Here is a 144,179-nt window from a genome sequence, read left to right as displayed (position 1 = left end):
CTTCTTCCTTTTTTTTTTTTACACCCCCTCCTATTAATACACTTTCTTTCCATCACCGGATTATCCCCTTCCTTTAAAGGAAGCGACATTTCTAGTCTTTTCATAAGCTACCTTGTTTTGGTAATAGTATATTTTTTGGAAGATAATGCAAAAAAAAAAAAAAAATGCATATTTTTTTTCCCGAGCTCCCTTAATTTTTGAGCGTTTGACCTGAACTTACACACATGTGATCACTATGGTAAATGTGGGAGTGCAGACCCACTTTTTGTAGTTGTAGAATGGTATGAGGTGTCGTGGTGACAGGTTTTGTTTTTATTAGGTGATCCGAGAATCCTCTCGGATCACCTTCTGTATCTGTACTGATTAGGTGATCCGAGTATCCTCTCGGATCACCTTCTGTATCTGTACGGATTCTTTGTTGGGTGTTCTTCTTCTTCTTCTTCTTCTTTCTTTATTTCTGGACAAAATTTGTGTATCGATTAGCTCAGAAAGTGTTCTTCCTATCAATTTCAAACTTATACCATATATGTATCATGTCCCAAAGACGACGGGTCTAATAAAATCATAGTGATCAGTCGACCGTGACGTCACTATGACGTCATTATATGAAAACACATTCTCAAACATATCTCATCAATGGAATGGAATTTTTCAATGAAATTTACGTCACATATATTTCAAGTTATGCGCATTCTACTCATATTCTCAAAATTCATATTTTCTCTTAAAACGCGCGCGTACGCGCGCGTTAAAATATTTGTATGCTCCAATCGAGCTCAAATTTTTTTTGCACACGTTTCAGACCATTTGGAGCATTTTTCGAAAAATTGAAAAAATCGGACGGACGCGTACGCGCGCGCACATATACGCACGCACAGCTCATATGCAACTGAAATTTCCCGTTTTTTGACGTTTATCGGATGCCTGAAATGTCAAGTAATACTTCTACCAAGTTTCAAGTCAATCCGACTCAATATGACGTCATACGGGCCCGTCAAAGTTGAAATTCCGCGCGCGCGTCAATGGCGATATACAGTGCAACAATGCCAAAAAACCACCAATTTTAATTCCGATATTACTCGTCAGGATGGACGGTGACCCTCCATTTTCTTTTTATATTCTGAAAGCTGATGAGTTGTTCATGTCATTTCATGGGTTGGCGATGCTGAAAAAATGATTAAAAGATATCAAATTTCTTAATAAATTAAAAAAAGTAAATTTTCAAAATGACGTCATCAAGTTTCAAGTTCACTCGAGCGTATCGCACTAATCCTTTGCCAATTTTCACCCAGATTTCAGTATGATGTAGCTTATTAAATACTCTTTCATTAATGCAATAACAACATTTTGATTGCATGACGGCATCACCTCGTAAAAATGGATTAAATGTAATCTTGTCAAATTTGACCAGTTTAAGTGTTATCTCTATGGGAGTGCAGTTTTTCTGGAAATGAAAATTGACATGACTATCTTTATCGAGCACTAGCTCCCTTATGCTTCGGTGAATTTCTCCCAGATTTTAATATGTTGTAGCTGAGACTTTGGGCTATCGGTAATGTGCCCTCTATTTTTCATTTGATGTCGGGATCACGTCCAAAAACTTGGTTGAAATTAAAGCTTATCTTCGATGTATTGAGATATTCCTTTCTTTTTCCAAGTTTCTTTGCAATAACTCAAGAAAAACACGCTCTATCAGCATAATATTTTGCGCATGTTTAGTTCATGTCACGTACATTATTTCATAAGATAACAACTACTTGATCAGACACCATATTGGGTATGTAAATTGGGGTCAAAGGTCATAAATGTTTCATCTTGTATCTTGGTGAATACATGTCCTATCTTTCCCATATTTTGCACACGTGAAGACCATGTTACAGGGATCATTTCATAAAATAACCACATTTTGCTCAGATGCCATCTTGTCTGTGCAAAGTGGGGTCAAAGGTCAAATATGTACTTCTTTTTCTATCTTCGTTATGACGTGTTATCTCTATGGGAGGGAATTTTTTAGATGTGAAAATTGACATGACTCTCTTTATCGAGCACTATCTTACTTATGCTTCGGTGAATTTCTCTCAGATTTTAACATGTTGTAGCTGAGACTTTACACTATCAGGACTCGAATCATTGATTAAAAAAAAAATCGGATCACCTAATTTGTCAGTGTTGACAAATTCCGGTTCTAGTTAGGTGATCCGAGAATCCTCTCGGATCACCTTCTGTATCTGTACTGATTCTTTGTTCTTCTTCTTCTTCTTCTTCTTTATTTCTCCGCAAAAGTTGTGTAGAGACTAGCTCAGAAAGTGCATTGCCTATGAATGTCAAACTTATACCATATGTGTATCATGTCCCAAAGACGACATGTCAAGTAAAATCGTAGTGATCAGTCGACCGTGACGTCACTATGACGTCATTATATGAAAACACATTTTCAATCATATCTCATTAATGGAGTGGAATTTCTCAATGAAATTTACGTCACATAAATTTCAATTCAAGGGAATTCTACCCATATTTTCAGAATTCCTCGCATCGTAAAGACGTGCGCGTACGCGCGCGTTGAAATATTTGTATGCTCCAATCAAGCTCAAATTTTTTTTGCATACGTTTCAGACCATTTGGAGCATTTTTTGAAAAATTGAAAAAATTGGACGGACGCGTACGCGCGCGCACATATACGCACGTACAGCTCATATGCAACAGAAATTTCCCGATTTTTTACATTTATCGGATGTCTGAAAAGTCAAGGAATATTTCTAGCAAGTTTCAAGTCAATCCGACTCAATATGACGTCATACGGGACTGTCAAAGTTGAAATTCCGCGCGCGCGTCAATGGCGATATACAGTACAACAATGCCCAAAAACCGCCAATTTTAAATCCGATTTTACTCGTCAGGATGGACGGTGACCCCCAATTTTCTTTACATATTCTGAAAGCTGATGAGTTGTACATGTCAGTTTATGGGTTGGCGATACTGAAAAAGTGATTCAAAGATATCAAATTTCTTAATAAAGTAAAAAAAGTAAATTTTCAAAATGACGTCATCAATTTTCAAGTTTACTTGGGCGTATCTCACTTATCCTTTGCCAATTTTCACCCAGATTTCAGTATGTTGTAGCTTATTAAATGTTCTTTCATTAATGTAATTACAACATTTTGATTGGATGGCGGCATCACCTCGTAAAAATGGATTAAATGTAATCTTGTCAAATTTGACCAGTTTACGTGTTATCTCTATGGGAGAGCAGTTTTTCTGGCAGTGAAAATTGACATGACTATCTTTTTCGAGCATTAGCTCACTTATGCTTCGGTGAATTTTTCCCAGATTTTAGTATGTTGTAGCTGAGACTTTGGGCTATCGTTAATGTGCCCTCCATTTTTTCATACGAGGCCGGCATCACGTCGAAAAACTTGGTTGAAAATGGCACGTGGCTTCGATGCAGCGTCATTTTGCTTAATACACAGGGCCTATGGAGCATGAAATAGGTCATTGCATAGCGCATCCGACTCGTAATCCTAAGGTCCCTGGTTCGAGCCTCACCCTTGCCAATATTTTTTTTTTCAAACTCTTTTTTTCTTCTTTTTCTTTATTTAGTCTTAATCTCCCTTCCTATTTTTATCTTTTTCTGATTTTTTAATGCTTCTCCTTCAAATTTCTATAAAATAACATAATTTTTTCTTTATTTTTCTTTCTTTCTACTACATTCTGTGCAATAGATGAAGAACAACAATGGTTATCAATCCCATATTTTGCACATGTTTAGTTCATGTCACCTACATTATTTCATAAAATAACAACTTCTTGATCAGACACCATCTTGGGTATGTAAATTAGGGTCAAAGGTCATAAATGTTTCATCCTGTATCTTGGTGAATACATGTCCTATCTTTCCAATATTTTGCACACACAAAGATCACGTTACCAGGATCATTTCACAAAATAACCATTTCTTTCTCAGATGCCATCTTGGCTGTGCAAAGTGGGGTCAATGGTCAAATATACTTTATTCTGTATCTTCGTTATAGTGTATACGGAATATGGTACCAAAGATGGCAAACCCGACTCCCTTTTTTTTAAATGAGAATCCAAACATCACACGGCCAATGTCCATAACCACAGATGAACCTTTACGGTCATGCCTATTGGGATCAGGACTCAAATCATTGACTTTCGAAGAGATCGGATCACCTAATTTGTCAGTGTTGACAAATTCCGAGTCTAGTTAGGTGATCCGAGTATCCTCTCGGATCACCTATTGTATCTGTACGGATTCTTTCTTCTTCTTCTTCTTCTTCTTCTTTATTTCTTTCTCCTCAAATCTTGTGCAGCGGTTAACTCAAAAAGTCCCCCACCTATCACTTTCAAACTTATACCATGTATGTATCATGTCCTAAGGACGACAGATCTAGTGTATCAATGTGATCAGTTGACCGTGACGTCATTATGACGTCATTATCTGAAATCACGTTTACATCAATATCTCATTAATGGAACGGAATTTTTGAATGAAATTAAGATATCAAATAGTTCAAGTCAAGGTCTATTGATATATTTCATAAAATTTGGTCACGTTCATAGTAAACGAGCGCGTACGCGCGCGTTGAAATTTAAACATGCTCTAATCAACCTCAAAATTGTTTTGCACACGTTTCAGGTCATTTACAGCATTTCAAAAAAAATCGACGGACGCGTACGCGCGCGCGCATATACGCACGCACAGCTCATATGCAATAGAAATTTCCCGTTTTATCGCACGGATCGAATGTCTGAAATGTCAAGGAATATTTCTACCAAGTTTCAAGTCGATCCGACTCAATATGACGTCATACGGGCCAATCAAAGTTTAAATTCCGCGCGCGCGTCAATGGCGATATACAGTGCAACTATGCCAAAAAAACCGCCAATTTTAAATCCGATTTTACTCGTCAGGATGGACGGTGACCCCCCATTTTCTTTACATATTTTGAAAGCTGATGAGTTGTACATGTCATTTCATGGGGTGGTAATGCTGACAAAATGATCAAAAGATATCAAATTTCTTAATAAAGTAAAAAAAGTGAATTTTCAAAATGACGTCATCAAATTTCAAGTTTATTCGAGCATATCTCACTAGTCCTTTGTTAATTTTCACCCAGATTTCAGTATATTGTAGCTTATTTAATGTTCTTACAAACAGAAAATTACAAAGTTTTGATTGGATAACGGTATCACCTCGTAAAAATGGATTGAAAGTAATCTTGTCAAATTTGACCAGTTTACGTGTTATCTCTACGGGAGTGCAGTTTTTCTGGAAATGAAAATTGACATGACTATCTTTATTGAGCACTAGCTCACTTACCCTTCGGTAAATTTCTCCCAGATTTTAATATGTTGTAGCTGAGACTTTACGCTACCGTAAGTGTGCCCTTCATTTTTTCATACGCTGTCGGGATCACGTCAAAGATTTTGGTTGAAATTCAAGCTTATCTTCGATGTATTGAGATATTTCTTTCTTTCTGCAACTTTCTTTGCAATAACTCAAGAAAAACGGCCTCTATCACTTCCATATTTTGCACATGTTAAGTTCATGTCACGTAAATTATTTCATAAAACAACAACTACTTGATCAGACACCATCTAGGGTATGTAAATTAGGGTCAAAGGTCATAAGTGTTTCATCCTGTATCTTAATGAATACCTGTACTATATTTCCCATATTTTGCACACGCAAAGACCACGTTACAAGGATCATTTCACAAAATAACTACTTTTTACTCAGATGCCATCTTGTCTGTGCAAATTGAGGTCAAAGGTCATATGTAGTTCTTTTTGTATCTTCGTTATGACGTGTTATCTCTATGGGAGGGAATTTTTTTAAATGTGAAAATTGACATGATTGTCTTTATCGAGCACTAGCTAACTTACCCTTCCCTGAATTTCTCCCAGATTTTAATATGTTGTAGCTGAGACTTTACGCTACCATAACTGTGCCCTTCGTTTTTTCATACGTTGTCGGCATCACGATAAAAAAAACTTGGTCGAAATTAAAGCTTATCTTCTATGTATTGAGATATTTCTTTCTTTCTGCAACTTCCTTTGCAATAACTCAAGAAAAACACGCCCTATCACCCCACATGTTTAGTTCATGTCACGTACATTATTTAATGAGATAACAACTACTAGATCGGACATCTTGGATATGTAAATTAGGGTCAAAGGTCATAAATGTTTCATCTTGTATCTTGGTGAATACCTGTCCTTATATCTTTCCCATATTTTTCACACGTATAGACGATGTCGCGAGAATCATTTCACAAAATAACCACTATTTCATCAGATGCAATCTTGGGAGTGCAAAGGTGGGTCAAAAGTCATATGTACTTGTTGCTGTTTCTTCGTTATAGTGTATGCAGAATTTGGTACCAAACATGGCAGATATGACTCCCTTTGCTAAATGAGAATGCAAATATCACACGGCCAATGTCTCTAAACACAGATGGAACTTGTATGGTCATGCCTATTGCAATCAGGACTCGAATCATTGATAAAAAAAAAATCGGATCACCTTAATTTGTCAGTGATGACAAATTACAATCTCTAGTTAGGTGATCCGAGTATCCTTCGGATCACCTTCTGTATCTGTACGGATTCTTTCTTCTTCTTTCTTTCTTTATTTCTCCGCAAAAGTTGTGCAGAGGTTAGCTCAGAAAGTCCGCTGCCTATCAATTTCAAAATTATACCATGTATGCATCATGTCCCAAAGACGACAAATCTAATGTATCATTGTGATCAGTGGACCGTGACGTCACTATGACGTCATTATATGAAAACACATTCTCAATCATATCTCATTAATGGAATGAAATTTTTCAATGAAATTTACGTCACATATATTTCAAATTATGCGCATTCTACTCATGTTCTCAAAATTCATATTTTCTCTTAAAACGTGCGCGTACGCGCGCGTTGAAATATTTGTATGCTCCAATCGAGCTCAAAATTTTTTTGCACACGTTTCAGACCATTTGGAGCATTTTTTGAAAAATTGAAAAAATCGGACGGACGCGTACGCGCGCGCGCATATACGCACGCACAGCTCATGTGCAATTGAAATTTCCAGTTTTTTCACTTTGATCGGATGTCTGAAATGTTAAGGAATATTTATACCAAGTTTCAAATCAATCCGACTCAATATGACGTCATACGGGCCCGTCAAAGTTGAAATTCCGCGCGCGCGTCAATGGCGATATACAGTGCAACTATGCCAAAAAACTGCCAATTTTAAATCCGATTTTACTCGTCAGGATGGACGGTGACCCCCCATTTTCTGTACATATTTTGAAAGCTGATGAGTTGTACATGTCATTTCATGGGGTGGCAATGCTGACAAAATGATTAAAAGATATCAAATTTCTTAATAAAGTAAAAAAAGTAAATTTTCAAAATGACGTCATCAAATTTCAAGTTCATTCGAGCATATCTCACTAGTCCTTAGTCAATTTTCACCCAGATTTCAGTATGATGTAGCTTATTTAATGTTCTTTCAAACATAGAATTACAATATTTTGATTGGATAACGGTATCACCTCGTAAAAATGGATTAAAAGTAATCTTGTCAAATTTGACCAGTTTACGTGTTATCTCTATGGGAGTGCAGTTTTTCTGGAAATGAAAATTGACATGACTATCTTTATCGAGCACTAGCTCACTTAAGCTTCGGTAAATTTCTCCCAGATTTTAATATGTTGTAGCTGAGACTTTACGCTACCGTAAGTGTGCCCTTCGTTTTTTCATACGATGTCAAAATCACGTCAAAAAATTGGGTTGAAATTCAGGCTTATCTTCGATGTATTGAGATATTTCTTTCTTTCTGCAACTTTCTTTGCAATAACTCAAGAAAAACGGCCTCTATCACTTCTATATTTTGCACATGTTTAGTTCATGTCACGTGAATTATTTCATAAAATAACAGCTACTTGATCGGACACCATCTTGGGTATGTAAATTAGGGTCAAAGGTCATAGGTGTTTCACCCTGTATCTTAGTGAATACATGTCTTATCTTTCCCATATTTTGCACACGCAAAGACCATGTTACAAGGATCATTTCACAAAATAATCACTTTTTACTCAGATGCCATCTTGTCTGTGCAAATTGAGGTCAAAGGTCATATGTACTTCTTTTTGTATCTTCGTTATGACGTGTTATCTCTATGGGAGGGAATTTTCTTTAATGTGAAAATTGACATGATTGTCTTTATCGAGCACTAGCTCACTTACCCTTCGGTGAATTTCTCCCAGATTTTAATATATTGTAGCTGAGACTTTGCGCTATCGTTTCATTTCCTTCGTTTTTTCATACGATGTCGGAATTACGATAAAAAATTGGTTGAAATTAAAGCTTATCTTCTATGTATTGAGATATTTCTTTCTTTCTGCAACTTTCTTTGCAATAACTCAAGAAAAACATGCCCTATCACCCCCATATTTTGCACATGTTTAGTTCATGTCTCGTACATTATTTCATAAAATAACAACTACTAGATCGGACAACATCTTGGGTATGTAAATTAGGGTCAAAGGTCATAAATGTTTCATCTTGTATCTTAGTGAATACCTGTCCTATCTTTCCCATATTTTCCACACGTATAGACGATGTCGCGAGAATCATTTCACAAAATAACCACTATTTCATCAGATGCAATCTTGGGAGTGCAAAGGTGGGTCAAAGGTCATATGTATTCATTGCTGTATCTTCGTTATTCAGTGTATACAGAATTTGGTACCAAAGATGGCAGATATGACTCCCTTTTCTAAATGAGAATGCAAACATCACACGGCCAATGTCTCTAAACACAGATGAAACTTGTATGGTCATGCCTATTGCGATCAGGACTCGAATCATTGATAAAAAAAAATCGGATCACCTTAATTTGTCAGTGATGACAAATTACAATCTCTAGTGTTAAACTTCCCGTTGTCACAAAAAAGTTCTTTCTCCTCAAATGTTGTGTAGAGGCTAGCTCAGAAAATCCTCATCCTATCAATGTCAAAATTATACCATATATGTATCATGTCCCAAAGACGACAGATCTAATAAAATCATGGTGATCAGTTGACCGTGACGTCACTATGACGTCATTATATGAAAATACATTTTCAGTCATATCTCATTAATGGAATGGAGTTTTTCAATAAAATTTACGTCACATATATTTCAGGTCAAGCGCATTCTACTCATATTCTAAAAATTCATCCATATCCTAAAACGTGCGCGTACGCGCGCGTTGAAATATTTGTATGCTCAAATCGAGCTCAAATTGTTTTTGAACACGTTTCAGACCATTTGGAGCATTTTTTGAAAAAATGAAAAAATTGGACGGACGCGTACGCGCGCGCGCATATACGCACGCACAGCTCATATGCAGTAGAAATTTCCCGTTTTTTCACATGTATCGGCTGCCTGAAATGTCAAGGAATATTTCTACCAAGTTTCAAGTCAATCCGACTCAATATGACGTCATACGGGCCCGTCAAAGTTGAAATTCCGCGCGCGCGTCAATGGCGATATACAGTACAACTATGCCAAAAAACTGCCAATTTTAAATCCGATTTTACTCGTCAGAATGGACGGTGACCCCCCATTTTCTATACATATTTTGAAAGCTGATGAGTTGTACATGTCATTTCATGGGTTGGCAATGCTGACAAAATGATTAAAAGATATCAAATTTCTTAATAAAGTAAAAAAAGTAAATTTTCAAAATGACGTCATCAAATTTCAAGTTCATTCGAGCGTATCTCACTAGTGCTTTGTCAATTTTCACCCAGATTTCAGTATGATGTAGCTTATGTAATGTTCTTTCAAACATAAAATTACAATGTTCTGATTGGATAACGGTATCACCTCGTAAAAATGGATTAAAAGTAATCTTGTCAAATTTGACCAGTTTACGTGTTATCTCTAAGGGAGTGCAGTTTTTCTGGAAATGAAAATTGACATGACTATCTTTATCGAGCACTAGCTCACTTAAGCTTCGGTAAATTTCTCCCAGATTTTAATATGTTGTAGCTGAGACTTTACGCTACGGTAAATGTGCCCTTTGTTTTTTCATACGATGTCAAAATCACGTCAAAAAATTGGGTTGAAATTCAGGCTTATCTTCGATATATTGAGATATTTCTTTCTTTCTGCAACTTTCTTTGCAATAACTCAAGAAGAACGGCCTCTATCACTTCTATATTTTGCACATGTTTAGTTCATGTCACGTGAATTATTTCATAAAATAACAACTACTTGATCGGACACCATCTTGGGTATGTAAATTAGGGTCAAAGGTCATAGGTGTTTCACCCTGTATCTTAGTGAATACATGTCTTATCTTTCCCATATTTTGCACACGCAAAGACCATGTTACAAGGATCATTTCACAAAATAATCACTTTTTACTCAGATGCCATCTTGTCTGTGCAAATTGAGGTCAAAGGTCATATGTACTTCTTTTTGTATCTTCGTTATGACGTGTTATCTCTATGGGAGGGAATTTTCTTTAATGTGAAAATTGACATGATTGTCTTTATCGAGCACTAGCTCACTTACCCTTCGGTGAATTTCTCCCAGATTTTAATATATTGTAGCTGAGACTTTGCGCTATCGTTTCATTTCCTTCGTTTTTTCATACGATGTCGGGATTACGATAAAAACTTGGTTGAAATTAAAGCTTATCTTCTATGTATTGAGATATTTCTTTCTTTCTGCAACTTTCTTTGCAATAACTCAAGAAAAACACGCCCTATCACCCCCATATTTTGCACATGTTTAGTTCATGTCTCGTACATTATTTCATAAAATAACAACTACTAGATCGGACAACATCTTGGGTATGTAAATTAGGGTCAAAGGTCATAAATGTTTCATCTTGTATCTTAGTGAATACCTGTCCTATCTTTCCCATATTTTCCACACGTATAGACGATGTCGCGAGAATCATTTCACAAAATAACCACTATTTCATCAGATGCAATCTTGGGAGTGCAAAGGTGGGTCAAAGGTCATATGTATTCATTGCTGTATCTTCGTTATTCAGTGTATACAGAATTTGGTACCAAAGATGGCAGATATGACTCCCTTTTCTAAATGAGAATGCAAACATCACACGGCCAATGTCTCTAAACACAGATGAAACTTGTATGGTCATGCCTATTGCGATCAGGACTCGAATCATTGATAAAAAAAAATCGGATCACCTTAATTTGTCAGTGATGACAAATTACAATCTCTAGTTTTTCTTTATTTCTCCCCAAAATTTGTGCAGAGGTTAGCTCAGAAAGTGCATTGCCTATCAATGTCAAACTTATACCATATATGTATGGTGACCCAAAGACGAAAAATCTTGTAAAATCATTGTGATCAGTCGACCGTGACGTCACTATGACGTCATTATATGAAAACACATTTTCATTCATATCTCATTAATGGAATGGAATTTTTCAATCAAATTTACGTCACATATAGTTCAAATCAAGCGCATTCTATTCACATTCTCAAAATTCATCTATATCTTAAAACGTGCGCGTACGCGCGCGTTGAAATATTTGTATACTCAAATCGAGCTCATATTTTTTTTGCACACGTTTCAGACCATTTGGAGCATTTTTTGAAAAATTGAAAAAATTGGACGGACGCGTACGCGCGCGCTCATATACGCACGCACAGCTCATATGCAATAGAAATTTCCCGTTTTTTCACACTTATCGGCTGCCTGAAATGTCAAGGAATATTTCTACCAAGTTTCAAGTCAATCCGACTCAATATGAGGTCATACGGGCCCGTCAAAGTTGAAATTCCGCGCGCGCGTCAATGGCGATATACAGTACAACTATGCCAAAAAACTGTCAATTTTAAATCCGATTTTACTCGTCAGGATGGACGGTGACCCTCCATTTTCTGTACATATTTTGAAAGCTGATGAGTTGTACATGTCATTTCATGGGGTGGCATGCTGACAAAATGATTAAAAGATATCAAATTTCTTAATAAAGTAAAAAAAGTAAATTTTCAAAATGACGTCATCAAATTTCAAGTTCATTCGAGCGTATCTCACTAGTCCTTTGTCAATTTTCACCCAGATTTCAGTATGATGTAGCTTATTTAATGTTCTTTCAAACATAAACTTACAATATTTTGATTGGATAACGGTATCACCTCGTAAAAATGGATTAAAAGTAATCTTGTCAAATTTGACCAGTTTACGTGTTATCTCTATGGGAGTGCAGTTTTTCTGGAAATGAAAATTGACATGACTATCTTTATCGAGCACTAGCTCACTTAAGCTTCGGTAAATTTCTCCCAGATTTTAATATGTTGTAGCTGAGACTTTACCCTACCGTAAGTGTGCCCTTTGTTTTTTCATACGATGTCGGAATCACGTCAAAAAATTGGGTTGAAATTCAGGCTTATCTTCGATGTATTGAGATATTTCTTTCTTTCTGCAACTTTCTTTGCAATAACTCAAGAAAAACGGCCTCTATCACTTCTATATTTTGCACATGTTTAGTTCATGTCACGTACATTATTTCATAAAATAACAATTACTTGATCGGACACCATCTTGGGTATGTAAAGTAGGGTCAAAGGTCATAAGTGTTTCACCCTGTATCTTAGTGAATACATGTCCTATCTTTCCCATATTTTGCACACGCAAAGACCATGTTACAAGAATCATTTCACAACATAACCACTTTTTACTCAGATGCCATCTTGTCGTTGCAAATTGAGGTCAAAGGTCATATGTACTTCTTTTTGTATCTTCGTTATGACGTGTTATCTCTATGGGAGGGAATTTTCTTTAATGTGAAAATTGACATGATTGTCTTTATCGAGCACTAGCTCACTTACCCTTCGGTGAATTTCTCCCAGATTTTAATATATTGTAGCTGAGACTTTGCGCTATCGTTTCATTTCCTTCGTTTTTTCATACGATGTCGGAATTACGATAAAAAATTGGTTGAAATTAAAGCTTATCTTCTATGTATTGAGATATTTCTTTCTTTCTGCAACTTTCTTTGCAATAACTCAAGAAAAACACGCCCTATCACCCCCATATTTTGCACATGTTTAGTTCATGTCTCGTACATTATTTCATAAAATAACAACTACTAGATCGGACAACATCTTGGGTATGTAAATTAGGGTCAAAGGTCATAAATGTTTCATCTTGTATCTTAGTGAATACCTGTCCTATCTTTCCCATATTTTTCACACGTATAGACGATGTCGCGAGAATCATTTCACAAAATAACCACTATTTCATCAGATGCAATCTTGGGAGTGCAAAGGTGGGTCAAAGGTCATATGTATTCATTGCTGTATCTTCGTTATTCAGTGTATACAGAATTTGGTACCAAAGATGGCAGATATGACTCCCTTTTCTAAACTAGAGATTGTAATTTGTCATCACTGACAAATTAAGGTGATCCGATTTTTTTTTATCAATGATTCGAGTCCTGATCGCAATAGGCATGACCATACAAGTTTCATCTGTGTTTAGAGACATTGGCCGTGTGATGTTTGCATTCTCATTTAGAAAAGGGAGTCATATCTGCCATCTTTGGTACCAAATTCTGTATACACTGAATAACGAAGATACAGCAATGAATACATATGACCTTTGACCCACCTTTGCACTCCCAAGATTGCATCTGATGAAATAGTGGTTATTTTGTGAAATGATTCTCGCGACATCGTCTATACGTGTGGAAAATATGGGAAAGATAGGACAGGTATTCACTAAGATACAAGATGAAACATTTATGACCTTTGACCCTAATTTACATACCCAAGATGTTGTCCGATCTAGTAGTTGTTATTTTATGAAATAATGTACGAGACATGAACTAAACATGTGCAAAATATGGGGGTGATAGGGCATGTTTTTCTTGAGTTATTGCAAAGAAAGTTGCAGAAAGAAAGAAATATCTCAATACATAGAAGATAAGCTTTAATTTCAACCAATTTTTTATCGTAATTCCGACATCGTATGAAAAAACGAAGGAAATGAAACGATAGCGCAAAGTCTCAGCTACAATATATTAAAATCTGGGAGAAATTCACCGAAGGGTAAGTGAGCTAGTGCTCGATAAAGACAATCATGTCAATTTTCACATTAAAGAAAATTCCCTCCCATAGAGATAACACGTCATAACGAAGATACAAAAAGAAGTACATATGACCTTTGACCTCAATTTGCACAGACAAGATGGCATCTGAGTAAAAAGTGATTATTTTGTGAAATGATCCTTGTAACATGGTCTTTGCGTGTGCAAAATATGGGAAAGATAAGACATGTATTCACTAAGATACAGGGTGAAACACCTATGACCTTTGACCCTAATTTACATACCCAAGATGGTGTCCGATCAAGTAGCTGTTATTTTATGAAATAATTCACGTGACATGAACTAAACATGTGCAAAATATAGAAGTGATAGAGGCCGTTTTTCTTGAGTTATTGCAAAGAAAGTTGCAGAAAGAAAGAAATATCTCAATACATCGAAGATAAGCCTGAATTTCAACCCAATTTTTTGACGTGATTTTGACATCGTATGAAAAAACGAAGGGCACACTTACGGTAGCGTAAAGTCTCAGCTACAACATATTAAAATCTGGGAGAAATTTACCGAAGCTTAAGTGAGCTAGTGCTCGATAAAGATAGTCATGTCAATTTTCATTTCCAGAAAAACTGCACTCCCATAGAGATAACACGTAAACTGGTCAAATTTGACAAGATTACTTTTCATCCATTTTTACGAGGTGATACCGTTATCCAATCAAAATATTGTAATTCTATGTTTGAAAGAACATTAAATAAGCTACATCATACTGAAATCTGGGTGAAAATTGACTAAGGACTAGTGAGATATGCTCGAATGAACTTGAAATTTGATGACGTCATTTTGAAAATTTACTTTTTTTACTTTATTAAGAAATTTGATATCTTTTAATCATTTTGTCAGCATTGCCACCCCATGAAATGACATGTACAACTCATCAGCTTTCAAAATATGTACAGAAAATGGGGGGTCACCGTCCATCCTGACGAGTAAAATCGGATTTAAAATTGGCAGTTTTTTGGCATAGTTGCACTGTATATCGCCATTGACGCGCGCGCGGAATTTCAACTTTGACGGGCCCGTATGACGTCATATTGAGTCGGATTGATTTGAAACTTGGTATAAATATTCCTTAACATTTCAGACATCCGATCAAAGTGAAAAAACTGGAAATTTCAATTGCACATGAGCTGTGCGTGCGTATATGCGCGCGCGCGTACGCGTCCGTCCGATTTTTTCAATTTTTCAAAAAATGCTCCAAATGGTCTGAAACGTGTGCAAAAAAATTTTGAGCTCGATTGGAGCATACAAATATTTCAACGCGCGCGTACGCGCACGTTTTAAGAGAAAATATGAATTTTGAGAACATGAGTAGAATGCGCATAATTTGAAATATATGTGACGTAAATTTCATTGAAAAATTTCATTCCATTAATGAGATATGATTGAGAATGTGTTTTCATATAATGACGTCATAGTGACGTCACGGTCCACTGATCACAATGATACATTAGATTTGTCGTCTTTGGGACATGATGCATACATGGTATAATTTTGAAATTGATAGGCAGCGGACTTTCTGAGCTAACCTCTGCACAACTTTTGCGGAGAAATAAAGAAAGAAAGAAGAAGAAAGAATCCGTACAGATACAGAAGGTGATCCGAAGGATACTCGGATCACCTAATGAGAATGCAAACATCACACGGCCAATGTCTCTAAACACAGATGAAACTTGTATGGTCATTCCTATTGCGATCAGGACTCGAATCATTGATAAAAAAAAATCGGATCACCTTAATTTGTCAGTGATGACAAATTACAATCTCTAGTTAGGTGATCCGAGTATCCTCTCGGATCACCTTCTGTATCTGTACGGATTCTTTGTTTTTTAGGTGATCCGAGTATCCTTCGGATCACCTTCTGTATCTGTACGGATTCTTTCTTCTTCTTTGTTTCTTTATTTCTCCGCAAAAGTTGTGCAGAGGTTAGCTCAGAAAGTCCGCTGCCTATCAATTTCAAAATTATACCATGTATGCATCATGTCCCAAAGACGACAAATCTAATGTATCATTGTGATCAGTGGACCGTGACGTCACTATGACGTCATTATATGAAAACACATTCTCAATCATATCTCATTAATGGAATGAAATTTTTCAATGAAATTTACGTCACATATATTTCAAATTATGCGCATTCTACTCATGTTCTCAAAATTCATATATTCTCTTAAAACGTGCGCGTACGCGCGCGTTGAAATATTTGTATGCTCCAATCGAGCTCAAAATTTTTTTGCACACGTTTCAGATCATTTGGAGCATTTTTTGAAAAATTGAAAAAATCGGACGGACGCGTACGCGCGCGCGCATATACGCACGCACAGCTCATGTGCAATTGAAATTTCCAGTTTTTTCACTTTGATCGGATGTCTGAAATGTTAAGGAATATTTATACCAAGTTTCAAATCAATCCGACTCAATATGACGTCATACGGGCCCGTCAAAGTTGAAATTCCGCGCGCGCGTCAATGGCGATATACAGTGCAACTATGCCAAAAAACTGCCAATTTTAAATCCGATTTTACTCGTCAGGATGGACGGTGACCCCCCATTTTCTGTACATATTTTGAAAGCTGATGAGTTGTACATGTCATTTCATGGGGTGGCAATGCTGACAAAATGATTAAAAGATATCAAATTTCTTAATAAAGTAAAAAAAGTAAATTTTCAAAATGACGTCATCAAATTTCAAGTTCATTCGAGCATATCTCACTAGTCCTTTGTCAATTTTCACCCAGATTTCAGTATGATGTAGCTTATTTAATGTTCTTTCAAACATAAAATTACAATATTTTGATTGGATAACGGTATCACCTCGTAAAAATGGATTAAAAGTAATCTTGTCAAATTTGACCAGTTTACGTGTTATCTCTATGGGAGTGCAGTTTTTCTGGAAATGAAAATTGACATGACTATCTTTATCGAGCACTAGCTCACTTAAGCTTCGGTAAATTTCTCCCAGATTTTAATATGTTGTAGCTGAGACTTTACGCTACCGTAAGTGTGCCCTTTGTTTTTTCATACGATGTCAGAATCACGTCAAAAAATTGGGTTGAAATTCAGGCTTATCTTCGATGTATTGAGATATTTCTTTCTTTCTGCAACTTTCTTTGCAATAACTCAAGAAAAACGGCCTCTATCACTTCTATATTTTGCACATGTTTAGTTCATGTCACGTGAATTATTTCATAAAATAACAACTACTTGATCGGACACCATCTTGGGTATGTAAATTAGGGTCAAAGGTCATAAGTGTTTCACCCTGTATCTTAGTGAATACATGTCCTATCTTTCCCATATTTTGCATACGCAAAGACCATGTTACAAGGATCATTTCACAAAATAACCACTTTTTACTCAGATGCCATCTTGTCTGTACAATTTGAGGTCAAAGGTCATATGTACTTCTTTTTGTATCTTCGTTATGACGTGTTATCTCTATGGGAGGGAATTTTCTTTAATGTGAAAATTGACATGATTGTCTTTATCGAGCACTAGCTCACTTACCCTTCGGTGAATTTCTCCCAGATTTTAATATGTTGTAGCTGAGACTTTGCGCTATCGTTTTATTTCCTTTGTTTTTTCATACGATGTCGGGATGACGATAAAAAATTGGTTGAAATTAAAGCTTATCTTCTATGTATTGAGATATTTCTTTCTTTCTGCAACTTTCTTTGCAATAACTCAAGAAAAACACGCCCTATCACCCCCATATTTTGCACATGTTTAGTTCATGTCTCGTACATTATTTCATAAAATAACAACTACTAGATCGGACAACATCTTGGGTATGTAAATTAGGGTCAAAGGTCATAAATGTTTCATCTTGTATCTTAGTGAATACCTGTCCTATCTTTCCCATATTTTTCACACGTATCGACGATGTCGCGAGAATCATTTCACAAAATAACCACTATTTCATCAGATGCAATCTTGGGAGTGCAAAGGTGGGTCAAAGGTCATATGTATTCATTGCTGTATCTTCGTTATTCAGTGTATACAGAATTTGGTACCAAAGATGGCAGATATGACTCCCTTTTCTAAATGAGAATGCAAACATCACACGGACAATGTCTCTAAACAGAGATGAAACTTGTATGGTCATGCCTATTGCGATCAGAACTCGAATCATTGATAAAAAAAATCGGATCACCTTAATTTGTCAGTGATGACAAATTACAATCTCTAGTGTTAAACTTCCCGTTGTCACAAAAAATTCTTTCTGCTCAAATGTTGTGTAGAGGTTAGCTCAGAACGTCCTGATCCTATTAATGTCAAAATTATACCATATATGTATCATGTCCAAAAAACGACAGATCTAATAAAATTATAGTGATCAGTCGACCGTGACGTCACTATGACGTCATTATATGAAAACACATTCTCATTCATATCTCATTAATGGAATGGAATTTTTCTATGAAATATACCTCACATATAGTTCGAATCAAGGTGATTCTACTCATGTTCTCAAAATTCATCTGTACTCTTAAAACGTGCGCGTACGCGCGCGTTGAAATATTTGTATGCTCCAATCTAGCTCAAAAGTTTTTTGCACACGTTTCAGACCATTTGGAGCATTTTTTGAAAAATTGAAAAAATCGGACGGACGCGTACGCGCGCGCGCATATACGCACGCACAGCTTATATACAATAGAAATTTCCCGTTTTTTCACTCCGATCGGATATCTGAAATGTCAAGGAATATTTCGACCAAGTTTCAAGTCAATCCAACTCAATATGACGTCATGCGGGCCCGTCAAAGTTGAAATTCCGCGCGCGCGTCAATGGCGATATACAGTGCAACTATGCCAAAAAACCGCCAATTTTAAACCCGATTTCACTCGTCAGGATGGACGGTGACCCCCCATTTTCTTTACATATTTTGAAAGCTGATGAAATGTACATGTCATTTCATGGGGTGGCAATGCTGAAAAAATGATTAAAAGATATAAAATTTCTTAATGAAATAAAAAGAGTAAATTTTCAAAATGACGTCATCAAATTTCAAGGTCACTCGAGCGTATCTCACTTATCCTTTGCCTATTTTGGCCCAGATTTCGGTATGTTGTAGCTTATTAAATAGTCTTTCATAAATAAAATAACACAGTTTTGCTTGGATGACGTTATCACCTCGTAAAAATGGATTGAACGTAACCTTGTCAAATTTGGCCAGTTTACGTGTTATCTCTATGGGAGTGCAGTTTTTCTGGAAATGAAAATTGACATGACTGTCTTTATCAAGCACTAGCTCACTTATGCTTCGGTGAATCTCTCCTAGATTTTAGTATGTTGTAGCTGAGACTTTGGGCTATCGTTAATGTACCTTCGTTTTTTTCTTACGATGTCGGGATCACGTCAGAAAACTTGGTTGAAATTAAAGCTAATCTTCGATGTATTAAAATATTTCTTTGTTTCTGCAACTTTCTTTGCAAGAACTCAAGAAAAACATATCCTATCACCACCATATTTTGCACATATTTAGTTCATGTCACGTACATTATTTCATGAAATAACAACTACTTGATCGGACGCCATCTTGGGTATGTAAATTAGGGTCAAAGGTCATAAATGTTTCATCCTGTATCTTGGTGAATACATGTCCTTTTTTTCCCATATTTTGTACACGTAAAGACCATGTTACAAGAATCATTTCACAAGATAACCACTTTTTGCTCAGATTCCATCTTGTCTGTGCAAAGTGAGGTCAAAGGTCATATGTATTTTTTTCTCTATCTTCGTTATGACGTGTTAACTCTATGGGAGGGAATTTGTCTAGATGTGAAAATTGACATGATTGTCTTTATCGAGCACTATCTCACTTACCTTTCGGTGAATTTCTCCCAGATTTTAATATGTTGTAGCTGAGACTTTGCGCTATCGTTACTTTGCCCATTCTTTTTCATACGACATCGAAATCACGTCGAAAAACTTCGCTAAAATTCAAGCTTAGCTTCGATGTATTTTCATATTTCTTTCTTTCTGCAACTTTCTTTGCAATAACTCAAGAAAGACATTCCCTATTACCCCCGTATTTTGCACATGTTTAGTTCATGTCACGTACATTATATTGTAATGAACACCATCTTGGGTATGTAAAGTAGGGTCAAAGTTCATAAATGTTTTATTCTGTATCTTCGTTATAGTGTATACCGAATTTGGTACCTAAGATGGCAGACCTGACTCTCTTTTCTAAATGAGAATCCAAACATCACACGGCCAATGTCATTAAACACAGATGAAACCTGTATGGTCATACCTATTGCGATCAGGACTCGAATCATCGATTAAAAAAAAATCGGATCACCTAATTTGTCAGTGTTGACAAATTCCGAGTCTAGTTCTTTGTTCTTCTTCTTCTTCTTCTTCTTCTTCTTTATTTCTCCGCAAAAGTTGTGTAGAGACTAGCTCAGAAAGTGCATTGCCTATGAATGTCAAACTTATACCATATGTGTATCATGTCCCAAAGACGACATGTCAAGTAAAATCGTAGTGATCAGTCGACCGTGACGTCACTATGACGTCATTATATGAAAACACATTTTCAATCATATCTCATTAATGGAGTGGAATTTCTCAATGAAATTTACGTCACATAAATTTCAATTCAAGGGAATTCTACCCATATTTTCAGAATTCCTCGCATCGTAAAGACGTGCGCGTACGCGCGCGTTGAAATATTTGTATGCTCCAATCAAGCTCAAATTTTTTTTGCATACGTTTCAGACCATTTGGAGCATTTTTTGAAAAATTGAAAAAATTGGACGGACGCGTACGCGCGCGCACATATACGCACGTACAGCTCATATGCAACAGAAATTTCCCGATTTTTTACATTTATCGGATGTCTGAAAAGTCAAGGAATATTTCTAGCAAGTTTCAAGTCAATCCGACTCAATATGACGTCATACGGGACTGTCAAAGTTGAAATTCCGCGCGCGCGTCAATGGCGATATACAGTACAACAATGCCCCAAAACCGCCAATTTTAAATCCGATTTTACTCGTCAGGATGGACGGTGACCCCCAATTTTCTTTACATATTCTGAAAGCTGATGAGTTGTACATGTCAGTTTATGGGTTGGCGATACTGAAAAAGTGATTCAAAGATATCAAATTTCTTAATAAAGTAAAAAAAGTAAATTTTCAAAATGACGTCATCAATTTTCAAGTTTACTTGGGCGTATCTCACTTATCCTTTGCCAATTTTCACCCAGATTTCAGTATGTTGTAGCTTATTAAATGTTCTTTCATTAATGTAATTACAACATTTTGATTGGATGGCGGCATCACCTCGTAAAAATGGATTAAATGTAATCTTGTCAAATTTGACCAGTTTACGTGTTATCTCTATGGGAGAGCAGTTTTTCTGGCAGTGAAAATTGACATGACTATCTTTTTCGAGCATTAGCTCACTTATGCTTCGGTGAATTTTTCCCAGATTTTAGTATGTTGTAGCTGAGACTTTGGGCTATCGTTAATGTGCCCTCCATTTTTTCATACGAGGCCGGCATCACGTCGAAAAACTTGGTTGAAAATGGCACGTGGCTTCGATGCAGCGTCATTTTGCTTAATACACAGGGCCTATGGAGCATGAAATAGGTCATTGCATAGCGCATCCGACTCGTAATCCTAAGGTCCCTGGTTCGAGCCTCACCCTTGCCAATATTTTTTTTTTCAAACTCTTTTTTTCTTCTTTTTCTTTATTTAGTCTTAATCTCCCTTCCTATTTTTATCTTTTTCTGATTTTTTAATGCTTCTCCTTCAAATTTCTATAAAATAACATAATTTTTTCTTTATTTTTCTTTCTTTCTACTACATTCTGTGCAATAGATGAAGAACAACAATGGTTATCAATCCCATATTTTGCACATGTTTAGTTCATGTCACCTACATTATTTCATAAAATAACAACTTCTTGATCAGACACCATCTTGGGTATGTAAATTAGGGTCAAAGGTCATAAATGTTTCATCCTGTATCTTGGTGAATACATGTCCTATCTTTCCAATATTTTGCACACACAAAGATCACGTTACCAGGATCATTTCACAAAATAACCATTTCTTTCTCAGATGCCATCTTGGCTGTGCAAAGTGGGGTCAATGGTCAAATATACTTTATTCTGTATCTTCGTTATAGTGTATACGGAATATGGTACCAAAGATGGCAAACCCGACTCCCTTTTTTTTAAATGAGAATCCAAACATCACACGGCCAATGTCCATAACCACAGATGAACCTTTACGGTCATGCCTATTGGGATCAGGACTCAAATCATTGACTTTCGAAGAGATCGGATCACCTAATTTGTCATTTTATTTTATTTTATTTTATTTTATTTTATTTTGTTTTATTTTCCTTTCTTTTTCTTTTCTCTTTTTCACGTAGTACCTATTGAGTTATGTAAATGAAATTGTGATTGTTACCTTTCATGTTTGTGATTTTTTTTTTTTTTTTTTACAAGGCCCCCTGGAAAACAGTAGGCCCTACTTGATTACTGATGGGGCCACCCTGTATAAATAAAACGAAATAATAATGATAATAATAGTTATGATAATAATAATGATAACAATAATAATGATAATAATAATGATAATAATAATGATAATGATAATAATAATAATAATCATTATAATAATAATAACAATAATAATCATTATAATAATAATAACAATAATAATAATAAGTGCCACTCGACAGTATTCAATTCAATTCAATTCAATCTTATTCAAAAACCAAACATAAATTACAAAATTAATAATAAATTAATAAAAAAATTCACATGGTTTTTAGGACCCCGAAAGCAGCAAGGCTTGTGAGTGGGGCCCTATGCAAGGTACAAATAAGTTGGGACTCAGCAGCACAAAGGCCAACCGCCAATGATGTAAAGTGACATTCCCCGTCATAATAATCAGTTGAGCATTCAGATCAGTCACTGAAACCACCGACAGCAGACCAAGGTACCACGTAAGTTCACACACTAACACCTTACGACGTGGCGAGTACTATATCAGAACAATCATAACGTATATACAATGGCAACAGATAAACCTACATAAAAAAGGAGACCATAAACACACACACACACACACACACACACACACCCACACACCCTCACACCCCATACACAACCACACCACACAGAGCACTCAAAACTAAAGTAGGCTGGCCAGTCTATACATAACATCAAATAAATGTTTAACATGTAGTTTAACAAATTCATTTCAAATATTTTTTACGCTGAACTTTGAACCTAGAAAATGTTGTACTGTTCCTAATGTCAACAGGTAGTTGGTTCCACTCTTTAATACAAGTGGTTTGGAAAGAATTCAATGAAACAGTAGTCCTTACATGAGGACGATGGAAGAGGTTTCTTTGACGTGTGTTGTAATTATGAATCCGTGAGTTCAGGGCAAATAATTCTTTTAACTGGCAAAATTGTGGACAAGACTGAAGTTTAAACACAAAAACCAAACAAAGAAACGATACTAATTCATCAATTGTTAGTAACTTTAACTGAAGGAATAATGGCTTACTCGGCTGTCGGAAGTTGGAATTGGTGACAAGCCTTTTGCACGTGAGGCTTTCGAATTCGTAAAAAGGGCATTCAAATTCGCTGGTACCCTACGTTCATTCATATTCGCCACCACTCGCCGAAAAGGGTATACGAGTCATTCAATTTCGCGAATGGGCAGTCAAATTCCTAACATTTTCATTCGAATTAATGTCATGATATTTCACTTTAGAAAAGTTGAGAACATTTAAACCTGATTTTTTAATGTGATTCTTTTTTTCTTCATTTACACTGATGTTAAGCAGTAAAAGTATCATATCTTTAACCCTATATAACTCGAGTTTGTTGTTCTGTCATTATAGGCCTAAATGAAGGTTCCTACTACTGATTAACTTCACCTTCTTACAGTCATGACAGCACAAGTTAGATACAGACGTATATCTTAAGAAGAAAGAGAAGGAATTATATGAACATTTAATAATCATAACCTTGACTTCCTAGAACTGACCGACACACTCAGTGCTCAGAATAAAGCAGAATAAAGCGCTCAACGGCCAGATAAGTTGTGGCCACATGCACTATCTTCGGACTGGGAGACTCAACAAGCCCATTGAAAGAAAGATAAAACTGTTGCCAAAATTTCTAAAATGAATGCGAAAATATGAAATGTAATGATGCTTACAAAACAATGACTATGTTACAAAACATAAAGAGAGAATCAAAGCATAAACATGTGTGTCAAATTGACTGCAAAAGTCGTTAGATTGGATGCCCCAAAATGAATTCGAATGAACGAGCGCAGCATATGCGTGATCACGTCATTCTAAATTGAATGAACGAATAACGAAATGGTGCTTGTTTTACGAATTTCAGTGGAAAAGTGTTAATTAAATGAGGTTAAAGGTAATTTGAATACTCCGAAATGAATTTGAATGAAGAGATGATAAAAATGAAATACCGAACATGTAACCTAAGCTAAATTTTGCTAAATTGCATTCAGCAATTAGGAATTGGACTGACAAGTGCGATATTGGCCGGGAAACCTACAATACTTTGTTGTTCAACTACAACGACATTTTGATAAGGCCTAAGTAAATGAAAGAAAAATGACTGTCCAAATGACTTCGTTATAACGGAAGTCGCCTGCAAAAACATGTTAGCAAAGATTGGTGTGGAGGTTGATAAAAGATTTGCGAGGCAATGACATCATCAAGACTGATTACTCCTATTGTTTTATGAAAGTTCAGGTGAGTGACATTTCATGACTTTCTTGTTCAAAGTCAGATTTTGATGAACTTCACAGGCTGTTTATGTCACTTTACTCTTTTTTCTTAAAATCAAAAGTCAATTAACAATCAGGCCGGGCTTTTTTGGCTATGCTAAGACCGGAGGGGGGCGGATTCTGCCCCCACCCCCTCCCCCCCCCCCCCCCGAGATCTCGGCCATCAGAGGTGCAATCATGACGAAATTTGTCACGCGTGACACCCACATCATAATCTACAAGATTGTGTCATAATATTTTTTTTGAAACAATCAATTTTTAATTTTAATCAATTAATTATGCGAATTAAGCTCAAGATCATATTTTAGCCTAATCAATGGCATTGAGAGCCTACTTTTTGGTCTGTAAATCTGTTTTGGCATATTTACAATTGTACATCACAAAAACTTCCAAAAGTCATTTCAATTCTTATGTATTTTACAGTTGTCAAAATTTCTTATGTATTTCTTTGTGTTTCAAATTTTGTTTTTTCTTTGTTTTTTATTGGAAATTGTCACTCACCACTTTTCTACCATAATTAGCATAAAATTAATCAATGAAAGTGATCAATTGTAAAAATAATCAGGTTTTTATGACTTTCATGACAGAGCACTGTTTTCCATAGGAAATGTACACAAAATCACAAAATTGTGCCCGTTTTGGGGCGACATGCCGTTACAAAAATGGGCGTGGCTTCGTAAAAATATGCGCGGACGTTGCAAATTTGGTCTCAAAAGTTGCGCGAGACTTGAACAAAGAAAGTCAAAAAGCCTCGCGACGAGGTCTTCCCGCTTTATAGAATTACTCAGTATAGCGCGAAACGTCGGGGTGGGGGGGGGGGGCGGATTCTGCCCCCCGCCCCGCCCCTTTCGCTATAATGGCACTGCAACAAGCACAGTGATTACATTGTGTGGATGGGAACTCTCATGTAATAATGCAAGATTAACCACTATGTAGCGGGGGGGGGGGGGGGGGGGTGGGGAGGGGTGGGCTAGAAAAGCCACCCTCAACATTTTCACCATCATTTTAAAATACTTGTTTTCTTTTGCTAAAATATGACTTTTTCTTTTACATCTTACGCACATTTTGAGACCCTACTTGCAACAATCAGGGGTACGTTTGTGGAGATATAGCACATTTTCATGACCAATGTCACCGAAAGTGGGATAGTTCCAATGACTTTTGTGTGTAGGCCTATATGTATAGGTTTTGCAAGAACTGAATGTTTTTCACTCTTCTTTCTCAGATAACATCCCTTTTGGTTATCATCGATTATTCTAGATAAACAGAAATGATAAAAAACAAAACAAAAACAAAATCAAAGAAGTACATAACAAATTAGAAACAAAGAAATGCATGTGAGATTTGTAAAAACCAATAAACTACATTAAAAATTTGTTTTGATACGGTAACCTTTTTCTTGGTGTTCACGTAAATTCGTTAGTATAATTATACACCTTGTACAAGAGTTGGCTTTTCCCAAAGATCCCCTCCCGGCCTAAAAAAAAATAAGAATAAAAAATGGAAAAAATAAAGAATAATGATAATAATAGTAATAATAATAATAATAATAATAATAACAATAATAATAATGATAATAATAATAATAATAATAATAATAATAACATGAAGAAGAAGAATAAGAAACATGGGAAATTCACTGCAGTGTTTTGGGTACATGTATATCATGACTATTATTATTTTCACTGCAATTTGTATGTTCATTCGAGCAGCGACATCACCATCGCATCATGGACTTAGGAAAGTTCTACCACTCCTCTGTATCTCACTAGCCTGTATCAACGAACAACATACAACGTACTCTAAATCAATGTGTACACTGAAGGTCAAATGCATCAGTCAATCCAAAACTTTATTAATACACCTGTACAACAAAACCCACAGGATGTAGCAACAGAAAAGAAAAATAAATGAGAACATTTTTCTGGCACAGAGTGTAAACAACGAAAATTAAACATCCTTTTTTTTTTTAATTTGAGAAAGAAATTGTCCACTGTTTCACACTGAGATTAACTTAGGAATAGCTTGTAAGGAGTGATTGGACACTTTGGCCTTCAACATTGATACTTAAGCATGTTCAGATTTTTCTATGCAAAATAATTCATGAGTTCTTCAGCAAAAATCTGACAACAATTTCAATCATTTTCTGGAAAAACTACCATCTGAAACACTTTCCATGAAGAAAAAGAGAAAAAAATGGCACAAAGTTCAAATTCAAGAATCATGCTTCACTCGGAAAACCTTTTTCACATATAGTCAGTAAATTACATGGGATTATGCTGAAAGAATTACAGAGGGATCCTGTAACGATGAAAATATTAGGGTCTGGCTTACTTACATTTACCTATTTATATTTGAACCCTCATTATATTCACACACAAATGAAGACACCTACAAATGAACACTGTATGAAAAGTTCTGCTATGACAGGAGTAGCTTCCAGAGTTAGCTGCCAAAGAGATGACTTCAAGTATTACATACAGAGCAATACTAAAGAACAGGAAAGCAGAAAATGTGATGGGAAAGTGCTATGGATATTCTTTCAACAACAACAAAATTTATTCTTGATATATATTTCCAAATGTTTTAGATTTTGATAATCAGGTCTCAAGTATGGCCATCCTTTCACTATATTCTTATTCACTAGGCCAACTGGAGTCCATATAATACGTAACACACAAGAATGCAGGCTGGTCACTGGGGTCAGTCACAAACTGGAAACATACAGTGATAATGCTGACAAATAAAAAGAGTGATTATTCTCCAGTACTGTGCTGGTTTTGACACAGCACAAGATTTTCCCCTCTATTTCGTTCAGGGTCAATGGTTAGTTGTGACCTGATGATTTACCATATCAATAGCAGATTCTCCTGGTATTTGACCTCGCTATTACAAAACTCCCCTGTATATGTTTTAGGAAACACATGAGCCACAAAGCCAGCACTGCTCTCATATGACTTAAATTCAGCATGAATCACAACAGTAGGCAGAAAAGAGCAAAGAGGAGGTCATCATCAAAAATTGTTTGCAGACGATTTCTCAGAACTCAGCGATTTCGTACTTCAGAACCAAAAACAATTTCAAAATGAAAAGAGAGTATTTTGAACTTCAGCTGCAGGTTTTGGTGAGACAACTCGATTGTGTAGAGAAAAAAAAATTATCATCAACCCTCTACAATATAATATAATACAAACAAACACAAAATGTTAATAAGAGTCATTACATGAACTCAGTAATGAAATATCATTCACATTCAGTGCTAATAGTTTCCTATATTTCTTTCATGTAAAAACATGAAAACATATGAATATATAACGGAATGTAGCACAAGCAATACCTCTGGTGGTCTGTGGAATAGAGGCATAAAAGTGTGTTTATATATATATGCATCATGGTACAAACAATATAGACCAATCACATATTTACATATATCGTGATTTTTTTTATTTATTTTTTCATCAAATGTCTTCGAATACAATCAAATACCTTACACTGTATTTCATCAGCTTTATGACGATCTAGGAGGGCATCCTTCATACATTATCAAGAAAATCAACATGAATATACAATCAACCTCGCATACCTTGATGTCAGATTATCAGAATATCACCTATCTTGCAGGCAATATGTACGTCCCAGTTTTTCCTTTTGTATTTCCTTTTCTGAAAAATGTGAAAGTTGAAGTAATTTATACTTGAAGTTTGTTTATCTTGATGGGAAATCCCCAGTCCCATCTTTATTCAACTTACTGTCTTTTCCCCCACACGTTATTCAAGAAAAAATTCTTACTTTAATTAGCTATTACAGTGGACTCCCGTTATAACGAAGTCCTCGGGACCGGCAGTTTTCTTTCGTTACATCAAAATTTTGTTGTAACTGAACAAATAAACAACTAGATATATCGCTACGGCTACTGATATGCCTCCGCCATAATGCATGGTTCTCCTAACAGGTCTATAGTACAATGTCTTGACAATGTGTGATGACAGTTTCACACAATTGGCAAAATATTAAAAATGTCAGGTTTGACACAAATGTGCTGAATGTTCACTTTCCTAGAACTAGGTTCAACTGGATGAATGATTAAAATGTCAGAGTGCAGGTATTTGGGGAATATAAGTATAAGTATTTATGCATTGAGTAATTTTCAAGGTATTGAGAAAAAGTATAATTTCAGTATCAAATGGGAAAATAGCATTATCTAAACCTGGCCTTTGACCTTTGACCTCACAGTTCCAAAGAGAATTACTGTTAGGTTGAACATGCATAAATATGTAAGTTTCATGATGATACCTTGAGTTACTTTCAAGATATGGAGGAAAAAGTGCAATTAAGCACTTTCACTTGACCTTTTACCTTTTGACCTTTGACCTTTTGGCAAGAAACTTCCCCAAAAATATATATTGGGTAATACATGCCATACATCAAGTTTAAAAAAAAAAAACCTTCAGGCATATTGCATTCTAAGGAATGTAGTGATATTTTGAGGAGTTGACCTTGACCTTTGACCCCTGACCTTTGACCCATGACCCCCAACTTCCCTAGATAATCACTGCCCATCGGTACAAGCATATATACTAAGTTCCATGAAGATACCTTGAACCATTTGCGAGATATGGAGAAAAACATGAAATTTCAATTTTTTTTTTCACAAAATAACCTGTGACCTTTGACCTTTGACCCTGTGACCCTAAAATCCACACAAAGTATTATCCCCCAAGGATATACCCTCATACCAAGTTTGATGTAAAACCACCACACGGTTCTTGAGATATCGACAAAAACAAAACGGGACGGACGGACGTACGACCCGAAAACATAATGCCTCCGGCCACTTCGTTGCGGAGGCATAATAAAAAACAAAGAGTCAGTAATGTTGCGGCCAAAATGTTTATTTCGTTGTAACCGGGATTTTGTTATAACCGTGTTCGTTATAACGGGAGTGCACTGTAGTCCCAGATGAACAATTACCAAGGATAAGCACGTACATGTATCAAAGATATTGTTGCAAAACTTCTTTCCTTTTTTTTAAATGTTTGATCACAAAAACTTCAGGGTCATCATGGTCTTGCATCCAATGTAACACACTTATACACTGCATGTAAGAAAGAAGACATAGAGTTATCACAGAACAATTCTGTAATGACTCCTTGTAAAAATACTGTACCCCTTTACCTACATGCACATAAACACTATTCACACAGCACTCTGTGACCATGACGTGTTAATGGCAGCACAATGTACTACTAAGCATTGGAAGAGGGCGTGTTCTCTTTCTTCTCCACATGACATGAACATGTGAGCAAAATCTAGTGTAGACCTTCACAATGCATCATACTTACAAACCCCCACAAGCACATGCAGACACAATTCAGTACGAATATCCTTAACTCTACACAGCCCTGCCACTGTACAGAAGTCACCACAGGCTGTGCTTCACACAGCGTCTAGTTTGACTAGAATATCCTGCAACTCTTCTATTGGTTTTCTTCTGATTTTCTGTTTGTTTATGAAGGAATTCAAGTCTTTTAAAAAACAAAGAGCACTGAAAGAAAGATGGCCTATTTCCATTCTTTTTATTAACATTCTAATGGTAATCAGTTTTGCAAATATGACAAGCATGGAAACAGTTGGCACTACACACATCATTTTGAACATCAATAAACAATGTCTGATGTCGGATAAGTCGAGGCAAATTTGAAGCAAGCGGACCACAAGCTTTGCTCAAATCAAACTGTTTTTGTTCAGTCCTAACTGCTTTGAGGTAAGTGAGGTTGACTGTTGTATAATCTACTGCAAAACTTTTCTTCCCGTGTGCGAGGAGTATACCAGTCTATTTGTGCGATACAGCATGTCATTTTCGACACAGTTGGAGGTGGTGTGCAAGTTTGCATGTCACGTAAGTCATAATGTGATTCATTTAGCCAATGAGTCATCAAATCAGGTTCCAGTGAGCATCCAGTGAGGTAAGAGGGGTTTACAAGCCTCATGGTATTTACTTCCTGTATCATAAATAAACCTGTGGACAGCAGTAAAAAAAAAAATTGTTTCAGAAATACCACTTCACAAAAACAAAAATTGATTGATATATACTGAGAGAATACTCTATTTACCCCTTGCATGTACAAGGTTTTAGGATTACTGTTCCATTATCAATCAGCAAATTTACATGGGTATGTTTTCCAGACTGTTACAGTAATTTATAATTTTGCCTATGTCAAATTTTCACCCAGATTACAATAGACTATTTCACCAGCTCATCTTCCACAGGAATGTTTTCTGATGCTGTCTCCTCTACATCTTCCACCACCAGCATCATGTGCTCCCCATCACCCTCCTGAATGGAACTGTCTGCCATCACCATGGAGACAGTTTGAGTTGTGCCAGTCCCCTCCTCACCAGCGGAGGTTGCTATGGCGATCTGGTCTCCCTGAGCCTCAGTGAGATCCTCAGCAGTGGTGATGATCATGTTACCATCGCTGTCTAGAGTGCCGCCTTCAGCTCGCTGCAGGGCAATCTGCTGCGCCTCCCCTGACGTGATGGCAGTGACTGATCCGTCGGGCTGGGTAGCGAGGTTTACCACTACGATGCTGGTCTCTCCATTTTCATCCTGCAATGTTGCTTGCATGGTGGACATGCCATCCTCACCAGATGGATGTAGTATCACCTGCACAGCACAAAGAGACACTTTTAGATTCAGACACTGCATTGTATCTATGGGTATCGGGTCTGAAAATTCACACCCATGTTGTCCTCAAAACATGACTGGGAAACAAATAACAAGGCACCCTACCTAACAAACATAGCAATGCAGCAATATTTTTGATATCACATTAATTATTCTTAAAAGCAGGAAATGTTTACCACTTGATGGAGCAATAAAATTCAAATTACTGATTTTCCTCTGCAGCATACTGGTGGAATTAGGGAAAATGCCAAGAAGATCAAATGTTCTTGTATTATATGCAACCCGAATGAGGACAAAGTAAAGAATGTGCCTAATAGCCAATCAAACAGACTTAATATGAGTCCACAGTGTCCATACCTGAGCATTCTCTGCAGCCAGCTGCTGTAGCACCAAGGCTGCCTGTTCACTGGTGGCTCCCTCCATGGTGATCTGTGTCCCTCCCATACTCTCCTGGATCAGTGCCTCAGCCTGCTCACTGGCTGCCTGTAGGAGGATCTGGGTGGCTTCAGGTAGCGGCTCTGACACCGTCCCACCGTCTGAGGCAGCCTGGACCTGGGCCACTGCCTCCTGCATGGCTGCTGAGGCTGAGTTGGTGGCAAAGGTCGTCCCATCTGGGAATTGAAGTAGCTGGGTGCCTTGGATCTCATTGGACATGGCCTACTCAGAGACAGATGGGATAGGAGAATGAGAGTGAGAGAGAGAGGGAGAAGAAGCAGAAGACATGAGAATAAGGGAACAAAAAAGAGGGGTTAAATTGACATTTAATCCTTTGAGGATGGACTGATTTTACTTTAACAAGCATTTCCCATAGACATCTGCCCGCGTATTCTTGGGACTTGTCTTCACTAGGTTAAAGGATTGTTACTGAGTACTAGTGTTGACTGCTTTCTGAGAGTGAAAATTTGTGCATGGGACTATTAGGATAAGGAACCACTTTACAGGTGTAATAGCATGTTGATATATATTCCCAACTCTTGACAGGGACAGCACCACTTTCAAAAAAATGCGTGCTGGAGAATATTTTTTCATTCAATTGAATATCATTCTACAGTTCACTCAGCAACGTTTGACTGCTATGTTAATCTATTTAGCCACCTCAATGTTGATCAATTTCTTAATCAAATCAGAATTTGCTGGTATCACCCAGACAATGAAGGCTAACAGAATGTATGGTCAAGTTTGAGGCCTGTGCCTTGCCTACGTGAATCTAAAGAACAAGATAGTTTACATTTTACACACATGTGACCCTGTTGAGGATACAAAGTCTTTACATCAGTTATAAAATGATGATTGTAGATCCTGATTAAAAAAAACAACCGACTGAGAGCAATCACATGACCAGTCTTTCTTTTTGCCTAACATGCCCAGCGGGCACAAGTTTTTACCATTGACGGCATACTTATGACCAGTACTCACATCCCCTCATTGCTCAAATGCATGACTATACTAGCTTGCCATAATCATGCTCATAGATGTCACAATTGCATACTTTAACAGAGCGTACTCAATCAGTTACAAGCATACGCTGAATCACTTTATTTACTCTAAACAATTTCTACGTTTGTGTTTAGTGTGTTTGGAACATTTTGTCAGACATGTTGACTTTTTAGCAAGTTCTACATGTAGCTGACTAGTATTTACCCATGAAAGTAAGTTGAAAATTAAAACAAGTTCATAAAACCATTTTATAAAACCAACATTGCACAGGTTAAGTTTGTGACACTAGTGGAGATGCAGCTCACTCTCGGATAATAACAATATTGTGCAACACGCACTCGGCTTTGCCTCATGCATGTTACATAACACCATTGTAAATATCCTCAAGCGGGCTGCATCTACACTGATCGCACATTCACCTGGGTGCATTATTTGTGCAGTTTTTAGTTGTGACAAGACTTTACTTTTTTTTTCTCTCTCTCTGAAGAATTTAAAAAATGACAAAATTCACAGACTTTAACATCACTCCCTGTTCTAAAGCACATATCGTTCTGATTTTTGTGATACTGATTCAGCATCTTGCAAAACATACAGACGGAAATGGACCTTCAGTGATTTCTATAATTTCTCTTTGCAGAAATATGTCTGTCAGTGAGAGAAAGGAGAGATCCCATTGGCCACTCACCTGCTGAGCAGCTTGCTGTACAATGTCTCCAGCCACTGTGGTATGAATAACATGCGATTCATCAACTGCCATCTCAACTGGAACCTGGTGAAAGAAAAAAAAAGACCAATATCAATGATGAATGTAGGCCTACATTAGTCTTCTTAAAAGTCTCTAGATGAAAGATATCCACTGCTTATAAATATCACTCTGACCTCTGACCCCTGACCATTGACCCCTGACTGCCACATTCACTTGTGGCATGCCTTGTAAGTCTAGGTCAGGATCTGAATTATATTACATGTACTTTAGCCCACAGTTGACCTAAATACATCTTCCATGGCTGGTATCCATTATCATTTCTTTATTGACCTGATTCACTGAGAGAGCACATAACTAAAGTATGCCATCAGTGGTCACAACAGGCTATTTAAGCCAGCCAATGACTAGCAAGAAAACTACTTCAATCTCCACATTTTTTTTTTCTCACACTTACCTGATAAATGTATGTGAATACAGAATAACCAACATAATACACAAAGACATTTTGTGGCATCTTTTCTTCTAATGTTCAGCTTATTTATGCATGTAAAGACTGTTGTCCCAGAGCATCCACAAAGATGAAGAAATACCAAAATTTTCCTGCACCGCGATACCAAGCTACTACAGTGGTAAGAGAAGTTCATTGTATTTCCTTATATTTTGGGTCACTTGCAGTTAGCTGAGAAGATATTCTGTGCATGAAGCAAACAAAACAAATAAGCATTCATCTACAAACAGCCTTTCTCTATATCCACACAAGCATACAAAAACAAAAACAAGCCAAGCCAATGCACTTGTCACAAATCAAAAGTGTAATGCAGTGATACATGGACTCATAAATGTCAATATCACTACTTTCTCTAAGTGCTAGCATGTACTGAAAGAAATGCCATCTTTAGTGATACTGCACAACCCTCAAAACATTGTGCGTGCATCGACTCACTAGCTTATACATGATGTATTGAGCACACACACGTGACATAGACAAGAGTTTACAGAGACCCTAGATGTGTACAAGAGAGCAAAGAAGACTCACATTTTGCAGGTTGTCGAGAGCAATGAGTGCTTCGGCTGTCATGTCGCCCTCTGCTAGCGTTGGATCTGGCTCAATGGAGACCACAACATTCTGCCCTTGAATTTTAACAGGTTTTTCCATTGGCCAAGGAACCTGGAATAACAACCACAATATCTAATTCACAGGATATACACTTTTAATAGAGAGTTTGGCTTATGGGAGACAAGGAGACTGGCTGACAGAATAATCATTACCAGTTATATAAGTACAATCATACAATGTAGATGTAACATGGACAATCTCTGTCTGATGAACAGATTTTTGGTATTTTTGGTAAAATCAGGATTTCCCTGTCAAGACGTGACCATACAGATAACAAAAGGCCATATGAAGAAAAATATTCAATTTTCATGGGGGGGGGGGGGGGGGAGATTATCAACATCTCATAAACTGTACCTCTATTTGAACTTCACTGCATACTTAATGTATTACCTTGATTGTGACCGTTTCCTCAATTGGGGGCGCTGTGTCGATTTGCTCTCCTCTCAAAATGTGGCGCTTCTCATGTCCCTTCAAATAATCACTGCGTGTGAAGCAGTTACTACAGTATCGACATCTATACAACTTGGCTCCTGTAACAAGAGTCGGAAAAGGGAGGGGATGATTTTTTAGCATTTGTATATGTTTACTCACATATGCTTTCAGTTAGAGTTCAAGTGGTTAAGTTGTGAGGATAGACAGGAAATGCAGCAAACTTGACTACCATTTCTGAAAAGTGCATGGAAAACGTGTATAAAGAAAATCCCTGCAGTCCTGTGTGGAATACAGTAAGTACTATTCTTTGTGCAGAGTTTTTGTAAACATTTTTTTTTTCTCATTATGGTGGATATTTGCCAGAAAACATCTTTTCCACTTTATGATAATTCCACTTCTGTTACCAGATATTTAACAGTATAGGTCAATATCTTTTTACAGCACCAAAAAATGATGTTGTATCACAAACTATAGGAAACAGATCTGTACTATGTACAACTTTGTAATGCCATTCAATAGACCACTATACACTGAAGGATGTTATATTGTTGTAAATTAATGTTTCTTGTACATTGATTGTGTTTTTGTTTACAGCTTGGGGTAAGATGAGCATTACAGCATAAACCTGGCCAATACATGTATTCTCATGGCAGTGGCAAATCATTCATACATAAAATCCATTGTCCCAAGAGACTGATAGGTTGTTAAGTTGTTGGCAATAGAATAAATCACCTCCAAGTGTCACTTCCAAGTTTGAAAGATGATGTCATGACAAAATTGACAAAGCATTGGGCATTAATTTCTCCTACCCTGTAAATAAACTCTATTATGCTGACAATACTTCAAGACATTACTTGGTCATAAAATTGGAGTGGGACCAGGCAAACAGAACTATTTCAATGCTGCTGTTATCCACTTAATATCCTAAGTGTGGCCAGACTTGGAGTTTGTAAAAGCAATCCCAAAATAATGCGGATTATTCTCACGGTGCCGTCTAAAGGTCATCTCTTACCCGTATACATTTTCAATTTTTTTTTCAGTTTGAAGTTTATTTCATTTTTCGATGAAACATATATGTTTCACTTCCTTTGATAACAGAGAATAAGGTAAACTGAACATTGTGTAATGAAAAGACTGTACAATAATTGAGGACCTTATAGTAATTATACATAATGTAGTAAAAAAGAAACAGAAGTGGTGGAAATGTAGTACATTAAAGTGCGAAAAATGGAGAGACCCACTAAAAAGACAGAGCTTGTAGAATGTGGGCCCCTCAGGAAAAGAATATCAATGGGACATTATCACGGTGGTGCGTGCAGTTGCCGTCAAGATTATTTGTCTTCAGGCTAAAGATACACAAAAGGTGGATTACTTTCAGGGTTTGTGAACACCATTTTTATTGAATTGCCTGCAATATTCTTATGTGGATAGTTGGGGAATGTATTTTTGTAAAAGGGCTATTAAAAGTCTTACCTGTGTGGTAGATTAAATGCCTTTTGTAGTCAATGACAGCAACAAAACGTTTATTGCATCCTGGTTTGGGACACACATATGGCGCATCGTTGCGATGTTTGCGTTCATGGTAAGATCTTGAGCTGCGTCTGCTGAAGGTTGCTGTACAGAATCGACACTGCAGTTTCTCTTTACCCGCTGGAAGGAAGACAGTTGGAAGGTTACAGTGATAAGAATTATTACAGGGTTTTATTTTTTCCAGACTCTATATCCTATCATGATGCACGAGTTATTTCTACTGGGGACATTAAAAACATAAAAAACATATACCTTGCTTTGAAATGTAAACTTAACTATGCTAATCATTTCATGAATATGACTTCCTTTGCAATAATTTCATGAAATTTACATGTGAAGGACTATGCACAAAGACAAGAAAATAAATTGGCTAGCTATTCTAAGCATTTTGATACTTGTTATGGGAATCTCTTAGAAAAAAACTGAGTCACAGGAACTCAATACACAGACTATCGGTTTAGTAATCATTACTTAAATCCCTTCTGTACGGGAACCTGGTGACATGTGTATAAAGTCTATGGGCATTTCAGAATTCAGTATGGAACGGGTTAAAATATCTATACCATCTTCTCTATTTTTTTTTTTTTTTGGGGGGGGGGGGGGGAGGGGGCACAAACATGAACTGTACCACTTCATCATACTACAACATTCCGAGGTTTAAGTCAACATGCAACTTAAATAACTGTGATAACACACTGCAAATAAAGGGCCGAATGCATAAAACAAGCAATTGCTTGTAAGCAATTGCTTCAAGCAAAAGCTCAAGCTCGTCTAGCAAAAGGTCTAGCTCAAACAATTGCTTAAAACCATACGCATAACCTTTTGCTTGTCCCGCACAAGCAATTGCTTACGTTTTCAACAAAAGGGACGTCACGCCTGTGCGAACACAAGAACAAAGGCGAGTGTGGCAGCATGTATTTGAAAGGGCATGTGTGTGTGGAAACATTTCCTGACATAGCAGAGGAGCTATGAAATGACACTCATAAATGCACACACAGACACACACACATCTTTACACACATTCCCATCACTGCTTACAGTAGCCCGGATCTGCCAGATCGCACGTGGAGAGAGGTCTCCTTGCTCTCCACCGAAGTCAGACATCCTACCTGTTTCTCATCACATTTTGCGTGCTAACCACTGGACATTCCCGTTGTTGAAATTAAAAAGTTTCTTACACTACTTAGGAGTAATTTCTTGTAGATTTACACCACTCCTGCACAAGTGTGGTCTTTCTTTCAAGAATATGAAAATGATACTTAAAAGGGAACGTCCCAGTTAAGCAAAAGCTCAAGCTCATTTTACAGAGCTTAGAAAATCGTAAGCAATTGCTAGCAAGAACTAGCAAAAGGTTTGTTTTATGCATACATTTTAAAGTAAATGCTTGGTCTCTAAGCAATTGCTTGCGGGCAGCAAGCAATTGCTTGTGTTTGCTAGCAAAAGCTTCTGCTCGCAAGCAATTGCTTGTTTTTATGCATACGGATTCGAGTAAAAGGCTAGCACAAACAATTGCTAGCGTTTATGCATCTGGGCCAAAGAACTGCAACTAGCTCATCTTACCACAGACAATATAAATAAAATAAACTGGTTTGGATTTCTACCTATTTATATGCTATTAAGTCATGAAAGATTGTTAGCATCTTTAAAGGACAAGTCCACCTTCATAGACATGTGGTTTGAGTGAATGCAGCAATATTAGTAGAACACATAAGTGAGAGTTTGAGGAAAATCGGACAATCTGTTAAAAAGTTATGAATTTTTGAAGTTTCTGCTCAGTCACAGCTGGATGAAAAGACTACTATAGCTTGTGATGTCACATGAGTAAACGATATAAAGAAAGAATAAAGAAAATTCAACATATTTCCATTTTTCTCCCATAACAAAAGAACACTTGACTTCTCTCTTTCAGAAGGCAGGGGGAATAATATTACCCATAACATACGTCAGTAGCAAGTCGAAGAACTGTGCACTTTATTCAAAAAGTAAAGTTTTGTGAAATTCTCTTTTTGTTTTCCTTATATAATTGTACGCATGTGACATCATACACTGTCGAAGTATTCTCTTCCAGCAGTGATTGCGCAGATACTTAAAATATTCGTAACTTTTGAACGGATTGTCCAATTTTCCTCAAACTTTCACTGATGTGTTCTACTAATATTGCTGCATTCTCTCAATCCTTATGTATATGAAGGTGGACTTGTCCTTTAAAGGGATCGCATAGTTTTGGTTGAGACCAAATTTCAGGTTTCTAACATTTTTTGGTGAGATAATGAGAAACCTCTTATGAAACATGAAAGAACATGTAACTCTATGAGGAATTCAACGTTTATTTGATGAAAATTGGTTTTGAAATGGCTGAGATATCCAAGAAGAGCAATTCTAATAAAGTGTGGGACTCACACTTTATTACAATCGCTTTGTTTTACTTTGTTTTTTGATGTTTCAGTCATTCCAAACCCGATTTTCATCAAATAAACTTTGAATTCCTCTTAAAATGGTATGCTCTGTACTATATCATAAGTGTTTTCTTGGTATCTTGCAAAAAGTTAGAAGCCTGATTCTCACCTCCACCAATACTGTACTATCCCTTTAAACACAATCAGCCATTAGAGGCAAAGACAGATCAACTTACTATCAGAGTGTGCTTCCAGTTTGTGATCCTTTAGCTCAGGTCTGGTTTTAAAGGCTCGCCCACACTCATCACAAAGCTCATTTTTCTCTGTGCTGTGAGTCTTCATGTGTTCACGCAGTCTGCCAATTTTGACCCAAGTTTTGCCACACACTTCACAAGCAAATGGTCTGTAGAAGATGTTAATACAAAGAAAACTTGGTGACCACACTTACATAACAGCTATCAAATTAAGGACAAAAAGCTGATGGATGTAATGATAGCAGCATTTTGTTCTGAAAACCTCTTATCGCCTGGCTAAGGTGCATGCAACACACTTTTAGTTGAGAATAATTCAACCGTAATATGCAGTCAAACAGAATGTATTCTACCTAATATGTTCTCATGCATTCACTATGGTCCGAATTCACAAACAGACTTTAGCCCGTGGATTATGCAAATTTTGCTAGCATGACTGTCAGTGACAGCTCATGTACACCAACACACATCCTACAATGAACATGCACTAATATGCACAAGACAAAGGTACAACCCTATGCCTACTTTCCCCTTGTGTTAGTCCACAGACTTAATTTAAACCATGGATTTGTTTTTAACTACCTTTGTGAATTTGGACCTGCAAGTTGTATATCTATCATAAAGTATGTGGCCTACAGTTACCATTTCCATAAAGTTTATTGATCCTGACCACTAAATAAGGAGAGACCTCTCACTCTGCATAGAGGAAGTACAATGCAATTCTTAATAACTTAAGTCTTTTAGACCACATTACATTATTATTGGACATGCAAAGGAAAGAGACTTAGATAACAGACTCTGCAGTGCGAGGAAAATATGTACATTGTACACTCGTCAAGCATCGTCACTGACCTACATTATCTGAATAGCAGATTTGAGACTTCATAAAACTGCTCTTATTCAATAAAATCAAATATACTCACTTCTCCAGAGTGTGTCTCAAAGCATAGTGATAGTTGAGGGATGCCACTGATGTGTAGGCCTTGCTACAGCCAGTCACTGGACATTTGTAGATGTGGCATGGGTCAAGACCATGGAACTCCTCAAGGTGCCTTGCTCTCTCCTCTGTGGATCAAAGCACAGGAGACTGACCATTACTCTCATATCACATTATATAACACCTGATGCCTTCCAAGTGGTAAATGTCCAGCAAGACTTATTGAAACAAACAATGCATGACACGTGGAGCAAATCCTCCTGTCATACACAATGTATTATAATATTCATTTCATAAACTCTAGTGTGAGCTGATTTGTACAAAATCACAAACAAATACACTATATTTCCTTTGATAAGCATGAGGAAATCACATTCCCTGGTCTGAACAATTATACTCATAAGATACAGTCATTTCAGGCTGTATTTCATTTAATCAATTTTTCTAGTAAGAAACAATGATTTACAGAGAAATAAATCATACAAAAATAAAACAAAGATGATATCAACATTGAGTTTCATTTTCTTTTGTAGCCCCATAAAGCTTTGGTCAAGACTTTTGATTTCCACATGAATGGCTAACTCTTTGTTTACATTACAAGGAAGAAAACATACATCTTCATTCACCCTTGACTGTCTGGAGTATGAAAATGAACATAGAGAACTGTATCTAAAGACGACATGAGATTCACCATCACCATGTGGGCGGATATCTGCTGTAATCAACCCTGGTTTAATTTGCAGCAGCCACGACTGTGCTCAGATTTAATAATTCTTGCATGGGATCAGGTTACATATGGAGGGCTCGACACTAACGGTGGCCCGGTGGCCCGGTGGCCCGGGGCCACCAAAAATGAAAGTCGGGCCACCAAATTTCAAAAAAGGGCAAATTTGGTGGCCCGCCTCGGGCCACCAAAATATTTTGAAAATTATGTCAATAAATTCGTAACTTTTTGCGCCGGAAATTAGCAGTTAAATTTGTTCAAAGGATGGATGAAAAGGACTGAATGAATGCCTGAGAGTGAGTGTTGCAAGTTTGTTGAACTTTATTTATGAGTAGATATGTCCAACTTCTGATTCTTACTATCATAAATCTTGAATATTTCACTCATGAAAAAAAGGACTTTTAATGTTTTTTTTTTTTCGGGACACCAAATTTTTCTCTCGGGCCACCAAAAATTTGAAATTTAGGATTTTGGTGGCCCCATCGGGCCACCAAACAAAAAAGTTAGTGTCGAGCCATGACATATGGAAGAAAAAATCAAACTGTAAAACACAGTTTAGATTTACATTTTGCGCATGAGCAGAGGTTATTTTGTATCATGTGATATCAGATGGAAAAAATGTTGAAAAAAAAAAACTTGACCGCATGCTCACTTCAATAAAGGAGTCTTTTTTTTTCGAACACAGATTTGAATTGAATTGTCACAATTTCTGTTTGTAAACAAAAATAACATAAACTGAATTGATCTTTCCAAAAATCTTTACTAACATCATGTCGGTAAGTCTTATTCATCAATCAAAAATGAATCCACTCTGATCTAATAATCATTATATTACAGATATTCCCTCCATAAACAATGTCGTGCACATTGGCTTTCAGCTTTGACCCTTTGACCTACAAAGTATGATAATATACCTTTGGCATCAAATGTCTCCATACAGTCGTCTGCTGTGCACTGGTATCGTTTGTGCTGTGGGTGACTCCTAATGGTGTGATTCTCCAGACCTTGTTCCATGGTGAAAGTCTTCTCACAAAACTTACACTTCACTTGTACTGGGCCCTTGGGAGGTGGCTCTGAGAAAATTAATCAGAATTTTAGCATTTTAAGCAATCAATCTGACCCGAGACAAGCCACCAGTAGGTAAAGAATACTTTTTGGAAAACAAAATATTTCTTTGAGTAAGTGGGGAGAAAAGTTAATCATACCTGGTAAACTACACGTAGCGCCTGCTAGCGACGGATAGTGACACCCAGTGATGGGGATTTTTTGCGAAAACAATGAAGTGCGTTCAAAAAGCATTTTACATGCTGGTCATGTAATTTAAACACATCAGTAGCCTTTCATGTGAAACCACAAGTTTCTTATTTCACCATGTTCTTAGAAAAGGGCACAATTGTTCGGGCATCAGCGATGTGTTAAAATTAAATAGCAGTATAGAGAAGTTGTCTGGTGTGTGTACTAGAAGCAAAACGGGGCAATTCTAAGTTTTCTGCTTTGTGAATATTCAGAGGAATTGTTGGGTCATTCCTGAGCTGCATGGTCATGCTTCAAGGGTCTCTCATATTTCTCACTATGAAGCTGTAACACAAAGTGTTTAGTCATCTATTTGAACATTAGACATCTAGCTCACTCATTACAGTTTGTCAACATCTGAAATCGAGGCATCACTATGCTAAACTTTGTAGATACTCAAATTTGTTAATTTAATAAAAGTCACATGAAGAGGGGGAAAAAATTTACATGTTGTAGTGTCAAGTAGCATAAACTGAGAAGTAAAGTGTAATACTTGCATGTACATGAATAAATAGGATTAGCACACAGTGTTAAAACAGTAATATGAATATTAGCATTTCTGATTGAGTACACTTTTCAACCTTGCATCAAGGTGTGATGCTGTCAGTGTTCTACAAAGGTGTGCAGTGTTTCAATATACAAAGAATACAGCAAGGCAAAAAGAAAAAGAAGGTGTGATGGTGATCTCACCTGTATTGTTGGCCTTTCTAACATGCCTCTCAAGGTGGATAGGTGACCTGAAGGCTCGCTTACAGACATCACATCGGAACTTTTCTGACATAGTCTGCTCACGTTTGGTCATACCGGGATGAGCATCATTGAGGTGGGTTGTGTAGGTCATGAGGAAACGGAAGGCCTCATCACACAGGTTACAGATCAAGTACTGCAGCTTTGGGTTTTCATGCTGTTCTCTGTGCAAGTCAAACCACGTCTGTGTTGGGAAGTTATTTGAGCAGATCTCACAGTGGAAGGGAAACTTTTCTGGATGTGGCGGAGTCGGGGTGCATTCTGGTGCCGGGGGTACTGCCTGCCGTGCCAACCGCGATGGGAAGTCCTCGTCATCATCATAGCGTCGCTTCTTGCGCCTGCGACCACGTTTCTTCCTTGGGATAGGCGGCCTTCCATCCTTGCGAGGACGCCCTCTGGGTCTTTTCACTCCAGAAGGCCATGGGTATGGAGGAGGAAGGGCTGGGGCAGGAAGAGGCTCGGGCACCATCTCATCTCCTTCTTTTCCATCATCAAGAATGCTGGAGCTTGTTTTAGTGCCCTCTACCCTCCCTACATCTAGCATGCTCTCATCAAGTCCCTGCACCTCTGTTGACTGCTGAAAGCCCTCAGCATCCATAGACTCCTCTGTGGTAATTCCACCTTCTTTTTCCTCTTCCTCCTCCTCCTCCTCCTCCTCCTCGTCTTCATCATCATCAAGTTTCTCTCCAGCTACTTCCTTTACAACACCACATTGTCTTCTGTGCTTCATGAATAGAACTGATGACACAAATTTTTGCCCACAGACAACACACTTTCTGCTCCTACCAGCGCTAAGGCCACTCTCGGCAAGTTCATTTGCCATTTTTTCCTGTCAAGAAAGAAACATAGATTTAAAGGATAGATAGGTCACTAAATACCCTAATTGTATATGTTTTTTGTTTGTTTTTTAGTAATCAAGAGATCAGACTCTATGCTGCTACTGCATATATGAATGTGAAGCACAATGTAAATGCCATCATACAGGTCAAATCATGCAAATCAAAATAAGATCAAGATTTACAGTAAACCCAGTATAAAAGCCAATATCTGATGTTCTCACAAACTGTTATATGTATTTTTAAAAGTTTCTAATCTGTGAAGTATCCATTCCTATCAGGGAGGTGGGCTGTACCTATCTACAATATCTCAATCATGAAGGTGAATATCCACCTGTTTTGCTTTGTCTTCTTCAAGTTTCTTTTTCTTCTCAGCTTCCAGCTCAGCCTGCTGTTCAGGGGTGAGTTTGATCTTCCTTGGCCGACCTCGCCTTCTTTTGTTTGGATCAGGAGGCGGAGGGGGTGGGGCTTCTTCCTGTTTGATCCCAAGTAGTCCATGCTCTTGTCCTTTCTTGACATCTTCAGTGACCTAAAATAAAAGGGGACACTTTTATTTTATCTTTGGAAATCCCACATCCTCTGTGCAAAAAAGCAAAAAACTTAACAAGATGAAAAAAAAAATAGTCTTGGAAGTTGTATACTGTGCTGAGAACTTGACGTTTTTTTTTTCTTTCTCTTTCTTTCACATTTCCAGTGGTTCAGATTTGTCACATTTCAAAGATTCTATGAATATAGTTCAAATACTTCAGTGGCACTACACTTTAATTTTGTGTCTATTAAAAACAAGAGACCCACAGGTCTAGCGCTCACCTGAGTATCGCAAGTTCACCTTTCACACAGTCACTAATCTAAATTATTTACAGCTCTACTAAAATTTGACCAGGCATTCTTATAGAAGATGAAAATGTACAATAAGGGCCCAAATTTCTAAAGATTCCTTAATTTTGAGGGGATTGGGGGCCCCCTGGGGCCCTCTGGGTGGGGCATGGTACTCAAGTTGATAAAATGAGATCCTAACCCCCTAGGGATACTACCTGCCAAGCTTGATAAAAATCCATCATGAGGTTTTCAGGAAGAAGATGACAATGTACAATTTACAAAAAGTGTAGGCCCCCATTTGCATCTCACCATCACTCCCCCCTGCCTCCAAGAGGGGCACCCCTGGATCTGCTATGAACAAACTTGATACTAGTCATAAATAGTATTAACTTAGCTCTATCACTCCTGATTCTAGGGAGGATTTTTATAGATTCCTTCATTTTGGGAGGTTTGGGCCCCTTGGGGCCCTCCAGGTGGGATACGGTGCCCATTTGTACAGATTGATATCCTACATGTATGCCCGTAAGGATACTACCTGCCAAGTTTGGTGAAAATCGGTCATAGGGTTCTCAAGAAGAAGATGAAAATGTACAATTTAGGCCCCATTAGGACCCCTCCCCACCCCCCCTCCCCTGAGTCCCAAGGGGGGCACCCCTGATTCCGCCATGAACAAACTTCAAACTACAGTCATCAATGTACTAACTCATAGTATCAACTTAGCTTTATCACTTCTGGTTCTAAAGAAGAAGATTTTTAAAGATTCCTTCATTTTGGGGGGTTTGGGCCCCCTGGGGGCCCCCTGGGTGGGGCATGGTGCCCATTTTAACAAATTGAGTTCCTAACCCCCTAGGGATGCTACCTGCCAAGTTTGGTGAAAATCGGTCTTGGGGTTTTTGAGAAGAAGATGAAAATGTAAAGAGTTTACGCACGACGCACGCCGGACAACGCATGACGGACGATCAACCACGGACGACAGACGCCGGACGAAGGGCGATCGCAATAGCTCACTTGAGCCTTTGGCTCAGGTGAGCTAAAAAGGAAGGTTTGTATGGGTGGTTGAATTTGATAGATAGTTTACAAGTGCATTACAAATCTATACATTGTAGTAGTGACAGCCGGCTGGTGGCTTATCTTCCATTCTGGCATTTTGGCCCCCCCCTCGACATTTTGCGTGATTATTCCGCAACACATGATGCTCTCGCCACATCATTTTATGACATTTTTCTTAAGTATCGCGCAACTTTTGAGACCAAATTTGTCGCTCCCGGGCATACCATTTTGAAACCACGCTCATTTGAAAAAATATTTGTCGACTAAAAAATTGCTCAAAAACGTGATTTTGTGTACAAATCCAATGTAAATTATCTTTTTGCAATTTATTCATATAAAAATAAACATTTTTACTTTCAATAGCTGATAATGATTTATTTTAGCCTGATTATGCTTTAAAAATTTTCTGTGACATATTTTGACAAAAAAACAAAAACAATTTTAGAGTAAAAAACAAGGAAATACATAAGAAATTCAATAAACAATAAATACATAAGAAATGATTATGAAGCCGAATTTTTGCTTCATTATTATTGTTGAGAATATTAAAAAGAATATGTTCACCAAAAATTAGAAGTCTTGGAACTTTATTTTTTTTATTTATAGGCAACAAAATTATTTTTGCATACAGTTGTAAATCAGAATTACTGTAAAAGTGGTTTCTTTCGCATACAGATACTTTGTTTCCGTCGGTGCCAACTTTTTCGCGTGTGTTTAAATTCGCTGTCGGCAAAATCTGTGAATTCACAGTCAGCAAAAACTGTTATATTTTGCACATGAAAACCCAAACTATAATCCAATTACGGTATTCTTTTATTTATTAAAAAGAAATAAAAATAAAAATAAATGCAGGCTTACCTGAAATTCCATCTCTCGAGTACTTTATAACATGCTTGTACCTACATTACGCTGTATCGCTGTGCGTATGTTGAATGCGCGGAATCTTTGTGTGTGCAAGTGCGCAATAGCGTTGTAACAAGCGGCGAGTTCAAAACATTTTCGCGTGATGTTAAATTCGCGGTTCAACCTCAAAGCGAGAAAATAAAAGCGCGAAAGAAACCACTTTTACAGTAATCAATATAAAATACATAAACTAAACTGTGAAAATCTAACTACCGGTATACAATCTTGTAGATTACATTGGCCTCTACCTTGGTGCAAATTTTTGCGAGGACCGCGCGATCCACGACCGAGATCTGGTGGGGGGCAAAAAGCCCCACCCCCCCCCCCCCCAATAGGGTTAAATCATTAATTTCATCTTCAATACTGCACCTCAAAATAGAAGACTTTGCCCTGTTGAACAAGGGTTAGCGTCTGCTCCTCTACGTTAGTTGTGATCTTGACAAATCGAAGCCATCCTGGTATGGAGAAGTCATTACTCTCCAGTTGGTGCCACTTGTCATCTTCTTGAGAGTATATCTACATGGCAGACAGACAGACAGACAGACAGACACACACACAAAGAAAAACCCATAACAGAACATTAATCATTGTAAGTGTGAACACTATGACCAAACATTAAGTGAAGATTTGGAAAATCCGATTACTCTTCTTGATTGATAAGACCGAGCGCTTCTCCTTTATTACACACAAGGACAAGGTGGACTTCAGTAATGCATATTGAATCTCTCTGATGAAGGGTAGACTTCCTAATACCGGTACACCTTGAAGGACTACCGCTACCGGTAACTAATTAATCTAAAGTGTCCAAAAATGGCAAGAAAAAACTCACGCAATGACAGTTTGTCCTACGTACGTACATGATCTATTTTCTTTTCTATTTTTGTATCATTTTTTTTTTCAAATACCGTACAATGTACAACTGTAGGTTCTTCTGTTTCAAAACCCAGTCAAGAGGAGTAAAAATTACCCTGACCTGGGTATGGTGAGTCTACACAAGACACTCTTAAATTACACTCAAATGAACCAGGAATGAACCAAGAATTAAAAAACACATAAAAATTAAAGAGATGTTATAGCTTTGGTTAAGATGGAGATTCAGATTTCATTGACAGATACTTAGAAACACTTTAGGATATAAAAGAGCATGAATTCTAACAAGAATTAATAAGTTCATTTGATGAAAATTGGATTCAAAATGGCTGGGATCTAAAAAAACAAAGCAAAACCATGTGGTCCTAATAAAACGTGGGACCCATCTTTAACTACAACCTCTTTGTTTTTGGATATCTCAGCCATTTTAAAACCTTTTTGTCAAATAAAAAAAACTTTCAATTACCAGTACTTGTTGAATTGCATGTTCTTTTATATTTGAAACAAGTGGTTTCTAATTACGGTATCTCACAAAAAGTCAGAACCTGAATCCCTATCTCAACTAAAACCAACGGGTATACCATCCCTTTATATTTGAACATAAAGTGAAAAATTGAGGATGACTGCTCTTGCAGTATGATTTGAATAATCAAAGAATGTTTCAGTCGTTGTGCTTTACCTTCCACTGACCCATTTCCACCTCTTCTTCTTCACCAATATCAGAGAGTTTGCCCTTGAAAGGTCCATAGCGATGGCCTTGACTCAACTCCTGCCTGGCATAGACTTTCACACTGGCTTCTAAAGTGTGATACCAAAAAAAAAAAAAATGATATCATGTGTGGTTCAGGAAATCAAGGGAAAAACCTGCAACAAAGCCTATTATGCTACGCCAATACTATATACAATTGTACTTTTGAAGCTAGTGTTTCCTGTGTACTCATGTACAATACCCAATAGGTACCCTAGTATTAGCACTGCATTGGTGAACAGGAAATGACTCTCATGCTGGTCCCCGCAGCTCGATCTACTACTGTAACTCAAAGGATCCTAGACTCTTTTAAACGTACTGTGTGTATGAAGAAATTAGAAATTAATACATGTACCAGCGTATTTTATGATTAATGCTATGAATTGGTACCGTACTAGTGCACTCCCGTTATAACGAAATGCTCGGGACCAGCAGTTTTCTTTCGTTATAACGAAATGTCGTTATAACCGAACAAATACAATACCGGTACATACATGTAACGAAAAACAAGGAGACCACGCATAGGCCCCTATAATATCGTCAGCCTCATGCCAAAAGGGCATCAACACTGTACAAAGTCTATGGTGTAATGGCCCTTTTGGCATGAGGCCGACGAATATATTCTGTTTGTTGAATACTCATCATACACTGGAAAGCTATGTGAAATGGGATGGTACCTTTTTAGTTTTGTTTAAATATTACATTTAAAAGAGAGCATAAAGTTGTTTGTATTGTCACACATGTATAAAAAAATGATGGTTTAGGATTTGGTTGCAGTTTGCTATTCAAAAGGTTCATTTCTTATTAAAGTTTGTTACTCCGAAGGCTCCTTATTCCGAAGTTTCGCCATTCCCGGGATTCCGAAGGTTTGTTCATCTGAAGCTTCGCTCTTCCAAAGATTCGCTATTCCGAAAGTTCATAATTTAGAAAGAAATATATTGTTCGTTTTCTGAAGGTTCGGTGATCAGAAAATGAAATGAGGTTATTCCGAAGGTTCAGTTATGTTAAGACGATTATAAGGTCTGTAATTCCTAAGTTTTGTTAGTGGACTCACCTTTTTCTCTTTTGGATTAACGAAACATTTTTTTTTAATGTTCCGATTAACGAACATTTGGAATTCCTAATATTTTTGGACTAACGAACCGTCGTAATAAGAACCATATTTCATTGTCGGATTAAGAACCTTATTAATAACGAACCTTTGAAATAACACAAAAATGTTTATAATATAACAAGTTTACCCTATTTCATTTCCAGACTAACGGACATTTAAGTGGATCAGAATCTGCGTTTTGTAATAAAGAACCTTCGGAACAATAAAACAAACCTTTCGTAATTTCAGATTATCTTATTACAATAACACAAGTTCCTCTCGGAAACTCTGCGCGACACACGGAGTGAACACAAAGTGATGTGAGGCGTTCGCTCATGCAGAGACGCTATAAATGCTTGCTCCGCTATGTATTTTCGAAAGCGATCCGCATTTCGTTATTACGGAGCACATTTCTTTTGTTTTTCTTTGTTAGTGGCGCTCAGAAAAGACTTCGTTATAACGAAAATTTCGCTATAACCGTGTTCGTTATAAGCGAATCTTGTACCATACTTGTACTTGTAGACTCTAGTGGCGATAATTTTGGGACCAGAAGTTTTATTTCGTTGTAACGAAATTTCGTTATAACCGTGTTCGTTGTAACACGAGTGCACTGTACACACCATCACTTCGTTATCAACTACAGTTTATTCACCATGACGGCAAGAGAAAATTGTAAGTGTAACAGTTTGTATTAAACTTCAATTGGAGAACATAACCATACACAGCCCTTTCGCTGTACACAAGTTGTGCTTTGCACGGCGTCTGGTTAGGCTAGTATAGACTATCACTAAGGCATATGGAGAACTGAGAAAAATAAAAATAGAATTCATATGAATATTTTCAATTTTCTTGCATAATGTAAGAACAGTTCACTTTCAGAAAATAGGGGGAATGATATTATTACAATAGGCCTAGGTTCTACATGTGTATTACAAGGTGATTCTGATGGAGTGTGTACTTTTCAAGTGTCATTTTGTGGAATTTTCTAATTTCTTTCACTTAGACATATCGGCGACATATCATTGTCCTGCATTGACAGAAAGATCGGTCTGTAAATTTATCTGGTTGTCAGGGAAATGTTCCGCGGACAAGTTGAGTCAAGTGTCTACGGAGGAGAGCGATAACACCAAAAAAATGACTCTTCCGGACAGACGGATATTACTGTCAATGTCCTGCAGTAGTGGCATCCAGATTGTTGTTGCAGTTTTCTCATCGAGCGATCGATGGTGGCACTGAAATTCTTTAACTTAAAATTCTTAACTTTTGAAGCTAGGGATTGTCCCATTCTCCTCAAACTTAACTGATGTGGGCCTGCTGCTTTTACTCAATCCACATATTCATTACTGTACATGACATACATGACCCGTATTGCCCGTAACACATTGTATTTTCGACAACATTTTCCAATCAAATACCCCTGCAAGACCCAAGGGAAGATTTTAGTGCACAACTGCCATTTATCTGCGGATTTGTTCATCGACCTCGACTCAAAATATTGTCGACGGACATTTATGTTATATAGTCTAAATGTTAGCTAGTTCTAAGCCACTGCACTGGCATGGCACCTGGCTCTGTCAGACTCTGCCTCTGCTCCGCATACTCTTCCTAACGAGAACGAGACTTACACAGTACCCTACTAACGTTAGTACTAGGGCTAGGCAAGGTTGGACTATACCCGTTCATTCCCGTCCCGGATGTCCCCCACCCTAGCCCCTTCTAGGTCTAGCCAAGGTAGTGCGGGGTACCGGAGCCGCCGCAGCTGGGCTGAGGAGTACGAGCGATCACCGCCGTTCAAGTTCTCAAGAAACTCACTAACAGTTAGCGCGCAACACGCATGTGAACGAGGATGGCGCAAATTAACGGTCCATTATCGATGGAACGAGCCTAAACAATCCCCCATCCATCCGCAGCGATACTCAAAATTTTGGTTTTAAAATTCAGCCTAGAAGTTGTGGATAAGCCCCTTCAATATACTAACATAAAATCGTTAATTACGTCAAGTGTTAAATAAAGTTAATCAATGATTTCAGTCAGGAGAAATCTTAATAAAACATACCTCCTGAGGACGCCATCTTCGAATAATGAATTTCCCACAATTCCCAATCTTCGCTTTTGAGTTTTACATACATCGAAGAAAAAGACATAGTGGTTTATGTCGGATCGATAAATTCTCCGATATATAGCATCCTAAAATAAATGAAAAATAATATATGAATTCGATAAAGTGAGAAGACTCTATAGGCCTATATGTCAGGAGAAAATCAAGGTATTGGAGGAAATCGCCATTTTCCGCTGAATTCCGAAGATTGCCGATGAGTGTCGATACTACCCGAACGACTTGCAAACAGGTGAACAATTTCAAGATGGCGCTGCCCATGACAGAAAGGAAAATGTCGGTCTCCTCCTTTTGCGAGGCAAACTCCCAAATTCCAGAATGGTTACGCTCCGAACATCTGACAGGTGTAAGTATTTTGCAAAGAAATTTTTATTGTGCACGCGCCAGCAAGTCATGTAACATGTTAGGCAAAATTCTGAGGATATTTCATCCACCTCCGAATTCTGTAATAATGACTGTCATTTATTATCATGGTATGGTATGACGGTTTTATGTGAGGCCAATTTCGGTCACGGAATTACGGTTTACTTTTTCTTCTGCAGTTGGATTACAAATAGTCACAGTCCTTGCCTACATTTCATGTAATTTTTCTTGTAATCAAATTGGAAAATTCAAAGCCCTGCAACTCTAGTCTATAGACCAGGTCTATCAGTTCGGGAAACCCACTCACAAGGGGGGCTCCTCCTTATAAGTAACCCGTCCCCCTTATAAGTAACCCCGTCCCCCTTATAAGTAACTCCCGGGGCACCCCTTATAAGGAGTCTCCACGCTTTTTTGCAATGCAACACGAAAATGAAAGGACTGCGGCAATTCGCTTGATTATGTCCATAAAGCTTCACAAGTTTCCTAGTTACTCACGAAATTTGAGCAAAATCGGTTGGAGGCATCATATCTAAAATCATGGATTTAAATGCGATGTCAAACGACCCATGCGAATGCTGAAATGCGAGCGATTACTGGCGTGAGTGTTGCCAGGCGTGGCGGCGCAGCATTCGCATGGGTCGTTTGACATCGCATTTAAATCCATGATTTTAGATATGATGCCTCGAACCGATTTTGCTCAAATTTCGTGAGTAACTAGGAAACTTGTGAAGCTTTATGGACATAATCAAGCGAATTGCCGCAGTCCTTTCATTTTCGCGTTGCATTGCAAAAAAGCGTGGAGACTCCTTATAAGAGGTGCCCCGGGGGTTACTTATAAGGGGGACGGGGTTACTTATAAGGGGGACGGGTTACTTATAGAATCTAAGGAGGGGCCCCCCTTGTGAGTGGGTTTCCCGAACTGATATGCAACCAACTAACGTTGTCGTTAGACCTAACACTAAACAGTGCATTAACGTTAGTTTTCTAACCTTGCCGTGTCATGGTGTTAACGTTAACCTGGGCCTTAGCCCCGGAGACCGCGCCGCAAGGCGCGGTCCTGGCGGCTACCTCGCAGCTGAGCGGGAGCAAAAATCACGAATAACTCCATTGCCACATTCACGGCGACTTCACAAATAAAGCATGGCTAAATTTCCATCATAAACACGTCAGTGACAATAAAAAATGAAATATACAGTTGAACCTCTCTTATCCGGCCTCCCTTTATCCGGATCTCTCTATTATACGGACGCATTCTCGCCGTGATTTTTTTTTTTTTTTTAATAATTACGGGAGGAAAGGGGGATTTCCAACTCCTTGAAAACTCCTACAGTATGTTGGTACACAAACACACATGAATTACATATTACTTCCAACATGATTAACATACATTACATCAAATTTCCTTCCAAATTGCTTACCTTCAGACATTTTAACATCCCCAAGCATCCCCAAATCATCGCAAGAACATGGACAGATTATGCGCTTGAGTCCTCTCACATGTAACAATTAAAAGGTTGCAGTATACACATTACTACATGTGGTACTACAATGTGCTACATCAGTACATGTGTATGTAATGTATATGCACCTGTATAAAGGCTTTATACAGGTGAAGCATTGAGTCTCCTGTATCCGGCCAAATCCCTTATCCGGATGAGCCCCGGTCCCGACTGTACGTTACCTTTTCGACTTGGTTTTTCTCACCCATTTATCTAACAGTTAGAAACTGCAAAATTTTCTACATTTTATAGGAGTAAAAAGCGGCCTGCCCTCGTGCAACAGTAGTGGAGAGACTTGCTGCTATGTATCCATTACAGGGGGGGATCCAGGAATTCCGTAAAGAGGGGGCATGTTTACAAAATTAAAGGGGGGCGCACGCACCCCTCCCCCATTTTTTCTTTTTATTTCTTTTGTTTCAACGAAAAATAAAGGGGGGGGGGGGGCGTGCGCCGGTTGCGGTCCTTCCTGGATCCACCCCTTCATTAGTACGCATTACGCATGCTGTCAATGCACTGCACTGCATGCATGCTGTGCGCGCGCCTGGGAGCTGTGCGAGTGATTGTGAGTTTCAGTGAGCATCGGTGAGCTGAAGATATTCGAGTTATAAGACAACATTTTCTGCATCATAAGCGATGAAATGCATCAAACAGTCGCCGAAATTAATCATTTAGGTTTAATCGACCCATGTAAGTACTCCTAGTAGTTTTTGTTGAAAAATTAAGGAAATATAGCGCCGAAACGGCACCGTTTTGTACAACTCCTCGATCTGAATGCGAAAACGTCACAGCCCCAACGCTGCACGTTGGGGCTCCGCAGTTACCTGGGCCTGTGACCACTGGTGACTGTGTTACAATGTTGTTAGATCATCCAAGGAGGTTTAAGAGTTGGAGTTCCAACTGGCTGTAATTATTCAAACAGTTGTCGGATTTCTGTTGATGTACAAAAGAATTTCACAGGTGCTTTTGTGCCTTTGATGATTGATATTCGAAGCCGCCGTCTTGCTGAGCAATCTGAAGTCAGTAAGATTCATTTTGAACGTTAACATACAATATTGACCATATTCTGCTTATTTATTTATTAAATGAAATGAGATTTCACTTAATGATAAAGCATGTAAAACAAAAATCAATCCCGTGCAGAAATTTGTGCAAAAGTGTAAATCAGAGCTGTATCATGTGAAAATGTTAAAAACTGTACCATCCTGGAAAGCCGGTTTTATCACTTTTCTGCTTAATTCCGACAAATAAAACTGACCTGGAATAATCTTCAAATATAATTCTTTATTGATAGATATATCAGATTAGTGCGCGGGTATCGTGGAGTCGAGTAATTTTCATCTTTATTTCAGCATTTTTTGCGCAATTTCTATTCGCACGTCCTCGTGTCTTACCACCTACCTTGTATAAGAAGGGATAGCGAAAAGTAATTACCATCACAAAGACATATCTTCCTTTGAAAGTGGCTGGTGATTATGCAATGAGACACGAGTCTATTGTCTCCCTATCTGCGTGGCAGATCATGTTTGGCACATGCTTCAAATATTTCTGAGCGGCGGCATCGAACATCTAGCAAAGGAAATAAGACAGTTGTGACTCCATTCTCTTGAACCTCCTTGGATCATCTAACGGTTAACACTTAACGTGGTTAGGCTGGGCCAGGGTACGTAATTTACCAATAGAGCATCTAGGTCTATTCGGTCAGCTACCGGTATTTGGTCACTTACAAAATTTTTGTATCACTTGCCACCAGCCAGTAAGTTCAACTGTCACAACACACGCAAATCACATCAATTCACATACTTGCACACTCATTCACAACAGGAAACTCCCTTAGTTAGCCCCCCTCCAAATATCCATCCAAAATCCTGAATCTTACTGTCAAAAATGCAGAATCGGTGCTACTTTCCAAAAGCATGCGCGGATTGAGCCCAGTTTTAAGATGCAATTTTGCGCCAACAAGGTAGTGCACGGCGCATTTTTCAGTGGACTACTGCTAACGGAACATGTTATCTTTTTTTTTTAATCCCACAGTTAGGCCACACTGAAAATAATGTCCCATGATTCCTTCAAAATCAATCATTAAAATTTTGCAAAAAACCTAAAAAGCCTAACCTTGCTTGCGATACGCACGGATGCGTTTACTCACTTTTGGGTGGCCGTCCCAAAAGGAACTCTTGCCCACAGTCACCAGTAGGAGGAATCCTTACCATGCCAGTCCTCTTTTGATATTAAGATTTTGTACAAAGATACAAACATGGGATGATGGTGGTTGCCTAGCAACAAAACGAAATCTTTACATTTTGTTAAGGAAGTGATACTTTTTTTTTAAAACAGCACGCGTGACACAAATGGATTAGATTAGAATTATAATGAAGGCCATCATCCGAGATATATCATAATTTTGGTGTCAAAAGAAAGCTCTTCAGTTGCTCTTCAAATAGGGAAAACAATTTAGAAAAAAAAAATCCTTCTACATTTGTAGATATTGTTAAATATTCCTAGGGATAGTACAAACTGATGCACCAACTCTACAATGTATATGACCTTGTTGTTGAATTTCTACAAGTGAATTAGGTCAATCACTCTGGTTCAAGGCTGCTCATAAGAGCACTTGTGTGGATGAATGTGTAGGACTTGTAACTTCTTCTTCTTCTTCTTCTTCTTGTTATTATTATTATTATTGTTATTATTATTTGTGTGCATAAGATTCACCCAGGATGCACAATGTAATAATAGAATAAACTCTACCTTCAAGACAAAAAAGAAATATAAAAAGATCTCAGAACATGACAGCTATCACAAAAGTGTAGGCTTATGTAGTCAACCACATTGCAAAAGCGCTTTGGGCCTTGTGGGAAAAGCGCACTATAAATAATAGTAGTAGTAATAATAATAATAATAATAATAATAATAATAATACTAATAATAATAATGCAGTACCTCAAGTGAGTTTGGTTTGATAATGTGCTTTAGTGGAAATGCTAGTATACAACACTTTTTTGCTTGGACATCATCTGTTGTCATATTCACTGTATTGTCTCACTTCTCTTATGTGTGTCTTTCATATAGACCACCATTATGGCCGTGGAGTTTGACGGTGGGGTGGTGATTGGAGCAGATTCGAGAACTACCACAGGGTAAAGATGATATTAAATTCTTATGTGACAATAACCAGTCCTCTTAAAAAATGTATCCTAGATTACATCAATTAAACTTGCTATTTTCTCTCAAGTGCTCAGTTGGCTTTGCTCTTGATAAACAACTTAAAAATAAATGTATATCTTTTGTCTTCAGTAGTAAGTAGGGAAATATTTTTGGTTGAATGACTGTCATTCTTTTTGACTGCGAGCCTGGAGAAATGTTTAATGTTGATTTAAAATTTCAAACTTGAATTTTGGTTTATTGCAATTTTGTAAATTGACAATATCTGTAGAACCCTTTTATTCTAGAAATGGGGAAGTAAAACTATAACCACAATCAAGTGAAGCTTTTTTTAGTGTATGCATTCATTGTGAAATGATAGGCACCACAGTCACATGTCTAAGGATATTTGTTGTGGGTCCCATGACATAAAATATTGCTAAAATACCAACTTCTTGTGGCCACAGCCAGTCAGGAAGCAGGATTCTCATCATTACCATGACACTTTCCATGACAGCAAAAGTTGCTGTCATAGCAAATTTATACAATTGGTGTAATATAGAATGGGGCCCTTGTTGTGAATGTATACCTAAAGTTGAAAATCTGCATAGCTTGAGATTTGCCATCTACATGTAACAGAGATTTATAGACATGAAAACTTGACCTAACACTGCAATGCCGTAGTCATGTCTCCTTTTGTCAAACCAATTTGTCTTGCCTGGTAAAGAGTACACTGTATTATATTGAGCTAATATAAGCATACAAACGTGCAAGTTTACTGAAACCGTGGCAGCAAAGAGAGGAGCAAATTTATTGTATCTATTTTTTCTTTTTTTAAAGCTTGAAATGGCAATTGATCAAGTTATGTAAATAGCAGCATATTCTTTAGGACTGTGACATCCAGCAAAGAGTTTTCACTTGATGAGGTCAGTTGATGACAGTCTTTGTAAGATGCCACATGGAAAAAAAAAACAAATGAATAAAAAAAAATGATGCTTTAATCCTGTGGGTCATGCTGCATGATTAAACAGTGAATGTCACTGTACTCTGGTTACTCCTCTCAAGTCACAAACACACAGATGATTCTCCATGAAGCCACTTGTACTTTCAGGTCGTATGTAGCCAATCGTGTGACAGACAAGCTGACCAAGGTTCATGACAGAATTTACTGCTGTCGTTCAGGGTCAGCAGCAGACACTCAAGCCATTGCTGACATTGTGTCCTACCTGCTGGAGTTTCACAGGTGAGCCTCATTTAGGTTCTATAAACACTCTTTTGACATTGGATGTATGGTAAGGTACTTGTGCCTTACAGTTGGACACTTTACAAGGGCATGATGAATACTGCTCCACAATACCTATCCCGCCTGCTAACCACCCCCACAGTCTCCAGATATCATCTCCGTTCACAGAACGACAAAACATTACTTAAAATTCCACAAGCAAACACCAAGGCAGTCGAACACACATTCTCATATGCCTGTTTCATTATCTAGAACACTTTACCACAACAAATCTGCTCGTGTGTTACAGAACCAACTTTCAAAAGGAAACTCAAGATTAAACTGTTCGAATTGAGTTTTATGCACATTTTTGATGGTATGTTGTAAAAGTGCTCTGATTAGGTTTCTGTTAAAGTGTTTTTAAAGTTCAAGAAACAGTTACTGTTGTTTTGTTATATTATTATTATTATTATTATTATTACATTATTATTATACAGTAGAGTCGGTAGGAATTTCTGAATACATATGTTATAGTGGTATTATGAGTGTTGTACTTTAATCTATATTGTGTCGTAAAACATAAACATTGTTTTTAATGGTTGGTACCCCTGAAAAGGACGGAAACCAATGTTAGATGTTTATCATCTTATACATTGCTTGCTTTTGTTGATAATAAAACCTTTCTATTGCCCACCTACATGGTAGTCTAATGGTTGAAGCCAGATACGTTGCTCACATCAATGAGGAATACTATTCTCTGAGGGAAATGTGGTTCAGAGACCTCCTGATGTTCATGTTTATATAGGTCTACAGAGAGTTTTAACATGCTAAGGGGTGAAAGGCATCTATTCATACAGCTTGTCTCAGAAATATTTGGTAATTTTTTTCATATAAAAGTGGGAAATATTGATATATCATAACACCAGACCTGCTTGTAATTAGTCCTTTGCTATATTAGCTTCTGCTGTCAATATTGTAACATGGAATTCAGTCCCCACCATTTTTTGTCCCCGCCGAACGAGTTCGAGCAGGGGACTATGAAACGGGCTCGGTACGTGTGTGTGTCCGTCCGTCCGTGTGTCCGTCCGTGCGTCCGTCCGTGCGTCCGTCCGTGTGTCCGTCCGTGTGTCCGTCCGTGTGTCCGTGTGTGCGTCCGTGTGTGATCAAAATCTTCAATTTGCTACTTCTCTGCCATTTATGAGCCAATTTTGATTCTGTTTGCTTTATATGATAGCACTACATGGGAGCTTTGAAACTTCTACACAGAATTTCAGTCGTGACCTTTGACCTTGACCTTTGACCTATATTGTACATTTTGCTACAAAATGCTACTCCTTCGCCATTTCTAACCCGATTTCGATTCCGTTTGCTTTATGTGATGGCACTAGGTGAGGGCTTCAAAACTTCTACACAGAATTTTGACCTTTGCCTTCTTTGACCTTTGACCTTGATTTTTGACCTATATTGTACATTTTGCTACAAAATGCTACTCCTTCGCCATTTCTAACCCGATTTCGATTCCGTTTGCTTTATGTGATGGCACTAGGTGAGGGCTTCAAAACTTCTACACAGAATTTTGACCTTTGCCTTCTTTGACCTTTGACCTTGATTTTTGACCTGTATTGTACATTGGCTACAAAATGCTACTCCTTCGCCATTTCTAACCTGATTTCGATTCCGTTTGCTTTATGTGATGGCACTAGGTGAGGGCTTCAAAACTTTACACAGAATTTTGACCTTTGCCTTCTTTGACCTTTGACCTTGATTTTTGACCTGTATTGTACATTGGCTATAAAATGCTACTCCTTCGCCATTTCTAACCCGATTTCGATTCCATTTGCTTTATGTGATGGCACTAGGTGAGGGCTTCAAAACTTTTACACAGAATTTTGACCTTTGACTTCTTTGACCTTTGACCTTGATTTTTTACCTATATTGCACATTTTGCTTCAAAATGCTACTTCCGGCGGGGACATATATTACGCACCGCGTAATTTCTACTTTTCCTTGTTCTTCATTTCACCAGTATCAACCAGAATGAGCCACCTCTTGTGCACACGGCTGCCAACCTGTTCAGAAATCGTTGCTATGACTACCGAGACCAACTCGTCGCTGGCATCATTGTAGGGGGATGGGACAAAGAAAAAGGTGGACAGGTGAGAAGGAAGAAGGATTTACTCTTCCAGTGCCCAAAGATCTGGTAGTCATTTTAAAAGTAAACATTGATCATGCAGAATTGTAGATGAGGCAAATACTAGTATGAAAGTATTAGAAAGTTCTCGTAGCATAACTTTCCATGAGCATGAGGTCTTTAGTTGGAATGTGATGGAAGCATCACTGCCTGGTGATAGAAACAAGTAATCTTGGTTTTTGCCAGCTACTACTAAAATATCTCAACGGAAGAATTTCATGAATTTGAATAAATTACGCAGCACCCGCTGCATGCTATACGGATTAGAACCAACACTTGCTGTTGGGCGGAAGCTTGGTGGTCTAGTGGAGATGACGCCTGTCCGGAGATCAGGAGGTTGTAGATTCGAATCCTGCTCGAGTATGTACGCCCATGATTTCTTTTATCATGGTTACTACTAAAAGACTCATCATTTCAGTGCTTATTTACATTGGTGTTGGCAAATTTGTCAATCATTTGCAATAGCATTAGTACTAGCAGTAAACTTGAAATGGCCTGTTGTAGCATCATTCTCAGCCCCAATTGTGATGTGATATGAACATAAATGTGTCTTTTGTAATTATGATATTGAAGAAATAAGTTTCTGTGTTTGTTTAAGTTTCTGTGTATGTTTCTGTTCTTCTTGTACGATAGGTATACTCTGTGCCTATTGGGGGTATGTTTGTTAGACAACCTGTAGCCATTGGTGGATCAGGTAGTACTTACATCTATGGCTATGTGGATGGTAACTACAAAGAAGGCATGCCAAAGGAGGAATGTGTGAAGTTTGTTGCAAACGGTAAGTCTCAGTTTTCTTTTGTTTTGCAGCTTATCTTAGATATGGCTGGTTTACAGCCAGTATTTGTTTTCTTGTGAATTGTGGTTTTCAATATTTTATTTTTTTTTACCATATTATACTTAAAACCAATGGAATTTTCATGCTACACATTTCCCTTTCAACACTTCCTATTTTTCCAATCTGGGCATTTTCTATGAAAAATTAATTTGTGGAACTGTCTTTGCATTTTCTGTGTAGATTATTCCAGTCCTGTAACATCACAGATTATTGTAGCTTTCTTACCCAGTGATGACTTCATGGATTTAACCAAAACAATAAGAAACCATAATCTTGGAACAGATTATTTGATATTCCTCAAACTTCCCTGGTGTGTTCTAATCTTTTGGCATTCACTGAATCCAAATTCCCCTTTGATAGGAATACATACTGGTAATTACCTATAATTGTGTGTACTGTCTTGAAATATCACCTAAACTGTACCTGTGTGTTTGGAATTTCATTTTTTTTTTCAATCTTTTGACTCTTATTACCTCTGATATCTTTCAGTATCTTACTCATCAGAAAAGTGATGGCATGTTATGCAGCTAATTGTGATCTTTCTTGAATGATCTTTGATCACGTTTTCTTTTGTCTTTTCATCAAGACTAAAAACAAGCATATCATTCTGCAAAAGAGCTGTGCAGTTTCCTTCCAGGGATAAACTTATTGCAAATGCCCATTATCCAGTTATCCCAATATTTACATAGCCTTATTGTCATGTAGTGTTGTATTTCAACGAATTTACAATGCTGAAGAAAGAATTGAACTGAATTGAATTGAATTGAATTGAATTGAATTGAATTGAATTGAATTGAATTGGCTTTTGACTCTTATTACCTCTGATATCTTTCAGTATCTTACTCATCAGAAAACTGAATTGAATTGAATTGAATTGAATTGAATTGAATTGAAATGAATTGAATTGAATTGAATTGAATTGAATGGAATTGAATTGAATTGAATTGAATTGTCTGTTATGCTGTTTTCCTGGGAATGCAAAGCTATGAGTTGAAGGGATTTTGACATCTTGTGAAATGAGTCATTCTAGCTGAGAAAATGAATTCATAATGACATCCATGAACTCAATGAATTATAAAAACAAACAAACAAACAAACTTATGTGGAAAGACATCATGGACAGGATGCTTCCAAAGTGAAGATTTGGTCAGGTTTAGAGTTGAGAATCCCCTCAATGGCTCAAACAAGTATCTTCAGACTGTTTGTTGTCTGTAGCATACTGTAGACTGTCTGTGAGATTGCATTAGAAATGCTCTAAATTTACCAATGGTAATTTCCAAGGTGACATTTTGTCATTATCTGAATACCCAGAAACAAATTGTCAAAATTAAGGAAAACATCAAATCATGCACCAAACATGATTTATAATTGTACATTTGTACATACTAAATACTGGTCACACATGGGAGTAATTTGTAAAAATGCTGCAACTGTTAGTATAATTCCTGTCAGGAAAATTTCTAAAAATTAGACAAGATTGTTTGAACTTATCATGCTTTACCAGTACCCATTATATCTTTTCTTTCCTTTCAGCTCTTGCCTTGGCAATGCTTCGAGATGGTTCAAGTGGTGGTATCATTCGCCTGGCTGTCATTGACAAAGATGGTGTTGAAAGAAAAACAATCCTTGGAAATGAATTGCCTCGTTTCTATGAAGGTTAAAACTGTCTGTTCTAGGAAAAGGTCATAACAATATTTTGTTTACAGTTTTTTTTTTTCTCTGACTTCAACCTTCCAAAACTTTTGTCACACCATTCCATGTAATTTGTATGAAGTACTTCATTCCACATCATCTTCAACCATCCAAACCTCTGATTTCTGTCATTGCAATGATATCAGGACAGTGCACCAATACTGATGAAACTTCTACTTTTCCTTTTCGCTGTGTGTCTCTTTCGTTAGATGATAGCAAAATTGTATTCAGAATAGGACAGAGTCCTGTGGATTTAATAATGATTTAAGCAGACTTGAAATCAATAATAAAAAAAAAGATTATCACAAAAAAAGTCACCAAATCAGGCTTCAAAATAAAAGTGCACATCTTGGTTTATTTCATTAATTCCATGGCCATGTGCTTTATTCATGGAATGGTGTGACAAGTTTGTTGGTGTGTAGTATGTGGTTTAACTTATGTGAAGTTGTAATTATGACAGATTTTTGTCAACAATCATCAAATATTAAATTAGAAATCAAGCAGTTACATGTAGACTACCTAATGGTAAGAAAACAATTTGTTCTTGTGTAAAATATCTCATGCATACACTCTGTATAGTATTTCACTTCAAACTTGGCGATAAAGCCATTCCTCTAACACAGCTCTAATATTTGGTAGGACTTGATAAATACACTCATGTCACACCAGTGATATCTGTGGAGACTTCAAAATGGATAGAACTCACCAGAGCCGACTTTCAATCAGGAGTTAATATCAATCTTTGTCAGGCTTTATTTAGAGCTTTGACTCAGTCAAGTTCTCCCTTCGTATAAGGTTGACTTCAAATTAGGTCAGGGATGATGTCCATGCTATTTGTCAAAGAAATATTTTATTCACAACTACCCTGGATTAGATTATATTGTAGCAACATTTACTGAATCCCTTTATGTTTGTTTTTTTTTTTTTTTAAGTCACACACAGGTTCTGCCTTCATCATTGCTGTTGTTGCGTTATGTGCATAAGTGAATGAGAAGTCATATGTCCTTAGCTTACCAAACTACTTTTGCAGTGTTTAAATATTAGCAAAAGAACATTATGAGATGTTATCAACCACCATATCACTTGTCTTGTGATGCTGAATGTACCCTAGAAAGTTTCAAAGGCAGAAGTTTTGGGGGTTTTGTACTTTTGTTGTTTGCTTATTATGATCTGTTTTTCAGTGTTTCTCAATGCTACTGAAGTTAATAAAACTTTCCTGTTTACTTTAGGTAGAAAGGCACAGAAATAACATGATTCTCATAGCCAAAAACCAAAGCAACCATTTAAGCCTCAAACATCCCTCTGTATGTATGCTGTATTGGGACTGCCTTCAAGTATTTGCTTCAAATTAGTATCTATAAGAAGCACAAGGTTGTAGCCCTGAGTGCATGTATAGAGTGCAAAGTGCTCTGTGTCTTATGTTGTCAGTGACAGTCACAGGAAGTGACTCTAATGTGTATACTGTCAGGCTTACCAGACAGCTGTTCACTAACTCACAGCTGTCGTTATCATTCATAAGTTATTTTCCCTCTCAATGCTAGCTATCCTTGACTCCAAGGGTGCTTCACAAACCACAGTTTTGTTCTCCTGGCAATTGTAGCTGGCCTCGGTTGATCACACACTGCCTTTTGGTAATCTTTGTTACCTGTAAATCTTCTAAACCAGTGGGAAGTACAGCATCCCATGCTTGTGATGGTGACAGTAGAGTTCCATGGTTATTAAGCACACAGATATAATGTTCTCTCATGTGCATGATTAATGATGCATTAACTTTCTTGATTTTCAATGGTTAAATCAATAGGATAATGAAGTCATTTCCTACATGTGAAAATATTGTTATGTGTGTACATCTATGTAAAGGTGTTATATGATATACACTGTACATGTATTTGAAACTTTGAAATTATCCGAAGTTGCAGAACAACAATCGTGAAATATTTGGTGTAAGGTCAGCTAACATCGTTTTGTCTGAAACAAGAAGTGACCACTTTTTGAAAGTTTCCAGTTGTTGACCTTGAAAGAGAACCATGCCCTGATGTTTGATATTTGTTTGTTCATCTACATGTACTTTTATTTTCCTTCAAGGTTAATGAGAACAAGACTTGGACATTTGCCTCTTGAAAATTCTCACTTTTTGTTTTTTTGGAGAATAAGACAGGTAATCCCAACCCTGAAGTCCTCCAGGGAGATATCACCTCCCTGAGTCCTCATAAACAACACACCAGCCTCATAGCCATGTACAGGATATTTATGCCATATGGTTGTTTAGTCTTTAGAAATGACATCTAGAGACAAAGGCTTGCATTCTACTTAGAAGTTTTATGTGGCTAGTTTAGACTAGAGTTGAGATTAACTTGTGAGATCAAATTCCACCAACCTAATTCTGTATGTCCAGTCCTGTGAATCAATGATCAAAGTGAAGTGAAAATTACATTACTAAGTATATTGTTCTAGCTGACTGAGGAAAAAAATAAATGTGTGAAGGAAGTGGTTGAGTGCAAAGACCTCATGACTGTTGTGCACAGAAACCTTACATTATGCAACTTGGCTGTATACCACATGAACTTGGCAGTGTGTGTAATGTTATGGCTAGAATATTGGAAAACCATACACTTGTACATTACATGGGAAAGTGGGGGGAAAAAAAGACAGGAATTCTTCAATCAAGATGTCTAGGAAGCATTACTAGGTGAAAATAAAATCCTCCCCCAACATTGGCTTCATGCAAACAGAGTCGATGTCAGGGTACATACAATACTCTGTACTTTGTTCAAATTTATATAAATGTGCTGAATGCAGCTTGCTTTTTAGGGTCTGTGTTGTGACTGTCCTATACTTTATACATGGTGTATTAAATAGTAAACAGAACTTGATATGTGCTGCCAGGAGTTGTCTTAAGTTTTTGAGTTTCTCTTTCATGATGTCTGCCTTATAGGTTGTTTACACATTGAAAATCTCTTCTTGTGTTCTCAAGTGATGCATATGGCCAACTTCATGTGTGCCAACATACACAAAGATGTTCACTATAATATATAATATAATATATATATAATATATATATATATATATATATATATATATATATATATATGTATATATATATATTTATACATATATATATATAATTATATATATGAGATTAATGCCATTTTAGGTTTTAATCTCATATATATATATATATATATATATATGTATACATACATACATACATACATATATGTATATATAATTAAATATGACAGCATAGTACAGAGAAAATGGGCCATTTGATTTAAGGGAGGGATTTGTGAGAAGGGCCCCAGTGATTGGGGTGCGCTGATGCCTTGCCTCCTTCGTTCAGTAACACAGAACCTCATCGAATCCAAAAGGACAGGCTAAGAAAAAGAGTCCTTCCATGTTCCTTATTTTTCGACTGACATACCGGGTAACAGAATTAGCGCATGGTTACAGTCCTTGCATGTGTGATTTTTCCTCGACTCGGCTATATATATATATTTTTTTTCCTTGGGAGAGGTTGACTGTAGTTCACAAACAACCGCCAAATGCTAGTCGGAATTTCTTCCGTCAAAATGTGTTTTGTCTTTATTTTTTTCCCCCTGTTCATTCATATTAAGAAAATGAATGAAGCTTCATCGGATTTTGAAAGGCCGACAGCAACACCAGATCCGACCGTTTCTTTTCTGGTATTTTCAAGAGCCAATTCTTTACGTCGTTAATCCATATCCTTTCTCTCTCTTTGTGTGTGTGTGTGTGTGTGTGCATGTTTTGCATGCAGTCCGTTCTCTACTGTGCTGGAAGAATGTTTATTATGTGAGCCCAGAATTGCCGGCGACTTCACTTCCCAGAGCAAACAACAGGCCTACGTAGAATTCTTTGTCTTCTTCCTATCCCGTCAAATTATTTCCACTTTTAGCCACTGAAACCATAAAGAGTCAAAGTACTGTACTATCGACAAATAACACCCTCACGCTGGGTCAGTATAAGGGTCAGATTGGGTTGGATAAATTTAAGGTCGGCTTAGAGTTATCTCTACAGCTCACATTTTACCTTCAGACCAATTTAACCGAATTTACACTGGAGATTGGCTCGCGTGAAATTACAAAGAATAGACTTGTTATCCTGTATCTAAATCGGAAAAGACGGTAAGATCAAAAGAAAAACACACACACACACACACACACACACACACACACACACACACACCAAAACAAAATACAAACATACAAATAAACAAATAAACAAATAAACACAAATTTTAAAGATTGCCGATATGAACATTGTATAATGTGTGTATGTATGTTAATATAAATGTGTGAAGTATACCGCATATATACATGAAAGAAGCGTATATATCCGAATGTTCTGGGCTAGTTTTGTCAGTTTTTTTTTTTGTCTGGGCTAGGTTTGTCATAATGCAGGATAAAATTTAATATAGGCCTACGTAGGGCCTATGCATTTTATATGAAACATATGCATTTACACAGCACAACATCCAGCGAAGGTACTGCGAATTAGAATTTTACTCATGGTAGGGCTTACCTTTGCTGTAAATGGATGTATAGACAACATGCCAATAGAGCGCTTACTGAATAAATGATCTTAATATTGCTTTAATTGTGACGTAAATCTTGTAAATCACCAGATTTTCACTTCTTTAAAACACCGAGTTCTTATTTTCAACCTTAATTATGACATAACTTCATATTTACATTTCTTTTTTCAATATCAGACTCTGGTGATCACGGCCATTGCAGCATGCTGCACTGTGCATAAGCTATGTCATGTTCATACATTATTTATCACACTGTTTTTGTTTTGTTTTGTTTTGTTTTGTTTTGTTGTTGTTGCTATTTTTGCAAATCATGAGATAGCTGCAGCCTATTGTTAATCCTGGCAATTTTAGGAATAACTATTTTACTGATGAATTCGTCATCAGGTTTCAAATCTGCTTCGTTAGAATCCTCCTTGTTCCAAGAGAATTGTCACGGAATGTGCTTTAAAGTATTATTCACTCTCACAATGAAATAATTTCGATGATGATGAACATTATCAATGAGAGCAAGTACGTCACTCAAAGCTAATCACTGTTTGTTTGTTTATATGTTTGTTTTTGTATTTTCTTGGAGAGAAAAATTTCACATGTTTAAAATCTTGTTTGTTTACCAATGTCTTGATGGCCTATACAATCATTTTTAGTGGTATAAGGAATCTTGGGTCCAAGGCCTGTTACTGTCACTGTCTAATCCCCAGACGTACGATTATTTGAGAGGGAGCGATAGAGAGAGAAATTAAAAAACAACAACAACCTAAAAACATAGCCACAGGAGAAACAACAAAAAGAACTTTACCATGGCCCTAACACGTATTCTTTATTCAAATCAGTAAGTACTATAGATGGCATGAGGGTCAATATGTACACATACAAAAAAAAAGACAAAAGCTGAAAAGTGCGATGTGATGCGATTTTGGCCTCCTTCCAGTAAAATCCAATACAATCCAATTGTACCTCTACCAACACCCCATAGGTGAATGTGACGTAACATTTCCTTCATCAAAGACTTGTCATTACGGGTTGGCGTGATCAGAGGCCTCTTCTTAACCTGTCTGGTGTTACAGATTAAGTTCACAGCTGCTCTGTTATAGAAGTCATGCATAATGCTGGCCAATGAATTAGCAATTATATCTTGTGACAAACAGTTTAGAATGTCTGTAACAACGTTCTATTATACGCTCTCAATATAACGTCAGGTTTTTTGCTTTGTTTTGTTTTTGTTTAGTTTTTTCTTGGTGAGATAACAACGTACCAGTGTTTGCGTTGCTTTACAGTCATACCCCCTATATAGGAGGTAGGCGAGTACCTCCCTGGTCATACCAAGGAGGTACCAAGGAGGTACTAGGCGAATTCGTCCAGTACCTCCTTAAGTACCCCCACTTGGAACAAGTGGGACTTGACCATGGATGACCCTCCATTGGTATCGATGTAAGTAAAAGATGGCATAAGTACGTGAGAAAGAATTCGGGATTATCTTTCGGTAGGTGCACGAGACCTACTGGTTTATGATAGGTGGTAATGGTTATGCTTAGAGTGTCGTTAGTGAGAAAGTGGGAATCAGTTGAAGCAATGATTGCTAGACCCCAACAACCTAAATATCATCCTCGCCTATAGAGTAATGCTTAAACTAACCTATTCTTCTTTTTTGGGGGTAATCATTTTCGCAAAATCTCAGCTGACTGATATGCACACTTCTGCGCTTTGAGAGTGTATGCCGTGAGTACTATATGCGTGCCTTTATTTCATTATGTTCTGCCCCCATATTCTCTAAGCGTCAATGATCACACAAGCGGGTCTTAGGACTCACATCAAACAATTGAAGGTATTCAAAAAGAAAATAAAAGGGGTTATCACCAATTCAGTCTTAAGACAGCGGAGTAAATCATTATTCCTTTCCACTTGATAAAATAGTATCACTTAACAGTTTGATTTACATCTTTAAACTCCAATCCTGTCCACAATCTTGCCACTTAAAAGATTTATTTGCCCTTAACTCACAGATTCATAGTCATATCAATACGTGCCAAAGACACATCCTCCATCGATCTCAGAACTAATATTTCTCTGCATTTGATCTTTCCGAATTAACCATGCACTTGTATTGAAGAGTGGAACCAAGTGCCAGTTAATATTTGGATGAACTCAACATTCTCTAGGTTCAAGGTTCAATGTAAAAAATGTATCTATCTAACAATCTAAAGTGAACAATTAAAAGCGAGTAAACATTGATTTGATGTAGATTGGCGAGCCTATACACAGAGTCGTGTGTCTTCTGTGTGGTGTGGGTGCAGGTGTGGTGTGTTTGTGTGTGTATTTGTGTGTTTCTGGTCTAAGTTCATGAAGTCCAGCTTATCACATTGTTTAGATGCTATGTTTAATTTAATTTTGCGTAGGGCCCCACTCGCAAATATGACCTCTTAAAGGAAACCAAAATCCCCCAAAGAAACGTGGATTAAGTGAAAGCAATATAAGTAAAACACATCAGTGAAAGTTTGAGGAAAATCGGACAATCAATGTAAAAGTAATGAATTTGGTGTTGGAGTTATGAGTTTTGGTGTTGGAACCGCTGGGTGAGAAGACAAGTAGAGGTTATGACGTCATGTGTGGACAACAATAAAAGGGAATTAAAAAAAAAAACATTCATGAAAATTACCAATTCCATCAACTTCATACCGACATAATGATGTTAAGGGTAGTAATTATTCCCCCTGCTTACTGAAAGCGGTTTGTCAAGTGCTCTTTCATTAGGCCCTATGCTAAAAAAGATGAATTTTTTAAAAATTCCCTTTAATTACAATGCAAATGCACTCCCCAGTATTTTCAATTCAATGTTTCCACGGAATCAAATGAGTTTCATTTGCCCCTCCTGAGAACTTTATTAGCTCAGAGTACATTTATATACACCGGTCCTAGATTTTGGAATTCATTAAGCTGTGAAATAAAAAAATTCCCCTTCTTTCCATTCTTTTAAGCGCAAGTTGAAATCATTTCTGTTAAATCCTCTTTGATATATTTCGTCATTAGTTAGATCTCATCAACCTCAGGGTTCATCATCCATCCACCAATCTTTCGTTTACTGACTTCATTATTACGTAATGGATTGCATGGATTATTATGCAATAGCCATTAAATCCCTGCACAGCTGCGTGCAGTACCAGCCCTCTGAAGCACATTCTCAATCACCCCTTGTTCCATTTCCCTAGTTCAGCGTGTAGGCATTCTCTTATTCTCTTTCTCTTTTTTTCTTTTCCTTTCTCTCTCCCCATTCTTTCCGTCTTTTTTGTCAAGTCGTGTCATGTCTTTTGTATTTCTCCTGTCTCGTTCCGTTCTGTCGTAAATTATAACTGTGATAAGTATTTGTAAATAAGTAATTCATAAGTTTGTTCATTTTTTGAGTGGTTCACAACATACAAGCTTGCTTTTTAGTGGACCTCTCAGTTCTTTCTTTTTCCTCAACTGAAGCATAACTTTGTACTTTTTTGCCAGTATGCATTCTTTTGTTTATTTGTATCATTTATCTTTTACAAAGTCGAATGTTTATGTTTATGATGTAATTCCAAATATATTATGCGTTATGTTTTGTTGAAAAAAGAAGAATGAAAAATAAATGAATTGAATTGAATTTATATTTTCTTTATATTGTTGTCCACACATGACGTCGTAACCTCTTGTAGTCTCCTTATCCAGGGGTTCCGACACCAAATGCTTTAAAAATTCACAACTTTTGCATCGATTGTCCGATTTTCCTCAAATTTTCACTGATCTGTGTTCTACTAATGTTGCAGCTGTTTTCACTCAGTTCTCATTTTTCTTCGGGATTTGGTTTCCGTTAAGGATCCTAAAAAGGCATTCATAATTCGTGTATTTACATGTAACTTGGCAATGATTTTTGCAATTCCAGATACATGTTTTGTTTTTCAGTTTAAATAGATTGAACTGAATTGAATTGAATTTTTTAGCATGGTATGTTTTAATGACTGCGCCAACATATCGTTCTGTCGTTTGATATCGCAAACTCGTTTGCCTTCTCCTCTAAAATGTTCTTCCATGAGGAAACATCCCAAGACTGTTTTGCCTTTAAGTTACGTTATATAGTCCAATAATCATGACATGGTATACGTTTATCAAATCTCTTACAGTATTTTGGCTATAATCCATGTACAATATGAAGAACTGTTGGAATGTGCGGAACTTTCCAGCAGCATTTCGTGTATTTGGAAAACTCTTTAAAGCTTGGACATTGGTTTCCTTCACATCAGCTTTGTTACATCAACGACGCATTTGCAAACCTTTCGGCTTCCTTTCGTGATTCTGAGCAAACACTGAGGCCGAAATTCCGTTCGAAACCAAGCAAGGAGAAAGAAAAAGGACGCATGCGTGAATAAGTTCGACAATCTGTCAGTCGAACACAAACAGTAGATAATCTAACAATGCGAAAGTGTCCAGTTAATCCAGGCTTTGAGACCCATGGCAAATATGCCTAAAGAAAATAGGACGGAGCTCATTTCAAGGGGTAAACACTAAGTTGGCTATATTCCTAATAGTTCTTCTCAAAAGTTGAAGTTTCTCCGTGCTATTCTAGTACATGATTTGGAACGAATACTCCCTTTTGTTATGGCCACTTCTCTCTTCAATTCATCAATAAATAGGAAAGAGACATGACAGAAACTGCATAAATAACTTGATTTACTATGCAACTATGAAATCACGCATTACTTTCCTTGAAGGTCTTACGATTGGATAAATTGGATTGGGACATGCACCTGTCTTCAGTAGTCATGGCAAACAAAACGGTTTGCAATCATGAGGCTTAGCTATAGTGTCACAGTGAGGACCAACCCCTTGAAAGCGTCAAGCTGAGCCGAATTTAGTCAAGTCGCAAACAAGCTGCAAATTAGGCACAGACACACCAACACTTGTATTCTCACTTCGAAAACAAACACACAAACGTCTACCTCTCAACTCCTCCCATTGCTCCTGGATAGTATACACTTTGCGCCCTCGAAGGAAAATTATAACTGTCTGACGCTTTTAAAGTGCCAATAATAAAGAATATACAGACAATGAACTGAAATGAAGTTAAAGGGCAGTTCGTCCGCCATTTCGACAGTCGCATTTGTGCATAATGTTCAACCGAGATTCATTTGATGAGGCACAATCCTTTTTTTTTGTGAGGATTTTGTTAATCAAATCAATTCTATTCATGTAATTTGTATATGAGTGTGTGATCGTGCACGTTGTTGAGATTGGAGGGACGCAACCGCGAAGATGACAGGGAGGTCGAGGTGGTCGTCGAACAGTAACGATGGCGATGGCGATGAGACAAAATGCGCGGAGTCGCCTCCGATTAAGAAGGGTTTTCGCTGCGTTGTCTAGTGTTGCTAATGGCTGCAGGAACACAGCTCACGGTGGTTTTACGCTCATCACATGTCTGGTATGATGTACATCGCCTCTCATATAAAGCCAGAATCAATTTCGCCTTTGATTTCACTTTCAAGCTTTCAAGCACATTTTATGAGCTAGAACACGTTTAGACTTTAATACATCACTAATAAAAGTCATTTGGTTGAAAACCTTGCTGAAGTGGCCGGAGGTTATCACTGCAGCAGAAAAGAACACTAGTATCTTTGCCGCTACAGTAAACTCTGTAGGTAGCTGAACAGTATTGATTGGTCATGCGAGTCACAATTCGAAGTCTTTGTATTTCTCTTGAAAGGAGGGGAAATAGAATAGCTGTTTACTCTCTGCAGCAAAGTGCAAATTTCGGGTTGAGAAGAGCTCTATATTGCAAGCTTTCCAAATTTCCGCCAAACAGAACCCAAAGAAAGACGTGGGAGTATAGAGAACCGATATACATCATAGGACACTGAATCATTCGTTAGTTTGATACACAAAACGATCAATCCTATTCCCATGCTTCTTGGGGGTCACTCATCGTGTTCCCTTTCATTCTCTAATGCGCACCATCTCCTCTCAAGGAGCATTTCTCATTGGTGACTAGTGAGTGACAAAGGATCTCTGTCGCAATTGTCTATCAGGCCCAAACTCGCTGAGGTGTGTCTATATGTTGTCCTGATCTTCGAAATTCTTCGTTCTGGTAAATTACCCACTGCCTTTTGTAGTTCCAAGCCACATACCATGAATATAAACAAGAATATTCGATGATCGATCAGGACAACATAATTATTATGACACATCTCAGTGTGTTTGTGCCTGACAGAGAATCTGGACAGAGTTCACTTTTCAGCACCGATACTCACTAGCCACCAATGAGGAACGCTCCTTGAGAGGAGATGGTGCACATTAAAGAATGAAAGGGAACCCCAAAAGAGTGACCCGCAAGAAGCATGGAAATAGGATTGATGGGATTGGGTATCAGTGAGCTGATTGTCTGGCTGTACTTCCATGTGGGATAAACTCACTGGTGCGGACACAATCTTGTCATACTCAGTATTACTCCCCTCGTTATAATGACCCCATAATGAAGGTCAAAATCTCCATCTTTCGTCATTTAATTTAGACAAGCGCACAAAGAACCCGACGTGCATATTCGATCTCATTGTTTTTTTTTTTGTGGTATTATATAACCAAAATATGTTTCATCAGGGTGAACAGTGAACGCGTGGAATGAAACCAAAGGAATATGTCACCTAGGAGCTCTCTAGATCTCACCTCCTATGTCACACGGCCAATCCGACTTTCCTACACAGCATAGTACAGTGTTTAGAAAGTACTATACAATTATCTGGGGTAATCTTTATTAGCAGAACACATTCTCAAAGAGTACAGAAGATCAACGTTTAAATAGTTATCTTATCTTTCTCTGCATACACAATTTTGTTTCAAACATAACTATTTAATCAAGCAAAGAACGTCATTCCGATATGTCGTCAGACACCTAACGCCTAATAGACAAGGCCATAACGACTTCACTGTCGTTAAGCTTTACGCACTTTCGTTCTTGTCTCTATTTGTTACTATATTGTCCTGATTGTAGTAACATGTTTCATAATAATCCCCGTTCTAAATACGGCAACTTTTTCCTTCACTACCGTTTCTGTGCATCGAGTGCAGGGCCGACACCACAAATGAGGGTTCATGCCATGTGACCGAGCCAAGACTGACGGACTGACACACGGTGACGTTGTGTTATTGACAGCAGTGCTGTGGAGAGACACTCTATGCTTGTGACCCGCTCTTGACGAGGCAGTGATGCTAAGACGAGCAGGTGGCAGGAAACGAAGCACTGTTCTAAATGGAACTTTTTCATTTTTATCATCCATTAGCTATAATTGGCATTGTATACAGTACATTAAGTTTGTCTATATTTATACACATAACCATAGTAGCGGTAGAAAGAAATATAGAAACGCATGCATGTACTGATATTTCCTCAATGAATAATATCAATACTCTTTCTTTTCCCATTTCTAAGAGATCCCAAAGACACGTCCTTTGGCGAGTATTTTCACGAGTGGACAGTCACGTGACATAATCAGTCAATATGAAATTATACCATTCTTCTCAGAACCACTGACCTCCACATTCCTTTATTTTTGTCATACAGTTAATGACCCGATTCGTATGTTGGTTGTATCTGAATCAGAACTATCCAATGGGCCATTGCTATTCTCTTTGCGTACAAGTGTACTTTAAATCAAAATAGTTTTGAAAGGTGCAAATAACAAGAAACAAACACACATCCACACACAATGATACAGAACATAAAATCTCAACATACAAGTTTGCAATGATTTAGAGCGCTTAAAGGACAAGTCCACCTTCATATACATAAGGATTGAGAGAATGCAGCAATATTAGTAGAACACATCAGTGAAAGTTTGAGGAAAATTGGACAATCCGTTCAAAAGTTATGAATATTTTAAGTATCTGCGCAGTCACTGCTGGAAGAGAAGACTACTACAGTGTATGATGTCACATGCGTACAACTATATAAGGAAAATAAAAAGAGAATTTCACAAAACTTTACTTTTTGAATAAAGTGTACATTTCTTCGACTTGCTACTGACGTATGTTAAGGGTAATACTATTCCCCCTGCCTTCTGAAAGAGAGAAGTCGAGGGTTCTTTTTTTATGCGAGAAAAAAGGAAATATGTTGAATTTTCTTTATTCTTTCTTTATATCGTTGTACTCATGTGACATCACAAGCTATAGTAGTCTTGTCATCCAGCCATGACTGAGCAGAAACTTCAAAGATTCATAACTTTTGAACGGATTGTCCGATTTTGCTCAAACTCTCACTGATGTGTTCTACTAATATTGCTGCATTCACTCAACCCACATGTCTATGAAGGTGAACTTGTCCTTTAAAGCCACATTTACTCGTCAATTAAACTATAATATTCTGCCGTAACCAAACATTCTTAATGGCTTATTCATAGAATAAGAATAAAGACGCTGTAGTGAAAACAACTAAACAAGAAAACTTGTCATCTGTTTCATCTATCTGGCTTCTACTTAAAACCTGTTCATTTGATCTAGATTTGATTTCCTCTGTCAGGTCTGTGGAAAATTGTTACTATTGTCTAAAGGTGACCTACATATGCTTGGGAATTAAGCTGGCCTCTTTACAGTATTACTCATCATGTCATTCGCGTCATTGGCAAAATATCTCAGAATATTTGTTGTTGTTTTTGTTTTGTCAAGAAAAGGCTTTATCAATAAACTGAAGGCACGAAGAGGGGGGAAAGATTGAACACAATTTAATGATAATTATCATGATAATGGTGAAATATCGTGGATAAACGTAAAATCGCTCTTGTTTGAAAAATCCACATAGACTGGAATGACGAATTTAAAGAACTCATCCCAAAGACACTGAAGTTGAGTGACTAAGAACAAGAATTCGTGCTTATGAAAAAAAAATAACAAAGTAAATGAATGAAGAAATCGAGTTTCCAATTTATTCTGCAGTCACGTGACCCATCAGATTGCGGTGGGATATAAATATCACACCATAATCAACGTGCCTTAGAGCTTTGATGGATTTTGTGTTTCACTTACTTTGAGAGGAGTTAATAATGATATTTCTCATTTATCTTCTTGTGAATGAATGACATATCGTAGGCGTTATTATCATTATTATTATTATTATTTTTTTAGGCTGAGTAACATGCCTCATCCATTTCATTAATATTGATTTACAGTTAACGTTTTAAGATCACATGACACAGTTTAGCATCTATTCGCTTGTTCGTATCGTAGACAGGTGAAGCTTTAATGCAACCGATCTTTCTGTAATATCAGAGATATCAGATGAGAATGAGCATCATCCTCAAAGTGAGGTACACTTAATGTTTAAGTTTACTTTATAGATGAAAAGGGTAAAATCAAACCAAGGAGATATTAGGCGAGCTCCTCTATCCACTCACCTCTTTGGTAAAACGAAAAGCGATTGAAATAGTACCAAGATATAAACGTATGCCAAGAACTTTCATTATTTAGCATGAGTGTAGGAAACGATGTTTTTCGTCATAATAACTCATATTGGGTGATTACATTACTTCGTTTAGGAACTCTTACTTTAATTTGCTCATGTAAATACTGAAATTTCACAGATATGATTTTTGGTATAATCAGCAAATTTGACTTTCTGCTTTAAAGGTCGTCATTGTCAAGCTTTAAGAGCTCTATTAAAACTTGGTGGTAAGATATCTACATCTCTCTAGTTTCTTTTCAAAAAGTAACTTTAGGGCAGATTGATATTTGAAAAGAATTCCAGGAAACTTGAGAGACAATTGTCGTCATCTTATTTAATTTGTATTTATTTGCGCGATTGTCACGGGAATTACCATCTTCTTCTTTATCATAGAGAAGATTATATGTAGAATAACTTTTTGAATCCAATAACTTTCTAACTTCTGTCATAATTTATTGAGTTTCACCGTTTTCTGTCGGTTCTTACAGTATACTTTGCCCATATGACCCCGACTAGAATGGACTATAATATAGGGTTCTGTTAACTTAGCTCTGAGAAATCATCAAGTGCTGATTCTGTTTAACTGTCATATGATAAAAAACAAACAAACATGGAACATGTAAGCTTCAAAGGATCAAAAAGAAATCAGATAAGAGGAACATCTGGGCCCCTTTTTCATAAAAAGTTGATATGATAGCAACTCTTGCTGGAATGGAAATTGTCATGGTAACGACACTAATCAAGCTTCCTGATTGGCTATTACTCTGGGAAATTGCCACTCCACCAAAAGTTGCTATCTTAATTACATCCTACATGAAATGGGGCCCTTGAGTCTTGGTCCCCTCACACAGAGGAAGAGAGATTAAGGCTTTAGATACATCGTATTAATTTGATGCATCCACATTGTGTGATAAAAACATAAAGATTTTTAAATGAATAAAAAGGGTTGGGAGAGATCATTATTCGTTGCGAGTTGTGGGAATTCAGAACTGATTCATTCGCTGTTGCCAAATGTACTGACCCATCTGAATAGCAATCATTCTGTCAACGAACAACTTTGATTACGATTGAACAGTTCTATAAGGAGGCAATTTCCTCGTCTTGCCGTTGGTGGACTCACTATCCTCGTATATCATGTCATTCGCTCTTTTCAACACTGACACAATTTAAATTCACAATTCATATTAAAAAAAATTAAAGACAATATAATTGTAGGTCCTATGTATTCAGCCTTACAGGAAGGAGGTGACGGGTGTTAGTAACGTCAATACCCATGCATATACAATTGTACCACCATACTACATTTCAATATATCTTCAAACGTGTGTATCAAATAGGAAGTCAACTTTCTCTCTTTTGGGAGTATTGCTAGATGTTACATTCATAATCATACCGACACAAAAAAATGGTTGTAATGCATGTATAATACAAAGCTAATGTGCCTGAAGAGAGGATCTTGACACCACATACGTTCCTTCAAATTTAAGCGGTCATTTCTTTCCAAACTATAGTGGGTCATCATTCTGTTGGTTTAAGAGGTCGAGGTAATGGTATGACACCAAATAACATAAATAATGTGGCTATTCTCCTGCGACCCCAAGCCATGACTCATAGCATGAAGACACGTCATGTCAGGACACACCACACACTGAAATTTAACATGCAGCAATTTGTCTCATGTTAATACGAGAAATAACCCTAATGGAATCATACTTCATTCCACATTCACTGTCTTATATACTTCCTAAAATAATGTACGGTATCACACACCTGGGTCTCAAGATTCAAATCAATACTAAAATATAGAGTCATACAACGATTGCAGCTACTTTGGCTCAATGTTTGTTTCAGACTGGAATCGTTGTGTTGCAGCTACCGTGGTAAACATGAATTTTACCATCGCAATTAAAGTACGATTCAAATACATCAGGATATTTTTGGTACATATTTCGACAGAGGTGTCTGTTCCACGAACAAGGCAGAACATAAAAAAGGTTCTCCTTTTCATTGCCTACAAGCGAGTAAAAGTCTTGATCTCCAAGTTGTCCCATGAAAGAATACTTTTTGGTTAAAGCGGTAGCAACCCGAGTATCAAGAAATACATTGTAGATTTTGCTGCTTCTCATTCGGTCGATGTTCAAAAGCAATACTCCACTGTTGAAACCTGGAAACCCCTTGGAGGGCGGCGAACCCACGCGGGTGTTGGGCTGACTCATTCGATATACGCTGAAGGCATCCCGATACGTAGGCTGCTGGTCGTACGCAAGACCCATCACATTCTCTTCACCGAAATTGTCAAAGTGAGCGAAAAGTCCTTCGATGTCGGACAGAAATTTGAGGTCCGTATCGAGCATGATGATGCGGTGAACGAAGTCGGGAAGGATGTTCTTATGGATGCCAACAGAGAGGAAGAAAATGGACTGGTTGTAGTAGCCCTTCGTATTCCCACTGACAATGCGCTGAACTACGGAGACGTAAGGAGCTAGCTGGGCGGCAAGTGATTGCTGGTCTAGGAAATCGTACTGCGGAAAATAAATGGGCATAAAGTAACTTTATAGTCAGCATTGCAACTTCATTTCATGATTCGGAAATGCTCTGATTTAAGTAAACGTAAACGATTTCATTTCTTTATCACGTCGGCTTAAAAACCATGCAGTTGGATACAGCAATATATGATTTCACCATGAAGTAATCAGGGGAAGTTTGGTCGATATGCAGATATGAAACTTATCAAGAACAACGTTTAGACAAAATTCTTTGACCTGAACTCTTGACCTTGATGTTTAATCGTCTTGCAAAGAGGAATATTTCCCAAATTTCGTCCCAGCTGAATTTTCCCCAATTAAGTTATAGCTGGACATTACATTTTTAGCCAATTGAGTAGAGTGCCCTGCGACTTTAGACTTTTAATGATTTTGCTTAAAATCGATGCTTGATAGAGATAGAGTAATAGTGGTGACTATTGACACTCACTAGCAGGGGCGGATCCAGGAATTCCGTAAAGGGGGGGGGGCAAACAATATTTTTTGTGCTACTTCTGAGTTTGATCTCGTTTTTTCCTGTTTTTTTAAAACAACAAATAAAGAGGGGGTGCGCGCCCGTTGCCCCCTCACCCCCCCCCCCTCCCGATCCGCCACTCCGCCAGGATGTAATCTGAGCCTTATTCAATAAATATCGATGGGTGAGAATCATCATGTTCGCTGCTTTGTGTCCTGTATTGTAAAGTGCTTTTGACGTTCTACATCATTTCATGTTGAATATTTGTACGCCTGAACATGTTTGCATGTATCCATAATGATTTATTATCGAGGACTACACGTGTCTCGTCGACTGTTACTGTTTCTAAACTCTCATCTTGAAAGGTTAATATTTCGAGGGGGTCGGACTTGTTCTCAAATCTCCCTTATAAAGTAAAGATCTCATTAAGTGCATTTCCAAGAATTTTAGAAAACAAGAGCTGACATCAATACGTAAACAGATGCAACTGTAATGCTCGGCAATCATAGGGATTCTCGAACACAATGCCTCAACTCTGGAGGCCTTCGACTTCTCTCCCCTTTAAAGGTAATCCATACAGGAAGAGAGTGTATCGTACACGGAGATTTCAAATAATAACGAGATTAAGTCGTCTTAATTAACCAGTATATCATAATGGCATTGCGTCTCCTCTCAGTATTAAAAACTTTGGACATTTTTCAATAACATCAAGAATGAGATGCTAACCCTTTTATATACGGTCAATAAAACGAAATGAAAGAAAATAACTCATTCTACTTTTATTTTAGAAATAATGTTAGTATACTGAATAACCTCAGACCTAAATCCTGCCAGCCTTGTATTTTGATATATAGGCTCTCCCTCCCCCTCTCTCTAAGCTGTCAAGACGCCCACGTTATCCAGTGTCTATTATGATGAGACATTTTTATGGCTCCAATTGTTAATCGAAAGAATGTCGAAGAATGTGATATCGATAACGTTAGAAATGTCAACAACTTTAAATACGAAATAAAGAAGTCTATCTCGCTTGGGCTCCCCATCTGTTTTGTTTTGCTCTTAAATGCTGTCTTTTTCAGCAGGAGCATGGCAGTCTTATGCGTCTTTCAAATCCATTATATTCTTATCTGGTTGTGTAAGAATTGACTGAACAGATCATATTACAATAACACTACGTTGGAGACTGCAGCAGCCCCTCCTTTTGCTAACAAACGATTTCGCGTTATTTTATTTTCCATTCTCCCACGTCTTGAATTCAAAAAGGCCGCCCTCTTTCCATTGCATGTGGTAGAGATCATTGCTATGTTAACGTGTACTTCATGAAACATTGTTATGGAGTGACTATATACAAATGCCGCGGAATGGGAAAGGGGTACCTGACCCCCTCCCCCACACTTAATTCCAGGCGAATAACATTAGAATCATTCTATTTTTGCCAATGTGTGTGTGGTTCTTTTTGTTCTTTTTTTTTACACGCGTTTGCCTCCACCAGTATTCAATTTCTCCTCATTAATCGCGAATGCCACACAAAGATTTCATGAATACACAAATGGAAAATCTGTATTCCCATCACGAGGATGTTTTCTTCCCTATTATAGATTACTGTCAATCTATTACAATGAACATAGTTTGAGTGGCTATAATAAACGTGATTTTCTCCTGCTATACCTTCACACCCGACAAGACAATAACAGATTTAGATCAATATTCCAATCCTGTCTCAGTTGAGTCTGTCTTCTCATCGTTGGAGAAGGAATCAGTATAACAGACAAACATTGAGAGATATTTCGACCACAGCCATGCAGTCTGGACATTTTGATGCAAATCGCAAGTCTTCGTCTTTCTTTCGTCGGGCCTGTGAATTGACGGATATACGGTCAAAGAATAACCTTTGTTTGGCCTATTTTTTGAACCAAGGAGCTAATCCCACACACTTATTCTGGACCCGTAAGTCTGACGTATAATCTCCTTTCTTGTCCCAAAATATTTACCAGCAAAGACTGGTAGTGCAGCTTATAAAAGAACAGGCAACCAATGCTAATGATATTGCTAGTTAGTCCTTTTCTTACTCTCTCGCTCCTTCATGAGAGCATGGGATAACGAGAGTAGAAGGCGTCTTGTTATTGAGAATTTATCTTATGAGGGATGATGTTGGTGCAGATAGTGTCAGAGCTGCCCATCGCGAAAAAGATTACCTACGTTATCCTGTGGCGATAGTATGACCTGGCAGAGATAGCAAGAACTGCATCTCATTCTTTGAAAACATTATTTTTTTTTTCTTTCTAACTGTCCACCAATAACAAGGATTTGTAAAGGTTTTAAACTACAACTACCAAAACCCTTCTTTATACCCGCAGAATGGGTTTGTATCTGCTAATGTCGGAACAAGTTTTAAAGGGATGGTATATCATTTGCTGAGGTGAGGATTCAGCTTTTAATTTTTTCGCGTGATACTCAGAAACCGTTTTATGAAATGTTGTATAGAGCATGCAACTCTAAGAGGAATCAAAAGTTTATTTGATTACAAATGGTTTTGAAATGGCTGAGACATCCAAACACAAGATAAAACAAAGCGATCCTCACCTTTCATTAGGATCACTTTATTTGGATGTCTCCGCCATTTCAAAAAAAAAATCATCAAATAAACTTGAATTCCTATAAAAAGTATATGCTCTTTAATATTTTATAAGAATATATAAGTCTCTCATTATCTCAAAAAGAATCATTATCAAAAAACGTTGGAAACTTAAAGCCCCATCTCAACGAAACTGGAGTGATACCATCCCTTTAAACGTGCTGTAGTAATTGACACAGGAAGTATAACTTAATTTCATCCAGGTTTAGAATATAAATCTAGTAAATTGCCAAAAATTCGAAAAATATCTCGTGTACGATGTGAATAGAGTGTCTGTGTACATGGCGTGCAAATAGAGAGCACATGACGTCAACTGGAATAGCCTTGACTCCGACATTATTGAATCGTTGTCATTGAACTGTTTTAAACGTAAACTAAAAAAATCCCTTGTGCAGGCTTATATCTAATAATACAACATGCAATTTTATTTGAACTCCCTCTTCTTTATCAGATTCGTTGTTTATCATATGTATTCCATGGTATTCCATGGTTGCCTTTTGTTTTTTTTTTACTGAGTCATTTATGTCAAGGCTATTCCTGAATTAATGAATCATTATGTATCATGTGCGTTTTTGCGCATTCTTACAGTTACGTAACTGTGTTGCTCGGGTGACAAGGAGTCTTGTTAACGCGTTACAGGTGGCTACTTTGTATTTCGCTATGCTTTCGTATATTCTATTCTTTTCCTTTGCTCTTTTTGCTCTCTTTTCTTTTACGTCCCTTTCCTTCCTTTCATAGTTTTCGTTTCTAGGTTGTTTAAGAAGACCAACACTTTCATATATACAGGGACCTATACATTACAAGCTTTGCTTTTTAGTAGGTCCCCACATTTCATGTTTGTTAAATTGTCTTCTCTTGTATTTTTTTGTAATTTACGACGCTATGTTCAATCTTATGTTCAATCGATCGTATCATGTTTGATGTTTTGAAATGTGGAACAATAAAATCAAATCAAATCAAAACTCAGGGGAATACGGCTCTGAGCCATATAAACTGTCACGCTATTCTAACAAACTTCCGAGCAATTAACCTTGACTTGAACATCTCCACAAAGGGAGACTTCAGATATTGGAAACAGAAAATGTTATCAACAACGAGATTGCTTGGTGACGCCCCATCCCCTCCTAAATATAATCTTAAACACAAACTTTGTAGTCACATGTCTTTCCAGCAAATATAGGGCATAGAGTAACATTACATGATCTCTTTCTTTCATTCTGATCTCTCTCCCTCCCCTCTCTCTATTTTCTCTTTTTGTATACATATTTCTGATTTTACGTATATGTCATATCCATCTTTCTATTCATCGATATCGAAGTTTTACAATAATCTGACATCAAATACCTATGAATGTTGGGCATGTTTGGTTCTCTAACGCAGTCACATTGTTTAGGGCCTATAATACATACACTACATGTTTTGACACAATATCTGATGTTCTGTTGTGAAAGTCATGGCTCGATCTGCTTTTTTCTTTTTTGTGTGTGAAATACGTGAAATAGAAGTGAAACAAACTTACCCGAATTTGTATTCTGAAGCCAAATTTGTATTCAAAATCACGCATGGCGCCCTTCAAATATCTTTTACTTGGCTCGTCTACGACGAAATAGAAATGAAGTGGAATTGTTGATTTATCGAGTATAGACTGCATGCAAGCCTCAAATCGCTGTTTGTGATATTGCATCTTATCTACGCTGGTCAATGGTATCAAGACGTAGTTGAACCTTGACGAATCACTATCGCTTGACGGCGGTAATACCGATCGCCGTAAAACGTCGTCTGCTCCAGATGTCGAGTCGAAGAGCTTTCCACGTAAACCAAGATAGTCCGAAAAGCGTCGGTAGCGATATTTAATGCTGGCTTTCTGCTCTTCCTCCAAACTCGGGCCTATGACCGCCATCAGGTAGCCGATCCAGAAGCACACGAGAAGTATGAACGTGGTGCGAACTACGGCCCACATTTTGCCCGAGTTCGACGGTATCCGGTCGGTGGTGGGTCGGGGGGAGGCTGGTGTCTCGAGTGGCATAAATCGAATTGTTTGTGATTTCGACATCCTGCATGAAGACAACACGCCCAGAAGTCTCATGAATCATCTAACAAATTAGACAACTTGTGACTGGGGATTGTTCCTCCGAAATACTCAAAACGAGAGCGTCTTCGTCTGATTTTTGTACACGAGATACACGATTACACTGATTATTTGTGTTCGTCTTCTCATGAACATAGATTAGAATGACGTCCAATGAGATAACACTTTATCGCTTTTGTCTTAGAAAATGTAGAATTCTTTGGTGCTCCAAACAAAAAGTACTCCACTTTATGATATAAATTGAAGTGTTAGTTTTCCGTACTGAAACATATCTCACAAAACCCTCGGAAAGGAAGACATGATGACTGGACCTCGAGAAACGAAGATAGCCCGAAGTCCTAAAACGTCCTCTTAGCTAGATAGGAGTGGGCAAATAGAACTGTTTCCCATAATGATTTGGAATGATTTCCGCAGCCCATTGATTAGTCTGTTCCTCAAAGAAACACTTCGCAAAGTAACCTGGCTGTCTTCCTGAAGAATAGACAGTCCACCTGTCAGCCGATCAGGTGTCTCTGTGTTCACGCCCTGCGAGCCTGCCTCTCATCTCACTCAGCCGTGGAGAGAGCAGAGACTCGTTTACCGACACTCAATAACTATTACACCTCACAGACGCCCCTACACGACTATTACGAGCCCTAGGATTTTACGTGTGAACAATTTTAGCGCCACCTCAGTCTATGATCACAGAAGACCCACGGGTGTCGCGCTCACCTGAGGAGGTAGTCTGGTTTCCAGACCCTTTGCCAACTGGACTCCGCGGCGACGAAGTCGCCGCCTTTACCGAAGGCGCGACAAAATCAACTTAAACGTTGAGGGCGTCAATATCATGAATAGCGAAATAGTATGGGCAGAGGGTCTGGAAGCCAGACTACTGAGGAGGAGGTTGTGGTGCTCACCCGAGAAGACGCACATTGCCTTCATGGCACTCCGTCTAAGACTATCAGAAAAAGAAAAAGAAGAAAAGACTGAGGGAAATAGAAGAAAAGAGATTCGGGAATTGCTGCTGGCCATTTGACAACATTTTATTAATTTGGAGTAAGCCCTATGAATGTGTGCCCCGTTCTTGGGACTCCTTTGTAGCACCACAACCACAGTATAGCTAAAAACTACTATTCCTACTAATTTTGGTAAAACTCCAGCCACTATACAGGGCCAGCGTTTCGTTTGTAAAAGTGAGGGGCCTAGTTTATGGGAACAAGAACGTTAGTTCATGTTGAAGGTGGAGGGGAGAGACATTTTGGATGACAGTTCTAATTGTGTCCCAAAATCGGCTGCCAAACTAAAAAAAACAAAAAAACAAAAACACACCCAAACAAACAAACAAACAAGCAAGCAAGCAAACAAACAAACAAACAAACAAACAAACAAACAAACAAACAAACAAACAAGCAAACAAACAAACAAACAAACAAACAAACAACGACGGACGGTCGCATTAGGTTACTGGAGTTATTCGGCTCGGGTGAGCAGATAAAAGGAGACATGTCATTGTTAAATCCTATGTGTGATTTGAGTCTTGATTTTCACAGGAAAACCCCATAGTATTGCATGCACTCCAAAGTCCCTGGTACTGACTGGATTGAGATACATCAGATCTTTTTACCGACGTTTTCTGTTGAGAAACCAGAGACGTTGGTTGTTTTTGATATTTTGGTATAACTTAACGAATACATACACACACGCACACGCACACACACTCACACACCCACACACACACACACACATATACACTTATGACATGAGATTAATATGGATATCGCAGGATGCCAGATATAATATGCCATACATGCATATTGCGTGTATCATTTTAGTGGACACCTGCCATCGCTAATGTCAAACTATGATTATATATATATATATATATATATATATATATATATATATATATATATATATATATATATATATATATATACGTAAGTAGAGTGTGAACTGCAATATGGCTGACAGTGCTCAACTATATAGGAGCCCATGTAGTACAATATATAGTACTAGGTGTTTCAAAAAACATTTCCCACTTTTGATTCTTAATAATTCAAAAACTATATATCAAATAGCACTGTCATTGATATGAGTGATAGCTGAATAGTGTACAATTTGGTTGAAGGTGGTTTAAATATGAAAGCATAAATAAGTTTCATGAAATCCATGATTCATTTCACAGTTAGGTTCCAGACTTTGCTCTATTTTCAACCCTCTGTACAAAATTTCACTTTGCACAGGAGTCAGTGGGTGTGTATGGGAGTGTGTGGTTAACACCCTGACAATGGTCCTGAACAATGGCCAGGGTTTGAATGCTTTATTATTCATTCATGAGAAATTCCACTATCACAGCTAGTCTTTATTCAGCCTCTGGCAGTATCTGTGTAAAGTCAAACGCCTGTCGATACTGTCGTTGAGTCGCGTCAGTGCTCTCTCTACTTCTGAAAAACAAAATTACAATGAATACCTTCTGTTCTATCGTAAACGTGGTGACAGGAAGTAAAGAAAATCAATTAGAGTGTATATACACTTGTGTATATGGAGCCTTAAATAAATCTACTCTGAAACAAATCGCCCCAATGATAAATGCTGCTGAACTCTTTACCAAAAATGATCTCTTTTTATCGAAAAAGCGAAAAATTTGTCTATTTAATTAGTAGACAGTTGTATTGAAATGAGGAACTTTAGATCATTTATGCTTATTTATATCCCAAATTTAGTGATATGTGAAGCAAAATTTGAAAATGATTGCCAGCTGGAATGAAATGTGGTGTTTACAAGCACTTTACCGTGCATGAATTCAGACTAGCAGTGCCCAGGGCAATCCACATGAATTATTGATTAAGCATTCATGTGCCAGGGAGCGCCAGACTGATGCCTAGTGAACAGGTGGTTCAGGCATGTCCATTGTTCAGGGCCATTGTCAGCACACACTCACATACACATCATTGGATCCTGTGCGAAGTTCAATTTTTGTACAGAGGGATAAAATTTGACCAAAATCTGAAACCTTACTTCAAAATCAATCGTAGATTTAATGAAACTGATTTATGCTTTCATGTGCAAATTACCTCAAACCAAATTGTACACTATCCAGCTATTACTCATATCAATGACATTTTTATCGAATGAATAGTTTTTGAAATATTTATGATCAAAAGTGGGAAATGTTTTTTGAAACACCTAGTAGGATGGAAGGCGTTGCTTTATTAGTGACTTAGCTGGACAGTCTGTTTCGGCCGAAGCCTCGTCAGCAACTAAAATGACGAGGCTTCGGCCGAAATAGACTGTCCAGCTAAGTCACTATTAAAGCAACGCCTTCCATCCTACTATATATTGTACTATATATATATATATATATATACATATATATATATATATATATATATATATATATACATGCATATGATGATAGCAAATGTGGTTCGCAGACCAGAAAAAGACGTCAATTTTCACTTTAAGAGTCAGACAATCTGAAACTCAATATGCACCAACTGAGATTTTGTGGAGAGTGAATTAACAGATTACAAAATGACATTCCTTCAACGTTTACACCACAAAATCTTTATTAAAATGTCAACGTACAATTCATTACTTTTTCTTCATACACTTTTTACAATCAATTCCAGTTTCTCTTCTTCACATTCAGAAATCACAGAAATGAAAGAGACGCACACGAAGACGACAACTACAAGAACATTGAACAATCGTAAATAATGACAATAATATTGACATTTATGACTTTTATAAGCTTACATTCCTTATCAACACTATCTACATACTTTGAAACTGAATGAGGCGAGACTGTACACGTATATTGTAACACGGTATTACCATAGATAGATTTAATTTCAATACTTGTTATCTGTTGTTTTAATTGCGTGCTGTTGATATAACCCTGCAAAGACAAGATTATACCCCTTGTCTATACATACAAATCCTTTGACTCTACCCCACCTACCGTATCATAACCCATTACAACTCTTACACCACTCTATCACAGATTCCCTTTTATCTCTGACCGGTTCCGAAATGCGACTTAAGAACCCTTTTTCATTGCTACCTTTCGTAGATTACATAGATCATGTACATCGCATTAAGGCTTCATCTGATTTCGGTAATTTGAAATTTCATTTCGTATTTGACTTCTACTGATGTGAATAGGTTTTCATGTCACATTTATAAGAATTGGTATAAAATATTTATGAATCATTTTATGATTTTAATTCTTTTGTGCACCCTCTGAGCTCCATCCCTCAACTTCCGTATTGTCATCAACAGAAAGTCAGCTGAAGGAAGCAGAGTACTAAATGTGCTCATGATTGCCATAACCAGGTGCACTATAGCTCACAATACAGCCAATGCTGATAAGACGAGTTTAAACAATGCAATTCTACCCCCTCTTTTGCCTTACAAAATAAATCGTTTTAATATTTTTTTTTCTCCATACAGCATTGACTTTCAGTTTATCTGCGGACGGTCTATCTTGTCATTTAACATGAGTTTGTACAATTTGTTACAGACACGTGCATGGCGTTAGGCATTGCGATGCTTATTGCAACTGACATAACTGTTTAATTACAACTTGACATGGAGAAAGTGACGGAAGTTTTGCCTTTTTTTGTGGGAAAAATGAGCGAAAGTAGAAACTAGGAGAAAACAAAATGCGTAGTTCGTATTGGGATCAAACGGTTCTAGAATTGGTGATTTTGGACCTACTCCCATCAGCAGAAGTCGAGATGTAATCCACCTAGAGTCGGTCAATTTTCTGTCCGTCGAGACAATTCAAAGCAGGGTTCGCCTATAATTTTCACTTGCGTCAAGGAAGGAAAATATAGATAAGAAAACTCTAAAACTTCCTATTTTTCGATTGTTAAATAGTTTCCTTCATTTACACATTGGAAAGCAAGAGAAATCATAAGAAACAAACAAATTACTAATACAACTACACACCAAAAATCTACAAACTACTAGAAAAAAAATGAGGCAGATACGGTTATCATAGTACAAAACTGAGAAGCATGAAGCAAAATCAACCAAAGCCAACTGCGTCTACTAGAAAGTGAAGTGACACGGATAGAGGATAGAATTAAATTCAAAATATCAGAAAGTGTGGCTGATGTGTCTTAATGGAAGATAAGATTTTATCCATGGGGGTCACATCTGAGAAATAGCGACCTATTCACGACAGGACATTAGTAGTGTTCAGTCAAGGAGGTGGAAAAAAGAGCTTCGATTCCAAACATGAGTAAATTCATCACCTAAAGCATTGGACCCTGGAGTGAAAATACCTGGACACATTTATGAATTTTAGTTTTACTGGATGAGTAACCCATGTCTTTGTCGGAAACCAGTTATATGCTATCACAACTGACTGTTGAATCTTTGCTGTTCGGTAGTCACGACACACACCATGTAGTAAGTGAGTGGCTTATCCGCCGAATCCGTAGAGAGTTCTTCCTTGTCGCTTGAGGGCGTAAACAACATCCATGGCCGTGACAGTCTTGCGCTTCGCGTGTTCGCAGTACGTCACTGCGTCTCTGATGACATTTTCCAGAAACACCTGAAAAAGAAAAGATTCCAATGCGTTACAATGTGCCTTGTAGAGGTTCGGAAACCGTTCACTAAATTACCAGTTAAAGGGGCATTCCGGACGATTTTCATAATTTCACATCATGTAGTACATAAATCAACAGCTTCATGTATAGATTCATGGAATTTATTGTGGTCCTTGAGCAGAGAAACCAATAAATCAAAAATCTTCAACAAATTACACTGAGCAGTGTTGATGACATCAGAGCCTCATATATTTCAGAAATGTAGCAGTGTAATTCCATTACAATACCGCTTGCTCAACAAGTTCACCTGTGAAAAATCTATGCATGCCTTCTTCTTTTGTTCTGCTTCCTTGAGCCCCAACTCATGCATTCTCATGGTGAGGCTGTCATGTCATCATCCTTGTTCATTGTAATTTGTTATAAATTTTGAAAACATTCTCATTCCTTATCCCATTCACTATAAATTCTGAAACTCTGTACTCAGTTTGACTAATTTATAGTTGTTCAAATGTAAAAGTCTGAAAATTATCCGGAGGTCCCCTTTAATCATTGTGATAAGAATTCTTTTTACCCCGCAAAATTATAAAGAACATACACCATCCTACATGGTTCATTAAAATACATATCACTTATTACGGTGAGGAAGTTAACAAAAAAAAATCCATGCTGAAGTCTAGATCCAGGGTTCTGATTTGACCAGGGATATTAATTTTCTTTTACATCATGTTCCCTGTAGATATTACACCTCATTTGTATTCCCCCTATCAAAACTGCTGTAAGCAGTGTGTAAACAGTCTTTGATATTGTTGACAAAAAAAAAAACAAAAAACAAACAAACCACACCAAACCCTCCCAATAAATAACAAAACAGAAAACCCGCAAATTTTAGGGGGTTCAAAAGGAACAACCCTGTAGTTGTTCCACACCACCGTGGCATAGGAATCGACATAGTGTGGAAACTGGGATGACGGTGTTTGGTGCTATACTAGAGATTGATGTGCGAGTTACATACACAGCAAAGTAGTTTTCTGTACCAAAGCACTTCTTTGTCGAGAAAATTTAAGTATTCATAGTCCGAGCTGTTTTCAATATTAGCTGGAAGTGAAGTTGTTTCCCTCGCTGCATTCCACTTACACCGAATGAAAATACAGATTAATCATAATACGTTAATTCTTGACTTCTCCAGATGTTTTAGTCGTAATGACTTCAATAATGAGCACAACAAAATGATGTCCGGATCTAAAAAACGCGAGCAGAGGAAATTGATTTTATTCAATATGATTCAACATTTTCATTACTTTTCAAGATGAATACGAAATACAATGTAACTTGCTGTGTCGAGCGTGTCCAGGCTTAGTATACAATGCCTGCTTTGTACATATACCCTGCCGATGTAACACAATTTAAGCAACTTAAGTCTTTATGAATTTTAGAACGCATATCAGGTGACTCTAATATTTCCTTCGGAAAGACTTCCATATGTACCCCCACTAATATACACCTATTGTATTTGTATGACTGAGCTTCCTCAGTCTGAAGTCCACATTTCCCTAGGACACCGAGATCAATGTTCCCCTTACTCTAACCCTAACCCTAATCCTAAACTAAGTAATCTGATTCTAATCCCAAAGCCACCTAAACTTCTTCATGTTACTTATACATAACGATTTAACGCATAGCAGGGGATGGAAGTCTTGCCTTTCCTTAATGTGTGATTCCAGATCATGTTAAGTTTGCACTAAAAGTGTAATGTCAGACATTTCTTTCTGACCAGACCCCTCAACCCCTCCCCACCCCCTCCCCCAAAAAAGAGAGAGACACAATAATACTGAACTTGCACAATGTCTGCGCGAAACATTAGCAAGAAAACCCTACATAATTCGTATCATAAACATAAATACGAGTCTGCAGTATGTTTTTTATTAAAAAAAAAGGATGTTTACTTATAATCTTTGATCTTCGACATGAAATTAAAAAGAGACATCCCATCAATTATTCTAGTGTTGTAACCATGGTAACAACCTCACGAAAATAGAATGAAGGAAAAGGTTTTAATGTACTTAACGATATTTGCGTGCAAATCAATAAGTGCGGAAGTGACTACATCTCTTGAATGTACATAGTTTCTATTCCAAACTACTAATATTGGGTGAAAAATCACACTTATCTGTTTCGAAATTCTTTATTTCCATTATCCAGATTTGATGAAATTTCACTGTCTTATTTCAGTATCAAGATATCGGGGACAAAGTGTTGAACTTGCTCATTTAATATATAAATTGGAATCGGCGTAAATGTGAATAACTTAACATGTCTTCAATATGAATTACCTACCAAGTTATGACTTGGTCCTATTGTTTCAAGCAAAGTCCGAATTCTCAACAGGCAGTGACAGGCACAATGATTGAAGTATGATTATTACAACAATGTTAATATTTGACGGTCATGCGTATTTCACAACCATATGATTGGAAACAATTCTGTAGACGGAATAAAGAAACAAAAAAGAGCTTTTCTTTGTATTTTACATTGTGCAATACTGAATCGATCCAAGGTAAGATAATAAATGCATCACACGTTCGGTATTTTCTGAAGAGGTTTATTGTAGATCTAGATTAGACTCGCCTAGATTAGCCTATGTAAATTCATAGAAGGATCGGACACCACATGAGTAATGAGTCGGGTATTCCGCATAAGCAACCAAGCAGACAGTATGCATTTTTGAAGAATTGCAAATATTTTTAAGGACACAGACTACAAGCTATGATATCACACACACAAAATAATGAATGCATCACATAGAGCTAAATATAGATAAAGGACCTGCTCCATCGACTGTTTTGACGCCCATGTTTCGTATGGATGAAAAGAAAATGGCTTGTTTCAGGATAATAAGCCAATAGTAACCATTCTTTTGGTAAAACTTAATATCCCAGATTGGCAACAGTCAACTGGCTTATGTATTCTTATATTCTGACTAATTATTGACCTAGAATTTAAACCCATTCTCACACCGTACCTTAATATTCCCTCAAAAAATTTCTGTGCAAACGTTTGGAGTGAAAAAAACAAAAAACAAACAAACAAAAGAAGTGACTTTCATATTTTGAAGTTTGTACTTAAAACAAGATAGGCAAAGTAGAACCCCTAGCCACTAAAGCTGTAACGATTAAATAGGAACAAAAATGACAGATGTTCACCTTTAGAACACCTCGTGTCTCCTCGTAGATAAGACCAGAGATTCGTTTCACTCCTCCCCGGCGGGCCAGGCGTCGGATCGCAGGCTTGGTGATACCCTGGATATTATCACGAAGGACTTTACGGTGTCGTTTGGCACCTCCCTTTCCAAGTCCTTTCCCGCCTTTTCCTCTGCCTGACATAGCGACTGGTTTGTGGTCAGTCTGACTGGTAGATTCCTGCTGCAGTGGACTTTGCCAATTCCCTGATGGTCAAGTCGAGTATTGAGGGAGAGTATAGGAGAGCTGAAAGCTGTTCCCGACGTATCCTGCTTTTCGAAATGATTTTCCCACGAGACGGATGCAAACCAGATAAAGAGACATGCGCACCTTCACTGTTGAGGTAATAAAGCCAGTTTGTTCATAGCTCGTGTTCACGTTGGTACCAATATCCTTTCTTTTTTTTTTTTCAGTTGGGTGGGCACTTTACTGGTTTTCAAAGCGACATAATGTAGAAGATTGCCTGACGTAACAATTTATGGAATTCATGCTCAAACAAAGAATTAACATACGTCGTTGATCAGGTGGCTAGAATTGCCCGTCAATTAACACTTAGGGAGGCATTCATTATTGCTTTACATTGAACGCATGAACAAACTTTTTTTGTTTGGTATTATACCAAACACCTGAGGCTTTTAGGCTGCGTTCACATAGAAGTATTCGGTATTCGGTATTCGCTATTCGCTATTCGGGCGCCCAGCACACCATCACCCGCACCGTCAACTCACCATCCCATGCAGTGAGGATTTCTTCCTCCTACATCCCAGCAAATCTTATTAACAATTTCTAAACTGCATCAGAATGTCAGTCTACATGCTTATTTTTGCTAAAGGGCAAATCCAGACCAAAATTGTCATTATTTCATAAACGAGAGACGGTATACGCTGCAAGAAAATCGAACAAGCTCGATTCCCACTTAGCTATACTATTCGCAGCTATTCGGTACTTTCGAATAGTGCCCTCCTATGTGAACCGGTGTGAGGAAATCCTATCGTTCGATTCAAGCTATACGCGTGCCCTCGAAAAACGAGCCCCGAATACATACTATTCGGGTATTCGGGACTCGTTTTTCGAGGGCACGCGAATAGCTTGAATCGAACGACAGGACAAGCCCTATGACGTACTCGCGGTGGTTTATATAGCAGAAGTAGCATAACGCTAATATTTATCATTAAAGGAGACCTCCGGATGATTTTCAGATTTTTACATTTAAACAACTATAAATCAGCTATACTGAGGACAGAGTTTCAGAATTTATGACAATTGGGATGAAGAATAAGAATATTTTCAGCATTTATAACAAATCGAAATAAACGAGGATGATGACATGGCAGAGTCACTATAAGAATACATGAGTTGGGGCTTAAGGAAGCAGAACAAAAGAAGAAGGCATGCATAGATTATCAACACAGGTGAACTCACAAGCAGCGGTATTGTAATGGATTACACTTCTACATTTCTGAAATATGTGAACCTCCTATGTCATCATCCTTGTTCAGTGTAATTTGTTTAAGGGTTTTTTAAAGTATTGTTTTTCTGCTCAAGAACCACAATAAATTCCACAAATCTATACATGGGCTTGTCGATTTATGCACTACATGATGTGAAATTATGAAAATCGTCTGGAATGTCCCTTTAATGTAGGAGCGCTACATGTTGCGGGATACAGACTACACGCATTCAACCTGAGTCCTGCAGGCTTGAAGTCCTGAGGTGCACTGGTTCATTCACAGGCTGCTTGCCCTCACCTCAATCCAACGCAATGAAATAATTTGCATTAGCTATATTTACATGTTTGCATATTCAAATTAACTAAGAAGACCAAAAGGAAGTAAAAGGAATTGGGAGAGGCGAACTAGAATGTAAAACCTAATTCAGTACGACTATATACGGATGAATGCAAATTGGAAGAAGATGGCAACAAGTTGAGGTGAATGCTGAACACAGGATGTTGAGAAAAGGACTCAGATGTAGGGTGGAGTGGAGGAACACCGGGCAAGCCAGTATGTAATTACCTCATGCACACATAAGTACAAATGACCTTTCTTTTTTTCTCAGTTGGTCAGACACTTCACTCGTTTTCAAAGCTACATAATGCATAGGCTTACCCGATCTAACAATTTCTGGAATTCGTGTTCAGACGAAGTATGAACTTGCGTTTAAACCAGGTGACCAGAGTATTCCGTCAGTTGACATTTTAGCAGGCATTTATTTCATTATTTTGCATTGAATGCAATAAGTTAACAACCTTTTTCTTTTGATATTGCCAAATACCAGGCTTGCTGTCAGGTGGATGTCCTGGCAAGCAACGCTTGGATAATGATCGCATGAATAATCATCACATCACAGATGCTTATCTCACAGTGAATGCACCAAAATGCCTGTTGGTCCAATGACCTTTTTGTGCTCATGCGCAAAGTGGAATTACGAACCGGTCTTTAAGAAGGAATGAAGGTGATGAAAGAGAAATAGAGTAGAGGTCAATGAAACTGTGTGAAAGCAAAGAATCTAAACAAACTAAACTAAATAGCGAATTGAGACTGGAAAGAAAGGTATAACCTAAGGAAAACTCTACTATCAATTTTACTGCCTTACACGAGTATCAAAGTTTCATTCACACTATACACGAACTAAAGGTCGCCTATCAGGTGTATCTTTCAGTAGATCTCGCTCTTTCTTCTCACTTGGTGTCACTGAATGCATTCAAGTTTTTTTAAGCTTAAAATAAATAGGCTAGTTTACTATTGTGTTTTCAACTTCATGGGTTTCAACGTCATGGATACTCTCTCCATTGTACCAAGCTGTTCCATCCGCCCGCAAAACATCTTCAATGCATTACTATGCTTAGAATGTATTTTGCACCCATTAGTTGTTTGTATATGTCGTGCAAGGCTCAGACCGATTATGTAACGTATTACAATAATGTGGATGTTTCTTTTCATACCCAACTTAGTAACGAAGCATATCATTCACCTGCTCCCTTCCATTTAGTTCTACAGGCAGGAATTTGCTTAGTTGCTGCTAGGAAGGGCAAGCCGCCGGTGAGCTTTGTGGTTGTAAGGCTGCGTTCCCATAGAAGTATTCGGTATTCGGTATTCGGTATTCGGTATTCGGTATTCGGTATTCGCTATTCGCTATTCGGGCACCGAATACACCATCACCCGCACCGTCAACTCACCATCCCATGCAGTGAGAATTTCTTCCTCCTACATCCCAGCAAATCTTATTAACAGTTTCTAAACTGCATCAGAATGTCAGTCTACCTGCTTATTTTTGCTAAAGGGCAAATCCAGACCAAAATTGTCATTATTCCATAAAGAAGAGACGGTATACGCTGCAAGAAAATCGAACAAGTTCGATTCCCACTTTGCTATACTTTTCGCAGCTATTCGTACTTTCGAATAGTTCTATGTGAACGCAGCCTTAGGCTGCGTTCACATAAAAGTATTATTCGGGTATTCGGGCTCGTTTTTCGAGGGCACGCGAATAGCTTGAATCGAACGATAGGATTTCCTCACACCGGTTCACATAAGAGGGCACTATTCGAAAGTACCGAATATCTGCGAATGGTATAGCAAAGTGGGAATCGAGCTTGTTCGATTTTCTTGCAGCGTATACCGTCTCTCGTTTATGAAATAATGACACTTTTGGTCTGGATTTGCCCTTTAGCAAAAATAAGCATGTAGACTGACATTCTGATGCAGTTTGGAAATTGTTAATAAGATTTGCTGGGATGTAGGAGGAAGAAATTCTCACTGCATGGGATGGTGAGTTGACGGTGCGGGTGATGGTGTACTCGGTGCCCGAATAGCGAATAGCGAATAGCGAATAGCGAATAGCGAATAGCGAATACTTCGATATGTGAACGCAGCCTCAGGCTGCGTTCACATAGAAGTATTTATCGGAAGTTTTATCGGGATTTATCGGAAGCTTTATCGGGCTGGTGTGAAAACGCCTATAATGACTAAGATCTCCCGACCAAACAATAAACTATTTATGGAATTCGTGTACAAACAAAGAATTAACCAAGGTATAGACCAGGTGACCAGAATGGTCCGTCAATTAACATCTCGGCAGGCATCTGTCTCATTGTTTTGTATTGAATGCACTGATAAGCGTTTTCGATTTAGGTCTGAGATTGCCAAATGCCTTGGCTTGCTGTCAGGTGGGCTGTGCTAGTAAGCACCGTTTATATGGTTACATGAATAATTATTACATCACAAATGTTCATCTCAGTGGCCCGAATTCTCAAAGCTGGAATAACTATTTCGCGGAATAGTTATTCCGGGGAATAAATCGCGTCATTTTACGTCACGAGGGCCTGATTTGCAAAAGAGGCGTAATAAATCGGCGGAATAAGCGGTGTAATAAAGTATTCCACCTTTGAGAATTCGGGCCAGTGAGTTTAAAAACCAAGATGCTTGATTATACAAATGACATTTTTTGTTTTGTTTTGTTTTTTGCTCATGCGCATAGTGGAACCAGTCCGATGAGTCTCCGCCCACTTCCGCTTTGACAGAGTAGGTGGCATTTTGACTTTACTCTCATTTCATTGGCTCTTTGGAACAATGGCCACCGACTGCCTGGACATCACTCCCCCTTCGCTATGTCCGTAGGAGGTTCAGATTTGAGCTTGAATGTGAGATAGTCGGGTCAACGTACGAGAAGCCAAATTCTGATGTAGATCGAAGGCACTTTGGATCTCGGCAAATATCACAATCACCTTCCCGCTGCCAGACTTTCTATACTAAATCACAACCGCCACCACCTCCGCTACCGCCACCACCTCCGCCAGAGTTACCGCCACCACCTCCACCACTTGACAGGACCTACATTGTTTTGAGCAGTTCAGCCTAACAGCTAAGACATCAGGACCACATAGATCTATTTCAACCTGGCCATCCTTTGCTCGTCTTCTCCGAAAAGCTCAATACTTATTACATGCATTATTGTTTTTTTTTATAATTTGTTTAGAAGGCATCAGTTCCTGAAAACATTGTCACGAGATCAAATCAGACAGGGTTAGCTCTTAGAGATGACGGGTCGCGGGAAAGGTGCCAAGGCTAAGTCTGCCAAGCAAACCACCCGAAGCTCCAGGGCTGGTCTCCAGTTCCCCGTCGGCAGAATACATCGGTTCCTACGCAAAGGTAATTTAGATTTATGCTTTCACACGTCTTAGGCTTTGCACTGTGACAAAATGAAAATAGATATCCATCTAGAAATTCTATCTAGAACTCTAGTTCTAGCTGAAGGGAAAACGTGTGAATTGTGTAGCTGATCGATTTTTTCCTTGTAAATTAAGGTCATAAAGAATAAATTAATCTTATTGCAGGAAATGAGCACTAAAATGACGTTGCAAAAAATGAATGTGTAATGTTTGTTGATTACGTTATGTTCGTTTTTTGCATAGGCTGCGTTCACATAGAAGTATACTATTCGGGTATTCGGTGCTCGTTTTCGAGGGCACGCGAATAGCTCGAATCGAACGATAGGATTTCCTCACACCGGTTCACATAAGAGGGCACTATTCGAAAATGTCGAATAGCTGCGAATAGTACAGCATAGTGGGAATCGCGCTTGTTCGATTTTCGAGCAGCGTATACCATCTTTCGTTTATGAAATGATGAAAATTTTGGTCTGGATTTGCCCTTTAGCAAAAATAGGCATGTAGACTGACATTCTGATGCAGTTTAGAAATTGTCAATAAGATTTGCTGGGATGTAGGAGGAAGAAATCCTCACTGCATGGGGTGGTGAATTGACGGTGCGGGTGATAGTGCATTGGGTGCCCGAATAGCGAATAGCGAATAGCGAATACCGAATAGCGAATACCGAATAGCGAATACTTCTATGTGAACGCAGCCTAAGGCTGCGTTCACATAGAAGTATACTATTCGGGTATTCGGGCTTGTTTTTCGAGGGCACGCGAATAGCTTGAATCGAACGATAGGATTTCCTCACACCGGTTCACATAGGAGGGCACTATTCGAAAGTACCGAATAGCTGCGAAAAGTATAGCAAAGTGGGAATCGAACTTGTTCGATTTTCTTGCAGCGTATACCGTCTCTCGTTTATGAAATAATGACAATTTTGGTCTGGATTTGCCCTTTAGCAAAAATAAGCATGTAGACTGACATTCTGATGCATTTTAGAAATTGTTCATAAGATTTGCTGGGATGTAGGAGGAAGAAATCCTCACTGCATGGGATGGTGAGTTGACGGTGCGGGTGATGGTGTATTCGGTGCTCGAATAGCGAATACCGAACACCGAATACCGAATACCGAATACCGAATACTTCTATGTGAACGCAGCCTAAGGAAATCCTATTGTGCGATTCAAGCTATTCGCGTGCCCTCGAAAACGCGCACCGTATACCCGAATATACTCCTATATGTGAACCCAGCCTTGTGACATGGTATTCCAGCAAGTCTGTAGAGAGAATCCTGGAGGAATTGTTGCATAAAATGGGTGTCACTGGTTAACAAATAATTACATATACTAGCTTGTGTGTGTGTGTGTGTGTGTGTGTGTGTGTGTGTGTGTGTGTGTGTGTGTGTGTGTCTGTGTCTGTGCGTGTGTGTGTCTGTGTGTGTTTGGAATTTATTTATGGCGGTAAGTTTAATTTATAAGATACCGATATTCTATACCCATGAGAATGTGCAGCTTTTTATTCTATAAAACATGATCATGAATATATACAGGTATAAGGTAACATAGTTGGATATATTTTTTTTTTCATTTTCTTTTTAGGTTTATAAATTAATATGTGGATTTTTGAAGAAACGGGCGCAATTTACGTAAATTTAGTGGATATATTCTATTACTGTATACTGGGTGTAAAGATTTCTGTGTTTATCAAATGCATTAATGTTATGTGTGTTTTGTCTTGTGTGTCATTTTGAAATGTGTGCTCTATTTATGTGTAATTATTTTATGCCACTTGATTTATTAAGATTTTCCATTTAATGGACGATAAATAAATTGAAATGAAATGATCTTGCATGGTATTCTAAGGAGTCGTAGACGGAACCCTGAATGATTGCATAATTCAAAGTGAAATGGGTGTCCCTGATCTATGCATCTCTCCCCCGTTTCCTCTTTGACAGGCCAATACGCCGGACGGATCGGGGGAGGAGCGGCCGTCTACCTTGCAGCAGTCCTGGAGTACCTGTCTGCCGAAATACTCGAACTGGCGGGAAATGCTGCGCGAGACAACAAGAAAGCGCGGATCGTTCCTCGTCATCTTCAGCTTGCCATAAGGAATGACGAAGAACTTAACAAACTTCTCAGCCACGTAACCATTGCCTCGGTGAGCACAAATTTCGCTTTATCTCTCGTGGATCGGGGTGAATAGAGAGGGGAATGTTATCAAAGAAATAAACACTCTCATGTAATTATTTTATTGTAAAAATAAAGTTGAACTTGTGATCTTGCATATAGTCAGGATTTAATCTGTCCTCCACTCGGTGTTCGCCTCTCTCTCTCTCTCTACGGAAGCTAATACACTCGTGAAACTGTACCATCCAAATTGCATGAATAGGAAGCTTTAGATTTTGACGCGCGGACGTTTGAGACGACGAGTGCGCTGGACGTTCTCCTCTCCCCTGCGTCGGGTAGAAAAGTAGATTACGCTGGGACGCAACCACCAAACGCAACGTATAAAAAATAAAATCGCGCCCCCATGTGATCAGTGCATGAAGTAGTTGCAAACTGTGCGGACGTATAAATAGCCCAGTACGCGTATTGAAAAACTCAGATTGACGCACGCTCAGAACATGTTTTTTTTTTTTTTTTTCCCCTCTGAACGTCCGCGCGTCTATAATCTAAAGCTCCCTAATATGAACGATAGATTACGGCAAATTTTCTTACCATTGTTTCCTTTTTGATTTGGCTGATAATTGTAACTAATATCAGCAGGGTGTCACCGTCAATAAAGGGCGATCCCAGTTCCGCATAGATCATGTAGATGGTAGACTGCCTTGTTGGCAAGTGTGCGGAGAGTTCAAAACAAATACACAACAAGAATGAGAATAGGCTTGTGCTCATAAGGTTGTACGAAAATACGCGAGGTAACGACACAAGGGAAATTATGCAAATGCGCACCTGAGAGAATCTCGGCTTACAGGTTTCCTTCTCACTTAATAAACGACAAAATATAAGTGGCATCCGCTTGTCGTTCATCCGTTGAAAGGTTTGTAATGTCGAGTTTCGTGGGCAGTCTGATATCAGGTGGGAAATATTACGTATAAGAGCGATTAATCCACTGCCGAAAGGCAAGAAAATAAGATATAAGCAAAACCAGCAATTTCAGAAAATGTTAACAAAACTTTGCCTTTCTTTGGGATTCATTATGGGGAAAAAGTAAATGATTTTGGGTGGCTTGACATAATTTGCATTAACACAATTTATTGCAAAATCAATGTTCTATTATAATTTGAATTGAATACATCTATCCAGGGTCGTATCTATTCATTCATGTTTTTTTCATGTTCTTTAAGAAATACAGGGTAGGCACATTCAATTTGCTAACTGCTTTACAATCGGACACCATGGGGGGGGGGGGAGGGAGAAGGGAGAGGGGGAGGGGATATGTTTAACTTTAGCAGGTCTCGATAATTTTGACTGATGCTATAGGAAAAATACATTTTGAGTGTCGACACAGTGCCCTACATGGCGGCTTGTGATCATGGGCGTAAATCCCGGGGGATGGGGGGGGGGGGGGATCCCCCCTGAAATGGAGGAGGGGGGATGGCCTGTACAATCATCCCCCCCCCCCGAAGTTTGAGAGAAAAAAATGGAGGAAGCAGAAATGTGATTGTATCAATTTTGGCATATTGCATGACGTTCGTACGCCCGCCTTCAGACAGGTAACAGAGCTGAACAGTATAATCTATCTTGTAGGATAATGTATACATAATTTTCTCAAGCGCTCGCTCACTTCGCTCGCTCGCGAAGAAAGTATATCGACATAAGGTGTGATCCAGACGTTGACAACATCAAATAGCATAGGCTTATATGTAAACATGCTATGACGCGAGCAACTCGGGACCATCTGCAAATTATGTACGAAAACAAACAATAACAAAAACTATACCGCCATAATTGAACCCCCCCTCCATTTCCTGAATCATTCCTGAAACGATGATGACTCTGATACATCTATGGGCATACCCAGGGATGATCAGGGGCGTCGAATCTATCTCGGGGGAACCTACGGAACCTACCTACCTACCTACCTTACCTACGGAAATGTTGGGGGCAGACAAATCATTTGTCCCCCAAGCAATTCCCGAGATGAGGACAAATCTCGAACTTTCTTTATGGAAAATTGTCCAACTACCTCCAGAACTATGCACCGGATCTTTGTATTGCAATCATAAATATGCAAAAGCTCCGCTACTGGGTCCCTCTCGATAAACTTTGTACACTTTTGAGATCGACGTATTTCCTATATATTTTATCAAAGAGTGTGCAGCAGATCTTTCACTTACAAAAGCTCCCTCATATGCAGAGGCGTCAATAGAGGGAGAGGGGGATGGTTCCCCCATAAAAGTATTGGGGACAAACATATCATTTTGCTCCTCCTCGTAATTCCCGAGATGTGGAAATGTTTTTTTTTTCTTTTTTGATAGAAAGCAGTCTAAATATTTCACCAAAAGATGGCTGAATTTCAATTCTGAAAATACAAAATCTCCCTCGGGTAAGAGGGGGATAGGCCTAACCCCTTCCATACCCTCCCCTTTCAGTCCTTTCTACTTAATACACTTTAGATTGACAGATTTTTGATCCCCAATGATTCCCGAAATGAGGAAAATTTTCTTGCGTTTTTGATAGAAAACTGGAAGGGTGGTGTTAGCAGCACTCGACCACGCCTTCTCCCTGCTCGCCCGTCCCCTCCCCCTCCCCCCCCCCCCCCGCCCCTATATGCATACAAGTAGACTGTGGTTACATTTTGAACATATGCCACAAAATGTGTGCACAAAAACGTTTAAAATGCAATCAGAAAATACAGAATCTCCCTCGTGTAGGAAGGGGAATAGGGAATAGGGCTTATCCCCTCCCACCTTCTCTGATTGACAAATTTCCAGATATTCCAACAAAAGTGTGCACCAGATTGTTGAATGTCAGTTCAAACTGAAAAAAGCTCCCTCGAATATGGGAGACGTATCTTGCCATCCTCGTATTGCTTGGTCCCCTCTATATTTGTGATATTATATATCCGAAGCTTGTCACTTCATTATGAGTCATTTTCTTGTCGAGGAAAAAAACAACAATAACCAAGCAAGGTTTTCTGTTTTGACTGTATTTAAGTTATAGTGCGAATATTCACAAAATCATGTGCAGATGCAGTACCCAAAATGGCCATCAAAAATTTACACAACTTGTCGACATTCAAACGGTCTTTTCCTATAGCATTTGTCCAAATTATCAAGATCTGTCAGTCAAAATTTTATCTCTACTCGGATAGGGAATTCGTTGCTGAGCCGTCCAATAATTTTCCTATGTAAAGCATAACGTCATACGACAGCTTTTCATCTGCTCAGACAAAAGGCTTTTCACCCTGCCAGAAAAACGTGCCATTCTTAGCCCTTTAGATGTTTGACTAACCAACACAACCAATCCAAAAATTTATCACTCCCTTAAAAAATGGCCACTGACAAAGTGATTTCATGCTAATTTTTTCTCTTTACTCTTTGTGCCATTGCTTTAGGGAGGTGTGATGCCAAATATCCAGTCGGTTCTATTGCCGAAGAAGTCGGGAAAATCCTCTTCGGAAAAGAATTCGGGACAGAGCATGGAATACTAGCCGCCTTTTTACCTGCCGTATTGTCTGATCTGTGGAAAGTTATCTATCTGTATATAAATTATACTATCTCCAGGAACGTAAATCTATCTAAGAGGATTAAACTGACTACAAAACATTGAGATAATCATGGTACTGGGCAAAAACTGAAGAAGAACAGCCGTTCCGCAAATAGAAGAAGAATGCTGCTGACGAAATGGGTAAAGAAAATAATTATGTAATGTTAGACATTTAGCAGCATGTTATATGCTTGGAAACACTTCGGGTATTCATTTCCGTAAAATTTGACCAAATTCAGTGTAAACTATGAATACTAAGCTATCGCCATGCTGGCACTGACCGGCATGCATACAGCCCATGCACACATCACTTGGAATGCTAATCACCTTGTGTCGGGATGATGATCAGTAGTCCTGTCATAACTTTCATATCCTGTGATTGATAACGTTAAAATCGGCTTCCAATCTTTTTAGTACGACTTGGCAAATTAGTGTGTATCTCACAATAAAAGACCTACTTCATGATAGTAAACATTGAATAGAAGATTGCAAAGACATGTCTTCAAATGGTTGAATATTTATATGAATATCAATATGAATCATATACAATTGACTAGTATTTATTCAAAAATAAACACATACAAATAGACGCACAATCTTAAAAAATAAAAGACCGATGTTATTTGATTTCTTATTCAGTATTCATTAAAACAAGATACTTTTTTTACAGGAGTTCATATGTGATATTTACAGAAATCAGAGTTTTTACAGAAACTGTTATTAGATGTGATTGCAATCTTTCTTGGACTCTTCTCACATGATCCCAATCAAGAAAATATAGCATGATAAAGTTCCCCTCTGCGTTCATTCTCGTCATATATCTGAATTGTTATTCACGTAGACAGAAAACCAGTTAATAAAGTTGATCAAAGTCGCAAAAAATTTATGAAATCTGAGCCGATGTGAGCATGAGAAGTGATTCTACATGGGGTAGTATACAGTTCTTTGGGCAAGTTTACACTAGTTCGCAATACACCTCGCGTCTTTTTATAGAAATCTGTTTATCAATGTTGTATACATCGACCGGATGAACGTTTAATTTCCCTTTTCCTGGCGGAAATGTAGACTTTTTTTCTTCAAAATTTTCCGAGTCTCGAATGTTAAGGATAGAAAAAAAAAAAAGCCGGAACATCTCATGCGGAACTGTTCACTTTGTTTGTGTTTTGTTTTTTTTTCACAGAAAAAAAAAAAACCCAACCCCATGTTGTACTTCAAAGCATAAGGTCAATCCAAGTCAGTGTACCTGTGAATTTGTCCTCCACGAGAATAAACTCAGGCCTATTCAGATAAGACAGAATGCAAGTTAGGTGTTTTCGACAGCTTTGTATTTTCATATGTAATTACGTCTTTGTGCAATGTTTGTTACCCGCATAATAACGGATGTTCATTTCGTGTTTGTTTGTTTGTAAACGTAAAATTTTGTAGGTGTTGAATAAAGGTTTGTTGGAATACATTATTTCTGTGTCTCTTGCTTGAAAGGCGCTGCACAAATCGGGAGTTTGTGGCTGAATGTTGTTAGATTTGATGGCTTGTATGAAGTTGCATGACGGTGGTGGTAAAATGCATTTCTATAGCTGAAATAGATGTAGATGGTTTTAATGCCATTCAGAGCGAGTTTACAGGATCGATGGGAGAACCCTGGATCTTAAAGTTCATGTTCTTTATCGAACACTTCCATTACAAAACAGACAATAAAGATTTACAAAAAGCATATCGACAATACTGACAAGGACAATAAAAAAAAAACCCAACTGGATAATTAGGAAAGTGTTGAAGGTCAGGAGGCGGGCTATAGGCCCTAAGGGCTACAAACTATGTTCTGATTTAAAATTGACTCGTTCATACCCACAGGCACACTCGTGTCTAACATGCACTATCAAATTCACTGTTTGACGACCACATGACAATATTGCACATAATCATAAACACGGACCCCGGCATCCGAACCCTGCTATACGTCACATAAGCCAGTTCAAGTTGGAATGTCGCCGTAATTTTCGTTGTGCAGACAGGAGTGTTTGTTGATGGCCAGTTCCGATATTGTCAACATTGATGCACCATGTTACTCTCTATTAAAAACAAACAAGCAAACAAAAAACCCACAAAAAAAAAAACACCATTAAAAATCAACACGAGTGAAAATGTTAAATCTTGAAGGAGTGAATAACAGCAAAGAGTGAGCTTAAAGTGAAACTGTAACGAATTTTGTGTGAAAATGTTTATTTTCATCAATTTTGGAGTGACCTCAGGGATCACTCAAAGATGTTTTAAATGGGTTGGACATGAAATAGACGATGACATTTTGGGTTGTGAAATGGTCGAATTAAGACATGAAATATTCTTTCCTACAGGCTCGATTGTGCTAGAGTCACAGTTGCCTTATTGCTGTATACAGTGTATTTGTATGCAATATGTCTTTTTCACATGTATCTGATGATTTTTTTTTTCACTGATGTTTGATTCGTCAAATAACATAGCACCATATATCACTTCTGTACTTCTATTTAAGGATAGGAGTTTTCAGTGCTCTCAAACACGGGTTAATACACATCCATCACTGTTCAGAATAAAAAAGACGTCATATTTATTACTTTCAAATATGTAAAAGAATACTTACACAATACAACTGTATTACGCTTTTCACTTAAATTGGGAAACTACAAACAAGAATTATATTGAAATAGGCCTACATCTATAATATCTCACACACGAAAGACCAGGAAAAAGAAAAAGAAAAAGAGGCCATTAGCGTACACGTCAAAGATTTAGACACCAAGCTATTCATCGTGAAAGACACTGAACAGCCACTGCACTTCAGGAGCATCGTATGGCTGAATACTGCTCGCAGATTGAAATGCAATGTTCGAGAGAAACAGAAATGTAACTGAGATAACGATTACGACCCCACTCCGTCCCCCAACAAAATATATAAATTTCCCCCATTCAGATAATTAGTCACTCTTACAAAAATACCAAGATACTGTACAATCTGTAATAACAGGCACAGGGGGGGGGGGGGGGGAAAGAAAGAGTATTAGTCGTTGAAAAGCAAAATAACCGTCACAAATCTACTTTTTTTGGCGATTTTCAGCCTAAATGAATGAACGAACCAATGTAGTTGTTCAGTAACACCATCTTGAGGACATGGGACTGACTAATGAAAAAATAAGCTGGTTTACATACCTGAGAAATAAAAGAGCATTCAACAATGATATCAACAATTCATTTCAGTAGTGGAGAAATTATTCCTTTATTGCTTCACTGCACTGGAGCCTGTATCAACATTGGAAACATCGCTACTGTATATCATTAAATATTACCATTTTTTCCAAAGAAGGTCCTGTCATAATAAGTTTGTAAGTTTCTAGATCTTAAGTATGAACACTAACCTTCCCTCACAAATGAAAAGCCAAGTTTTCTGTTTTAACTTCAAGGTGATTTTACGGAAAAAAACTTACACACTTTCCAACACCACCCCATCTTCTTGTGATTAAATACAATTGTAATACAACCATTGTACACACTGCAGTAGATATACAGCACAGTATAACTATGATGATTTTAGCCTTGAATGTTTACTCATGATAAGACAAGGGAGAGAAATTCAGTACAGAAATCATTACTTACAACTGTAATCTTTGTCAATTTGTAACCTATGCTGTTGCTTTAAATCAATCGAGCAAAATGTATTACATGTATAATGTTCAATTATAGATTACACAATGTAAGTTTACAACATTGCAATAGATTTATCACACAGTCTACACTGTTTTTGACCAGTTTTTATAGAAACAAAGGAATCATGCATAGCTTCAGCTTATGTAGGTATTCAAAGTGTATCTGCACTGCAAGAATAGCCAAAAATATATTCATCATTCATTTATTCATCTGTGTTGTTTCAATAGGGTAGCTGTGCCTTATGCTAAAACGGTTTTTCTCAGTGACTTTACACAAATATAAGATCATGTGATTCAAATCTATTACATGTACATGAAAACAAAATTATGTACATCTCACGACAACACAGCTACAATGGTAATCTTACAACATGATCACACTGTTTGCATTGACAGGAGATACAATTACCTCATTTGTAGCATTTCAGTTCACTGAAAAGTGATATGTAATTATACATTTGTACATGTTCTTTATTGATTACATAATGCTGTGTCAAAAACTGATTAATGTGACATTTAGTCTATTGAAGTAACATATCTTATCTCCATGGGGATACAAACTTGGTCCCGAGGGAAAGCCCTGAGTAACACACCAAACATGCTTCAGCCTTTACCAAACATTACCCAGTTTATGCATTATAGTTATGAAGTACACAATATCAAGGGCATGGAGGTGACCAATGAAATGACTAAGTCCACAATCTTTTGTTTGATAAAAGGAAGGGAAGCTACAAATGCTAAGAACCAACAACCCTCCCCCCCCCAAAAAAAAAAGAAAGAAAGAAAGAAAGAAAGAAAAACAAAGTTTCTGAAGAGATTGAGGAACTATGTATACCGGTACATAAAAGGGGATGGCATAGTATTGGTCGAGGTGAGGATTCAAAATTTAAATTTTTGCAAGAAACTTAAAAACCACTTTATGAAATGTTTAAAGAGTATACAATTCTAAAAGGAATTCAAAATCTATTTAATGGAAATCGGTTTTGAAATGGCTGAGATAACAAAAATAAAGATATACAAAGCTTTCCTCGAGATAAAAGGTGAGTCCCACCTTTTATTAGGATTTCTTTATTCTGGATATCTCAGCCATTTAAAAACCAATTTTTGTCAAATAAACTTTGGATTCTTCTTAAAATAATATGCTCCTTAATATTTAATAGGAGGTTTCTCATTTTCTCCAAAATCCATCATTAAACTAGAAATGTCACTATGGTGACTGGTTTGCCTCCGCCATAATGCATGGTTCTCCTAACAGGTCTATGTACAATGTCTTGACAATGTGTGATTACAGTTTCACATAATTAACAAAATATCAAAATGACAGGTTTGTCACCAATGTGTTGCATGTTCACTTTCCTTGAACATGTATGTAGGTTGAATTGGATAAATGGTTATATTGTTTAAGAGTGTATAAGTATTTGGGGATTTGAGGATTTTTATCTGACTGCTGACCCTTTTATAAGTAAGGAAGAAATGAAATTTAGCACTTTCACTTGACCTTTGACCTTTTGGCAAGAAAATTTTGGAGAAAATTCCAAGAGAATCTCTATTAAGTAATACATGCATACACCAAGTTTCAAGAAAAATCCTACAGGTATTGATTGATTGATTGATTTTATTTCCGCAAAATAAAAAAAAATATGTACATCACTTCTTATTGAATAATACAAAGAAATTATCACAAAAGTACATGAAACTGCGGCTGGATAGCCCTACTCAGCTCCGCCCTCATGGTGGAGCTGTTCTACCGAGGGGTCCAGAAGAAAACACACTCGGTATATCTGAAATTAACATGCAAACTTGTATCAACAAAAACTACACTAAACAGAATTAAAATAACATCCTCTACTACCCTACAGTTATACAAACACTATTACCATGATGGCAATAAGCCAAATCAAGGAATTTGCATGGATAAGAGGGAAATAGTGAAATTTTGAGGAGTTGACCCTGACCTTTGACCCTTGAACCCTAAATTCCCCAGATAGTCACTGCCAGTCAGTACATGCATATATGTACTAAGTTCCATGAAGATACCTTGAACCATTTTTGAGAGATATGGAGAAAAATGTGACATTTTAACATTTTCACTTGACCTTTGACCTCACAACCCAAAACTCTCTCTGGAGAATCTTTATTTGGTAGTTCATGTATACACTAAGTTTCAAGAAAATATCTTCATGCACTGCATAGATATGGGGGAAATAATGACACTTTGAGCATTTGACCTTGACCTTTTTGACCTTGAGCATACATAATGTATGCACCCAAAAAATGATAGGAACAACTTTGCCCACTCATACATACACATGCCAAGATTCAATAGGACGTTAGCTTTCTACATTTTTTTTTTGATACGCTGTCCACAAAATTGATTATGGATGGGCAGACAGAAGGACGGACGGATGGACAGACAACCAAAAACATAATATCCCTGGCAACACTTCGTGGTGGAGGAATAAAAATGTTAGAAAAACTGTTGCCCCATCTCAGCCGAAACTGTATCATCCCTTTAAAATGGCAGGGATATTGCATACCATTGCCCCTTGACCACCTCCCACTCAATCACACACACACACATGCACACTTAAAAATGTTGTGCAATCCCTGATGAATGCATTAATATGAGGAAAAAAAAAGCAAATGCAAAAATAGTGCTACCCATAACACAAATAAATATACAACGTAATAAATGATAATGAAAGTCATAATTTTGATCTTTTAAATGGAGACATAATACGTTGTTGTGATTATTTAATTTTGAAACAACCACGTGGGAAATGACCGTATTAGCATGGATTTGTGGAATATCATAATCACAAATTTGAGCACTTTGAAAGTTAAGAATGTATACTACATAGCTGGTAGCACACACCATCCATATAGACATCTTCAAAGTTCCTTATCAACCAAAATGTACAAAGACTCAGTTGACACAAATTTATGTCCTCTGCTCACACCAGCCATCAACATACTGCAAAATTTTCACCTTGTGGAAATTTCATACATTTTCCTTGACATGAAACTAGAGCGATAATAGAAATACTAATTTTTTGCTTGTTTCATTAATCTTAGATCGTATTTTGTTCCTCCAGAAAAAAAAAAACAAGCAACATCTCACAAGGCCAAGAGCAAAAAATTACTCATGTGTAAATGTACACTTTTACAGTATTTCAGTGGGAACGAGCACCTTTACAGATGCTGCACTTCCGGACATCTGGCTGATGCAGCCTATTTTTGGCTCCGTAACGATAAAACTAGGAATACATATATATACAAATGTACCTGCAGAGACTGTCAATTTTTTTTTTTGCTCTAAGATGGATTCATAAAGGATTCATACGGATGCATATGAAGTGCATGAAATTAGACTGTGTAACAAACGCAAACAGAAAAACTGACCAGAAATGAATATTATTCATTAGTGGAGAAGTTGAGCAAAGAAAATGGGATTCCATCCGGATTCGAACCCGAGATCTCTGCATTGCTAGCCCGGTGCTCTACCGACTGAGCTATAGAAAGCCCTAGTTCAGTGTTTGTCCCAGAAACCCTAAATTCTCAATGCTCGGATGGTCAGAAGCTATAGCAGTGTGTTTGTGTGTGACAAACACGTACACACTTGAACCTGGCATAAACCAGAAGGATAATTCAACTTGATGTGACACAATTTCAGATGGGTAATGACAGAAATGAGTAATATTAGTCACAAAGGTACAACATACATATGCTGACACTATTTCAATTGTAGTTCGCTACATGTACGCACATTGTAATACTGCAAACTACAATGCCATTTATTGTTTTACGTACATTCTCCAAATGTGGAATCAAGATGTACATTGTTGTAGACTTTCTTGTTTTAAATGCTAGTACTAGATCTACTCTCTCTTCCTCATGAGATAGAGAGAGAGAGAGAGAGAGACGCAAACACACACACACACACACACACACACCATGTAGCTCCATGCACTCACTATACACTGTACCTTCTACATCCCGGGGGGGGGGGGGGGGGGGGGGGGGGTGATTCATAAAGCTGTTCTTAAAGTTCCGAACGACTAAGAACGACTGGTGATCAGTTCTTATGCTGAATTACTGAAATTCTGATAAGTATAGCACATCAGAACTGATCACCAGTCAATCTTAAGTTGTTCGTAACTTTACGAAATGCTTTATGAAACACCCCCCTGCAGCACTTTCTAGGGGGATTTGAAGATTAGAAAATCTTAGGAATTAAGTCTTTTTCGGCTCATACAATGCTTACAGCTATCCCTGTGGATTGATTATGCTTTTTAATTGAAAAAGATAAATGAATAAACCATTCTTACACCAAATGTCTACAATGAGATAAATTCAGTATCCACTCTGAGAAATACACAAAGAGGGCTACAGTGTACCATCATTGATAATCAAGGGCTACAGTGTGCTATCATTGATAATAATCAAGGGCTACAGTGTGCCATCATTGATAATCAAGGGCTACAGTGTGCTTTCATTGATAATCAAGGGCTACAGTGTGCTATCATTGATAATTAAGGGCTACAGTGTACCATCATTGATAATCAAGGGCTACAATATGCCATCATTGATAATCAAGGGCTACAGTGTGCCATAATTGATAATCAAGAACTACAGTGTACAGTGTACCATCACTGATAATCAAGGGCTACAGTGTACCATCATTGATGATAAAAAGTTACAGTGTGCCATCATTGATTTTTAAGCAAAAGTTACATTGTGCCATCATTGATAATCAATGGCTACAGTGTGCCATCATTGATAATCAAGGCCTAGTGTACCATCATTGATAATCAAAAGTTACAGTGTGCCATCATTGATAATCAATGGCTACAGTGTGCCATCATTGATAATCAATGGCTACAGTGTGCCCTTCACCACTGATAATCAATCTTTATGTGTGCTACAGGCAGGTTCTTACCTCATACTCTGTATTATGCCGGCCATGTAAATGTGAGCTACCCTATGACTCATAAACAATGACAAGACTGGAATGTGAAATTCTATATTGAAGCATATTTTCTATTATGATACAATATCTTTCCCATTCACAAAAAAGTGAATAGTATGTGATTGCATAATCATGTCAGTATTTCTTGGCAACTTCCTTTGCAGTCTCTGATAAAGGAAGGCATTTGGACTATCCCTAAACCCGTTGAGGATGAACTGATTTCGCTACAACACCCATTTCCCATAGACACCTACCAGAGTATACTCGGGACTAGTCCTCAACGGGTTAAAGTCATGTTTACCTTATAATTATACATGTGGAAGGAGAAAATGTAGCAATAATATTTCTACAAGTTGTAGTAGAGCACATGAGTGAAAGTTTGAGGACAATTGGACAATCCGTTCAAAAGTTATGAATTTGTGAAGTTTCAGTGCCGCCATCGCTGGACGAGAAGACTAACTACATTTTGTAATATCAAATGCGCAGAACGATTTAAAGAAAATATAAAGAAAATTCAACATAATATTTCCACTTTTTATGCATAATAAAAGAGCACTTGAATTGCCTATGACTATCCCTAACATACTGTACGTCAGTGACACATCAATAGAATGTGAACTTTTTTCAATGAATTAAATTTTGTGAAATTCTCTTTATATTTTCTTTATAGTCATATCGATCTATAATGCAACATCATAAACTGTAGAAGTCTTCTCATCAAAAGTGATTGCGCAGAAACTTAAAAAAAAATCATCACTTTTGACATATTGTCCGGTTTTTCTCAGGTTTTGACTAGCCAGTGTGCTCTAACAATGCTGCATTTTTTTAATTCACATGTATATAAAGTAGAACTTAGCCTTGAAGTCCTTGTTATGCACTGTTTGTTTTGCCATAAATGCCACCTTCATCAGTATGGAATAGGTGTATTGCAGTTGCCATGGTAAATATGGATTTTCCCCTTGCATTCAAAATATTGATCCCACACATCATCATAGCCTTTGTTCTTCCACCACTGACAGAGCTGCTTGTTCCATGAACAAGGAAGCACATAAAACAAATCCTCTTTTTCCATGGACACTAGCGTATAGAAATCTTGATCACCCAGATGGCCTCGAAAGTGATATTTATCTCTGACTGAAACAATAACATCTGGTGTCAAGAATTGCTTCAAATGTTTACTTGCACGCATCTTATCGAGATTGAGGAGAAGCACACCACTGTTGAATCCAGTCAGACCATCCGGTGGTGGAGCACCCACAAGTGTGCCCCTATTTTGAGAACGGTATAATGAGAAGATGTGGCGATAGACAGGCTGCTGCTCGTGGGCAATGCCAATGATGTTGTCACCTTGGAAACGGTCAAAGTGATCGAAGAGCTCCTTGATATCCGACATAAACTTGAGGTCAGTATCCAGCATGATGATGCGGTTTACATAGTCAGGGAGGAGGTTCTCATGGAGCATGGTGGAAAGGAAGAAGATAGACTCCATGTAGTATGGATGCTTTCCTTGTATCTTACTCTGCATCATCTCAACTAGTGGAGCCAGTTCCTTGGCGAGGTCATCAATGTCCATGAAAATGAACTGGATAAAGAAATGTCAAAAGAAGTGCACCTTGCAATGAATTAAAGTATACATACTTTGTAAATTCCCCTTCCCTAGAGCTAAAGTAGTATGTACACTGCACATGCAGGATGCATGAAATTATCAATGTGAACATTATTTCATGTAACAGGTATTCACTAAAGGCTAAAGCAAAAGGCAGCCTCACATTAATGAAGAGATACTGAGCCAGACCTGCTACTACAGAAGTGCCAGTAAACTGCAGGTAACAGTGAACATTACATTTAATTCTGGCATCAGTGTCAAATCACATCAATCAACAAATCTGCATTGAGAGATTAAATGCTCCGTATGCAGCTGTACTTCCATTGCAATTTAAACTTCACATGCATGACATTCACAATCTTTTTTGTTGTTGTTGTACACTTTAACATTCTAGAATAAATGTTTCATTTTGTTTACAAAGTCCCTTGGTCCAAATGGTACATCACTTTAATACTCTGAAGAGGGGACCGAGTGTTTTTTCATTTGAATATAATGTTAAAAACAGATCTATAAAGAAATTATCATCAGGACTTTCTCATACCAGTGGAACTTGATAATCCTGAAACAAAATGCTCTTTCTCGTTTAGAATGCAGCTGGAAGTACAATAATACTGCATATGGTATTTAAGACAAAAAACAATATGCTTGAACTCCCACAATGAGACTAGTTAAAATTTTATACATTCTCCATGAATGCCAGTTTTCTGTGCTGATTACAAGTATAATACAAGGCTTTAAGCTTTGATCAGAATATAAACAATTTGTCAAACTGATAGAAATACATACATGTAGATAGGCCTACATGTAAATGCATTGTAAAATCAAAAGCCTACAATTGCACATACAATGTAAGTACATCATGCAACCTACCTGAAATTTTGATTTGGCAATGTTAAGATTGGTGATTTCTTGTAGAGCTGACTCAAGATATGACTTGCTCTGCTGGTCAACTACAAAAAAGAACAAAAGATCCACAGAAGAAGTCTTCAGTATGGACTTCATGCAAACTTCAAAACGTGTTTTGAGATGTGGCATCTTATGAGTGTTGGTCAGTGTATGAAGAATGTGGTATTTGAAGATGTCCTGGCTTCTTGCAGGCTCTCCATTATCAGTATTTTTGTCATCCGGTCTGTTGACATCATCAGCCTCTGAATTCCATGGTTCATCGTCCGCATCTTCACTGGGTATTTCTCCCTTAACCTCTGCTGCCACAGGTACAGCATCTTTGTTGGGAAGATTAGCTTCAAACCCATTCTTCTTTACATCATCTTGATTGATTTGAGAATTACCGCTATTTCTCCAATCTTTATGAACGTCAGATATTCCAGATGACTTATGTTCACTGTTCATCTGGTCTAAATACCCTCTACTCTTCAGAAAACAGTACAAAGCAAAAGCTAGGGCAACGACAACCAGTAGTTTCGACACTTTGGATGACAGGCACGGCCCGAACACACCACGTCGCCCCCTGCTCCAGGGTCCCGCTCGGACGCGATCCCGCTCCCGAGCTTTTGACGCGCTGGCGTAATGCATGTTCTTTTCCTCCTCAACAGCAACTGTCCCTACTCCTTGACCTTGGTTAGATTTCTCGGAAGCAGGAGCTTTCTCCTCCCCACTAGCTGCCTTTACTCGTCGCATTGGATCACCAGAATACTTGAGAACGATAGAATATGAACTAAAATGTCCTCCCGCAGTTTTGCCAAGCAACTAGGCCGAGTTATTACACAAATTCCATGCAAGGGTCCAGGGCACGTAATTGTACGCAGTACCGGTTGTACCGTGTAGCGTGAGCGATTCCAAGCAAGGGGTCGGGGGTTACCCCTTTCAGACCAGGTACAGCTGTAAACGCAAAATTCTGGCAATAACAAACACATTAGACAGCCGGTAACGGGAGGGTAATCTTCCTGAGTTTGCCTGCCTCAATATTCGCCCACAGGATAGGAAACCGTGTCCGTTGTGTAGTTTGAAGATATAGTAGCAGGCACGGAGTAAGCGCTCTCAGCGCGGTTGTAGCGTTGATAACTTCATACACAGTGACACATGTAATACATTGAATACGTGTACGATACGAAGACACCGGTCCCTCCGTGTAGCTTTGCTATGACTATGGCCGTGCAGGGAGGAGGTGATCCCTGGACCGTGGCACCTGCTGTTACAGTACAGCTAGGTGCCGGTGTCTTCTGTTGGGCGTGGCCACTCCTGTCCCGGAGTGAATAGGAATATAGACAACTGTAATTATTGTACCTGTCCCGGAGTGAATAGGAATATAGACAACTGTAATTATTGTACCTATACTGTATTCGTTTTTAAAGGGGCTGTACAGTACTGGTTAAGGTGGGGATTCATGTATTTTACATTCCTAAGTGAGATAATGAGAAACCTCTTGTGAAATATGAAAGAGCATGTAATTTTAAGCATTTATTTGATGAAAATTGGTTTTCAAATGGCTGATATATCCAAAAAAGTGATAATAATAAAAGACTACATGCCCCAACTTTATTTTTGGATATCTTAGCCACTTCAAAACCGATTTTCATCAAATAAACTTTTGATACCCTTAGAATTGCATGCTCTTTGACATCTCATAGAGTGGTTTCTGAATATCTCGCAAAATGTTAAAAGCTAAATCCTCACCTCAACCAGAACTGTACATACCCTTTAAGGAGAAGTGGGGGGGGGGGGGGGGGGGGTTGGGGGTCCATAGCACCCCTGCCCTATACTGGCCCTTCCCTTCCCCTCCTCTCCTCCGCTCAGACGGGGAGGCTCTAAATTCTTATGATGTCCGTTTGGATATATTCATGGGTGTAATATACAAATTGTCCTCCGACTTTTTTCTTTTTATATTTAAGAGCTAGATTTCGTTGAGTTGGGCACTCAACTCAGTGCGTGCACCTATTAATGATGGAGAAGAGAGGAGGTGACGTGACAATTCAATACAACTTTTCATTTATTGATTTTTCACGCGATCCAAGTACAACACACTGTGATAGAAAATATAAAAGTTGAAAGTTACTAGCATCTATAAAGCACATCGGGCGTGGATATCTTGCTTCCAACACATGTAAACTGAACAGAATTTTGAAAATTATTTGTTTTTTTCAAAGATATAAATATTTTATTTATAACATATTTGATTTATGTTGTTAAAATCGACTTCCGCTGTAAAAAATTCACCATCAGATAGGGTACTGAAGTATAAGTACAGGGTCGGCAGAACCAGGGTTACGGGGTGGGGGGTTTGGCCCCCACTTTTTGTTTGAACCCGTATCTAGGAATATATAGGGTGGCACCATTTTGACACCCCCACTTTTCTTTTCTTATTTTTTTTTAAGTGGAACCCAAAGTCGAGCTGAAGGCATTTTTATTTTATATCATTTTTAATTATTTATTCATTTTTTTCTGATTTTCTGCTGATGAAACCTAGAAGTGGGCCCCTACTTTTGGAAACGTGGTGGCGGCCATGAAGTAGAGATCTACTGACTCTCCATTGACTATTGACTATTGACTCCCTTGTACATCAGTTCTCCTAACTGCAGCCATGTGATATCTTTTGCTTCATTCTTTTTCTTGTTATTCACATTCAATGATTGTGAGATTTTTTTTTTTTAATCTGACGGAGAATGTGATTCCTCCAGTCGTTTCGCTATAATTCTGTAAAATTTCTGACTAATCTTATGATCTGGGTGAGAACATTAATTGTAATAGCCTCTCCGTCAGCTATATAAGTCACAAGTCCACTCTCTTGAAATATCGAGTGAAAATATTCACTCTTAAAGGAGTGAATACAAGAATAATGATTTAGAGTAAAGTTGGAGTGAATTTTGACCGAAAATGTTTATTTTCACTCATTTTGGAATGACCTCAAGGATCACTCGAAGATTTTGGAGTGATCCCTGAGATATTAACTCTAAAACGAGTGAAAATGAACATTTTCACTCAAAATTCACCCCAACTTCACTTTAAATTCACTCTTTTTTGTACTTACTCCTTTTAGAGTGAATATTTTCACTCGTTTTTGTTTTTAGAGCACAATAACTGGGAATCCGAACGTGTTCACTCCGCGATAAGTGCACATGAAGATTTTTTTTTTTTTTTTTTAATGCCAATACCATAGGTGTCAATATGTGGGACTTCATGAAGCTGTTTCTCAAATAATGTACATTAGGACTACACTCTCTAGGTCTATAGTTGTTGAACATTTCTGCATATTTTATTATACAATGTTGCTTTACTTTAATCGTTTTTGGAACCTGTCTTGCCTTCTTTTTCTGTTTCCATTATTCATTCTTATTGCCAGTCATGCTGTGATGTTTTAACTTTTTTGTTTCGATCAAGAAAAAAATCCCCCCACACACAAAATGACCTTTTGTACCAACTCTTCCTCTAAGTTGCGTTACAATTGTGAGCTATCATTGTTCTACAGAACGATATAATATACAGATACAAGTGTATCTCTTTCTAGAAACCTTGAAACCTTGAAGGATAATCCCTGCATCAGCTGGTACGTAGAAAGCTAAACGAAAGAATACACATACTTGTAGCTTTTATTGTTGAAGTCTCTTCGATTCATAACTGATACATCATACACTCACAGATAGAATCTATTCACTGTCACGGAATAATATACCCCCCTAATTTAAGTCAATAATTGTATTCCATTTTCATAATAAGTAGATAAATACCTGTCAAAATTGTGACAGACAATGTTATATACTACTCTGGTAGTCATTTTCACTCGCAAGTCGACCGTATGCAACGAGTTGTTATCATGCTCCACTCAGCTGACCAATCACAACATTGCAATTCTGCGGCCCCTTTATTTTGCATTTTACACGCAATCATAATACAAACGAACAAACGCGAGTGAGAGCACGACGAAGTGGCGAGGAGTAGGTAAGAATTACCATACCAGCGCTTGGGCGATGCAGAGACGAATACGATTTTAACTGACGAGTAAACTTTGAATGTTGATTGTAGCTGTTAAAGTGCTGTTACCTTTTAGTTCCTGCCAAATTTTAGGATAAAACGTCCCCTCAGCTACAACTCAATCGATCATGATTCGATCTCTCGTACATACGGTGTAGAGCGAGCGTCGTGTAGTCCCACATATGCTCTATCATGTTTCAGCCTAGCCTGACCAGACCGCTGTGCGGTCTATGTCTGACATAGTGTTTAAACGTAGTGTTTAAACTATGTCTGACATAGTGTTTAAACGTTGTAAACGACCGTCACTATTGACGGCAAAATCACATAAAATGCCTTTTATTTTGTTTGATTTTAAGAGTAAGATAATTTTTACCACTCACCTACAGCGTATTTTCCTGATGGTTGAGTTGAATTCGGCGTTTGTTGGTATCCAGTGGCAGTGTCTAACTACAAGTACCACCAGTATTCAATTGTTGAATTTTTCGGAATAAAGTGTGCGGTGGCATCTTTTCCTTCGGTGAGTTTTTGACGTAATTAAACAAAAAATCGCATACCGATTATTGAATGATTATCATAGATTACAGGGATTCCTTAAATTTTAGTTTTCCACGGTTAATAAAGATATTCATGAAGGAAACGTACACCCACCGCTGAAAAATAACAACGTCTGCGAAGGAATAGACGTGCAGCCGCTGTGGCTTCACGACAGCGGCTGCATGTAGTTACGCGAAAATAACAAGGCGCTAATAGCTAAGTTGAGATAGCTAGGGCTAGGCCCTCGGCTCGCAACCGCGAAATTAACAACACGCGAAAATGTCCTCCATGTAGCGATTCGCAAAAATATCTGTACACGAAAATTTCAGCTCGTACAGTCCCAACTATACACAGCACAGCCCAGTCGCTGTAACTACGTTACGTAGCCGCACAGCGTATTAACAGCGTCTGGTCGGGCTACTCGTACAGAGTACTGTAAAACATGATATATTCGCGGCACGAAATTTTCGCGAATTGGAGCCGACGGCCTTTTTCGTGGCATGAAATTTTCGCGAATTGCCACTTGCGTTCAATGCATATACAAACTAGTGCAGATAAGAAATTTCATGTGCATTTTAATTTCGTGAATCTTGCGTATTCTTGGCGCTTGCAAAATTCGCGAAATTAAAATGCACGGGAACGTACATTCCTTGTTTTACAGTAATTGGCATACTCATAAAATAAAGCCCCACCGCTGCGTGTCCGTACACAAATATAACCCTACCTAACCCTAACCCTGTACTGTAGCAGCTCAACTTTTCTCTCCCTCTCTCTCCTATACAATCCCCCTCTCTGCTCCGATATCTCTACCTTTCCCACTGCACTCTCTCTCTCATCCTCTGTGGGTCACTGATCTTCTCCGCTGATTCTCCTAAACAATCAGTTTCTCTATGATACTATCATGTGGTGTTTATTTCTACAAACTATCTGATGATGATTTGCGAGCCTCTGCTCGCCTGTGCGTCTGTCCGCAGTGTTTAATATGATGGACTCAATTCCTAGTATTCTAAGTGGAACTCGATTCTCACCCACCTGACGTCCATTCGTCTTCTTGGCTGCCGCTGTAATGTACATAATGCATTGTAACTAAGGCCGCCCATAAACAATCTCAAAACAAGGTAATCGCTTGTCAACACTGACCCAACTGACCACTGCTTTGTAACCTTTCTTGACCCCCTTGTTTTCCTGCCTGAGATACCACAGAGATGATGAGTCACCTCTCCGCTGTTCCACATGTATAAATATAATACCGATTGCTCTTTGTGTGAAAATGCAGAGTGTGTTACAATTTCATCATAAGTTACTTGCTCAACAACTCGCCTCGGTGCAGAGCCTCCAATAAAACCATCCTACCTAGAATGTACGCTCGGAGTGCCTGATGTCTCATTTCTCTCTCTACAACTTTAATTAGTGAGTAGGTGTTACTGTGGATTCGTGTATAATTGCATAACTCTGCAATACGAACAAACACACAAACACACACACATCTATCATCACTAAAACCCTAACCCTAAACCTAACCTTGCTTGCTAATGCACGGGGCACGCGCACTGACTGTGGTGGGGCCTATTTCATGATTTTGCCAAGTCATTGATTTGCTACCCCTCCGGGGCCCTTCTTCTTTTTCAACCATCTGGTGTATTTTTGCTTTGCGGGTCTTGTGTGATGCATGTACAGTGCCATATAAGATAACTAAAACTTGCCAAGGAAAATATAAAGAGAATTCCTCAAAATTCTTTAAAAAAAAGGTGCAACGCAAAGTTAGTGGATTAGGAGACTCTAATGTTACATTCCCTCACTTTGTAACTGACATACTGTATGTTTTAAGGGCAATGTGGCATTATCGCGAAATAGGTCCCCACTCCATTCACCGCCATTCGTTTCGTTATAGCCGGGGGACTTCTTTCAACCTCCGTAGCTCCATAGTTTTTGCACATACGTGTATAGTGGAGGCGCACACGCAGAACGAGAGAGAGAGGGGACGTGACCGGTAGGCCGATATCACGATTTGGCTGGTAATCGGTAATGTTACTCCCCCCTGCCTTCTGAAAGAGGCAAGTCATGTGCTCTTTTATCATGCTAGAAAAGTAAAAATATGTTAAATTTTCTTTATATTTTCTTTAATTCGTCCTACCCATCACAAGCTATTGTAAATTTAGTTTTCATACCCAGCGATCACAGAACTGAAATTCAAACTTATGAATGGATTTTAATTGTAAGTATTAACATGTACATTGTCAAAGACAATGGTTGACAATGCACTGACCTGTCCCAAACGTGTTGCTGAAGCACGTGAAGGTATAAAAAGCTGTGTATAGAGTTAATCAGATGAGATGCTAGAACTCTTCAAATTCTTACCTATTAGTACAGACCCTGTCCTACACTATTGCCAGTATTCATGAAGGTGGATGTGATTTAGTGTTGTTTGACTTTAGTGTGTTCTTAAGAATGGGAGTGCACTGTAGGACATTAAAAAAAAGAAAGAGAAAAAAGGGGGAAAAAAAACCCACAATGCCTAGCACACTGGTTACCTACATTATGGGTTTTCTTTTTGTAAGGATGACTTATTTTTTTAGCCATTTCAGAACTTATTTAAATGAAATATATTTGGCTATATAATTATTAATCTAAAAAATCATGATTAATTTTTCTCTATCTTGCAAAATCTTCGTTGTAAAAGTATTGTCTCTTTGAATTCCGATTTACAGGTAACCATTACTGCAGAGCAGTGTTTCATGATGGATGATATTTCTAAACTGCGATTAGAGTGCAACAGACTCAAGAATCAGCTACAAAAGAGACAGGACTGTCTCAAGGCTTACCTGCGTGACAAGCTCCCAAGGGAAACTCGGGAGGGACAAGGATTAAAAGACAGGTAAGTAATCTTTGATAGGATATGAGCTTGATAAAATTATCAGCTCTCAAATAGTAGCTACTGCATTAGCCGTATGAGCAGTGTTAACACCGTACTACAAAAGAATTTATAACAGATGATGAAATAGAGTGACATTAAGTCCTGATCGAGCAAAAGTTCAGCGTACAATGTATTCCTATTGTGCACATTGGTAAGCAAATGTTTTTTTGTTTTTTTTTGTCTATGAAAGAAATGCATCTCTGTTAGGAACAATTGGGAGCTGTACATTATTTAGAGTTTGAATCTAATGATCATCTGCCACCCTTGTTGGCAGCAATATCAAGCAACTCAATGATAGCAACTGAACGGTTGAGACGATGTGTAAACAGTATTCATGCAAATGAGAAGAATATTTTGTGAAACAATACACATACATGTAGGGAGTATCCTTGAACTAGATGTCTAACTCGTGTGTATACCAATGAAATGATGTTTTATGTTCAGTTTATGGTCATATTCTCCATTTAGTCATGGTGACACCAAGAATTCTCAGTGGAGCAGCACACCAGTGAGAGATCGCTTCTTCACCCAGTCCCCGTTGGACCATCTGTATCATAAGAGACCTCGGTTTGGCAGTGAGGAAAATGCCAGGGACTATTCTGCAGTGGCAGCAGAGTGTGGTGTAGGAACAAGGGCAGGACATGGACTGAGTGGGAAGCGCAAATCAGATGCTGACACACCCCGAAATGTTGGTTTTGGCCCAAGCTTGCTGCAACATGGTTCAGAGTCGAAAAGATTAAGAAGTTCAGGGAGGGCTCAAACAAAATCCTCCACAGGCCAAGGAGGGAAGTATGAAAAAATGAAAAACAGGAGGGAAGCCAAGGAAAATGTGACATTTGTTTCACCATCAAACACAAAAGCTAAAAGCAGTGAAGCCGTGTTTGTATCTGATTCACTGAAAGAGAGAAGACTACAAGGCCAAGACAAGTCAGATAACAGCAGCTATATGAAGCAGCTTTTGTCACCTGGCAACAATCGCATAGCAGCCATCAAGGCACGAGATGTCACCCCAAAACCTCGATCCATCCTACTTACTCCTGGAGGAAGAGCAAAGAAGGTACATTGTCTTATCTTTTGAAAGAATGAGATGGATGGTGTCCGAATTGATTTCAAATAAATAATTACAGGTGCATTAGGCGCATCAAGGCTTGTATTTTGTAGCATGTAAAGAGCTCATTAATGTAAATTGATTTTTGAGGATAAACATGAATTAGATTTTAAGCAACCTAAGAATCAGTGATGAGGGCAAGTTGAATAGTATTGTTCTTTGCTAATAACAGAAACAAACATTGCTTGAATTTGAATGTTTTTTTTTTGACATTGCTAGAATAAAAAGAATTGTGAGTAATTACATGAAGTGAAGGATTATTATTTGCATGCTCCCCCTCATGCATTGCATGTTCCCCCTCGTGCATTGCGTGAAGTGATACGTGAAATGTTTGACCTTTCATCCTTAACTCACAGACTCCAATGAGAGTAAGTTTCCTTGAACGATTGAACCAAGGTCATCACCACTCTCCTATCCAACAATTACCTCGCTCTCACCTTGATGGTCGAATGAAGCCAACATCCTATCTCCAGGGAGACCTTCATGAGTGTAGCTATGGTAACGAGACCCAGCCTCTTCTTGGCTATGATTGGATAGCTGGTCTGCTTGACACTAACCCTTCAGTGGGGGAGCAGTCTGATGTCTATCTAGAAGAAATTAAACAGTTCCGGAGACTCAACAGGGAGGAATGTGTCCACACTGCAGCCTCAGAGGGGTAAGCTTTTGCAACTGAAGAGAAGCAAAAGTTTTTTAGTTTTGTTTCTGTTAAAATTCCTGAGGTCAACCCAGTGTATTGTTCTATGCCTGCAGGGACCTTCTCCTCCATTGAACTGATTTACTATTTTTTTTTCAAAGAAAAAAAAAAATCATCTCTTTCACACTGTTTCTCATTCACAGTACTTGATCACAGACTCTTTATGTTGATATCAATTTCAAGCAACCAGGCCCTTGCTGTTTAGAGGAATAAATTCAAAGTACAATAATTCATAACTGTGTTGTACAGTAGTACATGGCACACAGACAAAACATTGTTAATCAGTTTTGAGATCATACATATGTGACCTGCTACAACAAAAGGATCCGAAAGTCAGGGAGGGCAATTTTCTGAAAATGACACGACATACCTTTACTTTTCCACTTTAATTTCATATTTAAAACGACTCCTAAAAGTACTCGGTTGCAGAGATATTGATGATTTTATTAGCACATAACGAGTGGTTTAGGAAATCAGTGTTTCGAGAAAACGCTTTCGAAATTTTCCCTCCCATGCTATTATGCTCCTAGCAACCTCCACAATGCTCATTCAAGCTTAGCGCCAGCATTCTAAGCACGACCAATCAGTAACCAGGATGCCAGGCACTGACCGATAAGATCACTTCCTCGTTGCTAGGGGCGAAGTCTATTCGCGGTGCTAAATCCAAATCTTCGGACATGTGTCAGTTCCGTTGAAAGTCGGAAAATTATGGCCGAGAAAAATGCTAATTTCTCGCCTTTCCTTTGATCATTTAGCTTCAAAATTTCAGCAGATGATGACAATACATCAGACTACAAAATTATGCCAAAAACAGAAATACTATCGTTTTGACTGATTTTAATGATCTGACATCAAACTTGATTTCTCGGCCCAGCCTTCAGTGACTTTAGGATCCTTTTGTTGTGGTGGGTCACATCTGAAGGTAAAGTTTGTGACAGCAAGTTGCTTGTGAATGGAAAAGATCACACTTGTAAAGATGAAACTGAAAAATTTGGGGAAGACTTCAGAAACTACACAACAACTGCAAATGGGACATGTTGCATGATCAGTCTGTGGTTTGCTGCACTAAAATAAAAACCAGACATCAAACTTGTCTTTAATTTTTGGACTTGAATTTGTACTTTGTTTAAAAAGATTGTTTTAACCATCTTTATTATAACAGGAACGCACTGTAAATATGGAGTGAACAATGAGCAGTCCTGCTAGACTTTGTAGAAGGCATGTGGGTGAATTCTGTAGGAAGTATGATGTTCATCCTAGACCACTGTCAATATAAAAGATGTCTTGGTATGCACACTTTGTGCACATCAGAACCAGAAATCCATGAACAGGATCAGTGTGGCAAGCACTGTATTTGTGCAATTAAGTAGGCATGAATAGGCATCATAAGAATGGATAAACTTAGAGAGTAGCACATCAAAATATTTTTTGCTTGAAAAAATAATTGTATTGATCACTGCATTATATTCCACATGTATGTGAGTTTGCCAGATAATATCACTGTAGGTGTTGCTGTAAGTGTGAAATGAAAGAAAACAATCTGGAATGGTGTGCTGGAATTTGGTGTCTTTACAATACCAACATTCATTTACTTTTGAAATAACAAGCCTTCAGAATATCACCACAAATGTTTTGTAGAAAATCTCATTTCATTTTCAAATTAACAAACATCTAGGTATATACACAAAATTTATGTGTTTTGGAATAACAGCCCGTCAGAATGATGCAAGTTCTTCTTTGACAAAGGGAGCAAATTCAGGTACTTCTATTTGAACACACTGAAAGTCGAAGCGTTTGCCCATAGATGCAGAGACACTCTGTAAATGTTCATTCTGTTTGAGTAGACTTTATCGATAATTTTATGACCTGAATTTTTACTTTGCTGTAACGAAATGTCATTACAATTGTATTTGTTGTAATGGGAATGAACTGTACAAATCAATGTTCATGCAGCTGAGATGGTCCCTCTTGGTCTGCATCACAGACTTTCTGCTGGTTTTTCCTTTCATCCAAAGTCTGTTATTGCACACATCAGGCTCTCTAGTCCAGATCTAGAAGGGCTGACTACAATAAAGACAGTTTGTAATCATTTGAAGCATGATTTGTCATTGTGCTTTCTCCGATCAAACAATAATATACATGCATGGGTAGTTTACATCACATCTTTCTGAAGGGTGGCCCCACATAATTATATTATGCTGATTGTGATTAAAGTCATTTAGAAAACTTCAAACTGTTTGTCAAAACTATCCAAACAGTAATATGCAAATATCTTTTTTTCCCTTTACAGCCACAACATGGAAGGCATTTCTGCCTTTTCTACTGCAGCTGATGATGAACACAATGCTGTGCAACACAAATGTGAGTTAAAATGCTGAATACCAAGATGCTTATTGGCTACCTAACAAATGGGTACATATATACATGTCAATACTTTATGTCCTTATTTTCTACCACACTGATTTCTATCAGAGCCCTAGTACAGGCTTAAAGATTCATCGCAAAAACAGTGTCAAAAAGCTATCATGGAATTATAGATTATCTTAGACAGAAAGGCACTTAGGAAACTTAAAAGAAAAAAGAAAAGAAAATTGCTTTGCCAATTTTATTGCCTCTTCACCTTGCCCATGAAATATGTAATTTACTTGAATGTGTTCAATAGTCTACTGTAAAAGTGGATATTTTTGCGCCACTAATTTTTTGTGCTAGGCCCGTTAAGAAGAATTTCACGTGTTTTTAATTCCGCGGAGTCAAGGCAGTAAGTACTGGAATATATGACATGCAAAAATATTTGTGTGCTTTTACATTTTCGCGCTAGTTTCTGGTTGCGCGAAATGCGCGAAAATTTCAACACCGCGAAAATTTCCACTTTTACAGTACTCCACGAATAAAAAAAAATGTATGCTTACATCCTACATTTGCTATAATGTAATGCAAATGCCTACAGTGTAGTGTCATAAAAGTACAGATGAATTATTTGTGAGTTATTAATTAATAAGTCTAATGTCATTGCATTGAAGTGTGTATAAAAATTTGGAGTGTCAATTGATTTCTGTCACCATGTAAAGAACTCATACAACATTCTCTGATACAGGTATTCATAACTATGTCCTGAATAATCGCCTGTTTCCTGAACCCCTTCATGGCAATGGCAGTAGGGAGAGTCTGTGTGCCATCTGCCAAACAAGACGAAACAGTGAACAAAACCAACAAAAGTCACCATCATACATCAGGTACTGTTTAATGAAGTCTTTTTCAAGCTGGTACATCCTAGTCTCCATATGTCAGATAAATTCTGAAAGCACAGAGTGATCAGTGTGTACAGTCAGTGTTGACAAACAAAGCAGTACTCTTTCTGTCATCCGTGCATTCAATCCCATGATTTCATTATTTAATATAATGTATCCAGTGCATCATTTTAATTACCTCGTATTGTGTTGTGAAAGGAAAAATATCTCTGTTTTTTTCATAGAAATCACCATTTGTTGCTTTCTTGCAGACATACATTTGGGAAGTGCTCTTACTGTATTTATAGTCATTTTGCACCATTGACTAAATTATCAAAATCTATTCAAGACATTCTGTATATACCATACCCATCATCTTTGTGTGTGACTTTGATCTTTGATGCATTGCAGAGTGAGTGTTCCCAGGTCCACCCTCATGTCTCCATATCAAGTGCGCCCTCATCGGAGGCAGAGTTTTGATCCTACAGACTCCATGGGATTATCACAGGTAAGAGTTATGGCTTGTGTGGTAGACAAACAAAAAACAGATCTACAGTGGAAACTCAATATAATGAGATCCTTGGGACCAAGGCAATTTATTCTTTATGCATATTTTGTTGTACATATGTAGTGAATAAACAATGCAAAACAAAGGAAATGAATACATTGGGACTGGAGGAAATAGTTTGTTATATCAGGTATTTTGCTATATCAGATCTCTTTATCTCGAGTTTCCACTGTACTGTTGAATTGACTAAAATCAGTGTGACTGGCAATAGTTTCTCTGGTAAGTGTGGTATTGTGATAAGTAAATAAGTAAATAAGTAAGTAGATATTGTAATAAGTTTCTCTTTGCCCAAGGGAACCTGATGAGTCCTTTACAAAACCAAGGGAGATTTCAGAGTCTTGTAGAGAAAGGGAGTGAAGAACTGTTTGTTAGTTTGTTTGTTTTTTCACAACAAGACCATGTCCTTATTTCATTTTCATTGCAGAGCAATTATACAGTGCACTCCCGTTACAACGAACACGGTTATAACGAAATTTCGTTATAACGAAGTAAATCTTCTGGTCCCAAAATTATCACCATTAAGTCTATGTTACAAAATTCGCTTATAACGAACACGGTTATAGCGAAATTTCCGTTATAACGAAGTCTTTTCTAAGCGCCACAGACAAAGAAAAACAAAAGAAATGTGCTCCGTTATAACGAAATGCGAATTGCTTTCGAAAATACGTAGCGGAACAAGCATTTATAGCGTCTCTGCATGGGTGAACACTTCACACCACTGTGTGTTCGCTCCTTGTGTCACGCACAGTTTCTGAGGGGAACTTGCGTTTATTATTGTAATACAGTTATCTCATCACATTTTACATAGCTTTCTAGTGTATGGTGAGTATTCAGCAAACATAATGTGATAAATATACGTGGTTCCTTGTTTTCGTTATATATTGTATTTGTTTGGTTATAACGAAATTTCGTTATAACGAAAGAAAACCGCCGGTCCCGAGCATTTCGTTACAACGGGAGTGCACTGTACATGTATTTGCAGAATACACAAAATACTTGAAACTTTAATTTTGTCAAATTTGCATAATACAATTGTAGATCAATTTTTGCTACATTAGGGACATGTATCAATGAAGTAATATTTCTGATATTATTTGAACAGTTATAAAGAAAATAAATCCTGTGAAAATGAATAAAAGGAGTAACGTGTGATGTTGCATCACAAAATCGACAAACTGAAAGTCGCCAAATAAGAGCTTTCATGTAAGGTCAGACTCTAGGAGTGGAGCTTTAGCTTTGAAATGTTAAAATCATCAAAGTTTGATGATTTTAACTCATCCAAATAAAGGATGGAAACTAAAAAAATGTAGGAATACTAGTTTTGAGAGTAAGGGCTTTGAAGTTAAGGGTCTATTCAAGAGCAGCGAGGTACCCTTTATGGTGTGTGTAACAAGAAGGGGATTGAAAAATTGATGGTAAACACTGTGAAGGTAATATCAGAGTAAAGTGAAACTTATTACATTCTCTTTAAACAGTTAGGCTGTTAAAAACACTAATTATCATTTAACCATGATTTAATGGTCCCAGTTCCCACATTTTGCCAGGAGAATGGAAGCACTGTCAGAAAATACAGATAAACTGTACTTGGTGGAGGTGACCCAAAATGCACGTTTTCAAGTGTACTGAAAATATGCGATATCAACCTGTGTAACTTGTGTGGATTTGTAAATCATATAAAACTCAAATGCAAGAAAGAAGTACATGTATGATGCAAGCCATGCTAAAGAGGACTCCCGAGCACCGTTTCATGAAAATTGTCACTCCTGGCAAGTTGTCAGTCTCTGATAATTACCAAGGTAACAGTTAATGACCTGATCATCTCAGCCAATCAAAACTAAGGATTTTACTGAAATTGTCAGAGACTGACACCTTAATTGTCAGGGCTGACAACTTTCATGAAATGGTGCCCTGATAATCAGTGCATAAGAAGTCAGGGTAAGTAGCAGTAATCACTTTGACATGATGTAGCTTAAATTCTAGGTATTGCTCTGATGTTGGTTAAATTTCCAAGATACCTTAGGTGTGCACAGAAAAAAAATGGTCTTCTGTGGTGCCAAACTTAACACCTTGGAGTATAAGTGCGTTCTCTAAGTATACTGTATGTAGTTACACAAGGTATGTGAGTGATTTGTTAAAAGACTTGATTACCTCATATCGATACAGCATTGCCTGGCTGGCTGGCAGAATTCCCGTCCTTCCATGATGCCATCTGCCTCAACCATTGACCTCAAGGCCTCCCTTGACAAGACTCTCCTTGTAGCCTCCTCACTGGTCAGTTTTGTTCTTTTATTTTCATGTCTTTGTTATGTAATGGTTATCTGCTTCTTTATACTTGTATACATATACAGTGTATATATATGAAGAGTTTGTTTGCAAAAACCGATAAGTCCATTTTTGAAGATTATGAAGTACGGTCTCTGTCATAAAGGACAAAATAATATCTTTTAAATGATATATTGGTCGCTACATATAAAGGTACATTTTTGAAGTTGTGGTCAAAAGATTCAAACATTTTCTTATTATTCTCTTTATTTTTCTTGACCTTTAATCAAAAATATCTCCATTTGGCAAATATGGACTTATCGGTTTTTGCAAACAAACTCTTCATTTATAGTTGTTTTTTTCTTTCAAAGGCAATGTGTTAAGCTTTTTCTCCATGTTTGGTAATGTCTTTGTTCCCCATTTTCCTTCTGACTTTGTTTCTGTGATTACCAGTGAACAACTAGCTTTGTTTGATTTTATGTGTTCACTGTTACCATTAAAAAAAGTACAATTGTATAGTCATAATACATGTACTTCGCACTGGGATTTAAAAGAGAAATCCATGACATAAAACTGTAAAGGCAATCTTACAAAGCTCAGATGTATAATACATTTTATTTATGAATATTGTATTACAGTGAGTATAGTCAATTAATTCCTCACTCAAAACAGAGACTGCAATAATCAGCCGTATCATTTATTCATATTGCTTTGATTCCCAAAATACATGTATCAACAAATATGGAGAAATGCACACATATAACAAAAATGCAAGAAAACCTTTAGTATGGGTGTGCAGAGACATAGTGCTAGAGGATTTACAGGTATAAGGCAGTCACTGTCAAATTGTAAGGTGTTGTAAACAGTTACAAGTAATGTTTATGATTTCAATTTCGACATTTATTCTCAAAGATGCACTTGACTTTTTATGTATTTTCTGTATTTAGTACACCTGTTATGTAGATGACATGGTAATTTAACAAACACATATTACTTAGAATGAATCAAGTCTTTGAAGGGGATGCAAAGAGGGTTTGCTGGTCAATTTAATAATTCAGAGGTCCACAAATGAATTTTGAAGAGGTTCCTCAGTATTGCACTTTTTAGGAGACTACCTTGAGTACTCATAGTGATAAAATATGTTGCAATAGGTACAGACTTAGAGATAAAGATACAATCTACATTTTGAATTCTATGGAAATGTTTGTGACATGTATCTTTTTTTAAACCAAAATATTACCTAACATGCATTCAAGTATTCCGTGAAATAAATTCGACAATTATTCTTTCTTCAATTTCTATGTATTACTGCTATTCAGTTTGACCCTAGTCAATCTGAAAGCCAGGACACCACAGCTGGGCATCCTCTCCATCCCTCACGACAGACACAGGAGCTTCTCAATCGATCACATGCCCTGAGGGCTGATCTTCAACGACTTGAACGAGCTGGGTTATCAATGGCTCCCTCTAGCAGCACATCTTACAACTATTCACTTTTATGAAGTTTAGAACCAATACAGTGCACTCCTGTAATAACGAACATGGTTATATCTTAATTTAGTTACGATGAATCTATGTATCCAAGATGAGAACCAGAAGGGCACTATCGCATTCTAAGAATTTAGCAAAATTAGAAACAGAGCAATTAATTTTCGTGATATTAAATGCTTATTTAATCAAAAGTGGTTACATTATAAGCGTTGTTCCAGTTATCGGGTAAAATAGCACCGTTGTGCTTTTAATTTGTAACATTGTACTGAAATAATCTGAAATAAACACCATAATGTAGAGGAGGTCAAGCTTGACATGATACCAATAATTCAATGCCCCTAAAATTCTGGTTCTCAGCAGACGATATCTTTATGTACAGTCAGACCTGTCTGTAGCAGCCACCCAAGGGAGAATGAAAAAGTGGCCATTATAGGCAGGTTGCTGCCATAGACAGGTTCTATGACATGCCTTTTTTCTGAAACGAAATTGTTTTCATTGGCCATATACGGCAGGTGGCCGCTATAGACAGGTGGCTGTTAACTGTATGTTACTGTATACACCGAATATTTTGCGAGGTTTTTATTTTTCGCGAGTCAGGTGCTATTCGCGAAATTAAAGACACGCGAAAATATTGACTCTGATTCCGATGTGGATGTAACGTACGCATGTCCATTTCTCCGTTCAGTACAGGACACCACAATCGCAAATTTAACCACTCGCGAAATCGTCTGGAATTCCCGATTCGCGAAAATTTAGACTTGCGAAATATAAAGCGTATACAGCATTTGTTTGGCTGTAATGAAATGTCAACAAAACAGAAGAAAGGTGTCGGTCCTGAGGACTTGGTTATGACAAGAGTGGCCTGTACTAGGCATGGAGTCAATCTAGATGAGACAGTTGCTGTTTGCAGTCAACAGTATGATTCCTACATCCTGTTTCTTGGAGAGATGACAGCTGAAGGTTTACATTGCCTTCATTTCATTGATAATAATGTCACTGAAGACTGAGTGAACTCACTGTAACCAAATCCCTTTCTTGTTTTTATTCACTTTTGTATTTCATGTCCTCATTGGACAGGAACTGTCTGGAATTCTTTCTTTTTTTTCATTGGTACTCATCATTGCTATCCCACTGTTGAAAACTTGTGTTATGAGAGAAAATACACTGTAGTGTAATAACTGATTTCATGAAGCAATGATCTGTCTGTTTGTTTGGAGCTCAAATATTGCCTTTTCAAATTTGGCACATGCTGTTCATATAAAATAATGCATAATCAGGTTCTAAGATTTCAGTTTATGGGGGTGTAGATTAAAGATTAGTATACTACTTTACAGATCCCCTCTCATACTCCATGATGTAGATGCAAAATCACAACCAAGCTTAACATTTGTTAGATGGTAGGCTCCTATATCTGACTTTCCCAGATAGCTTTCTTTTGAAAAAAAAAAAACAACAGCAAAAACAAACAAGACCAGTCGAATAAGTATTTTTTTTTTCATGTAAACTGTACTTGAGCATGTGTTACTATGTATTCTTCTCTTTGAATGAGTGGAAAATAAATGTTACAATACAGTACAGTAAAGTCCACATGAGCTGAAATTGTTTGACTTAAGCCTCCCAATAGTCGTGATTTTATGCATGCATTTAGGAACCAAAACTTTGGCCAAAGTTGAAGTTGCATTTATATTGGATGAGTCAAAAAGATTCCAGTTCCTTTCATTTGAAATACATTTAGAATTAATCTTACGAGTTGCAGTGGCTGAGTCTTCCTGTAATTCTCACAATGCAAAGTTGTGTTGCACTGCATCAAGCGTTACATACAACTCAAATCAACTCTCCTTGACTACTGCACATGTCCATGTCTGTTTTGACGTACAGTGACCAGTCAGTTTGATTGGAAGGCAAGGGAAATTTTGTTGGGGATATGTGTTTGTGTGCCATGATGTCATGAGTGGGTGTTTAATTTTGGGATTTCATTCATGAAAACAGCAAAGTTGAGAAGGCTGTGGTGATTGTTTGACCATTATGACTGGCTAGTTGACTCCCTAAGTGTCATAATTACTAAACATTGGCTAACGGAAGAACAGTGATCTGTGAATATAGACAAGATACAGTGGAAACTTGATACAAAGAGATCTGATATAACAAATTAATTTCTCCAGGCCCAATGAATTTATTTTCTATTCTTTATTGGCTACTGATATAACAAAATATCTGATATAAAGAACGTAACATATTTTCTTGGTCTCTAGGATCTTGTTATATTGACCACTGTATAGAGTAAAATATCCCGTTTGCGGCAGTTTAAGCATTGTTAAGGGTTTTTCCAACTTGTAAACAAATCAGGCAAATTATTTTCAACCATTTCATATATCATAGACAAGATTATTCATTAACGCAATTGTTTTCGTAAAAGAAATTAACCACTGACCAACGCAGTTTTCATGATTTACCAGGGCAAAACCCGGCACAATTTTCGCCGATAAGGGCGATATGCGACGTAGTATTTCTGCTTGCGGCACGATGTACAATCCCTATGCAATACGCGCGTGCTCCGCGATCTTTAGCTGAGACGCCTTCACATGTCTCGCGAACATTGCGTAAGCGCCAATTCCCATTGCGAAAGCACGTGAAAATAGCGTGCGCACATGCATTGGCCGCAAACAAGATCGGAATTCTGGCGGTGTTGTTGATGTCTTTCTCGTGTTTTCCCGGTTTTTTTCGATGGTAACATCCACTTTCCGAAAAAAATGGCGGCCCACATCGGCTCGCGAAAGTTCCATTTTACGTGAGGATGTGTTTTCAAAATCCATGAACATCGAGAAAACGACAAAAAATCCAGTTTCTTGGACCATTGTTTCTTAACTGTTATGTTAAGAAGTACCGAAAATTTCATTTTGGATGCGATATGTTGTCATTTCGGTGAGAAAATTTCACTTTCGTCAGAGATTGTGCCCATTTTATCGGTTGGTTTTTGTTGAATGCTAGTGTGTTGGTATATGTGTAGTGTGCATGTAACAGTGCAGTGCTGTGTTTAGCGGTATATTACCGTGTATGTTGTACCTGCCGCGAACGGCTGCACGGCCGCTTACTGACGCAGTTACTCTATACACACAAAAACAAATAGATACTGCATAAATCTACATGTACACCTATTTTCGTTAGCTCTTGTTTTGTAGTCCGCCATGTCCATTGAAGCATTGTATTTCCATGTAGTGTCCAACACACTTTGAAGCCAAATTGGAAGTGTGTAAAATTCATTGCCAAATTCAGCAACATTATGAGAGAAACATGTCTGAGAAACTATTGATAACACATTGTATTATTTAATTTTTATTATATCCTGACCAGTTAGGACAAAAATTAAATCATGCGAGTCGGAAAAAAAAAGACTCGCAAGAGTCCAGACATTGCTTGAGTTGTAACACTTACTCCAGTTCCTAGCACTCAATCGGGCCCGAATTCACAAAGGTGGTAAACAATTGAAACCATGGTTTAAACCATGGTTTCAATTGTACCACTTTTGTGAATTCGGGCCATAGCATGCAGCGGGTACTGCATATTTATTAACATTAATGAAACTCCAGCATCGAGTTTTTAATAATTTCTGTTTTTATTAATTTGCTCTTAAGGGTTAGAACCAGCATTGGCTGTCGGATGGAAGTTCTGTGGTCTAGTGGATAAGACACCTGTCCCGTGATCATGAGGTCGTAGGTTCGAATCCTGCTGCTGCCCGAATATGTATGCCATGATCTTTATTATGGCAACAATACTTCTGACCACTGATTAATTCGGTGCGTACGTCGATGTAGGGCAAATTGTCAATCGGTTGCAGTAAAAACTTGACGCAAGAACTTAATTTGAATGAACATCATATTGGTCAAATGTGCCAAATGTCAAGTCAAATACAGTACCCGAAATCTGAGGAAACTGACTTAATCCACTGGTCTTCATTTAAAATATTCTGTTACCATGAAAACACAGTGTTCAACATTCATGAAAGATGAAATTTTCGCATAACCATACTACATGTGTATTGTGGTCACATGTGCCCAAACTTCAAGTCAAATACTAAAAAGCCGACTCGGACAACATTTTTTGCATACTTTTTTTTTCGTTTTTTTTTAAAAAACATAATACAGGGTAATTCATCGGGTCTTACTACTTTGGCCCCCACGTTTTCTTTTTTTTCTTGTTTTTTTTTTTTTTTTAAACCTGGAAGTGTCATCAGAAAAATGCGGATAAGTTCCCCCCCCCCTTTTTTTTTTGCCCGTCAGCTGATGAACCCCAGAATTGGCACCAGAAAATTGCAGTTAAGTCTTTTTTTCCCTTTTTTTTTTTTTTTTTTTTTTTTGCTTTTCAGCTGAAACCCCAAAAGTAGCATCAGAAATGTGTTGTCCAAAATGTCTTTCCTCCCTCAAAATGAATCGACGTCCATGTTCCCATAAGCTGGGCCCTCACTTTTTAAAATGTGGCGCCGGTCCTGTTATGACATGCAGGATATTTGAGTTTCATGAAATATTGATACACTAAGTATTCATTTCACGGGCAGAGGATATACATGTACATGTATTGTATAACATCTGCAATATACAGATAAACATAATAATTTCTCCGTTAAATACATAAACATACGTACCAAGAAAGTGTGAGGATATTGATATCAAGTAATGTACTGTATACTCTTGAAACAATCAAACAAGCAGCAATTGTGAGAATTGGTTGCAGAAAACATTACTTTTCGTAATCAGACTGCCCTCAATTCTTGATAATTCATTTGAGCGAAGAATATTGGACGAAGTTGCAAAAATCATGAAGGACAAGAACCATCCCCCAGAGGGAATTAAATGTATTAAACTTATCAATACGTTTAGTATAAAACTTCTTATACATGTACACATGAATCGCATATAAACTGACCAAACTTTCACCATTTTTTCTTTTTTCTTTGTACAATATTAATCTCCATATTTTATCCTCTGTCATCATTTTTAATGTGCCATGACAAAGTAAACAAGACAGACCCCGCGCTCCTAATCACAAGTTCACTATGCACATTTTCTTGTAGACTGTTACCTGAGACATTTCATAACAAAAACAAGAATATATTATGCATGATATACTTTTATATGAATGCACACTTACATACAGAAAATCAACATTACCAGGGACTTGCTCACTAACCCAAATCAAAAGTTTCATTCTCACTTTGGATTTTTTAAAATTACCACTGAGGTTTGAAATCAGTTGATATTCATTTTTTTTTTCAGTTTGAATCATACAAATTACCCGATTATCGTAATGTGCGCAATATACATCATTATCATGTCAATGTATGTATAGTATTTATAGTGTTTCGTAAACAAAGTACTTCGTGTTACACGATGTCCTATGTATAGTAGTTACGAGTCATTACTGTACGTCTACCTACATTTGATGGAATCTTAACCATAGATAACAATTTGTTAATTTGATTGGTCAATCTTCTTAGGGTCAAGATACAGTCATTCATAAAAAAACAGAGTTATGATAGTTTTAGTCATTCTTAACAAAATGATTTAATGATAGTTTCAGTCATAATAATAATGATAATAAAGGACAACTATATTGCACAGCTACTCTAAAAATGTACTCTACTGCGCATTACAAAATAATCACAACATACATTATTCAAACAGAATGCATTGATCAAAAGATTCATGAAATACATATTCTTAAGATATTTTCAGTCATTCAGACAATTCGTAGTTTCATGGTAGTATCAGTCATACATGAAATAAATACTTTCCTGTAGTATCAGTCATTCATGAAACGCATAGTTTCATGAAAGTTTCAGTCATTCAAAAAACACATACAGCTTCATGATATAGTGGAGGTAAGGGATGAAAAGGGATTATAGATTTTACATCCATGTTACTTTTAAACTAAATCACATCTAATTTGGATGTGTAATACGAACATGGATCTATTTTGTTCAAGTTGCACGTATTCACTGTACTATTATTCTAATCATATTATACATGTGGGTTCTCATTAAACTGGACTTCTGAGTATTCTATTGCCCTGCCAGTTGACTGCACGATATAGTACACGTTTGTGTCATCTAAAATGGCAACAAAGTTCAGAATTATATCACATCCTCTGGATGATAGCGAAACCTTCTTACACGGTGAAAGAGTGAAAGAGCCATCAAGTTGTTAGTGATACCCGCAGGGTAATTATAATTTGTATAATGTGTAAACAGATGCATCATTTATAAGCATTCATATGCATCAGTACTCATGAGCACGATGTAGATCTGGCTTCATTTTACGTAATCATCGTTAATGGATGATACGACACATAAACATCTGAGTTTTGTGCTATAAATGACACTTAACACATTTTAGTCATACCGAGTATATACAAAAATCATATCTAGAGGATGAGATGCTGTACATGTATCAAAATAAGTAACTGTATATTTATCAAAGGAGTGTCAATACACTATACAATCATATGAAATTATTTCTTTTCAAGCCACAAATAAGACAACATTTGTACATAAAACACCTCACCCAACAAATCAATGCAACCAATGAAATCAGGCACTTGTGTAAAGCTATAATAATATAGTCCTGTTTATTAACAAAAAAGAGATAAAGAAGCGAAACATCTTATTGGGGTGATATGCACTCACATACACAAAGTTAAAGCTTAATATAAATGCTTTGTACAGACACTCGATACACTGTTGGATACAGTCACCAGCACTGGGTGCTAAGGATATCAGAGAAATAGACTTGTATAATGATCAGAAGGATATAATTTTATACACATGTAAGCCTACTGTACATTTTATTAGGGAGGCTGATGGCTTGTCACCGTCTCCCATTGAAGCATTACGTTACCTCACGGAGAGTCTTACTCTTCCACCACTACCAAACCCGAGAAGCATAGAGTATAGCTTACATAACAATTCATGTTCGAGAATCAATAGTCTATTCAGTCCCGAATATCAACATCATTTTGATAGCATATGATGGCATAAATTGTAAAACACTTAATTTTGCTGCACCTGTCATGGTTAATGCTCTTAACTGATATTTTGGTTGGCACACTTCCTAACAAACAAGTGTCTTATAAATAAGCTATCGGACTCTGGAATTACAGATAGAACCTGTTGTATTAATCATTGAGTAATACCGATGCTGCATATACAGTGCAGCTGGTTATTTCAGAGATATTAACATTTTGACAAGGTATGGCGTTAAAGTAGTACGGTGGTGGTGGTGGTAGTAGTAGAAGTATACATCTCTCATTGCGTTACGCATGAACAGGATCTTGCCACACTAAGAACATACACAGAACCAACTCGCTTTATCAGGCAGCCTCTACTGTATGAGCAGTATGCTCTGGCACTAATGATCAATTAATAGTCCAGGCGCAGCGACCCAGAAAATATGACTTCGTTCAACCCACCCCGCAGAAAAGGTTTGACTGCATGGGGTGGTCGGTTGGACCCTCTGGTACACCCCTAGGTAGTATGTGATATCAAATTGTGGTATCAATGAAATTTTACAGGCCATTTTAGTTTCGACATGACCATATTCTTCGAGGAAGCGTCTGCGCACACTAAGACTACTACACGTACCACTAGCACTTCTACAGGCGCCAATGCCAGTGGTGCGTGTTATAGTCTTAGCGTACAAAGACTTTTTCCGCGACAAACATCGGTTTTTTGCCTGCAAACTAACTTTTTACGCTAATGGGGTCGGTGTAGTGTAGTTTCCAGACATTTTTATTTCGTCTTTATTTCTCCGAGTTGAAGCAAGCCAAGTGAGAGTGCATTGTGACGACCGAACCGTTTTTTGTGGCAATCATTGAGCATGCACCCTCACTCGGCTTAGCGCAATACAGCGGGCTTCTGCACAATACACAAGCTGTAACTCAGAGAAATAAAGGCGAAATAAAAACAGCTAGAAATTAAGACTAGGGTCGGTAACGCTTGTTGCTATTGGGGCACTGAAAATGACAAAATTATCACAGTTTTTGCATTTATTTCACGAAGGATTCATCGAAACGCCTTAAAACTATATATGTGCATGTTGCTAGAGATGTCAGCAATACAGTGGGATACATTGTAAGGTATAATATTGTGCATGGTTACCATGGTAACCGGATGCCTACAGGTGATTGGTAACTCCCAAAAATATCTGGAATTTAGACAGGTTTGTTTCTTTCGCCTTTCGTGCACATCACTCATTGAAGATTAGCTCTACACTGTAAAATTAGTCTGGATAAAAAGGGAAAAGACGCCCAAGATTTTTCCCTCATTCTCTCCTCAGCATTAATTAATTACTGCACGTTTTGAATAAAATTTACATATCATGATACTTCATTTCATTCTATCATATATATATATATATATATATATATATTATATATACATTTTTTTTTTTACAACAGCTAACGAACACAAAAGTACGCTTAATTCTTTGATGGATAATCCAGCGCACGTGTATATTCCTTCTTTAGAAAGGAATTTATCGGTATTCTTGAATAAACTTCCTTTAAGAACATAAACAATCAATTGCTTTCCTCTGCTCTTTTCGAGGATTGTTTTGAATAACCATCGCTCTGTAAATACTCGAAAGAGCTACTATAGAATATTGGCTTTGCTTTCTGTATTCATCTTATTTTCAAGGGAAATTTGTGTCCATACATTATTAAAAACTATATATATTTGCCTATGCTTTGAAGTCAAATTTGTGTTGAAAGTACGACGGATGCAACTTTTTCATGCATTTTACTATTCGAAAATGATATTTTTCTTTCAATGGCCGTTTATTATGCCCTTGCTTACAAATTTTGCTGTAACTTGAGAATGCTTCAAAATATTCTTCACATATATGTCGTACACTTCATGCAGAAGGACGGACATGCTTATTGAGCTTTTTGAAATTATGGGCTTTAGTTTTTGAGTTATTGACAACTAAATTCTGATTGGATAATACTCGTTGCCATGGCAACAGGGAAAACTTTTTAATGAAAATCAATAAAAAAAGTGTGTGTTTCTTTTTATTGCATCTATAAGATAAAAAAAAAACAATGTTTGCAGCAGTAGGAGGCATTTTGGGGGTTACCAGTCACCTTTAGGCATCCGGTTACCATGGTAACCATGCACAATATTATAACTTACGATGAATCCCACTGTATGGATGACATCTCTAGCAACATGTACATATATAGTTTTATGCAGTTTTGATGAATTCTTCATGAAATAAATGCAAAAACTGTGAGTTTGTCGTTTTCAGTGCCCCAAATAGCGACAAGCGTTTACCGACCCTAGTCTTAATTTCTAGCTGTTTTTTCGTCTTTATTTCTCTGAGTTGCAGCTTGTGTATTTTGCAGAAGCCCGCTGTATATATTGCGCAAAGTGGAGTGAGAGCACACACCCAGTGATCACGATTCGGTCGTCACAATCACCGGGTATGCGCTCTCACTCGGCTTGCTTGAACTCTTGAAATAAAGACCAAATAAAAACGGCTAGAAACTACACTACACCGAACCCAGCTTCGCGTGAAAAGTTAGTTTGCAGGCAAAACAATTGTTTATCGAAGAAAAGTATATGCGCGCTAAGACTACTACACGCAGCACTAGCACTGGCGCCTGTAGCAGTGCTAGTGGTGCGTGTAATAGCCTTGGCGTGCGCAGACTCTTTTACATTTGTTCCAACAAATCATGATGAAAAGTGGCCAGTAAAATTCTACTGACACCACAATTTGGAACAACATACTACCTGGGGATGTTCATAGAGATCCCATCTACCACCTTGTCTGGTCAAACCTTTTCTGCGGGGTGGGTTGAACGAACTCCTTAATTAAGCCTCTTACAGGAATTAGCGCCTTGACTATAACTACTCCGGATAATATCTGGAAAAATCGTATTTTTTTTCTCTCTCTCACGTAATGTGGTCCCTGCTTGTTAACTCAAAATCTGGTAACGAGAATTCAATGTATAAATTTCTTTATGTTCAAAAGGACAGACCTAATCAAAGAACATTGAGCATATAAAACATTTTCAGGATTCATTTCAAGCATTTTACCATATGTCATGAGTGACATCGTGATTAAATAATCATGCTGAGCTTTCGGATGAACACATACAAATTGTAAGAACAGAATAGTTTTTATTGATGTATGATATCGTTGAAAAAAACCAAGATATTTACAAATTCACAAACTTGCACAGCCATTCTTTATTTTAAGACCGTATAATATCTAGCAATTATACGGGACTAGAATCCAAAGCTTGATATTGGAAAATGCGGTGATTAATCCATCGAATCTGCACTTGCACCTTTAGTGTTATCTTGAGTCATAGCATATATCATGGAAAGGTCAGTAAAGGAAAAGAAAGTGAAAAAGATTTTGGCTGGTAGTGTCTAATCATCATGGTATTCCTCCTGTCACGTCATTCATTCCAGTCAAGTCAACACCATGACCAGTGACGTCTTGTGCTTTACCAGCTCTTGATCTGAAGACAAGTAATTCGCCTCTTGTGAGTCTCTGCCCATGGTAAACTGGTAAAACCTTGCTGAGGTTAATAGGCCAGCTTAAAATTCTCCTGTAGATGCATTGTGAGTCAAGATATGATAATAATGATTAGGAATAAGAAAATGATGATCGCCCTTAAGCAACTGTTAAGTTTGTATAAATCCTCAGAATATTCATGTACTCTCATTCATTACAAAAGCATAATATGACTCCTCTATTCAAATTCACGAAATTCTTCCGTCGAGATGTTTTCTTTTTCAGATTCAGATTCAGATTTAATTAATACTTTCAGTAAAAGAAAAATACAGAAAATTGACGACACCATACATCGACGTAGTATTTACGTCGATGTAGGGCAATTTGTCAATCAGTTGCAATGAAAGCACCTCGACGGAAGAATTTCATGAATTTGAATAATTACGCAGTACCCGCTGCATTCTATAAGGGTTAGAACCAACACATGCTTTCGGGTGAAAGTTCGGTGGTCTAGTGAAGATGACGCCTGTCCGGTAATCAGGAGGTTGTAGGTTCGAATCCTGCTCGAGTATGTACGCCCACGATTTTTTTTAAAATCATGGCTACTACTAAAACACTGATCAATTCAGTGCTCATTTACGTCGATTTAGGGCAATTTGTCAATCATTTGCAATGACTCCTCTATATTATGAAAGAAATGTGACTATGTCTATTTCACAATCTGTATCATGGAGGTCAACCATTATTTCTTTTTTATCGTAACTAACATGGCGGGGAAGTTTGCATTGAGGTCATTTTTAAGATTTACAATGATAAGATAATGTACTTCTTATATTATATTGTGCCCTATCTGTAGTAGAAAGTATCCAAACTTGTTTGAATATCATTGATTTGGCTCTTGGTGCACATTTCCTCTTCGAAAAGATAACATGCTACCCCTGCCTATGATTGATGTTAGTTTGTATACATTTTACGTTTTAAAAATAAAATGCGAAAACTACACTGAAATATGATTCCGGTCCCAAATTGAGGTCTTATACATGAGGGATGTTTCCTGCCAAAGGTGGAAGTTATGCACACTTACAACAGCAGCTGTGGTACGTGTATATTCGCGTTGATATAATGCATATTTTGTACCGATGTGAGGGTAAAGGGGTAACTGTGGACACCTCCCAATGGTTTGCCTTTGAATGTGCACCCTTTATAGAGGGATTACAGAACAATCTTTCCACTATCAATGCCATGGTTGATGAAAAGAAAAGTGTCTGCTGGATGCCCTTTTAATCATGTGCACCCTTCTGACTTAAGACGAGTTAAGAATGTTTACACATAAGAATATTGTAATTTGTTTGACAAACCTGCCATGAACGAAAGGTTATCATACATTTGAAAGAGTATCTTATCCTGAATCATTAAGTATCATTTTTATGTATGTTCACGAATGGATGAACAGGAAGAATTGTTTGCAAGAGTGAAAAAATCAACTCGCAAGAAGGTAGTGTGAAATAATAAATTTAATGTATCCAATAAAAAGATGAAAAGTCGCACGTACACACCCACAAGGCTTTCACACACTGAGACACATTTACACACACTTCAGGAACACATACAATAATACATGTCAGGGGTGAGAATAGTGACGATATTGTAGATTTTGAACCGTAAAATAGTAGAATTATTAAAAATGAATTGATGAATATAAATATGTATTTACATGTATATTACCCTATGTCACCAGAGATTTAAGATGA

The 144,179-nt window shown here is 37.7% G+C and overlaps 6 protein-coding genes and 1 pseudogene across 6 annotated transcripts; 3 read left to right on the top strand and 4 right to left on the bottom strand.

Moving 5' to 3' along the window:
* Positions 1–31,189: 31,189 nt before the first annotated feature.
* On the bottom strand, positions 31,190–51,603 carry LOC139712338 (uncharacterized). The gene is made up of 14 exons (XM_071624172.1): positions 51,588–51,603; positions 48,370–48,488; positions 47,190–47,336; positions 44,383–44,577; positions 43,156–44,041; positions 42,087–42,245; positions 40,435–40,576; positions 39,497–39,663; positions 36,808–36,984; positions 35,293–35,432; positions 34,822–34,953; positions 33,765–33,848; positions 32,000–32,299; positions 31,190–31,621 (listed from the first exon to the last, which is right to left on the bottom strand). Exons 1-14 carry the CDS (start codon positions 51,601–51,603, stop codon positions 31,199–31,201), a joined length of 3,087 nt encoding a protein of 1,028 aa, XP_071480273.1. The 3' UTR covers positions 31,190–31,198.
* A 291-nt stretch (positions 51,604–51,894) lies between these two features.
* Positions 51,895–63,475, top strand: LOC139712354 (proteasome subunit beta type-6-like). Its single transcript, XM_071624184.1, has 6 exons — positions 51,895–51,993; positions 56,579–56,646; positions 57,762–57,893; positions 59,899–60,028; positions 60,697–60,841; positions 62,432–63,475. The coding sequence occupies exons 1-6, from the start codon at positions 51,895–51,897 to the stop codon at positions 62,557–62,559; spliced, it is 702 nt and encodes a 233-aa protein (XP_071480285.1). The 3' UTR covers positions 62,560–63,475.
* Positions 63,476–78,428: 14,953 nt separating this feature from the next.
* Positions 78,429–84,263, bottom strand: LOC139712337 (xyloside xylosyltransferase 1-like). Its single transcript, XM_071624171.1, has 2 exons — positions 83,730–84,263; positions 78,429–79,103 (listed from the first exon to the last, which is right to left on the bottom strand). Exons 1-2 carry the CDS (start codon positions 84,261–84,263, stop codon positions 78,429–78,431), a joined length of 1,209 nt encoding a protein of 402 aa, XP_071480272.1.
* A 5,449-nt stretch (positions 84,264–89,712) lies between these two features.
* On the bottom strand, positions 89,713–93,219 carry LOC139712331 (histone H4). Its single transcript, XM_071624167.1, has 2 exons — positions 93,040–93,219; positions 89,713–89,844 (listed from the first exon to the last, which is right to left on the bottom strand). Exons 1-2 carry the CDS (start codon positions 93,217–93,219, stop codon positions 89,713–89,715), a joined length of 312 nt encoding a protein of 103 aa, XP_071480268.1.
* Positions 93,220–98,110: 4,891 nt separating this feature from the next.
* Positions 98,111–103,882, top strand: LOC139712352 (histone H2A-like). The gene is made up of 3 exons (XM_071624182.1): positions 98,111–98,222; positions 100,182–100,384; positions 103,787–103,882. Exons 1-3 carry the CDS (start codon positions 98,111–98,113, stop codon positions 103,880–103,882), a joined length of 411 nt encoding a protein of 136 aa, XP_071480283.1.
* Positions 103,883–113,361: 9,479 nt separating this feature from the next.
* On the bottom strand, positions 113,362–116,132 carry LOC139712332 (xyloside xylosyltransferase 1-like). Its single transcript, XM_071624168.1, has 2 exons — positions 115,061–116,132; positions 113,362–114,166 (listed from the first exon to the last, which is right to left on the bottom strand). The coding sequence occupies exons 1-2, from the start codon at positions 115,826–115,828 to the stop codon at positions 113,492–113,494; spliced, it is 1,443 nt and encodes a 480-aa protein (XP_071480269.1). The 5' UTR covers positions 115,829–116,132; the 3' UTR covers positions 113,362–113,491.
* Positions 116,133–122,388: 6,256 nt separating this feature from the next.
* Positions 122,389–132,060, top strand: LOC139712336 (uncharacterized; annotated as a pseudogene).
* Positions 132,061–144,179: the final 12,119 nt, after the last annotated feature.

Source organism: Diadema antillarum, unplaced genomic scaffold (assembly GCF_040938485.1).
Source record: "Diadema antillarum isolate AM-2024a unplaced genomic scaffold, OU_Dant_1.0 seq00001794_RagTag, whole genome shotgun sequence".
In the NCBI taxonomy this organism is placed as follows: domain Eukaryota; kingdom Metazoa; phylum Echinodermata; class Echinoidea; order Diadematoida; family Diadematidae; genus Diadema; species Diadema antillarum.
Note: the sequence above shows the minus strand (reverse complement) of the source record. Positions and strands in the feature narration are given on the sequence as shown.

Coding starts and splice junctions, on each gene's coding strand:
- LOC139712337 (XM_071624171.1), bottom strand. CDS start 84,263: ATGTCGAAATCACAAACAATTCGATTTATGCCACTCGAGACACCAGCC. Junction 79,104..83,729: donor GCTTCAGAATACAAATTCGG/GTAAGTTTGTTT, acceptor TATTTTCCGCAG/TACGATTTCCTAGACCAGCA.
- LOC139712352 (XM_071624182.1), top strand. CDS start 98,111: ATGACGGGTCGCGGGAAAGGTGCCAAGGCTAAGTCTGCCAAGCAAACC. Junction 98,223..100,181: donor ACATCGGTTCCTACGCAAAG/GTAATTTAGATT, acceptor CCTCTTTGACAG/GCCAATACGCCGGACGGATC. Junction 100,385..103,786: donor GCCACGTAACCATTGCCTCG/GTGAGCACAAAT, acceptor CCATTGCTTTAG/GGAGGTGTGATGCCAAATAT.
- LOC139712332 (XM_071624168.1), bottom strand. CDS start 115,828: ATGCGACGAGTAAAGGCAGCTAGTGGGGAGGAGAAAGCTCCTGCTTCC. Junction 114,167..115,060: donor TTGCCAAATCAAAATTTCAG/GTAGGTTGCATG, acceptor TTCTTTATCCAG/TTCATTTTCATGGACATTGA.
- LOC139712331 (XM_071624167.1), bottom strand. CDS start 93,219: ATGTCAGGCAGAGGAAAAGGCGGGAAAGGACTTGGAAAGGGAGGTGCC. Junction 89,845..93,039: donor AGACACGAGGTGTTCTAAAG/GTGAACATCTGT, acceptor TTTCTTTTTCAG/GTGTTTCTGGAAAATGTCAT.
- LOC139712338 (XM_071624172.1), bottom strand. Junction 42,246..43,155: donor TAGAAAGGCCAACAATACAG/GTGAGATCACCA, acceptor TAATTTTCTCAG/AGCCACCTCCCAAGGGCCCA. Junction 35,433..36,807: donor GCATTTAATCTACCACACAG/GTAAGACTTTTA, acceptor CTCTTGTTACAG/GAGCCAAGTTGTATAGATGT.
- LOC139712354 (XM_071624184.1), top strand. CDS start 51,895: ATGGCGCTGCCCATGACAGAAAGGAAAATGTCGGTCTCCTCCTTTTGC. Junction 51,994..56,578: donor GCTCCGAACATCTGACAGGT/GTAAGTATTTTG, acceptor TCTTTCATATAG/ACCACCATTATGGCCGTGGA. Junction 56,647..57,761: donor GATTCGAGAACTACCACAGG/GTAAAGATGATA, acceptor TTGTACTTTCAG/GTCGTATGTAGCCAATCGTG.